Here is a 144,179-nt window from a genome sequence, read left to right as displayed (position 1 = left end):
AATAACTTCATATTTAAAAGTTGAACTTTAAAAAAAATAAGTTAATTTTTTTTTCAAAACTTCTATTAAAAAAAAATCTTCGAAAATGAAATTTTTTAATTTTTTCATAAGCTGTAGTACATATTGACATTTCCTTTTATAATTTCAAATTGATTGAAATGTGGCTGACTTGTTAAAATTTTTCAATAATTTTTTTTTTCAAAAATCTGAGTTTAATTACCATTTTTTCAAAAAATTTTCATTCAATTAACTTAATTTTAATTTTTGCAAATATGAATAAGCTGCTAGCTTTTTAAAAATGTTATATTTAAATATTGTAGGTTTAAAAAAAAAAAATTTTTAGAGAACAATTTTTTTTTTCATAAAAATCTTCAATTAAATTTAAAAAATCAAAACGGCAACAGTGGAAATTTTTAATCTATAGAAGTTAAAGTGTTTTTAACTACCGACCTTTGAAAAAAAAATCAAAATCAGAGCTGTGCTGTGTCACTTATGTGGCGAGTTTTCACTGACTTGTCAGTTGTCACTTACTTTAAATTCTCCTGGACATTTTTCTTGATTCAAAGAGCTATGTTGAAGTAATAACATTTTTAATTGATTTATTTTATGTTTCAAAACTTTCGTTAGCATTTTCGCTGTCGACTTCGGAGACTCAGCTTTAGCTGCGTACTAGACTAAACACATTAAAATTTCCTGACCTTCTTGGTCTCTCCACAAGACACTAATTATTCTGGAATGAATATTGGTTTTATTCTTATGTTACACTTTATATTGGAGGAACTAAGCAGAAATGTATCTCTACTTTTGCAAACTCCCAAAATTAAAAGTTGTGAGTGTATTAGTTTTTTTCCGTTCTTCCGATTCAAATGTTTTTTAATACCGCTCGCACACTCCGAATCTCTTTCCTAAAATCGATGTTTGTATTGAATGTGCTTGCTGCTATCCCAAAAAGACCTAGTCCCGTAGAGGCCCATAGTCGATACCATTCTAAATTTTAGAAAATTTAATTCATCATGAAAAAAAGGGTTGAACTTTCTTTTGCATTTTTGACAATAATGTGTTCGATATCGACTCTTCGAAAAATCGAATCGAAAATTGGTTCATTTGCGCCCTTCGCAAAGAAGTCTGGAAATTATTTTCTAACAAAAATTATTGGGATGTGATGCAATCCAAACAATCCGATATGAATTTGAAGTTATTTAGAATCTTAGTTGTCTAAAATGATTGATTTTACTTCGTCTAACGCTTGGTCTTCGGCTGGAGTTTTGATGATCTTCCTTATTCTTTTGTGCGAACTGTCTTTATTCTATTGATCATATTACTTTACTTTTTTACAATTCTTATTTCATGAAATCATCTTTTAGTTCATAGACCTCTTTACTTGAGAACAATGCAACAATAAAGAATAGTTTGACTTACCCAAAAATCCACTTACAACCCCTAGTATACATCACCCCTGCGACTGGATTAAAATAAAACATAAGACACACCGCCAATTTACACCCTGGAAAAAGAACTTAAATAACACAAAGTGTACTTACTGATGCAGACTTTGCCAAGTAGAAGACTACATAAATTCCAATGTGACCTCGGCTTTATGAAAGATTAATGCAACAAGAGATTCCAAAAGTCATAAAGCAAAAACCCTCCATTGCCATGGACAAACCATCAGATACAGACAGAGAAAAAAAAAACATCAAGAATGTAAGAGATATACCCTCTCTAGAAAGTGAATCCAAGTTTATTGCACGAAACGACATCGGGCGAAATAATTCAGGACGCATTAGAAGAATGGCACATAAATTGCGGGCAGAATCACTCCAAGGAGATCTCTTTGCCCAAGACTAAAATGCTTTATTACAATTCGGTCCTGAATAATGTACTAGGTTGAGACAGCTTAACCTACTCATATCTGTATACTTACCTTTCATTGTCCTCTTTTTTTCGGGAACAACGACGACGACGGTGAAGACGACTCCACCAACACGAATACCTTTGGGGTTGGAGTTAAAAGACTTTCTTTATGGGCCGAATCACTCTCGGAAATTAGAATCAACATTCGAATGAAACTCGTGCATTGCCTTCGCCAATCAAGCGATAATTTCGCGATGTTTGTCAAAGAGCTTATGCAAATTTTTGGGTTTGATGCAAAAATTTTGGCATTCACTCAAATTGGTCCTGGAGCAAAAATGAAAATACTCCCCCATCATTTTTTCATTTTTTTTTCTTTCAAGATGCGGTTATATTCAACCCCTGTAACCGTATTTTTCAGATTTATGGCAATCTGCCAATAATAAATTCACATATTACGCGAATTACCCTTTTTTTCTTGAAAAAATAAAAAATATTGATTCAATTGTAAACTAAGTAGAGGGACATTTTTTATTCATAAGGAATTTTCTTTGAATTTTTCTTGTTTTTTTTTTTATTTTTATTTTTGGGAAATAAAAAAAGAAACAAAATTTAAGGGAGGCGTGAGGATTTACAAATGCGGTTAGTGGTTATGGTTTTGCAATACAATTTGTTGCGGCTGATGGATAGGGTTTGGGTGTTAATGGCAAAAGGAACGCATAAATCGCATTACGGAGACGAACAGAGGTACTTTGTATTAAATATTAAGTAGCTTTCGGGGGTACTCTGAGTTTGAGAGAATTTATGCTGCGATAGCAAAATATACACAATCAATCTGTTGACGATGAAAATAACTTTTTGGAAGCTCTGTGCTGACCAAATGGACGGACTTGAAATACTGATTAAAATTGTGAATCAGATCGATATTTACTTTCTCCTGACTTTTAGTTGAGAGATAAGGAATTCGTTCGGATTTTAAGTAATTCTCTTTAAGAAAAGGCGTTCGAAATGCTGTATTATACAGGGTGTCCCAAAAGTAATGGATCAAACGAAATATGCTGATTGGCCAACTTAAGGGCTCTCAGAATTTGGTAACTTGTTCATCCCAAATCCTTACGGTTTTCGATTTAATGCAGTTCTTGTGAAATTTCGAAAAATCCATACTTGGCAACAGTATTTTGCTTCCTACGCCCATAATTGAATTTTGTTTTTAACAATTCTTTCACTAAAACATTGCTTAATAATAAGAAATAATTAATTAATCAAAATATTTTTTATTTCATACGCCATTTTGCTTCAAATTAATTAACAGTTCCATGTTTTATAAAAACTCAATTTCTTTCTTTTATTTCAGAGCAACACCGCGAAAAAAGTTTGTATGGTGTGGCAGTGGTTTATTATTTTAAAAACTTGCCCTGTTATTGTTGTTTTCAAAAAAGTATAAAAGTGTCCAAAAATGCAGTTAGATCGAAAAATATTACAATTTGAATACAACAAAACAGGGTTTTTCAGAACGAAAAGCAAGCAAAAATAAACACATTTTCTCCAACTGTTGTTTGTTTATTTCTCTTTGAACAAAAGCCTCTATTTGTGTTTGTATTTTTGCTATGAAAAATCCTGTTTTGTTGAATTCAAATTGTAATATTTTTCGATCTAACTGCATTTTTGGACACTTTTATACCTTTTTGAAAACTACAATAAAAGAGCAAGTTTTTAAAATAATAAACCACTGCAACACCATACAAACTTTTTTCGCGGTGTTGCTCTGAAATAAAAGTTAGAAATTGAGTTTTTATAAAACATGGAACTGTTAATTAATTTGCAGCAAAATGGCGAATGAAATAAAAAATATTTTGATTAATTAATTATTTCTTATTATTAAGCAATGTTTTAGTGAAAGAATTGTTAAAAACAAAAATCAATTATAGGCGTAGGAAGCAAAATACTGTTGCCAAGTATGGATTTTTCGAAATTTCACAAGAACTGCATTAAATCGAAAACCGTAAGGATTTGGGATGAACAAGTTACCAAATTCTGAGAGCCCTTAAGTTGGCCAATCAGTATATTTCGTTTGATCCATTACTTTTGGGACACCCTGTATAAAAACTTCTATTTTTATTATTTTGATTCAGATTTTTTTAGATTCAGGAATTCTAACTTTTCATTTCTCTCGAAAACATATTTTCACCTTGCACACTCGTATAAACTCATTTTGTTCTAGGATAGCATACTACAAAAGGAATTGGATTTTTTCACAAAGTATAATTTTCATATGCTTATGCAATTCCTCGTTCAACTAAAAATAAACTTAGATGAGTAATTGCTATAGAATTATCAATCGCTATTTTGTATTGTAAAATTGTACCACCTACAGTATGTGGTTTAGCAAAAACTAAGAGTGCAATGTGTTCTTCACCAGTGGCGTAGCTAGCCTTGTGTGGGCCCTGTATCCAAGTTATTTTGAGAGCTCCTCCCTTAAAATTTTGATTTCCGATTTATCGGAATTTGGCTTTTGAACATGGCGATTTAAGGCTCCTTTAAAATTAAACAAAAATCTACCAAAGATGTAAACAGAGACAACCAATTTGCATACATTTTTCATTTTTTTACCTATTAAAAATTTAGTTTAACCCCCGTAAATGAGTGTTAAAACCAGAATTATGAACAAAATTAAAAACAAATAATTATACTTGAAGTCTGATAAGCAAAAGTTATCTTAAAATTAAAAAAAAAAATCAAAAATCTCACACCAAAAAAAATTGTTTTCGTGTTTTCGACCATTTTTGAAAGCGGCTATTTTTGGCTCCAAGATTTTAAAAAATCGGCTCCTTGCCTCTTAAATATTCTGGCAACACTTGGTATTGCTGATTTTGTCAAACAAATTATGAAAATTCGAATGAAAAAAGGGATTGAATGTTGAAGTTGTGTAGGGAATAAAAGAGTGTGTGTACACATGTACAAGCGACTGAAGTTATACTTCTCACTCAGTATATTAAATGAATTTCATTTGATATTCTTATTTTTTTAACAATCTCAGCTTGTGGTGATCTTAGGAAATTTGTTGATGCTATCTCCGTACCTTAACCCAAGACAATTTGACTTCAATGAATATAGTTATGCATGAAAAAATCTTTATAATTCATACCAATTTCCAGGGCTAGATTTTTGAGAAAAAAAAATTAAATTGTATCTACGATGGCCTATATATCAATACAGGTTTAGTCTATGTTGTTTTCTTTTCCTGTTATATATGAGTATTTACATTTTTGTTTTTTTTTTTTATGGCAACTTGCCACATGCAACTTGTCACACGCAATTTGCCACATGCAACTTGCCACATGCAACTTGCCACATGCAACTTGTCACACGCAATTTGCCACATGCAACTTGCCACATGCAACTGGCTTCATGCAACTTGCCACATACAACTTGCCACATTTTGCATACTGAAAAAGCTTTTATTATTATTATGGTAAACATTTTTAAAATGATTTATTTTTATTTCTTATAATTTAAAGGAAAAATGACCAAAAAATTGTAAAATGAACACAAGTAAAGTCTTTACAAAGTTGCTCAAAAAATCGATTTTTGTAAAAATAAATAAATGGGTTAAGAACTTAGAACTTTAAAAGTTAATGCTATAATTTACTTGTTCTATAACATTTCCTATCAAAAATGCACCAACACTTTATTTTTATTTAAACAAATAGAGAATAAATAACAGTTAGTTCAAGGCAATTGCTTGCTTAGAAAAAAGAATGTAGAACGTAGAACAAATTTCTGTGCTTGAAAATTTCAACCAATAAATTTTAGCGATAGCTCGAAGTAAAGATAATATAACTTTATAAGATAAATTCCATCATTTTAGTCCAGTTAAAAAAGGTTTTTTTTTATGGAAAAATATTAACTTTTTCAACATAAAAACATTATAGACCCAAAATCTCCACGAAACATATCATTTTTCCACTTGAATTCATCCCAAAACTTCAAGTCAATTTCAGTTGGGACAATACATCACAATTGGCATACGCACTTTCCACCCGCTGCTATGCAGGCACGCACTTGAATCCTCATTCAATACATTTTCACACACAAAACTCTTCAAAAAAAAAAAAAAAGAATGAAAGAATAGAAAGTTTTTCTTTCTGCAACAGAAAGGAGGTGGAATAATTGATCAAATTACTAAATTATTCAACTATAAAGTTCAATTACACAATGTGCACTCGAACATGAATTTCCAATGGAAACACTTTCTCTCCCAATCTTCTCATCAGATGCATTTTTTTTCTTCGTTTTCTGGTGGTGATTAGGATCTGTTTTGAGAAAAAAGAAGAAATTATACCTCTAACCCCACAAGTCTAAGGGCGGACCGGAAATTCGTTATCTCCATTCAGTCAATCAGTTTCTTATTAACTTGTCACCAAGAGTATGTGTGTGTGGGTATGAAAGCGAAGAGAAAGTTAGATACAGAAGGACTGCGACGACAGAGCACGATGCCGAATGGCCCGCGTGTCATGAATAATGCATCAGTCGATATGAAAGATATATTCTGGAGTCCTTAAATATACACGCACCAATTTAACATTTGTATCATGCACCACACACACACTTGATTTGACGCCGAAAACGTCCGTCTATATAGTTTGAGGATATTTGGACAAACACACACAATCCTTTGTGTGGACAGGAAGCAGCCACCAAACAATATTTGGTATTTAATTCGCCTGATTTGGTGTTCGGAGGATGGGAGGTCTGTCGGTCGGTCGGTCCATGCATAAGGACATGGACATCCCAAGGCAAAAAGGGGGAAACATAATTACCAATCCCCTGTTGGATATTTGACCAATTTTGTAGCATTGACTGGATCCGTACAATTCACCCAAACCCCAGGCCACAATGGGAGATGCTTAAACGGTAGACCAATTGACCCTTGCTAAAGGCAAAAGTAAACAAGTGATCCTGGTCAGCCCTCGTCTTAATGGTTAATGAAGGAATTTATATGAAAATCATGGATTAGAAACCGAATTGAAATCCGCTGAAAGGCGTCGTCGTCCATGTCTGTCCAACGTCCAACATGTGCGGACGTCAGTCATATCGGATTTTAAATGAATAAAGATTTTTTTTGTTGAAATTGTATATTGTTCTGTGAACAGTGGATTATATTGAGATAATGGAAGGACTCGTTTTGTTTAATTGAATTAATTGACTTGTTACAGTAGTGTGAGTAAATGAGCTTTTGCTTTATTCGAATAAGACACATATCAAAATATAGATTACAAGATAACAAAAGAATGTTATATTTTTTCTCGGAAATGTTGGAATTCGTTTAGTTAAGCATTTTACATATAGATTTGTGATATGATAGAGACCGAGAGCTGTGAACAGATTTTTTTCGTGAAAAATAACCAATTAATATCAATATTGCCAGCAGATCCATTCTGCAAAAGCGGACAGCATTGAAAAAATTTACATAGTTTAATTTTGGCAAATAGAGAACATTTAAGGAAAAACACATTAAAATGTTGGAAAATTTGAATACAAAAATTATATCTGTTTCTTAGAAATATTATTCATACTGCTAAAACTTTGGTGTAGTAACTATAAAGCTCAAAAAATTGCATTGTTACGGATACCTGTGAAACAGCTCTTATTTTAATGATCTTTGTTTAAATCGTGGCACAGTGAGTAATTTTGAATTCAAACGTGGCCATATATGAATTTTCTCAATTTTTCGCCCAGGAGTAAGCTTTTGTCCCATAAAGGCAGATAAGCATAGCATAGATAGTCATAGCGACATGGCGACAATTTTTTTCTAGATCTCATCTTTAAAACTTAAAATCTGAAAAACTATTTAGGATGAAACAACTTGAGTCAAAAACAAAAAAAACATTGATTTTTAATAATTTTTTCTCTCGGCTAATCGGGAGGTAAGTGGGTAAGCACTTATGTGGGTTTTACTGTGTTCCTTCCCAATACCTTGTATGTCATTTGCCTATTTGATGTGAAAAATACGCCCAAATATTTTTGGTCAGGTTTAAGACCAAAATACCGCACTTTGCGTCGGCAATTAAAAATACTTTAACCCTTATGGAAGGGTTGTAAAAATATCAATTGAAAAAAAAAAATGCATTTGGAATTAAAAAAAAAAATATTTATTGCAAATAAAATAAATTTGCATTAAAAGAAATTTTAATTGCTAGACAATGAAAAAAAAAAAAAATTGCATCAAGGCTTTGGCTGTCATGCCGTACATTTTCGTGCGACAATCAATATAAAAAGCACTCAAAAGCTTGGCAGTCAAAGGGTTAAAAAAACGTTTATTGCTACTGAAAAAAAATTTTCATGAAAAATTTTTTTTTTTATTGTAATTGAAAAATATTTGCACAAAAACATTTATTGCAAATAAAAAAATTTCGCATTAAAAAAATTGGAATTGAAAAATATTTGTAAATTTTATTGAGCTGAAAAATATTTGCATTCAAAAAATATTTTATTGCAAATAAAAATTTTATAGGTACATGGAAAAAAAATTGAATGCAAAATGTGTGCATTGAATAATCACCCCTATTATAGAATTCGACGAATTTGAAAAAGTAACAGTTTCCATCATTTTTGAATATTTTGCTATAAGTGAATTCGACGATAGAAAGTCAAACGAATGTCGGTAACAGACCCTGCACGAGCGACATTCTGTTTAACTTATTTGCTTTTACTGAATTCGCCGATCATTCGCACTCCATACAATTTGTTTCACTTCCCATTCGCGGCATTTTTGCTACGAATGGGCAGTTTTTTTTTTAAATAAAAATAAAACAAAGAAAAATAAAAAAAAAATAAAAAATTACAATGGCCCCAATCATGACTTGAACTTGGTACTCTCTTGGTCAACGCCGTCCAAGTACTATTCCTTCAGACCACCGAGCATTTGGATTTTCGAAATCAGAAGTAAAATTATAAGTACATAAACGATTGGAATTGTTGTTTCACAATTTTTCGATGCTAGAAGCTCTCGAATATGTTACAGAACGTAGACACAGGAGTCGATTATACAGCTCATTCGTCGAATTCACTAATAACAAAATATCGCGAATGCGAATCTACCGCGAATCCAGTCAACACCCCGGGGGCGAATTCACTAATAGGCATGAATATATTTTTTTTTAAATATTAGTCGAATTTCTTACAATTCTGGAGATTTGACCAGACATACCTACTACACATAAGCTATGTATGCAACTATAATATTGAACCTTTTCTATGGTCAAATAGCCAAAATTGTAAAAAACGAATCTTAAAAAAAAAACTTACAAATTTTATATTCAATGCAAATGTTTTTCAGTTGCAATAACATTTTTGTTTTCCAATGCAAATTTTTTTATTTACAATAAATATTTTTTTTAATGCAAATATTTTTCAGCTTCAATAAATTTTTTTCAGTTACAAAAAAAATTTATAATAAATATATTTTTTAAATTTTGTAACTATAACTGCTGGCCTGGCAAGGCTTTTAACCCACCAAAAGCTTTATATTGTAAATCATAATCAATCATTAGCTTCTCGTTCACACAAAGGTTTATAATCGAATATAGTCTTATTATTTTTATTTGAGCATTCTCTATTTTTTTGTCGTAAAAACTTTCCTCAAAAAATACAAAAATTGTTGGAAACAGTACTAATGATCAATTGAATTCCATTCACCAACATATTATATTTATTGAATTTAATGCTTGGTACTTGGTATCAGCTCATTATGATCTTTTTCACTGCCATGAGCAATAACAAGCAATTAAAATAAACCTAGTTAAGCTAAATGAGTGGCAAAGTTGATGTAAAAACTATTTGAATATTAAAACTAGTCAACAAAAGTTTATCAAAATGGCCCGTAGACAAATAATTTACATTTTGATCTTATTTTCAATATTTTATGAATGTTTTTCAAAGGTAATAAAAACATAATATCAATTATTCCATTCTTAAATCAATTCTATTTAATTGTTTCTATTTAAAGCGTGACTTCATGATCAAAATAGCCAAATTTGAATGTAATTCGAAATCTGAAATTTTAAACATTACTTGCACCGAAACAAAATCAAATCGAGTTGCTGGACTGAATATTTTTACATGGATGACTGAAGACGTTTACGAGATGCGTTATAATTTGGAAGTAAGATACAAAAAGAAAAATGGTCAATGGGAGAATTTTTTTAAATTCAAAAACATTGATGTTTGTGAATTTGTTGCTGCAAAATTTACTGTACCGATTCTACTTATTGCACGAAATTTAATGCGAAAATTCAGTAATTATCCAGAAGAGTGTCCATTTAAAAAAGACACTCTTTACTATGTTCAGCGAATGAAAATGGATCCAGAACAATTTCCACCATATTTTCCAGAAGGTGAATTTGAAGCTTCAGGACTTTTATACAATAGCAAAGTAACGTTTTGTGATTTTACAATGGGTTTTTTAATTGTATCGAAAAAGAATCGAGGAGAGAGTTAATAGTTAAATGGGTTTAATTTTAAAGAGCATGACTTTCTGAAAATTAAAACGAAAGAAAAATAAATTGTATTTCGTTTAGTAAAAATTTGAATTATGTTGGTCATCCAAATAAAACCAATAATTTTTATTTAAAATTAACCATTGGAATGCTAGGAATAATAACTGTTGTAGTTCGATTCTGTAGCAGAGTGGAGACACTTCGATTTCAAAAATATCCCAAGAACCTGACTCAATTTCTTAAAACGGGTACCACCACTGAATTCAGAACACTCGAATTTACTATAATCGATGTGTCTCGAGAATGCAACAAAATGTTGCATTAACATCAAACTTGGTATGTAGCGTTTTTTGGCGACTCTCTAGAGGAGTTTTGGAAATTAATTTTTTTGGACTAAAAAGAACGGTAGAAACCTGGATAACAATTTTAAAAAAATTTAATTTTCTCAAAGAAGGCTCAAACTATTTTGTTCAAAAACTGGGTCTATCTTTTGGTTAACTTTTTTTCCGAAATCATTAATAATGGTGTATTATATACTATACAGGGTGATTCGGGAGTAATCTGAAAAAAGAAAAAATCGTATGGGAGGTGGGGGGGGTCTTTTCCCCTTCGTGTAGCGGGGAGGGGCAATTTAAAAAAAATTGACTTAATTTGGAAAACAAATTATTAAAAATCAACGGTAACACCTACAATAATGTGCTATATCTTTTTATAAAGCCAAAGCCCTAGTCTTTTACAAACATTTTAAACAAAGCGATTTAATGGAACAGTTTTTAAAAAATTAATTTTTAAAATCAAAATTTTGAAAAAAAAATGGAAAAAAAAATTTCAAACTAATTTTTTTCAAAATTGTATGTAATTAAGTCCCATTCGCTCATACGGATCATAAATTTGAATCATAGCTAGGTTGAACATAGTTCTTATGTCTTACTTAGTTTATTCCAAGTAGTTGCTAAAAATTATTTATGTTCAACCTAGCAATGATTAACTTTCAATGATAGAAATCGCTGAGAACTTCAAATTTAAAAGTTCATTTGATAGAAACGTCGCGTCAATTCGCTTGAATTGTTTTTGGGCAAATTAAGCAGTTAAAAATCAAGAAATTTGTTAAATTTTAAAGTTTGTGACTATTATTGCTCAAGAAAAGTGTAAAAAAGTGTATTTGAGCCAAAAATATGTGTTTAATTTGTAAAACAAAATTATTCGTGTAGTAAGAAAAATTCTCAGGTAAGTTTTCAAATGTTATCAATGAAAAAAGTTGATCAATTCAGGGTTAATCCAATACTGTATCACTTTATTGTATCCTTATTTAAGTCTGAAAAATAATTGACGAATTGTTAATGTTTCATAAATTAATTTATCAACAAGTCCAGCCACGTAAAAACAGAAAATAAAGTTTTTTAGAAAAAAGTAGTTTTAGTTTTTTTGTTAATTTCTCGAAAATGACAAGGTACTTTTGAATCCGGTTTCCTGTTTTTGTTTGAAAATAAACTAAAGCATCGAATTATTAAAACTTAATTCGTACTTAATTATATAAAATTTTGAAAAAAATGGGTTTGAAATTTTGTTTTCCATTTTTTTTTCAAAATTTTGATTTTAAAAAATATTTTTTCAAAAACTGTGGTATAAAATCGCTTTGTTTAAAATGTTTGTAAAAGACTAGGGCTTTGGCTTTATAAAAAGATATAGCACATTATTGTAGGTGTAACCGTTGATTTTTAATAATTTTTTTTCAAAATTAAGTCAATTTTTTTTTTAAATTACCCCTCCCCGCTAAACGAAGGGGAATAGACCCCCCCTCCCATACGATTTTTTTCTTGTCTCGACACAACCTACACGCTCTAGCTTTTTGGCACATTACTCCTGAATCACCCTGTATATTGGCCTCGGAATGGAGGAAATAAAATGTGTGGTTGGAAATATCTCAGGAACCAGACTTCCAAGAGAATTTTGGTTTGCAGTTATGAAAACAGCTTATATATTTTTGAAATATTATTTTTTTTGACAAGGGGTTAGATTTTTTTTCGAAAATCTTAAAAAAATAGTTTTGTAAAATTTTCACATAGATGCATGTTGACTGTGAACTCATATCTGTAAGCCAAAACTTGTTTCGAGACTTTTTTCAAAATATAAGTAGGTACAATTGATCTTTTTTTAAATCTAATTTTCTCCCAAATTACAACATACCTATTTTATTTTATATTATTTTAACATATGTAAGTTAAAAATAAAATTTTGAAAAAAAAATTTGGATTTAAAAAAAAAACTCAAATTTTCGAAAACAATGTTTTGATTTTTTTTGAAATTTTGGTTTTAGATGTTGTTTAGTTTCTACAAAATGGCATATCAATTGTATTTATTTATTTTATTTAATTTTTTTTCTCAAAAAATTATTTATAGAAAATTATTTTTTTCAAAAACGGTTCTAACGATTTTGAAAATATTTTCTCCAAAAATATATTTTTATTTAAGATGTTATTTTCTTCCTTTGCAAATCGAATTTTATGTTTTTTTTTTCATATACATTTACCAAATTTGTATTTAAGAGCAAAAAAATCTTTATTTTCGTCATTTTTGAGGAAGTGTTTTTTATATGAGTAGATCTGTGTTTTCGTTCAATGATTGTTCTCCACTTACGAGTAAATTGATATGGTTTATCTAACAATATTGATCGACATTTTTTAAAAAAGTAAACAAAAAATATTGTATCTACTACTCCTTAAAAAATCATCCATGAACAAACTGTTAAGCGTTACAAATTTTAATGTGATATCACGCTGCAACCATAAAAAATTGTTCACATTGAAAACAACTGTCACCGAGGGAGTTTCAATAGCGCAAGTAAAGCTGGATGCCTGACATTACTGAAATTTACACAACAATAACACATCACCATATAGGGACGACTAATTTCACGGATACTTATCGTTGTTAACATCATTGTGACACAAAAGCAAGGAATCTTTGTGTTTTTTGGTATGTTTGAAATTTTAAATTGGCAATAATTTAAATAAAAAGGCGATTTCTTGCATATGCGACAGGAAACGAAAAGTAAGAACATGTTCAGGAACTGAGAAAATTTGTTTTGATATTGTGTAGCGTGTAAATATGTTGGTTATTTATTGTTTTAAGGGTGGAAATTTGAAAAAATTTAAACTTTGAACAAATTGGTTTGCGAATTTAAAAAACGAAAACGTGCAATTTTGCGATCCAGATTATCAATTTCTTTGACTTGACCTACTTACTATTTTTTTCTATTCACATTTGCAAATTATTGCTTTTACAACATTTTTGTCTTGTCTGTATAACCAAAACGATAGTGAGTATACTTTTGTGTTTAGAAAAATATTATTAAATATTCCGTTGGCTATTGTAAACAGCTTGTAGAACATTTTTAAATTAAATAAAAGGGTGATGGTTTTTTAATTTTAAAAAATCCCCCCCGAACCGGAGAATCATTCACAATAATAACAAAACAGATTTTTTTTTTTTAGTAGAGTAACTAAAGCAAATTATTAGGGAACCCGGCCGAACAGCTCTGATTTTGACGATTTTTTTTTTCAAACGTAGGTAATTAAAAATACTTTAAAGTCTATAGATTAAAAATTGCCGATGTTGCCGTATTGTTTTTTAAAATTAAAATTAAATTTTTTTTGAACAAAACCATTTTTTTTGCTTAAATTTCATAAACCAAATGATAGCAAAACATTCTCTAGGTAATTTAAGGAAAAAAAGTATAAAGGAGTAAGGCACAATCTTCCATCTTTTAAGCGATAAATGCAATTTTCTCACAATCTGACTTCAAACACAAAAAAAAATATTTTGAAAACAACGGCAACACCTACAATATTTTAAAATACATTTTTAAAAAGCCAGAAGCTCATTCTTATCTCTTAAATTTAAATCCACTAAATTTAATGAAGAGTTTTTGAAAAAATGGTCCTCAAACTCAGGATTTAAAAAAAAATGTTAAAAAAAAAATAAATAATTGATTTTCTCAAAGACTTTGGTAAATATTTTATTTGCTATTTAGCTTTCAACAGTAAGGGTTATTAAATTAATAAAAAATAATTTTATATTTAAAAGTTGAACTTTAAAAAAAAAATAAGTTAAATTTTTTTCCAAAACTTCTATTCAAAAAAGTTCTTCGAAAATGAAAAACTTTTTAATTTTTTTCATAAACCGTAATACATATTGACATTTCCTTTTATAATTTCAAATCATAATAAATGTGGCCAAAAAAAAATTGAAAAAAAAATGCATTATATTACGAAAAAGTTAAGATTTTTTCAATAATTTTTTTTTTCAAGAATCTGAGTTGAATTACCATTCTTTCAAAAGTCCTTAATTCAATTAACTTAATTTTAATTTTACAAATATGACTAAGCTTCTGGCTTTTTAAAAATGTACATTTAAATATTGTGTTGCCGTTGTGTTCAAATATTTTTTTTTGTGTTTGAAGTCAATTAATAAGAAAATTGCATCTATCGCTTGAACGATGAAAGATTGTCCCTCACTCCCATATATTTTTTTTCCTTGAATTTCCTAGACAATCTTTTGGCATCAATTAATTTATGAAATTTAAGAAAAATTTTTGAAAAAAAATTTTTTTGTTCACAAAAATCTTCAATAAAATTTAAAAAATCAAAACGGCAACACCGGCAATTTTTAAACTATAGACTTTAAAGTATTTTTAATTACCGACGTTTGAAAAAAAAGATCATCAAAATCTAAGCTGTTCGGCCGGGTTCCCTAATATTGCCAATTTTTGAGCTTTAGTTACTCCACTATTTACTGCTTTGACAAAATAAGGATACACTTGATTTTAGCAACCAAAAATATAACGGAAAAGTATGAACATTCATTTTTTCTAAAAAAAATCCTCAGCCAATGTTCATCAGGTGTGAAAGAAAGGATGGATACATTGCAGTAAAGGTCTTTAAGAATCAAATAATACATTAAATCACAATAACATTACCATAGTTCAATAAAATAAAATCTCCTTATTGCTTCTAAGGTCATTCAATAGATTACCCTCCGACCCTAGAAAACAACTTGCTACTTTGATGATTATTTTATACCAAAAAAGAAATTCCAATTTCAAATTGAAAAAGAAAAAAATACAACACAAGAAACTGTAATGTGCCCACTAAGTATCCTTAAACGGTAAAATCGACCATCATGATAATCTAAACAATCGATAGAGCACAACACGACTGACTGTTATATTGGTTCCGTTTGTGTATCGCATTAGATATAGACAATTTGAAGAAAATTCTATCAGGATTTGAGAGTATCTACCTACATATAAAGATGGAGTGTTATAACAAACGCAGCATGAAAATACTGCAGCATATATACGAAAAAGGACACACGTATATAGCAAGTACATTTCTCTACTCCTTATAGCACATCAGGCTATGAAATGCCATCACATTAGCAATCAAATCACCTCCTTATATGTTTTGCAGGACTAGCGAATGAATGTTTAGCGCATATAAAAATAAAGAAAACGTCCACTCATGAACTGGTGGTAATGAAGCCATCCTTAGAGGACAATAAAAGAATGAAGCTAATGCTCGTTTCATGTTTAATGGAGAAACTTCTTTTATAAGATATTCATTCTACTGCGTCCTTTTCCACCCCATTGTCGAGATGAAGTAAAAATCATATTAAAACTTACGGCAAACAGCAGGACCACGACGAAGACGGTAATAAAGGCGAAATAATTATAGGTAACGAGCACATTTATGGGATTGCTTATACGCTTTGGCACTCGTAGTCGCATTAATGATTTTGAATTCTACTGAAAAACTTTTATTTAAGACTCAGAAATTGAGACCAAGAGGATTTTCTTTATCTTTAGTTAACTATTTGACACAGGTGATTGTACAATTTTTGTTTGACAGAAATTTAATATGTGTTTGATGTAAACTAAAAAGTTAGTGAACAGGTCGAAAAGTTGGTATGTAATGAAATCCCGATATGTATGTAGGTACCTATATAATTTATGAAATTCTTTTAGATAGGCTGTTCACATGTTAATTTGAATGATTTCGAATTCGGTAATTGCATACATAAAACTTAAGCTAAAATGTTTGAATCTTACACTAATTTTTCATTTAGGTTAAATATTTTTTCCTGGTCAGAACTATATTGCCCCGAACTTAAAATTGGACCAATAAATAACGAGAATTGGTTAATTGAAAAAGTTAACATGAATGACAATTTATGGTTTTCAAGTTTGAATTCCGCTAGAAAATGAACTTAGATAATAAATACAATCGACATAAACGAAAGAGCTGAGCAGCGAACTTGATTTAAAATGATTTATTATATTAAGAACACCGAATCAAATATAAAAATCATATCATATTTAAATCTTCTTGATACGTCACGACAAACGAAACTTAAATATTTAATTAATTTTATTAATTTGCACCTCAAATTTTTTAAGCATTTCACTATTTTGTTTTTAGTTACTAATTATGCTCATCTATACATTTTTTTTTACTAAATTAACACCTATTTTTTTCACCCTAACAATTTTTATATTGCTATATATGAATCCACAAATTTTAACAAATTGTTATATTCTAACAGCTAAATTGCTCAAACAAATTTAAAGTACATAATAAATTGACGTTGTATTGATTTGACTTTTGAACTTGAAATTTTTAGCGATTTCTATCATGAGAGTAAATCATTGCTTAGGTCAACATCAACATCACTATGTATATTTATGAAACGTAGAATAAACGTAGTAGAACATAAGAATTATATTGAAATTTATGTTGCGTATAAGCAAATGAGACTTAAGAAATATTTGACAATTTATATGATATCTCTAATGTTTATATAAATGGAAATTACTGCGAAAAAGGAATTAAAACTATTTGTTTTATTTACAAATGTAAAATGCTTGGAAACATATTTCATTGCTGTTTTTTATTTATTTTATATATGTACAATTTTATAAACTTACTTTGAGTGTTTTCCATTTCCATTTTTTATTAGGCTACTTCACACATCTTATGATACTTGTTTATCAATTTTGTGCAAGAAGCTCAATACGCAGGTACTAAAATTATATCATTTTGCTTAAAACTGTTGAAAAAGCTTTCTAAAACAATGTGAGATATTGTTTTTTTTTTAATTTTTCAAATTAACTGCTAATAATCAAATCAAGTAATCAGACTTCTGAAATGTAAATTAAATGTTAAATGCAGTTAGTTATAATAGCAATCCATTTTAATGCGAATGACTGCAATTACACAACATGCAATTATTAAAACACTATACTAGATGCAATCTCATGAATATACTCAACATCATCTTCTCCAATCACTGATGATTTCGATGACACAATCCACGCATATTTTGTCATAGCATAAATCCCACCGCTGCTGGCTGTTTCAAGTCGAGTATTTAAATTTGCATAATCGACAACAGTTCCGCCTAAGTGCGGAACTGTATAGAGTTTCAGCCCCTGCTGCATATGCAGCCTACGGCTGTTGTTGGCTTACTTAACCTCTTCAGATGAGCAACAACAAAATTATGTAAATTCGATTTTAAGAACTCCTGGTGGAAAATCGAATTTGTCGCCACTACCACCACCGTCTCTACAACGTCAGCGACAAAAGACTTCAATACTCAAATTAAACGAATTTTCTTTTTCTTTGTTCCTAGCGTTGTTCATTTGTTGAACGGTGGTCCTGCCAAGGGTGGAAGTGGCTGAAAGGTCGCGGAAGGAAAAAAAAAAATATGAAATTATTTATAACCCCAGTTAAGGATTTTTGTATATTTTTGTTTCTTTCATTTTTAATGAGCTTGCTTGATGTGAACAAAAGATATTTGAGATAAGGCAATATGGAAAATAAGGCGTTAAATATTTGAGTTGTATGATTTTGTTGTTGAATATTTTTTATGATGTTATATTTTTCAATATTATCTACTTTTAGGTAAAACAATTATTCTAAGAGCCGATTTTTCAATCTTCTAATAAACAGTCAGTTAATTGTTCGACGAATAAAGTTATTAGGCTCATAAACAATCAGATAACAAAATTGAATTTTTCAATTAAAAAAACTCTATTCTACAGAATAACAAAAAAAATGTCAAATTCAAAAATATTCAAAATTAAACGTCATTTTTGTTCATAATTAATTTTGTTTTCTTGTGTTCCCTTATATTTTTTAAAAGTGGTCTTTAATTTAGTGGTCTTTAAATTTGTGAAAAAAAGCATCTTAATAATTTATAATCTCAAAAAAATCCATTTCATCAATATTTTCTTTAAAACAGCTTTGACAATTGACACACTATTTTTGTTGAGATTATTCCTTAGAATAATTTTTATTCGTCTCTGAAAGAAGCAGATAGATTTATTCCTCTAATAAATGTTTTATTAAAGGAATAAGCTATATCCGGCTGTTGAAAAATTGATTTTTTCTCTATTTGAGGAATAAGTGCTAACTGACTGTTTAACTGACTATTGAAAAATTGGCCCTAAGTGAAACAAGTTAAAGCTGATTTTTTTAACCGAGTCTTTTTTTCGTGCCTATGGTTTACCAATGTGTCCAGGTTTCATCCGGTTATGATGGTTATAAATAAGCATTTCAATAAAATGGTTATGCTTGGAAATATATTTTTTTACAGGAAATATAAGATTCATTAAATACAGGGTGTTTCAGAACTCACAGCTAAAGTAAGAGGTTTTAGTTATGCTGATTAACTAACAAAAGTTTTCTTAAGACAAACTTAAGCCAAATAATCGTAAGCGCCAAATTAGATTTTGAAGGGTTGGGGTCGAAATTCTGTATGTTGCAAAATTCTGTATTCAAAATACTGTATGCCAAAATACTGTATGTCAAAATTCTGTATGTGCAAAATGCTGTAGGAACAAAATTCTGAAAGTCAAAATTCTGTATAGCAAAATTCTGGTTGGTCAAAATACTGTATTTCAAAATTCTGTACATCAAAATTCTGTAAATCAAAATTCTGTAAAAATGCTGTAAAAAAATATCGTTTTGATAATGTAAAAAAGTGCGCGCGCACTTTTTTACATTATCAAAACGATATTTTTTTACAGCATTTTTACAGAATTTTGATATACAGTATTTTGCCGTACAGAATTTTACAAAACAGAATTTTGCATGTCAGTATTTTGTTCATACAGTATTTTGACGTACAGAATTTTGTATTTACAGTATAATGGCGTACAGAATTATGGTATTACAGTATTTTGACCCCACAGAATTTTGTCGTACAGAATTTTGACAAGCAGAATTATGACCCGCTCCCGATTTTGAATTATGAACAACATTTAATTGTGTTTTTCGAAAACTAAGAACGAATAAGATATAACTTTTTTTGTGTTAATGTAATGTGTTAAGGTAGCAGCAATTGTTCCAAAATACATTCAATTAAAAATTGTCTCCAATAAATCTAAAAACAAAAGAATATAAATTTTTTTCTGTAAACAAAAACATCGTAAGCGTTATGTCACTTACGATAATTTTGCGGGAAGGGCTCGATGTGATAAATAAATCGTTTGGACCTCTACAAACGTGCCCAAGAAATATTTTCTTTTGAATTCACCAATTTTTTAACAATTATTGTTTTAATTAAAAAAAATCGAAAAATTTCTCATCCTTTGTACGTTTGACATATTTTTTCGAAAATAATTTAGAGTCGATTTTTCAATCTTCTAATAAACAGTCAGTTAACTATTCGACGAATAAAGTTATTAGGCTCATAAACAATCAGATAACAACATTGAATTTTTCAATCAAGAATTATTTATTCTACAGAATAACAAAAAAAAAAATTGTCAGATTCAAAAATATTCAAAATTAAACGTCATTTTTATTCATAATTGTTTTTATTTTCTTGTGTTCCTCTGTATTTTTTACCGACTTCCAAAAAAGAGGAGGTATTCAATTCGTCTGTATTTTTTTTTTTTTTTTTTTTTTTTATGTTTGTTACCGCATAACTTTGGACTGAGTGAACCAATTTTGATAATTCTTTTTGTATTAGAAAGCTGGTGGCAGTGTGGTCCCATTTCAATTTCGTTCACTTTTAGCCATAGGAACTATTTTAAAAACCATAAAACCCAGTTTTGATCCATGATCGGTTTTGTTTTTTGCTAAAAATGATTATTGTCAAAATTCTTTCAAAGCAGCTTTGACAATTGACACAATATTTTTGTTAAAATTATCACAACAAAAACATTACTGTTAAAAAAAGAGCCAAGTTCTCCTATGTTGAAATTATGCTGGCACAAAAAGTACTGAGATGTAAAAGTGTACCAAGTTCTAAAGTTTGGGTTCAAATTCGTATCAATAAAATTTTGATTGTTCTCTTGACAATTTTTCTTAATTATCGATTTTTAAAGTTATTTCAAAAATTGCCAAGTAAACAATCAAAATTTTATTGATACGAATTTGAACCCAAACTTTAGAACTTGGTACACTTTTACATCTCAGTACTTTTTGTGCCAGCATAATTTCAACATAGGAGAACTTGGCTCTTTTTTTAACAGTAATGTTTTTGTTGTGATTTCACTACTTTTTGCAAGGTATGGCTGTACAATATAAAATCTCTATATTTGATGAAAATTTAGTGAAAATGGGTGGTTGCCACGCCCCCTGCCTGAAATTCTCAAACTTTAAATTTTTTCCTTTGTGTAAACTTCCAGCTCCACCATTCTACCAAATTTCAAGATTCTACGACAATCAGAAGTGCTCTATAATAATTTATGAAAACTCAGCGGAAATGGGCGGTTGCCACGCCCCCTGGCTGAAATTCTCAAATTTAAAATTTTTTCCTTTGTATTAACTACCAGCTCTACCATTCTACCAAATTTCAAGATTCTACGACAATCAGAAGTGCTCTATAATAATTTATGAAAACTCAGCGGAAATGGGCGGTTGCCACGCCCCCTGGCTGAAATTCTCAAATTTAAAATTTTTTCCTTTGTATTAACTACCAGCTCTACCATTCTACCAAATTTCAAGATTCTACGACAATCAGAAGTGCTCTATAATAATTTATGAAAACTCAGCGGAAATGGGCGGTTGCCACGCCCCCTGGCTGAAATCCTCAAGTTTTAAATTTTTTCCATTGTATAAACTACCAGTTCTACCATTCTACCAAATTTCAAGATTCTACGACAGTCAGAAGTGCTCTATAATAATTTATGAAAATTCAGCGGAAATGGGCGGTTGCCACGCCCCCTGGCTGAAATTCTCAAGTTTTAAATTTTTTCCTTTGTATTAACTACCAGCTCTACTATTCTACAAAATTTCAAGATTCTACGATAATCAGAAGTGCTCTATAATATATGATGAAAATTCAGCGGAAATGGGCGGATGCCACGCCCCCTGAATTGAAAATCTCAAATTTTCGATTTTTTCCTTTGTATACACCACAAGTCCTATCACCGTGTAAAATTTAAAGTTTCTACGATATCGGGAAGTTCTCCATAATTTTGATGATCTGTCAGTGAGTCAGTGAGTCAGTGAGTCAGTGAGTCAGTTACGGTTTTTGCGATTTTTGAAGCCCTATATCTCAGAAACTACTCATCGTAGGAGGCTGAAATTTTGTGAGGAGTTTGGTTTTTACGAGCTCAACAAATGTAGTGAGTTTGAAATTTCTAGCATCTTTGGTGTGGAAGTTAGAGGGGGGTCGAAAATGGCCTGAGTTGTTTCCTGTAAATAAGGGTGTAGTGCCAAAGTTGCTAGAGAACTTGGCTGGGCACTACCGTGCCCCTTGATTCCTTACAATAATTTTTATTCGTCTCTGAAAGAAGCAGATAGTTTTATTCCTAGTAATAAGCTATATCTTCCTGTTGAAAAAAGGACTTTTTCTCCATCAGTGGAATAAGTACTATAGGTCGTTTCAAATCAAAAGTCCCATGGAAAATTGAGAAAAAATAAAAAAAACTAATTCGCTTACTGGAAGGAAGCATTTATGAGGCAGCTGAACTTTTTCTAAAATTACGATAAAATAATGAAAAACAGTTCTTGATATCCTTATTTTAATTAATTGATCCGTCTGCGCGGGCTATACAAAAAAAAATACAATTATTTAACTATTTATCATTTTAAGGCAGTTGGGATAACTTTGCCGAGGATATTATTATAGGACTAGGTGAAGATGGACCAGAAATGTCCAGTTTATATGATAGCAATTCATAACTTAAAATTCTATTCACATTTTTTCATTTGTATAATTGGGCAGTAAATATCTTATTTTTATTTTTCAATTATTTTGGAGTCGTCACCATAGAAATCATTACTAAACAAATTCAGATTTTTTGTTTGTTTATTTTTATTAGGGACTAGATATTTAGGCAACGTCATTTTCTGAACGGAAATTTGTGTAAATTGACTAAATTAGTTTGGATGTGATGCTATTGTCAAATTTCGAAATTTATTTAAGAATTTTACCGGTCGCATGGGTAAGACACCAAATTTCACTTAACTGTAATGAATAAATAAAATCAATTATAACCGATAATGCACTTTTTAGTTGTTTTTCACACAAATAAATTAAATTTTGCTAAATTAATTCTTTAATTAAAAACAATCTGCTGTCATGTTGACAAAAAAAAACTTTCCTAAATTTTTAGGGAAAATTTTCTTGCCTAACTTTCCAGTCAGCTTTCCAATAAAATTACCTAAATTGGAAGGATTTTTTTTTGACAGCTGACCAATCAGAGACCCTGAAAGTGGGCAGGTTCAGAAACGTTAGGCACTAAATATTTAGGTAATTTCTCGGTCTCTGATTGGTCAGCTGTCAAAAAAAAATCTTTCCAATTTAGGTAATTTTATTTGAAAGCTAACTAGAAAGTTAGGCAAGAAAATTTTTGCTAAAAATTTAGGAAAGTTTTTTTTTGTCAACATGACAGAAGATTGTTTTGAATTAAAGAATTAATTTAGCAAAATTAAATTTATTTGTGTGAAAAACGAGTAAAAAGTGCATTATCGGTTATAATTACGGTGACCATATTTCTACGGGCAAAACATGGGACAGATAAAAAATTCGTTAGATTGTTTTGAAAACATTGGTTTTTCAAAAAAAAAAAAAAATAATAATAATAATAAAATGAGTTTTCATAATTTTTGCTAATTTTGACATCAAGATTGCTTAAACTATTTTATGGGAACATTTTCGTTTAAATCATTTTAGTCGTTTACGAGGAATTCAAGTCGTTTACGGGGAATTCAGAAATCAAGAAAACGTGTTTATAATAGGTACTGCTAATAACTTCTTAAAAAATATTTTTTAATCAAAATATTGAGAGTTGCTTTTTAACATTTTAATTTTATTTCAAATAATTTTGAAATTTTGTAATATCCAATTCAACATGCAATATGTTCTTAAAACTCTTGAAGTTAGGCGGATTCGTTTGTCTTTTTATATGTTGTTCATTATTCGAAAAAACTTTTTCTGATGTAGCTTTTCAACCTGACAAACTCAAGCTAAAACTAAATAATTGACGAAAAAGTTTAAAAAACTAATGGTTTTATACGAAAAATTAAAAAACTTTTATTTACCAACCACTGTTTTCTTGTTTTTCGTACAAAGTATTTGAAATTTTGAATACAAAAATCAGAGAATGTAGAAATATGGGACAATCACGGGACAAATTACAAAATACAGGACACTTATACGTCCCGGGTTTCTTAAATAAAAACCCGGGACAAGCTATAGAAATACGGGACAGTCCCGGGTAAACCGGGTAGGATGGTCACCGTAGTTATAATACATAATTATTTATTCATTAAAGTTAAGTGAAATTTTGTGTCTTCCCCATGCGATCGGTAAAATACTCAAGTAAATTTTGAAATTTGACAATAGCATCATATCCAAACTAATTTAGTCAATTTACTCAAATTTCCGTTCAGAAAATGACGTTGCCTAAATATCTAGTCCCTAATATTTCCTGAACGTGCCCATTACCTAAATATTTAGTCCCTAACGTTTCTGAACCATTTTTGAGTTGATTTGTCGCAATGAGCCAATAAAATTGAGGTTTTTGTTTATTTGTTCTCAATTTTATTGGAAAGGAGAAAGTAAACTCAGAGTCAGGACTTTTGATTTGAAACGACCTATAACTGACTATTTAACTGACTATTGAAAAATTGGCCCTTACTGAAACAACTTAATTTTTCAATCGTGAGTTAGAGGTTAGACTATCAGAAGCTCATTTCATAAATTACAACCAAAAAACTTAGCCAAACTTCTGGATATCGATATCAATAAATAAAAAAAGGAGCGATATTTGGCTTTCAAATCATGTACAGCTCATATTTTTTAGTGTTTCCATTGTTTTTAAATCCTATTTTCTTTTTATCCTACCTGAACGGGAGGAGATAGGCCACAATTTTCTAAGTAAAAAATGCTTGAATTGGATCTCTCTAAAAACTTTATTTCTATTTATTTATCTGTCAAACAATATTGTGTTTGAACGTCTACCATTTGTATTTGAATATATCGGATAGCTTTGCTCAGTATTTTATAATTAAAAAAATAAAAGCAGGTAATTAAAATTTAAAAAAAAAATATTTTCGCACTTTTCCTTCTTCCTCATTTTTTAAAAATTTGTTAAACTGTTTATTTTAATGATTTCCCATAAAAAGTGGGTTGGGTTAAACTCTCAAACAAGTTTAATTTTTCTTACTTTACCGACAATACAAAACAGTGTTACCATTCTCAAATAATGCATGAAGGAATTTAGTCGAACAAAAAACATTAGTAAAAAATCAGTGAACTCAAAAGTTCATATCTAAAGGTTAATATCAGTGTCTTACTTGAAATCTGAAAGAATAGTAGAAAAAAAAAAAACAAATACAAAATTTTCTTAAGTGTATACGAATTTGGGCAGCCTTAAAAGTGGAACATGAAAAGTTCTTCAACCAAAAAATTGAACTTGCTGATCCAGGAAATCAATTTTGCAATCTAATAACTGGCCACTGAATGACCATTTAAAAGTTACTGCCAAGGACCACATAAACCATTCGTGTATAAAAGTTACTCCTAAATGTTAACCACTTGACCTGTTCGTATTCAATCTGTTTTGTGGCTTCCTAGGCCATGGGAATTTTTTTGCAAAAATCTCGCCCATAACTTCCAGCCAAACAATCATCATGACCGCGTTTTTCGTGCATCATGCGGCACAAAAAAACTTCCAACAAAACATCCATTCATCCTCACCACAGCCAGAATCAGCATCAGCGTCATAGACTTAGTAAATTGAGAGATCAATACATCACGAAACACACACGCTCTCTCGCACATCACCAATATATACCAACACACGACAAACCCACCTGAATCAAGCAGCTTTCCAACCAACTTGGATCAGTACCAGCAGCAGCGCAGCTCTGGGAATCTGTGACTTTTGTCGAAAAGTAGTTCCAACATCTCGATTGCCCATCGTATGCCTAATAAAGTCATAAACTACTGCAAATGTTGCTGCCGCCTTGGGATTTGAATGTTGCTTGCTGTGCCAGCAATCTGAGCCTTTGCCAGCTTTTTTTTTTACTTCAGCTCTTCTTCGGGTCGACGGGTTTTTTGGGAGCACGATTTAATATGTGCAAATATCATTGATAGAAGTAACAAACAACAGTCACCAGGGGACCGACCACCGAACAACGATGCGACGGAAGGCGAGGACGACGAAGAGTCATGTGCTGAGAGATAGCCTTAGCCAGGCCTGGTCGAAGTCACGTTGGCCATAGTATTTGTCATCTCTGGTTGTTATAATGTGACCTACCACGGCAGCATCGTTCGTTGACGACCGGCAGCGGCAGGCAGTGGCGGGCGCAGTGAAACAGTATTTGCCCGATTCCAGCTCCAAGCTCAAAGGACTTTTGTACTTTGTCATGTAATCACGAATTTATTATATTGAGCTGGCGACAGGTCTCAAACATTTTTATTATTGCGCTCGTTTTGTGGCTTTTGTTTATCTTTGCGTTTTGTTTATCTGTTTTTTTCTTCATTTCTTGGCCAGGACCATTCTCACATGATGACTATATGGCTTCCTACCAACAGCATGATTTTTGGTTAGTTCATGACACAGAGGTGAGTGCTCCCGGAGAGACGGCAATCATGTTTCGGGGGCAGAATATCAGAAGAGTCCTTCAGCTTCAGATGATTCGAGAAGGCAGGAGGGGGTAGTTTTGGCAAACGTTCATATCTCCACATTTATGCCAGGTGAATCTAAAGCAGTGATGAGAAAAGTTCTTGTGAAACTTTTCAGGATGAACATGATGCAAACAAAAACAAAAAAAAATTGAAAATATAACAGACAGACAGACAGGGTAGTTTTTCGCAAACATCAGAGAAAGTTCTATTCTCTCTGCATGCCCTCCTTTAGGATGTGTTGATTAGGTTTTCGGTATTGATTCTGAGCTGATAGATAACGTGACTGGAATACATGTGAGGAGGAAAAAAACTTCATTATACCCCGTGTGTTTTGGATGGAAAAGGACTCACTCATCAGACATTTTGCTGTTATGGCATTCAGCAATGGAATAAGAGGATAGGTGTGTTCGAATCAAATACAACAACAACAGTATAGAAAAAAATCGAAAAATTTCATTATCTAAAAGTGTCGGAAGGCGGATGCTTGTACATAATTGAAGACACCATCACGTCATTTATTAAAATAAGCAGGTTTATATTGTATCTGTCTCAGCTGAAGGTTTAGCTTTGATTAAATATTAACATTTATGACTAAAAAAAAAAAAACAATCAAAGAAAACATGTTATGGTGTTATATTATTGTGTCTATGTACTTCTCGGAAATAACTTTGATATCTTAAGGCCTAGTTCAGATAAGAGGCGCTAAGATAATTGGCTCTTGACACATTTATCTATATAAGGTATTCCATTCTCGACCAAATTATATCCCACACTTGGCATTAATACAACTTTTTTTTCGAGTCCTCCAAATCTAAGCACCATAAAGAATGAATGCCAGTAAAAGTACTTTCTTGAATGAGTACTTCGTTTTTCGAGTACGAAGAAGCCGTATTCCAGGATATTTGTTCTTTTAATTTTGTTCGATGTCATTCTCTTCAAAAGGTGAGTTCTTTAATTTAAAGAACATTATCGGTACCCTCATGAAGTGCCAATCATGTAGTGAATAACCAAAAAGTTACTGATGGCGAACATTGCATCCATTGACTCCAGAATTTGACGAATCTGACGGTAGATGCCTGATTCACAATATTGCGAGACGAAGAGAAGAGAGCGTTGCCAGAGTCTCGTTGACGATTTTAAAAATTTCCAAATAATTAAATTGTATAAACCATACACAATTTTGAGTTTCTGGTTGCGTTGAAATTTTGAAAACGACGCACGAGATCACGATTTTTTGAAATTGAAATACTTTTTTTATAATATCCTAGGCAGATTTTATGGATAAAAGTTTTCTCTTTTAAAATAGCCCTGTTATAAAATATTAAAAAGCAATATCCCATAACAACAATGACATTGTGAGTACCTACGAGGTTCAGAGATGCTTTTCAGGGCTAAAGTTGGAATCTTTGCCGAAGACTGATAAAGCTGAAAAAAGAGTATAATCCTTAAGTGTACACAGACAGTGGCGTATCCAGAAAAAAATTTGGAGGGGGCTTGAAAATTTTTTATATGGTGAAATTATGAAATTTTTTTCTTTTTTACCGACTTCCAAAAAGGAGGAGGTATTCAATTCGTCTGTTTTGTTTTTTGTTTTTTTTTTTTTTTTCATGTTTGCTACCTCATAACTTTGGACTGAGTGAAACAATTTTGATAATTCTTTTTGTATTGGAAAGCTGGTGGCTACAATGTGGTCCCATTTTAATTTCGTTCTGGCCATAGAAACTATTAGAAAAACCATAAAACACAGTTTTGATCCATGAAAGTCGGTTTTGTTTTTTGATAAAAATGATTGTTTTTATTCATTTTTGATCGAGACAAAAGCGACTTCGTAGTACTGTGTCCTCCTTCATATTCAAAATAGTGTTTTTATCAAAGTTCTTGTATTCCAAACATTTTACACAAACAGCGAGGTGTTGAGTAATCTTTAATCTTTATTCCTATCACGTCTAATTTTTTGAGCTGCACTCATCATTTTATTCGATATAAACAACCATGTTCCGAAATTCGACCGAAAGTGAATTGAAATCACTTTTCAATTTCACGTGAAATTGATCTTCGATCGATTTCGAAACTTTCGAAAATGCTTCGAACTGTCAAAACAGAAAGATTATCCATTTTTATTTTGTTTCTAAAGTAAAATTACTGCTGCTTTGAACATGGATGCAATTTTATTGGTAACTTTAATGGAAAAAAGCAAAATTTAAATGAAAAAATAGAGGTCACATTTTGCGAGACATATCAAATATGTAAGTGAAATGCAGAACATGGACGATATTATTGCAGGTTTTCAAATTAAAATTAATTAGGTAAAGTGTAAAGCGAATGAGGTTGCAACACAGAGGCAGTGATGAATTATATTTAATGCCTTTTAAATTAACAACAAATAAACATTACAAAACAATAAAAATATAAGTTTGATAATATAATGCATTTACTTTAGCATATCAAACTACTTTAAGCAAGCAAATAAATTAAAACTTAATGCAAAACTAATAATTATATGCGAAAATATAAATCAATAAAATCATTAAAAAAAACAGAGACACGTCTTGTCTCAGCGAGAACTTTATTACAAGTGATTTGGTAAAATAATAATATTTCTCATAACTTTAAACTAACAGTTAATATTTTGAAACGATTAAGAGAAAGTACATAAGATTTAGTAGGTAACGTTAAAATAAGTTATTCGATTGTACAGTAAGTAAAGAGAGAAATATGATAATGACAAAATATAAAATTAATGCGTACGTAGGTACATAGACATACATAGGCTTGATCAGTTATTCTTTAAATTATAGGAAAGTAAATCAAGAGAACAGGGTGGTCAATATTGTTTAGAAAAATTAGTCTTTTGGTCCTAGCACATTTTAAATATAATATTTCTTACAATAATTAAATATTTTGTCAAAAAATTGCAGATTCATTGAAAAAGTCACACAAATTCACGACAAAAAAAAAATGAATTGAATTCGATCAAAGAAGATTTAAATGAGTGAAAAAATAAAGAACATCTAATTTCACTCAAATGCTCAAAAAGTGAAATGCAGAACGTGAAAGTCTCAAAAACTAATTTTCAATTAAATACTTTTTGATGTTTAATCCGAATTATATATTTTTTCATAATATGTTCCTTTTTTAATCCAAATCAAAAGGAGATATAAAAATTTCGATTTCCAATATGTTTCAGAAAAATATTATTTTTGAAAAAAAAAAACAAATATCGTCGCTATGCTGCCAAAACGCACTAAGTCAAAAAACATAGTTTTGAGTAAATCGATTTTTAAGATTATTTCTCTTGTGAAAATTCAATGTTAACTGTTATTTGTCAGATAATCACTTTTAACACAAACTCAACATTTTGACATTAGTTTCCAAAAACTTTTTTGGTTTTTGAATAACAAAAATGATAATTATGTGAACAAAAGTAGAAAAAGCCATGACTTAGTGCCTTTTACCTGTAATGATTTGCAATTATTTGTTCGTAATGAATACTTTTCTGGCATATGAAGTTAAAGGAAACAACATTATAGCACAAAAGTAAAGACAAAATCTCAATTATACCTAGTTAAATCAGAAATTTTACAACGTAGAAGAATTAAAAACAAGTAACTATTAAAAGAAGGCTTTAAAAATGGAAGCAATTTAAAATAATCTCTTCCATCTAATACATCTAGTTCTGGAAGGAAATCTTTTGTCTAACATTTTGATGGTAATGATGAAAACCAAGAATGAAAAATTTCAGGAATAACACCTTTCTTACAAATGAGGCGTTCAGAATAATAAAGGGTGAAGTCCACTTCTCTATACATAAGTCGGATTTTTAAAGGTCTTTAAAATTAAGGGTTTTGTTCTATATAAAATAATATACAAGAAAGAAATCTGTGAAACCTTTATTTCAAAAGTTCCTTTAGTTCTTGAGAAAAGGCTTTTCAAAGTTCAAAATAATGCACAAATTTCCAATGGACTTAACCCATTATTACTCTGAACACCTCATATATCAATCAGGTCTTTCTCCTAGTTGTGCTAATTTAAGAGGTTCGGTGCACCCTGTACAGTCTTGGCCATTTTTTTACCGGCAGATAATTAGGAACAGTATTTCTCCCTCTTCGAAAATTCTTAAAAACGTTCAAGTTTCGAAAATTGTGGTCAAATTCATATTAAGTTTGAAGTATTCCCGGTTTATTTTTTTCGTATCGAAAACATTTAATTTGAAGCCAGTTAAGAACGAGAATTCTAATTCATTTTTAAAAGGTTATTAAGATTCATATAGAAAATTCAAGTCGTCTTTACTCGCTGATAAACTTATAATTTGTATTAATCTATTTACATTTGACCGCTTTTTTCTTACATTTACCTCACAAGATACTTTGTAAGTCATTTTTCAAATTTAAAAATGTTGTTTTGAAGACAGGAAAAATGCACTAAGTCTCATTAATGCTTTCTCTATCTATAAACTGGTACTAATTTAATTTTTTTTGCGTTACAGGTAAAAAGCACTAAGTCAACTTAGTGCGTTGTGCCTGTATTAAAGTTATTTTTTCTGACTTCGTGCAAAAATATACCTCAAATAATTCATAAAGTACGCCAAATATTTCTTAGTGTGGTATTTTACTAGATCGATATCATCATTCTGAACCGTTTTGCATTTAAATCTAAAAATCCTTAAAATATGACTTAGTGCGTTTTGGCAGCATAGCGACGATATACTCAAGACAATAAAATACGGCGTGATTGCATGAGAAGTTTTGCAAAATTGAACGGTGATGTAATTCGACGTCAAAATAACAAAAAAAAAAAAATATTTGAAGAATTCTGAATTGGACTCAAATCCTAAACAAAATTATCCCAACCCTCAACGTCAACTAAGGCACTAACTCAAACAAACACAAACCACCATTTCAGAATTTGGAGGGGGCTCGATCATTTGAGCTGCCTCTAAATCTCTAAGATTTACGAACAAGTTTCAGTTAATCATGTAGATTATGATGAAACCAGCTAAATAATAACATGATTTTGGAGGCTTGGGGGGGGGCTTGAGCCCCCTGAGCCCCCCCCCCCCCTCAATACGCCACTGTACACAGAAACAATAGTTAGCAGTATCAAAGAGTCTACCCGAACGGTAATCTCGACCTCCTTCATCTGTCAAAAATTAAATGAAGGCATATAATTGAGATTAACATTTTGCTGACGCAGTTCAGTATTATTCTTAGGGATGGGTGTATTGTTGGCTGACTAAATTTCTAGATCAAGCGTCCTCCACATCACCTAGCAGCTTTTGAAGTTATACTTCTTATGCGGCGGTGAGCCATTAAAATTTACTTTTTGACAAGAATGTCAAAGGGGTTTTGACGCAATCACTATCTCCGAGACTGACAATTGGGCAACAGGGCTGTCGTTTCACCTTTAGAGTTGGCAGTACTTTGGTATTTAAAAATGCAGTACGGCAAAAAAAGACACAACACGTGGCAAGTTTCATGTTCCATGTCACTAGTTGCATGTGGCAAGTTGCATTTGGCAAGTTGCATGGGGCAAGTTGCATGGCGTAATTTCCATTTGTCAAGTTGCATGTTGCTACTACTAGTGCTCTAGCACGCACAATTCTCATAAGAATAACCATAGTGCACATACAGTCACTCACATATGTAAATATCGTTCCAAATGCAAATGAGGCGATGAGAAACAAAACTCAATATATATCTATTTTTTTCAAAAATCAGATTTTGATGCACATTCATAGAGTATGTATGTATCATTGAACAGTTTTGAAAACTATTTTTGTAGAAAAATTATTCAAATCCCTTTCAAAATTCAAGTTAAATATCGGGATTTACTACTAGACCCATATAAAACTAGAAATGTTTTTTCCGTTTTTCTCAAAATTAATGATTATGGATATAGCGAGCTTTGTTTCTCATCGCCTCAAATAAAAAACCCAATATTAACAATAATGATAGTAAATAGATGTAACCTATAAAACTATTTTTTTCCATGAATTTAGTTTTCTGGTTATATTGTGTATAAGAAATTTACCGTTATTTTTACAAATACACTGAATATTGAACAATAAGGCAAATCGGATAAAATCAATTATTTGGCTCGCAAAACCTAGTTTGAACAATATAGTCTAAGAGCCGGGAGCAGATTTCTTGCGTGAGAGGTAACCGATTCATATGAATGTCAGAGGTAGTCTGGGTCATGGTGATGACGAATACCTTAGTCTGCCTGCATTTATTTGGGGCGTTGTCGAGAAAAAGCGCATCAAAAGTACCATTTTTCTGAAAATCGATTTAGTGAGGGTAACCACTTAAAATTTATAGATAACCAACTGATAACAAATATACCAATGGCAGACATATTAAGTGTCCCGAAAATGCGTTTTTTTTTTGGCGTTTTTAGACTTTGGGGTAACCACCTAAAATTAATCGCATCCTGTAGCGGTGGACTCCCTGATAACAAAAATACCCATGGCAGACATTTTAAGTGGGGCCAAAACCTCGGCAGACGGTTTCGAAAATGCAGATTTTCTGAAAATGATTCAATTTTAAAGTTCAAGTGACCTCAACTCCAAATTTATAAAGCGTTTCGCCTTATAAATTTGGAGTTGAGGTCACTAAAATAGAAATAATTTAAATAATTTTTATTATTTTTGTTATTTTTTTCTTCGTTATGAAAATGATTCTTTTAGGGAAACCACTTGAAATTAGTCACATCCTGTAGCGGTGGACTCCCTGATAACAAAAATACCCATGGCAGACATTTTAAGTGGCTCCAAACCCCCGGCAGACGCTCCCGAAAATGTAACCGGGTAGTACCCGGGTACCCGGGTAGTTTCGGGTAACCGGGTAGTACACGGGTACCCGGGCATTACCCGATTTACTCGAGTACCCGGGTACTACCCGGGTAACCGGTTACCCGGGTATCATCAGCTATATTCTGAACCCCACGAAATGAGTAAATTTCACAGAATAAACTGAATGAGGAGTATAACTTCAGTTGCGTGTACATTAGAGTGACCGCAAGAAATCGATTTTCGAAATTTAATCGGGGGAACCCCATAAAATGTTCCGCCTTTGCAGATTTTTAGATAGCCAAAATTTCAGCTCGATTGGATAACTCTAAATGGTGCCGACACTCGCTCAAAGTATCAAAAATCTCTGTTTTTTCACTGTTTTTCCAAGAAAATTAGCTCTAGCTCCCAAACAAATCGGGTTATTTTCACTTTTTATATATTAAATTAAAGGTAGTGTTGCTACACGTAATTCAGATGCTAAATTTGCTTAGTTTTACTAAAAAAGAAAAATTTTGTCATCAATTTAAATTTTCAGTACTTGCCTCAAAAAGAGCTGAAGTGCAAACTCGATTTAAAATGAAACTTTTTTTTTAAACTGTTTTATTTAAAAAAACGAAACATTTAACAGAATTCTAAGGCTGTGTGTGAATTGCGTTAAATAGTACACCGTGTAAAATTTTTGACACTATTGAGGTGAACAAAAAAATTTCAGCTGTATGGCTTATTGTTTAATATTTTTCTCTGCCTCTTTTCTGCTATGAAAATCCTTTTTAATAAAAAAAAAAAACAAAACAAAACCATCTGCAAAAAAAATTTAACTCAAATTTAGCCAAGTCCCAGAGCCCAATAAAATTTTAACAGCTGAAAATTTTTTTATTCACCTCAATAGTGTCAAAAATTTTACACTATGTTAACTATTTTACGCAATTCACACACGTCCTAAAAAACAAAAAAAAATAACATCGTGTTACATTTTTTATACATAATTAATGAAGTAAATACTAAAAAAATTTAATCAAGAGATTTACAAAGTAGTTTTGGAAGCATCAGGATACAAATTTTCGGTACTCACTGACTACTTGAAGTACATATTGTTTTTGTTCCTCATCTTTAGTTAAAAGGTTATTAAAATCGGTTATTAATTTGACTCCTCTTTCTGTTATGTCATTTACGACTTTAAGTGATTGCACTTTTTTAAAGCCATTTTTAAAATGCGGGTTTTCGGGCCAAAGATTTGGAGGTTCTTTGAGAAAACTTGTGTCTATTTTCAATCGGCTTAAAAAGTTCAATGTTTCTTTGTTCACAATATTTGTTAACCCTGCTGTGACAAATTGTTCATCTTCATGTGTCTGTAGCTTTGGATTTACTATTCTGTTGGTTTCCGTTTCACTGGTTTTCAAAATTATGTTGGCCGTTTCTAATTTTTCGCCATCTCGTAAAGTTAGGTCAAAGAACGCCAGACCTGCCAGCTCTGAACTCAAATACCATAAATGGTTTGAGAATTTAGCAAGAGCCTTCTCTGAAATATCTTTGTCTATCTTGCGGTATTCAATGTTATTACGCAAAAGATCAAGATCTTGTTTAGGAGCCAGATAAGCTCTTGGGGCATTAAACCAAGCAAAAGTTTTTCTTGTCGAATGTAAGTTTGATTTTGAAACTACAACGTCAATTGGATTTTGGCCTAGTGCTTCTATTGTAGCTATAATTATGTGAAAAGCATTTCTATCAGATGCCTTACATCGATCCAATAACATAGAAAGTTTCATTGTTAATAGCTCTTTCACCCCACGACTATACCTCATACTTTTGCTACCCGAGGGCCCAGAGATAGAGAAACATCCATTTTATCCCAATCCGCAGAATAAAACAGTTAAAAAAAAGTTTAATTTTAAATCGAGTTTGCACTTCAGCTCTTTTTGAGGTAAGTACTGAAAATTTAAATTGATGACAATATTTTTTATTTTTAGTAAAACTAGAGCTAGAGCTAATTTTCTTGGAAAAACAGTGAAAAATCAGAGATTTTTGATACTTTGAGCGAGTGTCGGCACCATTTAGAGTTATCCAATCGAGCTGAAATTTTGGCTATCTAAAAATCTGCAAAGGCGGAACATTTTATGGGGTTCCCCCGAAAAAAATTCGACAAAAAATTTTTTCTATGGGAGTTGCGGTCACTCTAGTGTACATGTGTACACTAGGGCGTTCGTTATTTAGGTTTTTTTCGGGAATCAAGTTCCTAAGTGGAAAAACTGTTTCTAAATAATAAAAAAAAATCCCCTAATTTTTTCAGATTTTTATTTTGACGCTAGATGGCGCCCCAAGAGGGTTAAAGTTTTTTCTCATTTAAAATAGGTATATGTTAACTTATGAGGGCATTTTTTTAGTTATAGCCTTAGAGTAAAAATTATTGATGAGGTTCTTTTCTATATTAAACACCCTTTTCAAAAAGGTATAAACCATTTTTCTAGGACTAGGAGTTAAGTCAGGACATGCATGTCTTTTTTGGGTTTTATTTTATTTTTCATGCTACTCATATGCTTGTTTTAATAAAACATACTTGGTTTAATAAACCTTAAAAAGACATGCATGTCCTGACTTAACCTCTAGAAGTGATTGAATTAATAAATGAAGAATAATCCTTTTAACTTGCGATATACATAGGTACTATATATCAATTTATGAATTTGTACAAAAAAAAAAGTTTTCCATGACATTACGATGATAGAGAATAATAAAAAAGTTGGTCCCGGAAGTCCGTCTGTCTATCTGTCTGTCAGTCTTTCAGTCTGTCTATCATAGTCTGTCTGTCTTTTTGTATAAGGAGCTACAGCCTATGAAGAAGCATTTATATAATTTTAATATATGTAAGCCAAAAATAAAATTTCGAAAAAAATAATTTTTGGATTTTAAAAAAAAAATTTTTTAATTTTTTTTTGAAAAATCAAATTTTCGAAAAGGCGACATTGAATTTTTCTGAAATTTTGTTTTTAGATGTTGATTAGTAATTTCTACAAAATGGCATAGGTACCAATTTTTTTCCAAGAAATTATTTATAAAAAATTAATTTTTTAAAACGACTCTAACGATTTTGAAAATTTTTTTTCCAAAAATGCATCTTAATACATATATCAATCAAAACTGCATACTTGTTTTGGAGGGAAATTTGATTTCAGATTTTGTTTTTTTTTTTTTTGGTTGTATCTACATATGTATATATGTACGTACATTAGGGTGGGTCAAAAAAATCGAAATTCTTTTTTTTGATTTGGTACTCCGAAAAATCGATTGCTAGACACCTCTAGAATATACACACCAAATATGAGCTCTTTATATTAATGGAAAGTTCCTCCGCTTTGCAATTTTCCATTTTTACATCAAGCTTCTACTAAAAAAAAATAATTTTTTTATTAATAGACTTTTTACCAAATTTCTTTTCATATTCTTGTAGGAAATTGAACGCTCTACAAAAAAGGCCTTATACACTTTTTCGTTTATCTAACCGTTGAATAGATATTTAAGGTCCAAAAATCGAGAAAATCTTTAAAAATTCGTTTTGTGTTCTTAATCTTGTAACAAATTGAAAAATTATAATAATCAAACGCGCAAGACATATTCTTGTTGGAAATTGCTCCACAAAAATGGTCTTATTAACTTTTTTCATTAATCTAACCATTCTAAAGATATTCGAGGTCAAAGTTAAAAAAAATTATAAAAACATTTTATATTTTTAAAAATTTTCCAGTTCAATGAAAATTCATTATTTTCAATTTAGCAAGATATATTCTTGTAGGGGCTTAAACGTTCTACAAAAAATTCCTTGGCATCAAATTGATTGCTTTAACCGTTTAGAAGATATTCGTATCCAAATCGCAATGCATACGGGTCATAAGAAAACTATTGAAATCAGTGAGCATTGGTTTGGATACGAATATCTTCTAAACGGTTAAAGCAATCAGTTTGATTCCAAGGAATTTTTTGTAGAACGTTTAAGCTCCTACAAGAATATATCTTGCTAATTTAAAAATAATGAAGTTTCAGTGAATTAGAAATTTTTTAAAAATATAAAATATTTTTGTATTTTTTTTTTAACTTTGACCTCGAATATCTTTAGAATGGTTAGATTAATGAAAAAATTTATGAGACCTTTTTTGTGGAGCAATCAATTTCCAACAAGAATATGTCTTGCGCGTTTGATTATTATAATTTTTCAATTTGTTACAAAATTAAAAACAAAAAACGAATTTTTAAAGATTTTCTCGGTTTTTGGACCTCTATTATCTATTCAACGGTTAGATAAACAAAAAAAGTGTATAAGGCCTTTTTTGTAGAGCGTTCAATTTCCTACAAAAATATGAAAAGAAATTTGGTAAAAAGTCTATTAATAAAAAAATTATTTTTTTTTAGTAGAAGCTTGATGTAAAAATGGAAAATTGCAAAGCGGAGGAACTTTCCATTAATATAAAGAGCTCATATTTGGTGTGTATATTCTAGAGGTGTCTAGCAATCGATTTTTCGGAGTACCAAATCAAAAAAAAGAATTTCGATTTTTTTGACCCACCCTAACGTACATAGTACCTACCTACATTTCCCAAATTTTTATATTAAAAGTCTTAAAAATTTAAGCAATTTATTTTATTTTGGGCTGTAAATTTTGAAGTTCATCATTACAAGAACCTTTAACAATTTTGACCAAGTTGTATGCTCGTACTCGTAGGACAAAAAAGACTTCTAAAACGTCAAGCATTGAATGATGAAGAAGTAAAATTATCATTGAGTGCAAACAATTATTGTTTCAAGACACGAGTGTCATCACTATCAACTTGCGATAGCTAACAACAATTTAATTGCAAAAAGACCCGCTCTTTATCGCCCAACCATAGCCTTCGGCACCTATTCCAAACCTACCGCTTTCCATCTCTTTCTTCTTCTTCTTTACCAAACATAACCCCATCCATGTAGATATCATATGACATTCAGACTTAATGGAACAACCAATTCCTCTTTGGCCGAACCAAACAATTCCAGCGATGAACATGATTCCACAGATTCGTACAGATATTCCACTAAGTAGGTGTCGGTCCCTCCGCATTACCCCTCACAATCTGTGCCTACAGTTCTTTTTGTAACTCACCACACCGCGTCAAAGTGTTACAATTCACCTAATTGGCGGTTAATGTTATCCTCCATTTCTTATGCAAATTACCATCATTGCACGTGGATTCCGTATATCTGTTTCGCGGACCCCAGCCCAGACACTCAGTGGCCGACTCGACTCGTCTATAGATACTCTCTCTGGCTCACAAGGGGAATCTTCTTGTGCAAACGGGAGTCGTCTAATTAGCATTTTTAATGTCAAAAACTTGTAAGCTTGTAAACAATATTGCGGCAAACACCAACACCGCCTGCAGGAGAGCACCAAAGTCAATGTGGATCATGTCTGGGGAGTATAAGTATCAGTTACACACACCGACTTATTAGGCTCAAGGCAAAAGAATCAGCAAGCCAGCAAGCACCCCATTTTCAATCCCACTTGCACTTAATTTGATTCCGTTTTTAGTTTTAATTGGATTTTAAATTGTAACTCGCATTAAGAATCCGCGTTTCGTTATTTTTCCTGGATGTTGGTTGATGTTGTACTTGCACACCTTCTTCATCTTTGTTCTTCTTCGCGATGCGATGGTGTAAGTTCGTTGGTTTTGTGTGGATCCTGTGGAATTATCCGCTTCCCTGACCAACCTCACACATATTTGTTATGTAAATTTCTCAAACGTGGAGGATTTCATTAAGGCCAAATGTTTTTTGGAGCTTATACGAGTAGAAGGAAAAAACAATGTTTGGATTAATTTCTCAAACAAGATAAAAATAAAATACAGTTATAAGGATGATGATGAGAATTGCTATGGGTATGTATATATTTTCATATACATTCATACATGTAATCAAAATTTTGTACTTTTAATAAATTATTTTTGGCTTTAAAAAAATGTTTTTTATGTAGTCTTTATTTGTCATATTTGATAAAAAATGCTATGCTGATATAAGTGCTCTACATGAGCATGAGTGAATTATTGTACAAAATTATAAAAAAAGAAGTTGATAAAATTAATTCATTCGTGGTTGTAGTGAACGAAAACTTAAAATGATGATATTTGAAACACACTGAACGAAAAATGAGCTGGTCGCGGTAGAATATTTTTCTTTTTGGTTTTAGAACAGTCATAAGTTTAGCAATCAGCCACTTCAGGCTTACCAATTTTTTACGGGACACCCTGCATAATGCATATACACTCTGTCAAAAATGTAAGTATACACCCCTAACTTAGTTTTATCAAGACCGTTAGAAGAAAATCTAAAACATTTTCGAAAAAAATTTAAATGTGGTTTTATTTCATTAATCATTGCCTACATATTTACAAACCATACATTAGTTTTAATATTAAAGTTGAAATAGCTAATGTATGTTGAAGTAGGTAACCAAAATTGTAAGAAATTCGACGAATTTAAAAAAAAAATATTTAATGCACACATTTTGCATTGATTTTTTTTTTCAATGCAGAAAATTTTGTAAGTACCTCGAGCTACTAAACTACTGGAGCGATTTTTTTCAAACTTGGCAGTTAACAGTTTTGGGTGATTCCCTAGAGGAAAAATTTACATATTTTTTAGGACCAAAATTAACGGTAGGTACCTTTCATATAACGGAAACAGAAAAGTTAATTTATTTCTAAAACGGCTCTAACGATTTTGATTAAAATTTTTGTGTGTGGTGTAACATATAAAAGCTTTCTTGGATATAAAGAAAATATTTTTTGTATCGTTATTAAAGATAGGTAGGGTAGAGTTGCCTATTTTCGGCCGTCTGCAGTTTCCGGCCACCTTTCGAAAAATCGTTATAACTAGTGATTTCGAAGAGGTTTATTACAAATTTTTGCTCGTATGTGTTCTAACAAAAAAGAGAACAGCATAAGAGCAGAATTTTGGAATAAACCCTATGGAATTCTTAATTATAACGATTTTCCGAAAGGTGGCCGGAAACTGGAGACGGCCGAAAATAGGCAACTCTACCCTACCTGCCATTATTTTTTGTAAGAACTTCTCGAAAACGACTAAACTAAATTCGACCAAATTTTTTAGAAAGAAATGTTAAAACAATAATTATATAAAATTTTTTTAAATTTTTCAAAAAACACATTTTTGGATTTTTAAAAAATACATGTTTAAATTTTTTTTATTTTGAAAAATCAATTTTTTGAAAATGGGTTGATGAATTTTACTGAAGTTTCGTTCTGTTTTTTATGTAAAAGATCATTTAAAACGGTGTTCAATTAATTATAAAAACCGATTTTATCTTTTTTACACTTATGAGATTCTTTAAAAATTTCAAATTTTAAGTTTTCCCTAATTTTAATCAGTAAAAAGCTTTAACATCCAATATTAAGGCGTTTTCCTATTTTTAAATATTATTTATGTATGTATAACGAAAGAATAACTATAAAACTTGTGATGAAAAATTGTAAATATCTTAATGTGATATTACAGTGTATTTTGTACAATTTTCCTGCTATCAAATATAACGGAGGAACAAAATATTATATTGAAATTTTCAAAACTCAAACATTTTTTACCAACTCAATAAAATTTTTGATAAAGATAAAATAACCGAAAAATTAGTTTTTGGCACTCTGTCATATATTTCAAGGTTATTCAGTCTTGTTTTTTGTGTGTTGGTTGACAAGTTGAGGACGTTATTTGCCAGAAAATAAAAATAACAGAGGTCGACAAAAATAAAAATATTTTTTGTGTGTTATGTAAACCAACAGAATAGATAACCCAACTAACAATTTTACTTCCACAAGGATCTAACGAAGCTGTTTCTATTTTAGAAATATTGCTTGTATACGACCATAGAGAAGCCCATCTGGCCCACCCGAGAAGCTTGATAGGCCTTAGAAGAGTCATATGCAAGTTGATTGGAGAGACTCATAACATGTCTTTAATGCCTTATAGAAACAACCAACATTTTAAATTTGAAAATGTGTATTATTGTTGCAGGCTTTTATTTTTATTTAGAAGCTCTGAGCAGACTTGTGGAATGATTGTGAAAGTCTTAACGAGGTATATCCCAAATAGAATAAAGAAAAAAAAATATTTTTTTTTCATTTTTTTTTGTGTACCTATTACATTTTATTTTTTCATTTACACCAACACCGCCTGCAGGAGAGCACCAAAGTCAATGTGGATCATGTCTGGGGAGTATAAGTATCAGTTACACACACCGACTTATTAGGCTCAAGGCAAAAGAATCAGCAAGCCAGCAAGCACCCCATTTTCAATCCCACTTGCACTTAATTTGATTCCGTTTTTAGTTTTAATTGGATTTTAAATTGTAACTCGCATTAAGAATCCGCGTTTCGTTATTTTTCCTGGATGTTGGTTGATGTTGTACTTGCACACCTTCTTCATCTTTGTTCTTCTTCGCGATGCGATGGTGTAAGTTCGTTGGTTTTGTGTGGATCCTGTGGAATTATCCGCTTCCCTGACCAACCTCACACATATTTGTTATGTAAATTTCTCAAACGTGGAGGATTTCATTAAGGCCAAATGTTTTTTGGAGCTTATACGAGTAGAAGGAAAAAACAATGTTTGGATTAATTTCTCAAACAAGATAAAAATAAAATACAGTTATAAGGATGATGATGAGAATTGCTATGGGTATGTATATATTTTCATATACATTCATACATGTAATCAAAATTTTGTACTTTTAATAAATTATTTTTGGCTTTAAAAAAATGTTTTTTATGTAGTCTTTATTTGTCATATTTGATAAAAAATGCTATGCTGATATAAGTGCTCTACATGAGCATGAGTGAATTATTGTACAAAATTATAAAAAAAGAAGTTGATAAAATTAATTCATTCGTGGTTGTAGTGAACGAAAACTTAAAATGATGATATTTGAAACACACTGAACGAAAAATGAGCTGGTCGCGGTAGAATATTTTTCTTTTTGGTTTTAGAACAGTCATAAGTTTAGCAATCAGCCACTTCAGGCTTACCAATTTTTTACGGGACACCCTGCATAATGCATATACACTCTGTCAAAAATGTAAGTATACACCCCTAACTTAGTTTTATCAAGACCGTTAGAAGAAAATCTAAAACATTTTCGAAAAAAATTTAAATGTGGTTTTATTTCATTAATCATTGCCTACATATTTACAAACCATACATTAGTTTTAATATTAAAGTTGAAATAGCTAATGTATGTTGAAGTAGGTAACCAAAATTGTAAGAAATTCGACGAATTTAAAAAAAAAATATTTAATGCACACATTTTGCATTGATTTTTTTTTTCAATGCAGAAAATTTTGTAAGTACCTCGAGCTACTAAACTACTGGAGCGATTTTTTTCAAACTTGGCAGTTAACAGTTTTGGGTGATTCCCTAGAGGAAAAATTTACATATTTTTTAGGACCAAAATTAACGGTAGGTACCTTTCATATAACGGAAACAGAAAAGTTAATTTATTTCTAAAACGGCTCTAACGATTTTGATTAAAATTTTTGTGTGTGGTGTAACATATAAAAGCTTTCTTGGATATAAAGAAAATATTTTTTGTATCGTTATTAAAGATAGGTAGGGTAGAGTTGCCTATTTTCGGCCGTCTGCAGTTTCCGGCCACCTTTCGAAAAATCGTTATAACTAGTGATTTCGAAGAGGTTTATTACAAATTTTTGCTCGTATGTGTTCTAACAAAAAAGAGAACAGCATAAGAGCAGAATTTTGGAATAAACCCTATGGAATTCTTAATTATAACGATTTTCCGAAAGGTGGCCGGAAACTGGAGACGGCCGAAAATAGGCAACTCTACCCTACCTGCCATTATTTTTTGTAAGAACTTCTCGAAAACGACTAAACTAAATTCGACCAAATTTTTTAGAAAGAAATGTTAAAACAATAATTATATAAAATTTTTTTAAATTTTTCAAAAAACACATTTTTGGATTTTTAAAAAATACATGTTTAAATTTTTTTTATTTTGAAAAATCAATTTTTTGAAAATGGGTTGATGAATTTTACTGAAGTTTCGTTCTGTTTTTTATGTAAAAGATCATTTAAAACGGTGTTCAATTAATTATAAAAACCGATTTTATCTTTTTTACACTTATGAGATTCTTTAAAAATTTCAAATTTTAAGTTTTCCCTAATTTTAATCAGTAAAAAGCTTTAACATCCAATATTAAGGCGTTTTCCTATTTTTAAATATTATTTATGTATGTATAACGAAAGAATAACTATAAAACTTGTGATGAAAAATTGTAAATATCTTAATGTGATATTACAGTGTATTTTGTACAATTTTCCTGCTATCAAATATAACGGAGGAACAAAATATTATATTGAAATTTTCAAAACTCAAACATTTTTTACCAACTCAATAAAATTTTTGATAAAGATAAAATAACCGAAAAATTAGTTTTTGGCACTCTGTCATATATTTCAAGGTTATTCAGTCTTGTTTTTTGTGTGTTGGTTGACAAGTTGAGGACGTTATTTGCCAGAAAATAAAAATAACAGAGGTCGACAAAAATAAAAATATTTTTTGTGTGTTATGTAAACCAACAGAATAGATAACCCAACTAACAATTTTACTTCCACAAGGATCTAACGAAGCTGTTTCTATTTTAGAAATATTGCTTGTATACGACCATAGAGAAGCCCATCTGGCCCACCCGAGAAGCTTGATAGGCCTTAGAAGAGTCATATGCAAGTTGATTGGAGAGACTCATAACATGTCTTTAATGCCTTATAGAAACAACCAACATTTTAAATTTGAAAATGTGTATTATTGTTGCAGGCTTTTATTTTTATTTAGAAGCTCTGAGCAGACTTGTGGAATGATTGTGAAAGTCTTAACGAGGTATATCCCAAATAGAATAAAGAAAAAAAAATATTTTTTTTTCATTTTTTTTTGTGTACCTATTACATTTTATTTTTTCATTTTCTTCTTTGTTTTCCATCCAGACAAGTTTTGCCTTCTGAAATTAAATTTCCAAACACAATTTTATTAAGAAAAAAACTTCTACTTACTTGACGAATTTTGCTGGATTTGAACCTCGTACATCCTGATTGAAAGTCCGGTACCTTACCCATCGAGCTACTCAGGTATATAATAAAATAGTTTCAAATTTGGACTAGTTGAAACCAGAACTTTTTAAGGGCTTCGACTTAATTCCTGATGAGTTGCACTATCTTAAAGAATATGGTGACCATTTGTGTTTTTTTTTTCAAAGTTATTATTTTTGGTTAGGTATTTTCTGATTTTTTTTATCTTGTAAAAAATTATTTAATAAAGACTTAATAATATTATATTCTGATTGTCAAATCTTATCATTATTGAGAAGATGAAAGAGAATAACTTTTTACTCAAGAACAATTTTTCTGGAGCAGAAAAAAATATATGAAAAATTCGGTTTTTTTAGACTTTAGAGGTTTCACCCGGATGCCGTCAACTTGCATTTTTCCGAAGCAGAAAAAAAATTTTTAATTTTTTTGGGCTTTTGGCTTTTTCTTAAAAATAAGAGAATTAACTTTGTTTTGAACTTAGGTAAAAATCTAAAATGTCTATCAATATTTTATAATTAAATAAGTGGAGAAGATTAAAATCTTGTTTTCCTTTCTTCTCTACTTACTCCAAATTGGTCAGTAAACCATTTTTAATATCACTATTTTAAACCAATTACCGATATGAAAAGATTCACTTTTTTATTTATTTCTTTATAACAATGAATAAAAAAACCAAAAATGGTCACCATAATGGCACTTATCCAAATATTTCTTATTCTCATGAGTTTGCCTGACAGTTTAAAAAATTTAGCTTGTACTCACTTTCACAGGGCTTCTAGAAATAAAATTAGTTCGCTTAGGCAAACTTATAAAATTAAATTCTTTTTACAATGTTTTGCTTGTACTTAAAGGATCTCTACAAATATAAATAAATGTCCCCTAACTTCGCTAAGGCAAACATATAAAACTAAAAGCTTTTCGCGCATGCGCCTGAAATTGAACTTCTTTTTTTCTCATATCTACCGAGATACAAAATAAACATTTATGTAAGTCGTTATATTTGAAAGTAATATAAAACATACTTTGTAATATTTTCAATCAAAAACAATGATTCAACAATTTTTTAATTCAAATATTAAAATGCAGTAACTATAACAAATCTATTTTGTGGAATATTTGTTTAAAAAGGCAAAACCGTTTAATGCGGTTTATTTGAAATTCAACGTAATGTTTTTTTTTATTTAATGAATATCATGACTCATATAAGTTATGGATTTGTTTATTATATGAACTAAAAAAAACAGTTTTTGTACTTTTTGCTCAGTGAAGTGAGCTCTTTTATTGATCGAAGTAAACTCAATTATACATATTTTGTTGGCCCGAAAGAAACCTAATTTTATTGTTAAGTTGTTAGTGTTGCTGACTGTAGTACTGCTGACTTCATATTCCTGGAATTCCCACCTGTGGGAACCCTCGCTGCAGTCTGGTCACTGGCTCGTGTTGACTGGGGTCGACAACATGTTGTGTCAGCTAAGTTGTGTCGCGCGTGTTGTTAGCGACGACAACTTATACTGTGATAACTCCTCCCTTCTTAAATTCGACTGTCCTCAGTCGACAAATAGAGCACTGGTATTTTGTTTTGGTCCATATGATCTTTCTTTGGTTCTTCTTTGATTTGTATGACTTTCTTGGTTGGAATGATTATTTTGACGATTATTGCTAGTATGGAAAGTATTAGGATGGTCGAAAGGCTATAGTTGGCGATTTTATGGATGTTTGCATCGCTTTGGATTTTCTTTAGATGCACCGTGTTGTTGATGTGCAGTTCTTTGAGCATTTCCATTGTGAGAATCTCCTTGTAGGTTTTTGTTGAAAAGTTCTCATGCAAGATTGCAGGTAATGGCTTTCCTGCTGGAGTCTCCTTTGATAGGTATTCCTGCCCATCTATAACTATTGATATGTTGCTGTATTGCACAATGAAGGAGCCAGTTAGATTTACTTTCTTATTTTCCACCAGAATAGAGCCGTTGAATTGGTTGAGTAGTATTGTTCCTGGGTGTATTTCCTCTACAGTCGGGATATGCTGGTTGTTGATTTCGTCGCAGTTTAGTTGTTTACTTTGGATTAGGTTTCTTGTACAATTGTCGTTTTCTAAATTTATAATTTCGTTTCTTTTACAGATAGTTAGATTGTTGCAAGTATTGCATTTACTTTTTACACCATATATTTTATTGTTACAATTTAATATGTTCTCATAATTTATTTTAATTACATTTTTATTTTGTTTAATAGGTTTGATTAGAATTTTTGTACAAATCTCTGTTCCCGTTGTGGGAATAGTTATTATATAAAGTAAATTTGTATTATTGGAGGCTATTTTTACATTCGAAAATTCTAGTGCCTCTTCTAAGTTAATGAATGGTACATTTTGCTTATTAAATTTTTCTTTGACAATTTCGATTTCGGAATTAGATAAAATAAATGAATTTATTATGTTATTTTTTGCCCAAAGTAGAGCGTATTCTATATTGATTATTTCTTCTTTTATGATTTGTACTTTGAACTTAATATCTAACAGAAATTCGTTTTTTTGGATTGCATTAAGTTTAGTAATTTCTACTAAATTGTTTGTTATATTGCTTATTTTATTTATTTTTTTTGTTAATACATTATTAATAATGATTTGTTTCTCATTATTTTGTAATAATTTTTGTGTGTGTGCTTTTATAATTCGGAAATCCTCGTGGTCCGGAGTACCGGCCAACCATTTCCATGCACTTCCTAAGAAGTTCATTGATCTCGGATTTCTATTGGGTTTTAAATTATTTAGGGATTTGAGGACTTCGGATATTTGGTGGGACAGGTAGGGAAGACTGGGATCGGATTTATTGACTTGATGGTCTATGTCGGCTTGGATATTCGTTAAGATCTCCTCGTATTGGCCTAGGTCGATGACGTGGATAATTCTTAACGCGCCGATTTGTAATTTTGCTGGGCCCATGTTCGTGGCTACAATTTTTGAATTGGAATAATCCAAAATTTGTATTTCGCTTAGCACACCGCAAAGGAAAAATCTGAAAAAGTTAATTCCTAATGTTATTTTTGTGGACTATTTTGCCTGAATTTGTTAGAACTGTGGTTGATTTGTCTTCTTTAACAATCTCTTTTCTAAATCTGGGGGTTAATTTTGTTCCTAGCCTTTTATTAATTTTGATATAAATGGTTTCACCAGGTGAATATGTTTTTAATTCTTGTCTTGATTTATTATGGGTTTGCAAATCTTTACTCTGCTTCAATCGGAGGTTTTCAATATTTTCCTGTCTTGCTGATTCGAATTGCTTCGGATCTGTTGTAACAGTCCTACCGAAGAATACTTCGATTGGTCTTTTATTTGTAACAGAATGAATAGAGTAATTATATTCGTATACAGAGCAATCAAGAAGTTGATCAAATGGCATTCGAGGTCGTTCAGCTTTTAAACAACGCATTATCTCAGAGAGTGTCGAATGGAATCTTTCTATTTGACCGTTTACCGAACTGCTGTAAGGAGGGGTGGTATAAATTTGGATTCCTAACTGATCTTGAAGCATGAAGGATATTGTTGCTGAATTGAATGATTTTTCGTTGTCGAAAATTATTTTTTTCGGTACGCCGAAGGAAAATATGAGCTGCCTTAAAGGTTCAATTATATCGAATATAGCTTTTGATTTAATAATTTTTACTTGCGCATATTTTGAAAATTTGTCTATTGCAGTGAGTATCTGTTTTGAATCTGTTGAGTAAATGTCAATATGAACTATATCGCCTGGAAATTGTGGAATTGGGGTTTCTTGAATTTTTGGTTTATTAGGATGTCGTTCATATTTTTGTTCTTTGCATATTCTACACTGTTTAATAATTTCGGAAATTCGAGCGTTCATCTTTGGGAAATAATATTTGAAAAGGAGTTGAATTTTGTTTTCTTTAGCGTTCCTATGGGCTCTATTGTGTTCTTTTAAGATTTCTTCATTCTGATCAATTACATTTGTGAGGTCGGTAACCTGTGTTTGAGTGAAACGAATTCTAAAAGTTTGATAGTGAAGCGGATACATTTCTTGAACTCTTCCCATAATTGATTCGTTGGTATAAAGACCATTGATAACACTTGGGTTTAAGACTCTTTTAAATATTGAAATTAACTGGTCTATGGTATAATCTGGTTGTGTGAATATATGTCTATGGTAGGTTGGGAAAGGGATTTTAAATTCGTATTTTGTTTCTTTGCCAATGAGAAGAAAGATTTGATTTTTAAAAACGTTAACTGGGCTTTCAACACTAGGGATTAAATTATGCGACGAGCTTTGGTCACTATGTTGAGATGCGGTAAGTGAGAATACTTCGGAGTTTTGTGGAGCACGCGATAGTGCATCTGCGACTACGTTGCTTTTCCCTGGTTTGTATATAATTTTGTGGTCGTATTCTTCAAGGATTTCTTTCCAGCGTTTCATTTTCGAATTGTTATTCTTGTTACTCATAGCGTATGTAAGCGGCTGGTGGTCTGTATAAATTTTAACATGAGCTGTTCCGTATAAATAATTTCTGAAGCTGTCCAATGCCCAAATGATGGCAAGCATTTCTTTTTCGTTGACAGCATAATGTTCTTCTGTCTTGTCTAATGACCTTGAAATGAACATTATTGGTCTGTCATCTTGCGAGAGAACTGCACCGATTGCGTACTCTGATGCATCGGTTGTGAGTTCGAAACTTTTTTTAAAGTCAGGGTAGGCGAGGATTACATCTTTAGAAGTAAGGGATTTTCTAAGTTTGTTAAAAGCTTCTATTGCTTCGGTGGATAGTGAAATTAAAACTTTGCTCGATTTAAATTTTGAAATGTGGCCCTCTTTGCCGCGTAACATCCTCGTTAATGGTTTTGCTAATTTAGCATAATCGTGAATGAACCGTCTGTAATATCCGGCCAATCCTAAGAATGATCGTAATTCTTTTAGGTTTTTTGGAATTGGGAAATTTGCTATTGCTTGAACTTTGGAAGGGTTTGTCGTTAGACCTTTTGACGATACAATGAAGCCCAAAAATTCTACTTCTTCTTTGAAGAAGTGGCATTTGTCTAGTTGTACCTTCATGTTTGCCTCGCATAGTGTGTGTAGTACTTTTTCTATGTGACATGCATGGTCTTTTTCGTTTTGACTAAATATAATTATGTCATCGATGTAGACATAACATATTTTACCGATGTAAGCGCGCAGAATGTCGTCAACTGCACGTTGGAAAATGGATGGCGCATTCTTAAGTCCGAAGGGAAGTCGGGTGAATTCGTATTTGCCTCCGTTAATGGAAAAAGCTGTTTTCTCCGTATCGGAACGTTTTAGGGGAATTTGGTGGAAACCACTTTTTAAATCGAGAACTGAAAAAAATTTACTTTGACCTAAATGGGATAATATTTCGTTAATTTCTGGGATGGGGTAACGATCAGAGATAGTGACCTCGTTTAATTTTCTGTAATCAATTACAAGTCTGAAGTTCTTTTTTCCTGATGAGTCGGGTTTTTTTGGTACAATCCACACAGGTGAATTGTATGGGGATCGAGAAGGTTTAATTATATTGTTTTCCAAAAGCTCATTTATCTGTTTTTCCACTTCATCTTTTAATGAGGCGGGGTAAGGGTAATATTTCGAGTATACTGGGGAATCTGTGTTGGTGCGTATTTCTCCTATGACTCTTGTTGTGTATGTAAGTTTTTCATTTGGATTAGCGAATAGAGGTTTGAATTTTTGAGAGATAGTGGCTATAGTTTTTTTCTGCGATTCTGACATATGGTCAATTTTTATACCTATGGGGTTTACGTATTGTGACTTAAGTTGTTTAATTCGAATTTTAGTTTTGCCTAAAATTGACATAAAATTATCTTTTGTATGAATAACTGCATGTAAATTTTTAAGACTATCATTTCCCAAGATCCCATGAAAAGATTTAAGGGTTGGGAGAAGGTAGAATTTCAGTTTGACGTCATTTAAATTAAATAGGTTAACGAACGTGTGTTTCGTTATTTCAATGTTACCTGCAATTGATTTTGCCAAAAATGTTTGTTCGTTTGGAAGAGGTTTCTCTACCAAACATGGTTGGATGTAATTTTTACTCGAGCCTGTATCAATTAGAAAATTTAGTAGTTGTCCACTCTTCGTTCTGCATTGAAAGTATGGCAGCGAAGAGTCATTTAACCTAAAAAATGAATGTCACATTCATCGGCTTCGGGTTCCTGATCTTCAATCTGTTCTTGCATATAATTATAAAGATCGGGATCGTTTTCTGCTTCTTGTACGTTTGGTTGTTGGTAGAAGGCATAAGCATCGTTAGGAGAGATATATCCAGTTGGCTGCAGGGTGAAATCTGGAGGTATATTTGAAGATGATGGAACTGGATTTTCAGAATTTATATGAAAATTCCTTTGGATTTTCTGAGGTACCATATTTTGAACTGAAGGGTTGAACCCTTGTGTCCTTTTACCGGCGTATTTAAACGGTTGGGGACGGTTCTGGTAGTTTACGGCACCAGAGTGGATAGTTGATGTCTCCATTGGTTCCGGTTTGGGTTGGGGTTTGGGTGGGCGTGGAGGAGCAAAATTGGGAAAATTATAGTTAGGTTGTGTTTGTGTATAGTTAGGGTAATTAGGATTGGGGTAGTTATAATTAGGGTGCGTGTAGTTGGGGTAGTTGGGATAATTTCTTTGCTTATTTTGGTAAGCAAGATTAGGGATACTGTTGTTAGGTTGTGGCAAGTAGGCAATTTCTGGATAGAAAGCATTTTGTTGTGGTGTTCTCCTATTCTGTGCATATCCGGTGGACAATGTTGGTTGTTGTCGTCTATTTTGGAATTTTTGATAGTTTCCTAAATGTTGCTGATTTTGATGGTTGCTCGCATATTGGGAGCGAAATTTTTGATTTTCCAGTTTTTGGCATAAGTTTAAGGCTTCTGGGAGGTCCGACGGCTCTTTCATGCCTAGGAGTCTTGGAAGGTCTCCGTTTAGGCCTCTAATGAAAGTATCCAATGCCTTGTCCCTGTAGTTGCTAGTCAACAGAGAGATGGCCTCTTGACCAACGTCCATGCAGGAAATCTTATTTAGGAGGAGTGACAAGTGTTTATATACCGATTGGTAGAACTCTTGCACTGAAGAATATCCTTGAACAAGAGATGTCATTTGGTACTCTAAAGTACCCAAATCTCTTTTATCCGCATAGTGTAAGGTTAGACATTTGGAAATTGCTCTCCAGTCTAGTGGAGTATTATACGACTCCAATACGGCGTCTGCATCACCAATAATTTTATTACGAATTATACTCAAGATACCGTAGAACTTTGGTGTACCTTGGAGAGGTTCATAAATTTTTAAGATACGTTCTACACTTTTACGCCAGGAGCTGAATTCTCCTGACTTACCCGAAAAATCCCGCAAGGATCTTACGACATCGGGTATCTTATCAAGTTCTTCCAAATTGTTCAATAATTCGGGGCGAATGGCTTGGTCCCGTGTAGGGACAGCATCAAAGTCTGGCCTAACTATTGAATTAACTACTTCAGCGATAATATTTATTAATTCCGGAGAAGCGATAAAGGCAGGTTGAATAGGTGGTGGTGGTCGATTCCCTTGTGGTTGTGGATTTGGAGGGGGTATATTCAAATTAGGGGGGTTAATAGGTGGGGGAACTAAATTATTGTTTTGGTTTGCCATGTTGCACTTTTTATGTTTATATATTTTTCTTAAAACTATTTATTCTTGATTTAAAATTTTCTACACTTTTGTGAAGATAATATTTTTGAAATATAAAAAATATTTATTCTTGGATTTTTTGTAATATAAAAATTTGTTTCTTTTTTCGCTTGTTGCGTAATTATTTCTTATTTAATTTGTGTCACTTTTTTTTTTTTTTGTAATAAATTCTTATATAAATTTATTTATATATTTTGTCGTATTATTTTAATATATTTTGAATTACTGCGTAATTATTTCTTATTTAATTTTTGTAACTTTTTTTTGTAAATTCTTATATAAATTTATTTATATATTTTGTCGTATTATTTTAATATATTTTGAATTAATTAAATTAAAAATAATTTTCTTTTGAGAAAAAAAAATTTTTTTAAAAAAATAATAAACTTCCTTACGCTATTATGATTGTAATTATCATCTTCCTTATGTCCTGGGCGGCTGGTAAATAATTTCACCTCCTTTTTGCTGGTTGCTACTGGGGGGCCTCTTTTCCTCAGGGGAGTTACGCACTGTCTTAGTTCACTTTTTGTGTGTTTTAATCCACTTTTTATCCACTTTTTTTTATTTGCTTTTAGTGTCTTAGTTCACTTTTTGCATTTAGTGTTTTAATTCACTTTTTTTTTATTTTTATTTGCTTTTAGTGTCTTAGTTCACTTTTTGCATTTAGTGTTTTAATTCACTTTTATTTTTTTTTAACTTTAACCGGGTTTCACTTATTTTATTTAAGTTTGCACGGGTTTTCAGTAAACGGTTATTTATTCCGCGATAATCTGCTCGGGCGCCAGTTATGGATTTGTTTATTATATGAACTAAAAAAAACAGTTTTTGTACTTTTTGCTCAGTGAAGTGAGCTCTTTTATTGATCGAAGTAAACTCAATTATACATATTTTGTTGGCCCGAAAGAAACCTAATTTTATTGTTAAGTTGTTAGTGTTGCTGACTGTAGTACTGCTGACTTCATATTCCTGGAATTCCCACCTGTGGGAACCCTCGCTGCAGTCTGGTCACTGGCTCGTGTTGACTGGGGTCGACAACATGTTGTGTCAGCTAAGTTGTGTCGCGCGTGTTGTTAGCGACGACAACTTATACTGTGATAACTTATACTATTGACATAATTTCGGTAATATAGAATTATAATAATAAATGCATTTAAGGCAATTGTATAAGTTGTAGGTACTTCTACCATACTTAAATACATAGGTACCTAAGTTATTTTTGAGTCTAATAATTTTCGAATTGGATAAAAAAAATAGAAAGCATTCATAAAGATTTTGTAAGCAGTTCTAATACAATTTCTTTTGCAAAGCCATTTAAAAGAAGTCAGTTATTGGCTTTTATTTCTTGTGCTTCTACAATGGAATTTCATGTGGCTGTATTGAAATTTAAACGAAATGTTTACATTAATGCTTGTAGAAATTTTTAGATTCCACTTGCACTAGGTTTCTAGGAAGCGGTTAACGAAAGTTAAGCCTCGAAAGTTTGAATTTTCGATTCACAAACTAAATACAAGCCCTGTAGAGATAATAGCTGCAAGAAATTAAAAATCTTAACCTCGTGGAAGTAAAATTGTTAGTTGGGAATCACCCTTTCCCCTAATAGGATTTGCTTTTGTAGTGTTGGGAGCAAAAATACAATTTTCATACCCTAAGAGCCTAACTCGACTCTTATGATCTATAGTGCAAGAACCGTGAACTGTACAAAAAAAACTGGTAAGGTATAAAATGTAGATAGTTTAAAGTTCTACATTTTTGTCAAAACACTTTTTTCGACTTAAATTATAACAAAAAAGTTATGATGAATACAAGGGTTTTTTGCTCCGAAAAACCCTGTTTTGTTGAGTTCAAACTGTAATATTTTTTTTATCTAACTTCAACTTTGGAAACTTTAATACTTTTTTGAAAACTGCAATACCGGGACAAGTTTTAAAAATAATAAACCAGAGTCACACAATACAAATTTTTTTGGTCTTGTGGCTCTGAAATAAAAGTAAGAAATTGAGTTTTTATGAAACTCGGAACTGTTAATTAATTTGCAAAAAAATGGCGTATGAAATAAAAAATATTTTTATTAGTTAATTGTTTCTTATTGTTAGGCAATGTTTTAGTGAAAGAATTGTAAAAAACAAAAATCAATTATGGGCAGAGGAAGCAAAATACTGTTGCTAAGTAGGGATTTTTCGAAATTTCACTGCCGTAAGGATTTGGGATGAACAAGTTACCAAATTCTGAGAGATCTTAAGTTAGCCTATCAGCCCATTTCGTTTAGTCCATTACTTTTTAGACACCCTGTATATGCAACAAAATAATTAAAAACACTATGGAAACAAATTAATTTAATTTTTCAATAAATAAAGAATTCCAATATGAACTTGCTTGGCTACTGTTTGAATTACTTTTATCATAAATATTGAAAATAGAAGGTATCAAATAATGCCTCAAGCTCCCATTTGACAAAAATTCGAAAAAAAACGAAAATTTCGATTTAATTTTTCTTTTTTCTTCTTAAATTTCCTTTTTTTTTAATTTTCCGAATATGAATATGAAAACAGCATTATAATGAAGAAAACAAAAATCAGCCAAAACAGGTAAGACGTTCTCGAGTTTTTGCCAAAATAACGCACGACAATTTTTGTAAAAGACAGATTTACTTGAAAACTGGAAATTGCTCTGCTGACTTCAAAAACAAATTAAAAAAAAAAAAAAAATATTTTCCAGATGAGTATCAATATATCTATCATAATTTCATAGTCACAACCCAAGCACAAATTTCGTGTTGACCTGTGTAATCAACTTAATAGTAACTTGGGATCGATACAAAGTACCTACATATGTATTTATAAAACTATACAAAATACGAGAACAAAAAATGAAATGCAAACAAAGGTAAAAACATCTTCTAGATAAAATTACAGGTCTTCCGGATTGAAGCTAGGCAGTGTGTCCTAAACCCTATTGACGTTTAGTATCATGAACTTTGTTTGAAACTTAGCTTGGTTCTGTTTTACTATTTTATGACCTAGGTATTCAGAATTATATAGGTAACTATAAAACAAAACACTGCCCTGTAAAGTAAATCACTCAGCAGAAAATTGAATTTGGATTTCTTTTCATTAAATTCCTAATTGCAGCCCCTTGATATCCTCCATATTTTAATAACAAACTTTACCAACTACTGCCAACAACATTCAAAAATTATAAGCTACTAATTTATAACTGGCAACAAACAACAAAACACAGAATACCACCAACACAACCAGCAACATCCAAATAAACCTTTAAACCCGATTTAAGTTTCATCGATCAATAGATTTATGAGCGAGAGCTGAATATTTATCTCACCCACCTTTTCCTCATCTTCACTCCAATCCACAATGAGTGATTGACTTATCGAAATCGAACTGTCTGATGGATTGATGCCGAAGCTGACCAGCATCCCATTGCAACAATTGGTTGCACTCGCACCCATCACTCTGGTCTGAGCCAAATTGCTTCAATACCCAACAACTACTGCAGACGCCCAACGAACGTCTGTGCGAAAGAATTGGCATGATGGGGCTCCATTCACAACAGCAAAAATGGCAAAATGCGGATCCTTGAGTTGAGCTCAGAGATGGTTGTGGAGCATCCACATCCACAGCATCTATACACTGAGCATCACCTCAGCAGAGATAACGATGCGCTCTTGATGTCGATGGATCGGTGCGGTGGTGGTTGGACGTTGGCGGAGGGAACCTCTTTTCATTCGTTTCGTGGCTCGTATTCCTGATGGCGGCAACCGTGAGTTGAGTGCTACCTGGAGGAACAACTTTTTCCAAGTTGTGTGTTGTGACAGCAGCTAGAGTTCCAGCATCCAAATACATACAAATCACATCTTCTCCAGTTTGCAGTGTGCTTCGTGATTTTTGTGCAACCTTTATGGCAGCTTTTGCTACCCCACTCCCATTCGGGGACCGGTCTCCCTGATAGTTTATCGCAGATGTCCATTCGGTGAAGTACGAAACGGAACTCGGAACGCGTGTGCAGATGAAAAATATCTAATCTGCGCCCAAAAGAGAGCGGGCACAACAACGAGAGATAATTTTGTTTTCTTGTTTTTTTTTTTTTAATTTTTTGTTGTTTGTTTTAATCCTGAAAGGATAATCGTCGGTTTGATATTAATAATTGAAAAAGCTGAGTGGATAGAAAAATTAATAAAAAAGCTTTTTGATAAATGTGCAATTTAATTTGTCTTAAAATCAATATGGCAATAGATGTGAATGAGTTGCTACAGTGATAAGTGTTGACAACCAAATTGAGTGTTTTTTTTTAATATTTTCAAAGTGAAAAAAAAAAAACATATTTGAATTGATGGATCATCATGGGAGTGGATTCGCCGCTTCGCCATGGGCGGCTGTTTTGGGCCACCATGCAATGGCGTCTGGGGCAGAGCATGCCGGTTTTGCCGCCGCTGCAGCAGCGCATGTCCATAGCGCCGCCGCTGCTCACCATTCGCATCATCACCCACATCATCCTCATCATCATCATCCCCATCACACACACCACGGAATGCCAATGGATTTACACGTCCCTCAAGGATTTCCCTATTATAGGTACCTACCTGTCTTATGATTTATATGTATTATATGGATTTTTTTTTTGTTTTTGTTCGCCTGGTGAATTTATTTTATATATATTTAATTGTGCACTTGTGTTTGTCAATATGGTGGAAATATGTACCTAAATCCTCCTGACTTTTAAATGAATTATAAGAACACTAAGAACTTTGGCAGCAAATATTCATGGGCGATTAAGTATTTTCAGCTTTGAAGTGGGTATTAAGATGGATAATAGTTTTTTTTTGCTCCATTTTTCAACTAAAGGACTTGGAGATTTTTTGTTTGATTTTTTTTGGATTTCAGTACAAAATTACACAATATTACTTTCTACGAATATTTACCTCAAAATTAATTCTTTATTTTTTGTTAATGTTACATTCATTCAATTTATGATAAAAATAGGTCCAAGATGAAAGGACTTATAGTACAATAGGCGAATAACAATCTGTTCATCTTAAAGTTATTTCGATAGCTTTTTAAACTTATGAATTGTTCAACATCATAAAATGCTATTTGGATAATTTGGTGTTTTAATGAGAAAGTTCACGATGTAGTTATTTTTAAATAGGTACACCTTACACATCACCATCAGAGGGGAAAAAAGATACATTATGAGAAAAACAAAAGAGCTGAACAGCGAACTTTATTTTTTTTGCTTAAATTCTTCTAACCCTCTTCACTTAAAGACTTTAATTCAATCTGTATCAAAAGTGTAAATAAAAATGTTCAAACTAAAACAAAAAAATAATAGATAAGGAAATAATGTTTATGTAGGTACCTAAATCAAATAAAAATACGGTTCGTTTTAATATTTTTTCTATTTAAGATCCTGTTTTTATGCGAGGTTAGAAGATTTTTTGGACTTTTAAAGTTGTGCTTTTTGGTCTTCGTTACACAATGATTTGATGTAACTCACAGATAGTTGATCAAATTACACTGTGCTTGAAAATGCAACTTTTTTTTACCGACAGATGGCGCTCCTAAATACTAAAGATAATTCGAGTATGCTGAACACGATGGCGTCCTTAGTTTTCCAAAGTTGGCTCAGTTTATAAAGATTTTGGCCTCTGAAATTTTCTGTTTTAAGTCCAAAATCATCAGAAAGCCCCTTATGTATTTGGCATTTATTGGTTTTTTATTGACGTTTATAGACCAAATATTGGTTCTTTTAGTAGAATAACAGTTTGTAAAAGATATTTAATCAGTAAAATGACTATTTTGAAACTTTTAAACATACATGATTGACAAAAACTCTTTTCTCTTTTAAAAAAAAACTTCATATTTTACTCAGTTTTTCTTCAAATTTTATTATTTCACTTTTATATCTTATGGCCAATAAAATGACACTTTTTTTAATGTTATTTTTTTTACAAAAAATCTTTAAAATTTCATTTAATCTACATACATAGCCATATCAATTTTTTTGCTCTAAAAGTGCTGAAAAAAATAGGCATTTTTTTTTTTTTATTAAACGAAATGTGGTAGCAAAAAAGTTCTGGAGTGCATAATGATATATTGTTAGGCAGTTATTGGGTGTAATTTTAAAGAATCATAAGTAAATAACAAATTAGCGTCTTTAAAGTGAATCTGAGTAGTCTTCTTTGTAAAAAAAAAAGTATCTAGCTCAACGGCAAACAGCGCAGCTCAACGGCAAAAAGCGCAGCTCAAGCGGTTTTGAACATTTTCACTTAAAATTTAGTACAAATATTTAAACATTACCTACTTCTCATTGAAAAACATACGGGATTTTTGGAATATTCAAATTTGGGAAGCGTTTGAGTTCACAAGTAGGTTTTTTTTCCTAAAATTGGAACCTTAAATTGCTTCAAAAGTTTGATCTATTTAATGAATCAAAAAATTCGTACCTACATTTTTCTGCGCGGGATATCTAGTGTTTTAAAGATTTGTCATAAATTTAAAGTGAACATATTCAAAAATTATGCTGTGTGTCGTTTTGTACAATTCACGTACAGAGATTCTCTGTAGAGACATTTTTTTGTGATATTTGTGTATACCTACAGTTTTTGTAGTTACACTCAAATACCTGGCCTGAACAGCATTAAGGGAATTTTTTTCAACACCTTGAATGGCCTAACCCCATTAAATAAAATTAAAAAAATAATGCACTGAAATTTATAAAGATTATATGAAATTTTAATGATTTTTTGTAAGAAATAACATTAAAAAAAGTGTGGCCATAAGATATAAAAGTGAAATAATAAAATTTAAAGAAAAACTGAGTAAAATATGAAGTTTTTTTTAGAAAGAGGAAAGAGTTTTTTGTCAAACATGTATGTTTAAAAGTTTCAAAATAGTCATTTTACTGATTAAATATCTGTTATTCTACTAAAAGAACCAATATTTGGTCTATAAACGTCAATAAAAAGCCAATAAATGCCAAATACATAAGGGGCTTTTTGATGATTTTGGACTTAAAACAGAAAATTTCAGAGGCCAAAATCTTTATTAACTGAGCCAACTTTGGAAAACTAAGGACGCCATCGTGTTCAGCATACTCGAATTATCTTTAGTAGATAGGAGCGCCATCTGTCGGTTTTTTGAACTAGCACAGTGTTATTATTTAATTTTTGTTTTTTTTTTTCGGATGAGATCTAATCTTTCCGTTTCTAAAGCTTCCACAGATAGAATACCAATGAGAAAATTAAATGATTGATTTTATCTTTCCAGTGCATTGAAAGCTTGTGAAATATGAAAGCTTGTGGTTAAAGCAAGCTAAATGAAATGAAGTACAAGTTTTTTTTAATATTAATTAAAAATTGAGTATTAAGTCCATTTCAAAACCTGTTCTTTCGGACAAGTTCCGAATTAGAAATAAATATTTAGGCAGTATTTTCGTCATCTGTCGTTCCACATCCGGATTAAGAAATTTTAACAAGTTGTCTCTTTTTAATTTTTGTGGCATTGCTATAGGAGTATCATTCACAAGTGATGTATTAACTCTTTAGATTGAGCGTTGTATAGGATCATTTTTTTTATAAGAATGTACCGGGAACCGCTGTGGTGACTTCAAAGTATCATGTCGTCGAACACAATTTCTTCAATTCTTTGTTTGTTACAATTTGAATTGTTTGTTAATTTGTTAACATCTTACACTTTTAGGTAGGTACATCCAACATCGTTTTGAATTTTGTTTTTTTTTTTATCCTTATTTTTATAATATGTGAATCAAACGAAAGTTTCTTGTAACTTATAAATTATAATACTATTTGAATGATTGCAATTAAACGCTTATAATTCTACAATAGCCTTTAACTTTCTTAAGTGGACCTGCCATATAAAAAGACAAACAAATTCTTTAGCACCATTGCAGAAAGACAAAGGAAAGTATAGAAGACTCTATAGAGTAACACAAAGAAAAACATCCTTTCATTAAAAAAAACAATTTGGTTATTATTATTACTGTTCTTCACAAGATTAATCAGACTAACTAGCATGTCATAACATTTCTTATATCTATGTATTTAATCTAATAAACAACAAAAATGTATTCTAGATGTGACCGTGTGACATACATATAGCAAAAAATTTCACTGGTCAGCAAAATGTTTGTTTCTGATATAGACTATATAGTTTTCCAAAGATTTTTGGTGTGCTGAACTCATATAAGAAATATATAGTGAGTTCACTACCGTAGTCACCGGAACGTTTTTCTTCAAGTTTCAATGAGCGTGGTTATTGAGAAAATGCCCAACGAGATGTTATGAGCGATTTTGTTCTAGCATGTCTCTAGCGGCTTAAACTTTATTTAGAATTTGAAGATAATTCAATTGTTTTGTAAATATACGAGAATGAAATATGCCAATTGGGTAGAAATCGTTTAATTTAGGGAAAAATGTGGACATGGAACTGGTGTGGACATCGACATTTCCAGTGCACTGATTAAACATTTTGATATGGCACAAGCAATTCCTCCCCAAAGAATTGATTCGGATATCTCTATTTAACATACTCATTTTCAGTCAACATTTTTTCTACTTTAGTGATGTTCTATTCAACTCAAGTCGATAAGAGTGAGACAAATCTTCTAACATATCTCGACAGCTTTTGAATATATTTTCACTTACCTCAACGTCTTTTAAGATTTCTGGAACAGTTTCATGAACTCGACAATTTGAAAAATTTCCAAAATATTGGCACATCATTGTCCCGTTTGTTACTATAGAATACCCTTTTAGTTTATCAGACAAAATTTGGCAGTTGTGTTTTTTTTTCTTCTAGTCATCAATTGCTTAAGACCGATTTTTAGAGAGTAGTGATATCAGTGAGAAGCGTATAAAATGAGCATTTCAAAATAGCAAATTCAAATTATTCATTAAGGCCCATTTGCTCATACGGATCATAAATTTGAATCTTAGCTAGGTGGAACATAGCACTTATGTTTTACTTAGTTTATTCTAAGTTGCTAAAAAATATTTAGGTTCAACCTAGAAATTATTCACTTTCATGCGAGAAATCGCTGAGAGTTTCAAATTAAAATGTCAAATCGACTCAAACGTCAGTTAATTTAATTAATTTTTGAACAATTTATCGGAAATAATCAAACAAATTTGCTATTTATATCGCATAAAAAGTGAAAAATATTGAAAGCGGCAGTAAAACAGTGTTTAATTTAATAAAAACAAATTATTCATTTGAAGGATTATTTTTGTGCTTGTATTTGTGTGTCATTGTGTGTGTGTGTATTGTGTGTGTGTGTATTGTGTGTGGGACTTTTAACAATAAAATTGTCAAAACTTTCATACGAATTTGTGCGGCAAATTGTACGATCGGCTAATGGTTAAAACGTGTGAAAGTAAGTTTACCATTCTTAAACAGATAATTATTGTTTATTACACACCCAAAATCATTTTTTAAGGGTTGTTATTTCTTTTTTTCTCAATTAAAATTGCTTAAGTAAAACATAAATCCCTTATGATCTACTATTTCCTCCTCCCAAATTATTTTAAACTTAGTCAGATTTAGGGGCTACTTTTAAGTTCGTGCAAACCGATATGTGGAACATAGTCCTTTATGTTTTACTTAAATATTTAAGTTCCGTTTCAGCAAATGGGCCTAAGTTTTTTTCCAGATTTAAAATATAATTGAAAATATGAAATATAAAATATTTAAAGGGAAAGTGACCATTTTTTAATTTTTCTAATAAGAAATAACTCTTTGAATACCTGACACAATTGTATTTCAAATTGAACTTCTCTGTTTCGTTCCAATGCATCTCTGCTTTTTTCATAGTTAATAAACCTTCCGATAACAACGCATATATTATGGGTGCAAGCATTAAATTATAAAAAATACTTTTAGGTATAATACAAATTATTTAGTCAACCATAAAACTTCAAAGTCTTTAAAAAATAAAGAAAATTGATAATTCATAAAAAAAATAATATCTAATTGTCGAAAAAAAGAAAGAAATAAAAATCAAGGCTGGGGTGGTATAGCACCCCTGTTGACATCGGGAGGTTAAATCATTAAATATGAAGAACTCAGCTGAAAAAAGCTGTGAAACTTTTAAATAGCCAAGAACATTTTCAATGCATAACAGTGAAGTTGCAAGGAAAAGAAAGCAGTTTTGCTTAAAAAAGCAGTGAAATCCTTAAGAGTATAGAACATTATTACTGTTTTTACTGTTCACTTGATCGCTTCATATTCATCATTGTATATAAAAAAACAACACATAAAATTCGATTGGGTTGGAATTTTTAAGGCTGAGGACTGAGCAGTGAGCAGCTATATTGAAGAGCAATCACTACTGTTCTATGCTCAGCGGAAGAGCAAAGTTATTGAAAGCACCTATAGCAATAGCAGCCTCAGCACTATCATCAATAACTTCAAAAGGTAACAAAAATTACATAAAATTATGCCAAATAAATCAGTTGTCAAAGATGTACTTCAAATCAACTTTGTCGAGTTCAGGAATTTTTTTCTTAAACATCCAAATTAATTTAAAATATGAGTTATAAATAAATAAATATAAATACTCCTTTCGCCTTTGCCCGCATTGTGTCGGAGGCGTAGTAATAAATTCAAATGTTCCTATTTCAATTTGTATTTCACTGTTCCATTCCATACCAACTACGTGGGTACATAAATTGCAACTCAAATCAAGTATAAATTTATTTGTCGAAATTACACCTTAGCTTCGCATCAATCTAAAGTTGCATTGTATTACCCGTTGAGCTTGGGTAGACGATCGGTCCCAACTTTTCATTCCACTACCAAAAGTAGGGAAGCAAAAATGAAAAACAATAATAATTTGCAACAGAAAACTGAAGAATAATTCATCTAGCACATTAAGAAGAAAATTCCCGTAATCTTTGGGATGCTGAAGTTGCTTGATGCGGTGCGGTCCTCAGACAGACGGTCAAACCAAAAGGGCATCTTCGTCAGCCGTTGCAATATTTCCCATGCGGCACTTCAATGATAAACCCCTTACGTCTACGCCGATTGGGACCCCACAAGATAGCATAGTAGTACCCAGCATAATTTTAACAATTTATTTTCGAACGTGATCGGCGTGGCGGCGGGAAGACGCAATGTGCAGCCATTTTTTTCCTTATTTCACCCTTTTCATCATATCCATATAGCGGTGGAATGGAACGACATGGATCGTCCAAGGAGAGGGGGGAAGGAGGGTGTTTTATGTTTAATGGCTTGACGGGCTACAAAATGGCAAGTGTTTCAACACTGAACCGCGCCGAATGAAAGAAATCATCAAGGATTGTTGTTTTGTTTCTTTTCTTGTATTTTCAGGTAATAATTCAGGTGATTATAGTAATTATGCGATGGGTAACGCTATCGATGTAATTGAAATTCTGATAGACACTGATTGCACTTGGCCAGTAAGGGCTTCCCCCTGTATCATCGCATGGAGATTGAGAGTCAATCTTGAAGACAGAATATGAAGGCATTCAGTTATGGTGGACATGGGCCAATCAAAGATAAAGAATCACCGCCAATGCCGGCATTTCTTTGAAGAGCTTATGCGTGTAGATCTTCTATTTTATTGCAGAAATATGTGTGCAGGCAGATATAGACAATCAGGTGCAGTGGGGATCGTATAAATTATTATTAGCAATGATGTTTTGCATTTAGTTTGTCTGCATATTGTGCTTATAAAATTATAGCTATATGAAACGTTATTTATTAATAACTGTTTTCTGTTGATACGAGTTTCTTTCGTTTTCCTTTCACAATACAAATAATGTAATGATAAGGCTCTCAACATACGAGTATCTATAGAAGAAATTTATTCCATTCCATTTTAATATTCGAATATAAGTTTTAAACGTTGTAGTTTAGACATTATATACAAATCCCAAGTAATGTGGACACACAAAAATGGACAAAGTTGTTTGTATCTATAATACTGGTCAACAAAATTGACCTTTTTTTTGTCATAAGAACAAAGATATACTTTTCTATAGGTTTTTTTTGCATTTTATAACGGTAATATTTCAAGAACGAAGGCTAATAGAATTTTTCTGATTGCGGATTCGAGTTTAGCAACCCAAAAACCTCTAGAAAAGTATATTTTGGTTCTTGTGGCAAAAACTTGTTGACCAGTGTAATTGATCATGGACTGTAGGTGAAAAAAACTTATTAAAAGTCAAATGTCGATACTATATGACATTCAAGCTAACTTTTTAAAGGTCCCTTTTCCCTTATTGGTGTCTCTATTACTTTATTAGTTTTAAACCTATCGAATTAAGAAAAACAAAACAAAATCATGTTCCACAAAATTAAAGCTCATTGAAGGGAGCAATTTTTTCTTTAACATTTTTAGAAATTTGTAAATACAATTTTATTCAAAACATTTCCAACGATTTTCAAAAAACAAAAATTCGTTTTGCACAAAAATTTTTTCTAGTTATAGTAAAATACTTGAAAACGACTCGAATGATTTTGATTAAACTTTGCAGACGTCATATTCAAAGCAATTGCAATGAATACATTTTCAAAAAAAATCATAAATAACAAAAAAAATTGTTTTCATTTAACAAAATTTTGCCCTAAATGTGGGCATCATCATCAAACCATTTTCAGAAAATGGCCAGCTAAAAATTTAAATATGTATTTAAAAAAAAATCCAAAAAATGTGTACGTTTGAAAATTTTGTAAAATGTTTATAATAGGTTTATCTTAACGCTAGCATGAATGTGTTTGTGTGTATACTAAAATTTTCATTGAAATAGAATTTTTCATGTAAGAGATATCCAAAAACCAAAAAATCCAGTCTATGGCAGGTTTCGTTTATAACGGTTCAAATTTTATTTGTATCAAAAAAAATCTCTTTCTACCACTATATTCACAAGAAATTGGAACCAAAATCGTGGAAGTCACTTTTGACCAAAAAAAATCTATTTTTCCTCTAGTGAGGCGGCTTAGCATTAAAAAAGAGTTCAATCGTGCACTTTGTGATAAAAGCATGAAATTAACATCGTTGGTAGTACTCAATTTAAGAGTTATTTTGAGATATTGGGCCACCTTGTATTCCATTCGGAAGGGTAGATACAAGACTTTTTCTGTGTTGCACTCGATTTGTTGCATATCGTAGTATAGGCAATGAAATATTGTATTAATATGATACATGATTTCGAGGTATTTTCTAACGCCCGATCGAATAAAATCAATACCAAAATGTCTCGACCATCATGTAAAAAGTTATTGGACTCTTTATGAATTGTCTTTTACTCAAAGAGCAAGAGTCAAAATATTATCAAGTACTCCTTGAAAAAAAGTGGTAGGTTGATAAAATTTCGTGTGGACGTTTCATATACCATAGAAAAAAATAATAAAATATGTTCATCAAAAAATTTCAGGTCAAAGGGTGTTTTTTTTAGCGAGAAAGAACACTTTTGAAATGGTACCATTGCAGCACATGGAAAATTTTTGCATTTTTTTGAACCGCATATATATTTTATACATCGTATAAGAATCAAAAATAATCAAAAAATGAATTATATTTACCATGGAACATTGAATTTTCATGCAAAACTTAAATTGCTTGCTTTTATTTTTTATTGAATTTTCATACAAATAAATGTTTTGAAGGAGTGAGGTGCAAAAGTAAAAGTATGAAAAATAATTGTGCAGTTTGTGATAAAAGGATCAAATTAATAGGATTGTTAGTACAATATGTAACCCTCATTTTAAGATATTGGGCCTTTTAATATTTCACCTATGAGGATGTACATGAGCCATCTAATAATCACAAATTTCACAAAACTTCATTTAAATTGCTTTCTGTGCATCGTTATAAACATCTTTAACCCTTAACTATAGTGGTGAAAATTTGTGGTGTTTTGAAATGATAAAATAAAATACAAAATTGAATTTTTTTATAAATTTTGTTTTTAAGCATCAAAAGATAACAATTTAAAAAAAAATAAAAAAATAAAAAAAAAAAAAGAGAAAATTCATTTTCAACGGTTTTTATTAACTTTTTAAAAGTAGATGTGGGTCCCCTGGACCCACCACTATAGTTAAGGGTTAAAGGTAAAATATTAAGTGGCCCAATATCTTTAAATGAGGGTTATATATTGTACTAACAATCCTGTTAGGTAATTTGATCCCTTTGTCACAAACTGCACAATTATTTTTCATACTTTTACTTTTGCACCTCACTCCTTCAAAACATTAATTTGTATGAAAATTCAAAAAAAAATAAAAGCAAGCAATTTAAGTTTTGCATGAAAATTCAATGTTCCATGGTAAATATAATTCATTTTTTGATTATTTTTGATTCTCATACGATGTATAAAATATATATGCGGTTCAAAAAAATTCATAAATTTTCCATGTGTTGCAATGGTACCATTTCAAAAGTGTTCTTTCTCGCTAAAAAAAAACACCCTTTGACCTGAAATTTTTTGATGGACATATTTTATTATTTTTTTCTATGGTATATGAAAAGTCCACACTAAATTTTATCAACCTACCACTTTTTTTCAAGGAGTACTTGGTAATATTCTGAATCTTGCTGTTTGAGTAAAAGACAATTTATAAAAAGTGCAATAACTTTTTACATGACGGTCCAGGCATATTGCTATTGGTTTTATTCGATCGGGCGTTAAAAATTACCTCGAAATCATGTATTATATTAATAAAAAGGTTTCATCAGCTATACTATGATATGCAACAATGCGGGTGCAACACAGAAAATCTCTTGTATCTACGCTCCTGGATGGAATACAAAGTGGCCCAATATCTCAAAATAACTCTAATATTGAGTAATACCCATGATATAAATTTCATGCTTTTATCACAAAGTGCACGATTTAGATGCTAAGCCGCCTCACTACTCGAACTACCAAATTTGAAGAAAATCCCTTTAGCGTACAGTATATGGTCCGTCAAAAATCATTTGCATGGCCTTTCCTTAATGAAATGCCATGAAATTTAGTGCACTGAAGTATATAATTCGGAAAAACTCAAAATGGAGGGCGGCTTCAAAATAGCGGACAGAATAAGAGTTTACATTTTCTTTATAAAAAACAGTATAAAAGCTTGAGATTTTTCTTAATTAATGTGAAAAAGGTGCTCGATCTTGATATTAATAACTGTTCTTATTTAATAAAAAAAAAACTACAAAATTTTAAAAAGTCTTTCAGACAGACTATGGCAAGAATTTCGGACGCACTATTTCTGAGAATTGAATTTGATTTTCTTAAATTCAATTTCTTGAAAACTAGTTAGTGAGTTTTTTTTTTTGAAATTTTGAATTTTTTTGAAAATATAATTTTTTTTACAGGTTGTGAAATGGCTCTTAATCAATGAAAGGAGTCATTTTTTCGTGTAGAGGAGATAACAAATTTTTCGTTTTTCTTTTGATTTATTTTTTTAATAAAAAAATGAGAAATTATCTGTGCGAGACCATCAGCAGATTAGAAAACGAAGAGTGCAGAGTACAAAATATGTGGGACTCTCTGCAAAGAACTTGCTTGGTGAAGGCGAGGTCACTGCTAGGAACATCTAAAGGAAACTACCAACGGGAAAAAGAAACATGGTGGTGGAGCGATGAAGTCAAAGCAGTGATATCAAGGAAAAAGACCGCTTTCCAAGCTTGGTCCAAATGCCCCTCTCATAATAGAGATGAAAAAGCACGACTCGAAGTGGACTACAAGCGCTACAAGAAGGAAGCAAAGAAGAAATGCGCCCAGCATAAGGCAGAGAGTACGGAAAGCATGTATCGCGAGCTTGGGGAAATATCTGATCCAGCTGCTGATGCAAACCAGGCTCTCCAGGAACTGCGACATGCCAAGATGAACAAGGGTGCAGCTATCTTCAAAATTGCCGCTCAAAGGAGAAGGAATGCTCAGGAAATACGTTCACCAAAGTTCATTAACGATGCTCAAGGCCTACTACTTGTGAATGACGACAAAATTCTCCACAGGTGGCGACAGTATTGTGATGAACTCCTAAATGAGCAATTTCCCAGGATTTACTTTCCAACAGCCGAACCTAATTTAGAAGAAGTACCCGACCTTACAGTCGAAGAAGTTAGCGTGGCGGTGAAAAACTCCAAGAAAGGAAAGGCGATTGGTCCAGACGAAATACCCTCTGCGTTCTGGAAGAAGATGGGAGACATTGGGTGTAAATGGCTCACGATTCTCATCTCCAAACTCATTAGCGGTGACCAAATGCCAAATCAGTGGAGAGAAAGTTTCCTTCTCCCAATCTACAAAGGAAAGGGGGACACACGAAACTGTGATAACTACCGATCGATTAAGCTGATGTCACACACCATGAAGATCGTTGAGCGGATTTTGGACGGCCGACTACGAAAAATAATACGGCTGTCTGATGACCAGTGCGGGTTTGTCTCGGGTAAATCAACCACAGATGCCATACAGAGTTTAAGAATCCGAATGGAAAAACACCGTGATTCCTCGAGGGATTTGCATATTGTGCTGGTTGATTTCGAAAAGGCATTCGATAGACAACCACGAGATCTGATATGGGTGTCCCTGAGACAGCGAGGGGTTCCGGAAATCTACGTGCGGATGATCAAGGACATGTACGAGGAAGTAAAAACGAAGGTAAAATGCCCCGCAGGAGTCACCGAAGAGTTCCCAATTAAAGTCGGTGTGCACCAGGGAAGCGTCCTGAGTCCTTTGCTCTTTATTACCGTCCTTGACTTTCTGCTTGAAGAAAAAGTGACGGATCCGAAAGTGAGTCAGTTATTCTTTGCTGATGATGGCGCCATCATAAGTGAAGATCCAACATCCCTGCAGCGAGCACTTGATGTATGGGTGGATGTTCTGGAGGGAAGTGGGTACCGGATAAGTGCGAAAAAGACAGAATATCTCTGCTGTCCATTTTCTGACCCAGACGGCCCTATTCCGGACATTTACCTGAATGGCACAATACTTCCCAAGTGCGAAAAGTTCAAATACCTTGGATCTATGATCAACAACCAAGCTTCTTGCGATGACGACATCAACCACCGCATAAGTGTAGGGTGGATGAAGTGGCGCGAAAACTCTGCCATCTTCTGTGACCGGAAAATGCCCCCTAAACTAAAAGGAAAGCTCTATACTGCAGTTGTTCGCCCAGCACTTACATACGGTTCACAATGTTGGACAATGTACAAAACGTATGAGAGTAAACTGACAGCAGCAGAGATGAAGATGCTTCGTATGACAGCAGGAGTAACAAAGCTTGATCGAATAAGAAGCAAGAAAATCCGAGGAAGTCTTCACGTCAAAAATACCGTCTTGGATAAAATACAGCATGACCGTTTAAGCTGGTACTGTCATGTACAAAGAAGAAACCCTGAGAACCCAGTTCAAAAGGCGATCGCATACGACGTTCCAACGCAATCGCGAAGAAGAGGCAGGCCTAAGAACTCATGGAGAAGACAAATGCAACGACAACTGCATTCAGTTGGCCTTAGACATGGAACAATTCAAAATCGAGAAGCCTGCCGACGTTTCCTGAGGTCAACCCGGCGAACCCCACATGCGGAGCCGTAGTGTGAAGCAGTAGAGTGGGAGAGTTGTGACCCCATCCGAGATCATGACTATCGTCGATAATGGAGAAGAAGAAGAAGAAGAAGAAGAATAAAAAATATCGAAAATCGTTCGGGAGAAAGGGACATATTGCTTAAATATAAGGGTAATTTATACAAAAAGTGGCTTAAAAGAGAAAAAATGTCAAAATTCAAAGGAAATATTTACATTTAATATAAAAATTATTTATTTAATTTTTTTTTTCTCAGTAAGGCCAACTATTCGCGACACATAATAACTGCGCAAATTGATATCACAAACCCGAGCATACATATATCAAAATTATTTTGATTTTTACACAGTTAACTGCACAATCCAGCCTATTCAAAACACACAAAAATTGTTCAAACTCCAATTTGCGCCGTTATTTTGTGTCGTGAATGGCTGGCCTAAGTTAGTCGGAACCGAAGCCACTAAAAAATTTGCTCTTAAGAAACTCTTTTTTCTTATACATAACTATATAAAGTTAAGTACAGTTAGTCTTAAGTTACATTACGCCACGTGCCCGACAGAGTTTAAAGAAGAAGTCTTTTGTAAAAATATTAAATAATGGAATGTTCTGACATAACTGAAATTCAGAGTGTTAGTTTGACATTTTGCCAAGGCAACGGAATCATTACTTTGTCATCTAAAATATAAGAAACATACATATAATGTTTCTACTCGTGTTCCTACTCGTGTTTTTTTTTATGGGGGCAGCAAATTTTGAGTGAATTTAAAAATTTAGTTTTACTCGGTCACTGTGGTGTATGTGTAACATTTTTTTAAAGGTTTTGTGGGTTGAGAAATCTTTTTCTTTTCCTTAGAAAATAATCGAACTTGTACTATGTACTTTCGAGATTGAAAATCCCTCGGAAAATAACTTTTTGTACAAATATGTACAGTTGTACATATGTACGTATAAAATTAACTTTTTTTATAAAAAAAAAAATAAAAATCACGCTATGAAAATATACCTCTAAGCAACCCGTTTTTTTGTTTAGACATTTATCTCACAAGAAAAAGAATTTTTTAACTCAGAACCTTAGTCAAACTTACCTCAAAAACCTGATCAAAGTTTTTAAACTAACCAAATAAATTGAGCCTAATGCTAAATTAAAATTTAAAACTACTGTCTGTCACCGTCAATTATTATAATAAACTTCTTTATTTTTAATCAAATTAATTTTTTTTAAAGTAATATACTCATACTCATAAATCTTGTTATTCTCATGTTCCACTGCTTTGTTCCTACCATTAAATCAGCAACAAATTTTAAGATAAATTAATGAAATGCAACGAAAAACTGATTGAAAACTTTTTAAGAGGAGTCACACAGTCATGCAATCTACTTCATTCAACATCCCTTCAATTCCAAACACAAAGCTCAAACTTTAATCGTTGCCGCCGCCAACCATCATCCACCCACATAAGTGATGGCAATTTCCATGTTCACACACCCTGGAGCCAGAATCTCATTTTGCGGGCTGCGCTGACGAGCGCACTTCAATATTCCGCAAAGCAGATGGTTTCTTCCGCAGCCCGCAGGACAACGTCGTCTGGGTCTGCCAATTTGGACAAAGTGCGGTGTGGATAGCGGAACAGTGCAAATTTAATTGAAACAAGGAGCAATCACGGTTCAACTGCATTAGCAAAAGTGACGGCGGCTGTGGGCTAATTTCAGTCGCACATACTAAAAGTGCAGAAGTACACATCGCTGCGTTGAATGCATAATCAAAAGTTCTACGGCGTGGCGGCAATTGTGTGCTCATCCTGGAACTTCTTCGCATCTTCAGCCTCAACTTTAATTCGGAATCAAAATTCTATCCTCATAGCCTCATGTCCACGTCCAAGGGTTGCCCGAACCGCATCGAGGAGTAATCTACGCTCGTGGAACATGCATCAAGTTCTTCCGCCTTCGCCGGCCGGCCGGACCGGCTGGTTTGGAACTTTTTCTTTTGATTTGTTCACGTTCACAGCCTAGAGGTAATGGTAGGTAGGACGATGATGATGAAGGATATATTTACTCACAGTCGGAGTGCACTGGCGCACACGCTTGCGATGAATGAGACATGCGTGTAGCAGTGACGTCGTCGTCGTTGTGTTCGTCGTCATTGAGGCAGTGGCTCTGTCGCATAATTGATATGCAGAGTGCATTACATTTGGCCGGACTATGGCTGATGTGAGCTGTGACTTTGTGCCGCCTCGTGTGGATGTGGATGCAAGTAAGTAGCTTTGCCAGAAGCAATGATGGACTTTGGTGGACGCGCCTTTGCGCGATCGGCGACTGTATTATGCAACACCACTTTATATGCCCGGTCAAATTGAAGGCAATCTGTTTCACGAACATAATTATTAGTCATCGGATGGATTTTCAGATTGTTATTCGCCGAGAGTTGCGGTATTTTGCGCTAATCGGCGAATTGAAGCATTTTCCATTAACAATTAATTCTGGTTGCATATTTATATGAGTGAATCTTATGAAGACTTTCAATGTTTTCATAAAAGGCAAAACTATTTTGTTTTTCTTGCCTCAAGTTTGAATGAAAAGGATTTCACCGACAGGATAGCACGCTAAGTTAAAATTTTTTTATCAAAGACTTTCTCTTTCTTATATTACTTTAAGTAAATTAATATAAGATAATTAAGGTTTCAGGTTTCACTTGAACATAAGAACACTGCTATTGTTTTTTTAATATACCCCAAAATCTGGGATTTAAATCTGGCAAAAAAACTTTCGCCTTGCAGCCATTGCATTTCATTCATTTAGAGTGTTCAATTGTCAACCGATCTACAATTTTGACCTATTTTAGAAAGATGACAACTAGACCTATTCGCATTGTATAAATGATATAGTTTTTATAATAAACATTGACTTCGTAAGCTCAGAAATAATGTTTTTTCCTCAGTCAATTTTCAATTAAATTTTTAAAAACGATATTTTTTGACTCTGGATTGGAGTGTGTGAAGTTAGCCTCCAGACAAAATGAGAAGTCTGATAAGCAAAAGTTATCTGAAAACTTAAAAAAATCAAAAGTCGAAAAATACGATTTTTAAAAGCGGCTATTTTTGGCTCCAAGATTTTTCAAATGGGCTCCTTGACTGAAAAATTTTCAGGCAACACTGAAAACAAAGCCAATTCACGCTTTACAATATTCATCTCACTTTTTGTTCAGGGAGAACTTTTTATATGAGTTTTTTCTTGTTCTTTTAAAACCACGATCATGAAGTAGGCACTTGTAGTTGCTTTTCGTTTTAAAATACTCATATTCTATGTTCGCCAGGTATCTACTTTGTTAATATGATAGGAACAACGCAATTTAATTCAACATCATTAAAATTGTATTATTTTTTTATTTTGTTTGTAAGAATCTAAGATAAGTTTCCACTTAATGAAAATTGTTTTTGTTCTTTAATTTATCGTAAACCTGAAAGCATTATTTCTGTGAAGAAAATCAGTTTGCAAAGTTTCTTTAGAATTTGAACTGTTAATGTTTTGAATTTTAGTGCGGTTCGCTTAAATGGAACTTAAGATATTAAGTTTTCTATCAATCCTCTCGTGAAAGAAAATGAAGAGAGCACGAGTAATCTATTCAGTAGTATATGACAATTTTTTAAGATCAGTTCTAAAAACTGGCCTTAAATCTTTTTATTGGTAAATAAATTTGTTTTCGCCCCCTCAAAGTGAACGTACCACGCGGAAATAAAAAAATAAATCATATAACAATCACCAGGTTTTTATCATGAGTGAAGCAATGGTTCAAAATAAAACATTGCACTGAGGCGGAAAAAACGCTAAGTTAAAATTTTTTTATCAAAGACTTTCTCTTTCTTATATTACTTTAAGTAAATTAATATAAGATAATTAAGGTTTCAGGTTTCACTTGAACATAAGAACACTGCTATTGTTTTTTTAATATACCCCAAAATCTGGGATTTAAATCTGGCAAAAAAACTTTCGCCTTGCAGCCATTGCATTTCATTCATTTAGAGTGTTCAATTGTCAACCGATCTACAATTTTGACCTATTTTAGAAAGATGACAACTAGACCTATTCGCATTGTATAAATGATATAGTTTTGATAATAAACATTGACTTCGTAAGCTCAGAAATAATGTTTTTTCCTCAGTCAATTTTCAATTAAATTTTTAAAAACGATATTTTTTGACTCTGGATTGGAGTGTGTGAAGTTAGCCTCCAGACAAAATGAGAAGTCTGATAAGCAAAAGTTATCTGAAAACTTAAAAAAATCAAAAGTCGAAAAATACGATTTTTAAAAGCGGCTATTTTTGGCTCCAAGATTTTTCAAATGGGCTCCTTGACTGAAAAATTTTCAGGCAACACTGAAAACAAAATTTGGAAAATTAAAATTGGATATCGATATCTCAAAAAAAAATACAAATTTTACGACTTCAATTTTTTGGAGCAATTGCTAAAACACTTTTTGAAATTTGAAAAAAAAAAAAAAATTAAAAACTAGAAGAAGCTAGTTTTTTTTTTGTTTTTGGCCCCTAAATTTCGAAATATTCAACTTAAAAGTCCAAAAATTTGGAACATTGTTTGGATCAACTTTTAAAAGCCCTAACAAAATTAAATTTTCTTCAATCTATTAGAAAAGTATATTTTGAAAGAAAAATTAATTTTCAGTTTTGTTGAATGTTAGTTGTAAGCTAACATTGCTATCCGTATAGGGGAGAGTGGGGCTAAATGTAACAGGGGTAAGAATTAACAGCTAAAAAAAGCGATGTTCCTTTCAATATTAAGAAACGCGTAAAGGAGAAAAATGCTCAATTTTTGCATATCTACCGGCACATTTTCTTCAGATGAAGATTAGACGACAGGGTGAGAAGTTACACTAGTGGTGCCCAAAAAATGCATGTTTGTAACTTTTTGTTTTAATTTTATTTTTGGTCTACCTCTTTACCCGAAAAAGATAGAGTGCTAAGTGTTTTTTTGTTATATGCAACTGTGTTTTGGCTCAAATTGCGTGTATATGTTATGTCTATATCAGTTTCGCTTTTTTTTAAAATTGATTTTATGTGCCAAAATTCATGCTGGGGCTAGTTGTAACATTTTTCCGGGGCAAGTTGTACCATGTAAAAACCTACCTATACTGAAAAATTGTTTACTTAATATAATTAACAACCCTGAATATGAATGCTTGTAATTGAATTTGTATTTATTTTGAAATTGGAAACACATTTTTGAACCACCACTTGAATTCATAAAGCTTATAAAACAATTTATGAATTCGAATAACTTTTATTTAAGACTACTGTCAAATTTTCTCTGGAAATCTTGGATTTGCTCCACTTTTTACAAATTTGCACCAAAATTTCATGACTGAGGTTTGTTTTTATTGTTATTAATTAAAAATAAATAAATATAAACAAATAAAGGTATTTTTCTCTTATTTTATAGTACTTAATACAACCTACCCCGGTATGTGTTACACTTTGCCCCGTATGTGGGGTAAGTTGAAACAACACGATTTTTTTTTTGGAAGCTTTATTTTTCAACATTACCGTTATGTTTTGCTAAATTTTTATGATGGATCTTTTAGCTAAAACATGAGTCTTTAATTTAAAAAAGGTCAGGTTGACCCACTTTCAAATTTGTAGGAGAACCATCGATTTTAGAAAAAAGTGTTACATTTGGCCCCACTCTCCCCTACCCAGTTGGAATTTTGGTATATTACAAAAAACAACACGCAGGTTTGTTCGTATAAATTCTAGCACTGCGGCTAGCTTTGCAAAAAAGTGGTTGTCTGTAAAACTGGTTTACGGACGATGATTTTACGTGATGATGTCATGTGTGCTTTTGTTTAAAAAATGTTCTAACAATTATTTATTTGTCAACTTTTTTATAAAAAAAACTATAAGATAATAAATCTTATAGGTAGTTAAGAACTTAAGCTTAAGACCTTACATATTAATATCTGTATGTTTTGAAGAAAAACGGAATAACTTTTTGAATCCTATCATAATAATTTACTAGAAAAAGCTAAGAAATTCGTACAAAAAAAGAAAAATTGAGATAACATTTTTCCATGACATTACGATGGTAGACAATGCCAAAAAAGTGGGTCCCGGAAGTCCGTCTGTCTGTCTGTCTGTTTTTTTGGAATTAATTTTTTTGGACCAAAAATAACGGTACTTGTCATATACCGATTTAAAAAATTCAAATGTTAGTTTTAAGCTAAGGTCTATATTTCAATGAAAATTTTTTTTTTTAAATCATTATTAACGGCACCTGCCATAGAACCGTTTTTTTTTAAATTCGAATATCTCCGAAACTTCTTCTTCGATTTCAACGAAACTTTTAGTGAAGAAGCATTCATATAATTTAAATATAAACCAAAAATAAAATTTCCAAAAATATAATTTTTGGATTTTTAAAAAACTTTTGAAATTTTTTTTTGAAAAATCAAATTTTCGAAAACGGGACATTGAATTTTTTTGAAATTTTGTTGATTAGTTATTTCTACAAAATGGCATTACAATTTAATTTTAAAACTTTTTTTCCAAAAAATTATTTATGAAAAAATTGTTTTTTTTTAAAAACGGCTCTAACGATTTTGAAATTTTTTTTCTAAAAATGCACGTTAATATATCAATCAAAACTGCATACTTGTTTTATAGGGCAATTCAATTTCAGATTTTATTTTATTTTTTTTTTAAACGAATTTTATTTTTTTTTTCCAAATTTCTATATAAAAAGTCTTAAAAATTTAAGCAACTTTAACTCCAAAAGCAAGTTCGTCCGACCCAGTCGTGCATTTTATTTTATTTGAAAACCTTACAAAAAATTACGCCATTAAAAAGTTTAATATTTTATCTGAAGAATAAAGCCGTACTTAAATTTTTACAATGAGTAAAAGGTACCTATAAAAATAATTTATTAAAAACAATAATTTTTCATGAGAAAAGCAAAAAAATCATTTATTTTTATCTTCTCACGCCATTAAATCAATTTTTTTCTATGACAATATAAATTTCATTCATTTTTCTGTTGAAGAAAAAAAGATAAAAATAAAAAACGGTTAAAAACGTTCAAAAAAAAATTGTTTTTTTCCCGTTTTTCGTTCAAAAATCATTTAATAATACCAATTTTTTGCATATGCGCACAGCCATAAACGTTTTAGTTTTTAAAAACCATTTATAACTTGGTTTTTAAATTTTTTAGAATTTTTTTAATAATATTTCCAGTCTAACAATAAATTTATCTATCGTTAAATAAATTTATAACGTCGCATTTAGGAAATAACTGTTAGAATTTTTAAAATTCTATTTTTCAATTGTATTCAATTTTAAGTTATTATCTTTCAAATAAGCTTTAAAAAATCTTTGTATCTCCAATACAATTAAAAAGCTTAAGTGACCTCAACTCCATATGCGTTTCGCCCAGGTATGACAGTGGGCTCATCAGTTAGATGCTGTCATACCCTTACTAAGACGCAAAATTTTGGTCCATGAATACAGACACTTATAAAAATCACAACCTGAATAGACTGTGAATTTTAATATTTTAGGGGAACATGGTTACGTGGGTATGACAGCATCTAACTGATGAGCCTACTGTCATACCTGGGCGAAACGCATATGGAGTTGAGGTCACTTAAACTTTTTAATTGAATTATATTCAATCACTCCGCTTAAACATAAAAATAATTTTCATTATTTTTTCACTTTGTGTATCTCCAATAGTTTATTTTTAATTTTTAATTGAAATTTTTGCCGCACTCCTAAAAATTACAGTTGCAACGGGAGAAAATGGCGTCACTTTATCGTGGATGCTGTCATTTAAAAGATTTATAAGATTTATAAGACGTAATCACGTCAAAAATATCTCTATTGTTGTTTCTAATTGTTTCATACTTTCGATATTTGCCTTGAAACAATATCACCGAAAAATAGTCAATTTTTTCGTGAAATTGATTAGGAACTTAAAAAATCCAATAAATTGCATAATACATAATAGTTCTTTAATTGCGTTTAACCGGTTTTGCACATTCATTCATTAAATATGAATAGTTATACAGAAATCTAAGATCGAACACATTTTTAAATCATTTAAGCTTAATTTCTAGCTTAAATACTGTTTTCAAATTGAATCATATTGAATATGATCTTTTTATCACCGTATAAAATATAATCAAATGAGGCTATAAATGACATAGACTATGTTTCGCCTTGTTGCTCCATTCTGAAGCTATTGATTACAGAAGCATAAAAAGTTTAAATAATTCCAAATGGATTACGAGATTTTAGGAGATGTGAAAATTGTTCAAGACGATTTTCTTAAGGCCATTTAATATACTTTTTTTTGTTGGTTCACTCATAAAAACTTATTTGCTTTGCCATAAACCATTATTTCAAATCATCCAAAAATGAAAAAAAAAGATTGACATAAACACCTTAAGGCACAAAATATTCCTAGAATTTTAACAAGAACTTTAGTTTTTTACTCCAAAACTATAGCTACTTCAGACCAAATTATATTTTCTATACCAGACACAAAGATCAGACAAATTATTCTGTCCCTTTGTCTTCTTAAAATGGATTTAAAAAACCCTTCATCTATCATTAGCAAAATTTCCAACAATACAAATATGAAACATCTTCCAATGATATATCCACAACAAAATAAAACAGAAACATAGTTGGTACTCGTACATTGCCAAATGCTTCACATTTCACCACTAGGTCTGTATACAATTTATAACATCATGTCTCCCAATGGGACACGGATCTTTGAATTTAATCGATTCGTTTGGGGATATTAAGGAGTGCATTTAATGCTCCTTCCTTTTGTCCATCACCGAGTTTTTTTTGTTACACCCAATCGAAACATTATGTGCTGCTCGAGCTAAACCCATGTTTACGGTGTTTTATAACCTGTTAAGAAAAATTTCATCAGATTCGACAAAAAATCACTTCTGTCATCTTAATGGGGCTCTGTGCGTCCACAAATGCGTACTCTACTGCTGGCTGCGTCTCCCGTAAACAACAGCCAACACATCAGAAACGACAATCGGACGAGCCGAATGCGGACCAGAAAAACAAAAAAAAAATCATAACAACACGCCACAGCGAACCTAAACTAAAAAAACAAAAAACAAAAACGAAAAAAAAACTGCAAAACCTTCGAACACATGGAAAATTATGTAGACACATGTTGAAACTGTGCTTACCACCGCACTCGACTATGTTCCACACTGTGCAAAACCCTCTCAGAACTCCTTCCAAAGAGTTCATCTATGATAGCCAACAAGTTGATCTACGAAAGTCATATGGATTCGCAATCGATCTTTAGATTACCTTCTATTCCCTTACTTTACCGGAGGCTTCCTTTAATGCAGGACCGGATTTCATAGCTTCGGCAGCTTAATCGAGGCTATGCTTTGAATTTGTATTCACAGGTCATAAGAGGGAAAACTTATAGTCACTTCTAAAGCGGATATAGGTCATTTTCTAATATTAAGCTACTTATTGATCCAATTTATTCCTGGGAGAACTAAATTTGCAAGAAAGTAAAATATCATAAGTTTCTATAAAAAGGTTTTAACTTAAACTCTTTTGAATATCAAATGCGACCCTGGTCAATCCCCAATTGTAATCATCAACATGAACAGCGTCTCCATCATCACATCTCCGTCATATCAGACCTGTGAGCCCCAACATACCAGAAGCAAGTACACATAGAAACAAGTGTCTGTGCCTGTAGCTACACATAGATTCGAATACCGGTAGACATGCGACAACGCGCGGTGCCGACACAGTCCTGCTGTTCTGCAAAGCCTGCTCACTGGTTATTTATGGATTTGTGCAACTTTTTACGCAGTCGCGCTATGCGACTAATTGGGTATGAACGCTGAAATAACCCAGCATTGTTCTACATAATTACCTTGGAGCTTGGATGCGGCTCATGCAGCGACTATACGACCCAGGATAGGGATAGTGATCGGAATCGGCGGGATTGGGATGTGATCGGGTACATCGGGAACGGCAATGCTGTCCGCGTGATGGGTAGTTAATAATATTTGTTTCGTCCGTCAGTCGTCGTTGTCGTTGTCGTCGTCCTTTGTTTTATGTTGTTCGCTCAACAAATTATTAGGTTGACGTTTTGTCTAGTTGCAACGTCATCACGGACCGATCAAGACGGCTGCTCACTGTGAAGTGTAATGGCCGTGCGTATACTTTTTGTGCACAATTTGATGCCTAAACGGGGATTTGGTTGACTCAATACATTGGGGACTACAAAGCGGACAACGATATTGACTGAGTTTTTTTGTCTGTTTTGTTTGCATTGCTCGCTGCAAACACTGCGCGGTATGCCGATGACCGATCGCCTTCGTGACAGTATGTTACCAGCCAATTGTCAATCATAAGCAAAGTCACAAATGCAAACACTATACTTGTGAGAAGTTTTTTGTGCGATCTTGTGATCGGTACAGCGCAGTGCTGGCGATGACCGACGCGACGGCGCGGCAGCGCAGTGGATTGCGATAGATGACATTTCCATGTCATACAGCTACACAGAATTTCCCCCAGAGGCCACTGAACCAGTGAAATTGATCGGTGGCGACGGAAGTTTGATCACCTGCGTCAAAGGAACTGTCATGGTTGTCGCGCGTATCTATGAGTGGAGAGGATGGATGATTAACTTTGGATCGTCACAAAAGACCTTCTTTGGGCATGAGTGACCAATTGGATTGGAAAATCTGCAAATAATCGGCTGATGGTTTGCTATTGTAGCAATCTGCGTTCATTTCATACGATCAATATCAGTATGAGTATGGAATTGCACTCATCAGAAGGAGCAAGGGAGTGCCATTCTTGCAATAGGTTTTATTTAATTAGGAAAATGATGATATGGAGTTTATTGATTGACTATTATTTATCGCCAAACGTTTACATCTAATTGGATTGTGGTGTCCCTAATTAAAAATCAAATCAAATAAATGTTAATATTGTCTCTTTTCAAAAACAACTACGTAATAAAATAAAACTCCTGAATGGAAGGAAAACAAAACCTTAACAAATATTTTAGACTTTTTTGTAATGAAGAAACTTACTCATTTGTTATAGTATCTTAACACAATAATAGTCTCATCCAACCAGTTATCTTTTACTAACAGTCTTTTATTTCTCCTGTTGCGCATATAATGTTGGTGAAGATTGTTCTCTACTTGAGCGCGCCTCCTAAGATTAGATATTCCTCTTTCACGTTGCCCATCGGGGTTGGATACGACAATTCGATTGGCTTCTTACCTACTAGCAATTTTTGCTTCGATAATGCTTTACAGAAGCAACCGTGGCATTTGTAAGGCTTTATAGAAGCAAAATTGGCCTGGTGCGTGGCGTCGCACATAGGGGTATTCACCTCCAAAACCCGCTTATTTATGTATGTTTTTTTTGCAAAATTTGGTGTTGAGAAGCGATTTTTTTTTTTTGCTACGCTTAAATACCCACGGAATAATGTCCTGTATTTTTGTTTTTGTTTTTATGCATGCACTAAGCCACAGCATCAGTTGAAAGTCATTTATTGTAATCTTTTAATTTGGTTCATTTTTTTTTTGTGAAAAATTACATCGGCAATAATAGATTCTTTTTTCTTATTTTATTATATGAAATTCTTGTTGTGGAAGTATATGGAATATATTGGGAAACCGACGAAGTTACGAATACCAGAGTTACGGGCGACAGAGTTACGAGCGTCAAAGTTACGCGAAACTGAAGTTACGAAAAACTAGAGTTACGAATTCTAAAGTTATATTAAGCTATGACATGTGATTTTTGGGTTGGTAACAATTGCGAGGAACGATATGGAATTATGGAAATACAAACAAGAGATTAACATTTTTCTCATTGGTCAGAACTAAATGAGTAAAGCGAAAATGGGTGTTATTTAATCTTGTAAAATTTTGATTGGATAGGTATAGATATACATATATGGTTTTGTTTTTGTGAGAAGATCGCAAAAACGTTGAAATAAAAAAAAAAACATAAGTATACTTATGTAAGTTTGGGGGACATAATTGATATTAACTTCTTATTTGTCCAATTAATATTGCACCTACGTATCGATATTCTCTTATTTATGTTTCCATAATTCCATATCGTTCCTCGCAATTGTTGCCAACCCAAAAATCACATGTCATAGCTTAACATAACTTTAGAATTCGTAACTCTAGTTTTTCGTAACTTCGGTTTCGCGTAACTTTGACGGCCGTAACTCTGTCGCGCGTAACTCTGTTATTCGTAACTCCGTTACCATTTCGAATATATTCATTGCATTTGAAGCTTTAATTTATTGTAAAATAAATTTATTTTAAATGTAAGTAGAAAGGCATTTTTTTATTTTTTTCTGCTTTTTTAATGGACCTTTTGTGAAATCATTCGGTGTTATTCGGTAAAATTTTTGGTATCTATCATATTGAAGAGGAAGATTTCAAAAAGCAAAAAAAAAAAAATGTCTGTCCGTTAATGCCCGTCTAGCTTTTATCGTCTTTCATGTGCCTGTTTTAATTTAAAAAAAAAAATTTTGACGAATTCATATTTTATTATCAATTAAACAAATAGCATAACCGTGACATTTTAACTATCAACTATTTATTGATATTGAAAAATATCAGAATTCACAATTTTCTTGTTTCAGTGTATGTATACCTACAAATCAAAAATACTTTTTTTATATATCTAAATTCATTAGAAAAAAGCCTTATTACTGTTAATCAGTGGTTTTAGTCAAGTATTATTAAGCGAAAAAAATTCTCATGAGCGGTTTTTGAAAGTAAATACCCCTATGTGCGTCGGTTTATACGCTCCACATGACCCAGCTATGAACGCTATAATGCCCGTACACCTCGTGGTTGCATGTTTTCTACCTGACTCTGCACACTGGACCGAAAATTACCCTAAGAGCCTTTCACTTAAAGCAATCCGCCTCACACGATAAGACTAGAATAATTAAGGGACTGTATATGTACATTAGGGCGTTCGTTATTTAGGTTTTTTTCGAGAATCAAGTTCCTAAGTGGAAAAACTGTTTCTAAATAATAATAAAAAAAAAATCAAAAATCCGTTTTTCAGATTTTTATTTTGACACTAGATGGCGCCCCAAGAGGGTTAAAGTTTTTTATCATTTTAAATAGGTATGTGTTGACTTATGAGGCCATTTTTTTTAGATAAAGACTTCAATCAAAATTTTTTGATGAGGTTCTTGTCTTCATTAAACAACGTTTTCAAAAAGCTATATTCAGGGCATGCATGGTTTTTTAGGTTAATTAAAGCAAGCATGTTCTATTAAAAAAAGCACATAGCATGAAAAATAAAATACAAAAAAAAAAAAACATGCATGTCCTGACCAAACCCCTGGTCCTAGAAATGGTTTGTACCTTTTTGAAAACGTTGTTAAAATCTGAAAAAAATAGAGGATTTTTTTTTTATTTTTTAGAAACAGTTTTTCTACTGAGGAACTTGATTCAAAAATAACGAACGCCTAGTGTACATACAACAGTCGGAAAAAGTATTTTGACAAAATGAATATTTTTCTAACTGATGAGAATAATCTGTAACGGTTAAACATAAAATAAGGAAGTTGACGGTTATTTATTAGGTATGAACATTATGGTGAATCTCATGATGGTCAATGTCAGTCATATAGTTGGTATTATGCTTCGAGGCTGCATTATTTGTATAAAAAGTACTAATTTTTGAGGGAAAAATATTTTGACAAACGTTCTATTTCAACGTTGGTAAGGTAAGGTAATGCATTTTACGTGTTTCAAGAACGTATAAAACTGACAGACTTGTAAAGGCCCCGATTTGTAAAAAAAAATTGGGCAAAACGGAGGAACTTAGCATTGAAATTAGTGCATCTTCTGTTGCAAGTCATAATTTCGGTGTGTCTGTTAAAAAAATCTGTGGAGAACTGAATTTATCACGGGAAACTAAAAATTACCAAATATGAAAACACAAAAATATATATATATACAATTATACTATTCAAAATTTACCTTAAATGGACAAAAAATGAAAAAAAATGCACTAAAAAAAGTAGACGCATTTCGAAGAATTCAGCTTCTGGAACAAACTTGACCAAATTTTTACGGAGCTTCAACAGTTCCTTTACGTTTCCCGGATCATTGAGATGGAAATTTGTGAGAACGTGGTCCATAAAACTTTGTTTTTGAATGAAAGAAGCATACCAATGCTCCTTAGATAATTCAGTTTTTTTCAATTTTTGCTTTATGAGATAAATACTGTATTATCATCCCATAAACATGGTAAAATTATCTTTTTTGAGCTCAATGCAAAGGGTACTTTTGCTAACAAAGATTTTGCTGAAAGAATAGCATTTCCAAATTCTGGCTTTTTGGAGAGTTGAATTCTTCAAAATGCTTCTAATTTTTTTAGTGCATTTTTTGTCCATTTATGGTAAATTTTGAATAGTATAATTGTATAATTATATTTTTTTTTTTTTTTTTTTTTTTTTTATAATTTAACTATATGCCTGTAAAACCTAAGGTCTTTTAAATGCAACTGCACGGCACTAGTTAGAAGGAATAGAAAGATAGGAAAGAGTTTTTGTTATATTTTAGTGTTTTTATATTTGGTAATTTTTAGTTTCCCGTGGTAAATTCAGTTCTCCACAGATTTTTTAACAGACACACCGAAATTATGACTTGCAACAGAAGATGCACTAATTCCAATGTAAAGTTTCGCCGTTTTGCCAACTTTTTTACAAATCGGAGCCTTAACAAGTCTGTCAGTTTTATACGTGCTTGAAACATGTAAAATGCATTACCTTACCTTACCAATATTGAAAAAGAACGTTTGTCAAAATACTTTTTTCCCTAAAAAATTAGCACTTTTTATACAAAAAATGCAGCCTCGAAGCATAATAACAACTATTTGACTGAAATTGACCATCATGAGATTCACCATAAAATACTTATTAAATAATCGTCAACTTCCTTATTTTATGTTTAACCGTTACAGATTGTTCTCATCAGTAAGAAAAATGTTCATTTTGTCAAAATACTTTTTCCGACCATTGTAGCTTATTTGGTTCTTTGAGAGAAGGCCTTATTACCCTGCGATGGGCAGGGTGAATCATAAGCAATGTTCCAAAAAGCTAAGGCGTGTGATGGGCTTAGGCAATTTTTTAAAAACCCGACAAGGCTTGGAACAAAAATTAAAAAACAACGGTTACCCAAACAATAACGTCGTATAACTTTTTCAAAAACCAAAAAACTATAAAACAGATGAATTTGATAGCTACAATTCTGCGGTTCTGCTCTTTAGCGGCGAGTTTTGCAAATAGAGTCACCCCAATTGGTTCGAATGTAGAACTTAATCTTGCAAACTCAAGTATCGACTTAATTCAAAATCGACACTATTTGAGTTGTGACGGTAATGATTTAAAATCATAATCAAAAAAGGTAAATCGAACTGAAAATTAGGTTTTTCAAGAGAAAGGGCATTTCTTGTTCTTCTTCGAAAAGACACAAATGGATTGCATCTTATATGTATATTTTCGTGTTTAGTTATGAACTTAACACAAAATTTTACCTCAATTATAAGTGACCAACATATATACACATTTTTATAACAAGTGAGTTTATTAAAATCAACATCTGGATTTTTTTGTTTTTAATGAACGTTACTAATCTCAAGTATTTTCCAAAAGAAGTTTTTTGTTTTTGCAAAATGCTGTTATATTTTCGGTTCTCTTGCACTAGCTTTGATTTTCACAAAATATTTCTTGATTTTTTTTTTCTTATTTTATTTTGTATGATTAATCTTTGGCCACCGAAAAAGCGTTCCAAATTCCAGGGTACAAGTAAACCGACATTTCTGAATTTACTTAAAGTTCCATTCTCAAACAACAATACACCAAATTGTATATATATGTACGTTTATAAAAAAATAGAATGCAACACGACAAGAAGCTATCAAAGAAGTCAACGGATCGATCACAGAGATTCAGGGAATGAAAAACCTCCAAACCTAGCAGACTACGTCGTCGTCAGTCGTCGTGGTTTGTGGTAATGGTTGGTAACAGACAAAAACAACACCAAAACGTATCGATCCGAGTAGCACCATCAGTTCAAAACACAATTTGCTGACCAGGTAGCGCATGTTGTGTGTACCGCTTTCAAATTCCACAAGGTCGACAACGGCCTACGTCGTCGGTCACTTGGGCTTCCCCATCCCCGCAAGTCATCATCCCAGTCCCCCAAAAGACAAAATCGACTTTTGATTTTGTTTTCACAAATTTCGTTCGATTCATCGATGAAATAATTGAGATAAAAACAAAAACGAAAGAACCGCCACAACCACCTTATAAATATGTATGTGCATTTATCGAAATTGAAGCTCCCAGCTGTTAGCTGGGTTATAGGCCAGGGAAGTCTTCTGATAGCAGGGGAGAACGAATTCATCAAAACGACCACTCAAAGTTGACCATCATCAACCGAGTAGGTATCTACTATATTCGTCAGAACCTCAAGACCATCATCGATATTGAAGAAAGAAAAAAATAAAAACAAAATAAAAAAACACGAGACTAATATGAAGACAATCTTCACAACAAGGAGCAGACCTAAGCCTTTGCGGTTGGCGGTTGAATGGTGTTGGCTCGTCAGATTGCAGATCGATATTTCGTTGATCAAAAATTGAGTATAGAAGAAGAAAAAAGGAGCAAAAAACAAAATAAAATGTGGACAAGACCGAAAGTGACCGCCACAAGAAAACGCACAAAATTCTGAAGATCAATCTCAGAACGAGAAATTCGTCTTTCACCGTCTTTGGAGCGGCCTACCAGTAATTATCTCTCGTCAGAGGACGCAATTAAACCTCCACCGACTAGTTTTTCTCGACAACACATAGGATTGATGTCTATACGAATTGGGCAGATATTGATTCGTTTTAGCACTCTGCAGATTGTGTTCGTTAAAAAAATGTGCTGATTAAAAAATTACACAAAAATCAATCGAAAGGAAGATGATATAGCTTCTATTTTTATGCAATGTATTCTCTAAACAAAAGTGTTGACTTACAGAAGGTAGTTGACTCTTCTTTGAGTAAAGGCACAAGAGTGTAAGGTGTAACTTATGCAGGGCTTGAAAATCTTTACTTTATAGTTATATAGTGAACATATTATGTAGTACACTTCAAGGATATTTCTTAGAGGAAAACCAATTAGGCAATAAAATTAAAAATTTTAAATGTACGATAAATGACTTGAACAAATCCTTAAAAAAATTGGGGTACAAGTTAAATATCAGATTACTTACAAAAAAACAATCCACAAATAAGGCCCATTTTTAATAGTTTTAGTGCATATTTTTTTGGGAGTTCGTCTATTGACTGCAAAAAAGTTTTAGACACGAATTAGACACTTATCCAACTCAAATGCACAATATTATAATGGTATTACTTCTGCGCAACTTTTATTTTAAGTATTTAAGTAAAAACATAGAAAATACCACATTTGTTTTTGTTTTGCGTTTGTAATGAAATTTGAGTAACTACTGAGTTGAAGGATAATCAAGGCCATAATTTGAAAAAAAAAAAAATAAAGTAAATTATTCAGAATAGGAGACAAAAGGAAATATGAAAAGTAAGATTATGTGACTTAAGAAACTGATTTGATCAATCCTTTGTGAGTTTCATTAAATCCTCATATAAATAAAAAATCCTTCATTCATCTATTCCTTTGCTTAAAAAAAAAGAATTAGAATTATTTTTGACAAATATGTAGACAGACTCAAACTTATTGACATGCCTTGTCTTCAGAATAGAAGGTCTTATTTATGTTTTTCGTTCATTGTAAAATTAATTAATGGGAAAATAGACTCTTTGCACCTTTTGTCTCGCATTAATTTTAATATTCCTCAACGCAATTTCAGAAATGTCCCCAATAGTATATTAATCTCAAACTATCGTACCAATTACGAACGTTTTTCTCCTTTAAATTTAATGTTCAGTTTATTTAATGTTTTCAATAATAGATTTCATAATTTATTTGACCAATCACTTAATTTATCTCCTAAATTTCAATCAAATTTTTACTCGATTTTGTAATTTATACCTAATATAATGTTATAATGTTTTGTTAAAATTTGTAAATTAATGTAAATTGAAGCTAGTATTTAGCTGTACTAAATAAATAAATAACCGATAATGCACTTTTTACTCGTTTTTGACACAAATAAATTTAATTTTGGTAAATTAATTCTTTAATTCAAAGCAATCTGCTGTCATGTTGACAAAAAAAACTTTCCTAAACTTTTAGGGAAAAATTTCTTGCCTAACTTTCCAGTTAGCTTTCCAATAAAATTGCCTAAATTGGAAAGATTTTTTTTGACAGCTGACCAATCAGAGACCGAGAAAATACCTAAATATTTAGTGCCTAACGTTTCTGAACCTGACCATTTCCTTGAACACGTAGTTTTTTTTTAATATGACAACTTTTACAGTTCCTTTTTTACAAAATAAATTTTAAAATGAAGAATAAAATGCATGACTCGGTCGCACGTACTTGCTCTTTCAGCTTAAAGCATTTTAATATTAGTTAACTTCTAGATTTTGCTGACTGTCTCCTTATAAATTTTAAAGAAATTTGGTTGAGCTTGTAAGACACAGTTTTGTCCAATAAAAACAATTTTTGGCTATTTGGTTTTTTTGAGAAAAACCAAAAATATAGTTATATTGAAATTATGTTGAATATTACGTGTGCAAAGTTTAAAATCGTTAGAGCCGTTTTCGAGAAAATTACAAAAACTTAAAAGGGAGATACCTATAAAAAAAAACTAAAAAAAAACAACTTTCAGAATTCCATAAAAATCATCTGTGCAAATTTGAAGAAAATCCGTCCACCCGTTTTCGAACTACTCCATTATGGTAATGTTGGTTTTGATTAAAACCAAATTAATTTTTTTTTTACATCAAACCAATACTTGCCCTGTAGAGCAAGTAAAAAATAAAGTTCGGTGCTCAGCTCTTTTGTTCAATCGACGCCATTTATGCCAGACATTAGAAATACCTACGTTTTTTCCCATAACCGCGTGTTACTGCGCGCCGTTATTATCAATTGATGTTCTTATAAATACAAACTAGAAAAAAGAAATTTCTTCTACCTACTTTCTTTGTTACTTTAAGATGGGGCTTTACCGTTCATAGCATTACAAAGAGTGGTTTTTCGTTTGATCTCTGTGGTAATGACATGTACTATAATGTAAAACTACAAGTAACTATAAGAGCATTTTTTTTGACAAGTTCTAAATAATTTTTTCGCAGTTGTATATTTTTTTATAGTTGCAGTTGACTAAGATAAAAGCCACCATGAAACAAGGTAAAATTAATGAAAACCACATTGATTTAAGTAATATTCAGAGTGGTTTTGCTTAGAAGATTAACATTTTAAAATTAAAGTGGAAAAAAGGTTAATTTTTGGTAGTTTCGTATCTTAAAATAACATAAATCAAACTAGTTCATTTCTGAAACAAAGACGTATCAATTTCAATATATTTTTTCCCTCAGTGTATGAATGAAAGACACTAATTCGAGTTTCAATTATTTGAAAATTATTTTTCATCATTATTTAAAAACTCTGATCTAAGGTTTAGTTTTTGTGGAAATACTTTCACCTTTTTAAAGCTATCCCTTTTATAGAAAACTTAATTTTAAGAACTTTTATGTTTTTTTTTATATACAGTACAGCAATTTAAAATACTTTTGATTTTAAACTGTTGGATATTAAAAAAAAATCAAGTAGTAATTATTTTTTAAATAGTGTAAAGTAAAATAAATTGATATATAACAAGTTAAAACATAACAAGTTTGACTTGATTTTGTATTAGAAATAAAAGAATTTTGAATTAATGATAATTTGACCAATTATTTGAACTATTAATGTTTATGTTGAATCGGGCTTTTTTGGTCACTTCCTTTTATATGCAAATAAAAATCTTTATTTCATACTTTCTCCCTACGTTTCGTCGTAATTTCTCGACTTCTTCAGGGGTATTTTATTAAATCTGTTAAAATTTTTGTTTTTCAAATACTCTCAAATAAGCGATTTTTGTTGGCTATCTTTAAAACAGAGTTGACGTTAAATTTTCTAAATATGTGTAGTGTTTAAAAAGAATATTGTGGTCCAGAATATTGTCCTCCGGCCAGTAAACAAAAAATCCCCTCTTGTCCGATCCTTGAGTTGAGATGACGACATCCTTCAAGTAGTTATTATTATTCCTCTCGTGTTAGTGTTTTAATTTATATTTGACTTTTTGCATTAGTATTCTACAAGTAGTCTTAACTAATTGCAAATATAATGAACTTGATTCCATTTTTCATCTTTCTTAATCTCATCCTGATTTTTTTTTTCTTTTTTCAAAAAACAACCAATATGTGAAGTAAATTTGATAAATTGCAATTCCAGATTATAATTCAAACCCAAATATAATTTTGTAAAAGAGAGTGAATCCGTTTGTTTATGGGATGAACCTTGATTTGTCACTGAAGATGCCTCGTTGAAAATTTTTGCAAGAAATATTGGAATTTATTTGTATGTAAAATAAGTATCTATCTAACAATATTTTAATCGAAAGTACTGAAACAGAAATTGCAAGCTTGACTGATTGCTTTTTTCACATTTCCATCAAGCTGCTGCCTTCTCAAATACGTTAAATTGTTGCAGTCTGCACAAAATGTATATTTGAAAATCTCGACAACAGCAATATAAGTGATTTCGCACACATACCTATCCAGCCAAAAATTTCCAATTCCCGAAAATATGAAAATACAATTTTAATAATTATTGTCTGGCATCTGGTGGTCATATAATAACATGTTACCGATCGCAACATCCTTTGGTAGACTCTCGAGCGGACAAAACTGAATGATTGTCTCCCAACCAGACTCAGACTCAGAGGTTCAGGTTGTTCACGCATCAAACTTGTAGCAGTGGAGGAGAGAATTCTCTGCTCGTTCCAAGACACAGGGATTGTAAATTGTTTCCACTTGGCAAAATCGAGTTTCTTAACTGCCGGCCGGTAGGCAGGCCTGTGTGAAATATCCATAACAGGTCGATCGATATTGGGGCATTTTTCGCAAAACTCATTTTTAGATAAAAAATAGGCACTTATCATTTTTTTTTTTTAAGATACATTTGCCAAACGAATTTAACAAAGATTTTTCTCTGATTTCCTTGCAGGTATCGAGAGGATGCACTCTGCTGGGATAGGTAAGTGGAATGACATAAAGGAGAGTGGAAGTGGACGATGACAACAAAGAAGTTGTAACATGACAAAAAGCTTTTCCGCGATCAAATTAATAAAATTCTTGTCGCATTCCAAGAGTGGCAATCGCAAGTTTGTAATTTCCTTTCGAGGCACCGGTTTTGCCGACGATACACATGCACGTTTTGTATCTACAAGATGCATAGCTCCAACATCGTTTTTCTTTTCTGTCTCGCAAGTTAAGGCGAATTCAGGACTCTGTTTATGGCATTTTCGACGTGCGGACAGCGTGTGCCGTTGTCGTGCGTTATCGATGTTAGATGGCGTGCTGACCAATTTGGAAGTTTAACTAAACATGTATCTCTGATCTGACTCTGATGTTAGCTGCTATGCAGTGTCGTGGTGTGGTTCAAATAAATTTATTGCAATTCAAAGATCTACTCGAAATTTGAAATATGTGCTAATGTTAAGGCATATGACACGCGATCGCGAGACTATGTATGATCAAGTGTGCGCTTTTTTAGACTTTAATTGAAATGCAAGAACTTTGTCTTTATTCACACCAAGTAAGTTACTTTATAAGTAATAGAAATTACCTATTATGTCATTTTGGAAGTGGGGATTTTTCAATGACCCTGGGAAGCACGAAATTTGGAAAAACTATTTAAACTTCGATCACATTGGAATTGTCAAAAGCTCAGGAATTAATTCATTAAATTAACAGCTTAACGACGAGACAAGAGTGTTAGTTTCAATTTGTTTGTTTTTTTTCGATATGAATCTAATGTTTCGTGATTGCGTGTTTGGCAAGTTAATTGGGAGTTAAAATTGTATAATGTGTTAGCATTTCTTGGTCACGACGAGCATAGCTGCCACTTTGTTTATTTCTTGGCATCTGACTACAATTAAATTAAATGAAGTTATAATAGCATGAAATAAGACACATTATGATAAGTATGCAAGAAGTTGGTTAGGTACTAATTATTGTGTTCACACTTGAATTAAACGAAATGAAGTATGAATAAAATTAATTAATTACTTCAATTAAAAACGTTCATTACTTTAAATTGTGTAGGTTGCCTTATGAGCCAAAACAAATTTTTAAGTTCAACGAAATATAAAATAGTGAGTTCGTAAAAAAAAAAACAAAAATTTTCGGGAGTAATTATGTATGGATTTTTATAAAATTGTTGAAATAATCAATGTCCTAAAAGCAAACAAAAAGGAAATATTAAAGAAATTAACAAAACGTGTCTTGGAAACTACTTAAAAGTCATCTGTAGCTACCAGTTCTCAAGCAAATCCATCCATCTGTTTAGGCACTAGCTCAGTATACCGATGGCCGCACAAACGAACAAATGTACTGACGTTGTTGGTTTTGATTGATCGAAATTTTTTTGATACGAAACAAAAACTTGATTTATAGAGCAAGTAAAAATGTAATACAAACTTGATTCTTTATTTGAAATGTACCGATTATTTTACAACAATAAATTTAAATAAATAAAGCTACCACGGGTCGTTTGAACGCGACACTACTCGAAGTGTCTTGCACTCCATATGTTTTGATGCAGAAATGTTCCTTGGGGTCTAAATAGTAAGAAAAAAGCTTTTTTAAAATTTTCTATCGAGCTATTCGTTTTTTATGAGCCTAATAAGTTATGAAAAAACGTACTTTTACGTACTTTTTCACACGTTTTTGTTAATAACTCTGTTAATAATAATAGTAGAAACTCAAATAATGGCTCTATTTTTAGAAGAAATATGCCTCTTTTTAACGGCATTTGAATCAAATTAGTGGCATTTTTAGATCTTCAGATATTCGAATCTAAGTCCGTTCATTTTTTCTGCCCAATTCGATTTCACTAATCAAAAAGTTTTTTTTTATAGAAGTCGGGGTGTACTTTTCTAATGGTTTTTCGTATGCTGAAAACGAATCCGAAGTCAAAAAAATTTCATCATATCAAGTTTTTGAGATATTACCGTTAGAAAATCAAAAATACCCTTTTTTAACAGTTTTTGAGGTTATGTCATCTTGCGTGATAATTTTTTATAATTACATTTGTAGTGGTTTCTTAAAGAACTAAGTTTCTTCTTTTAAAATCCGTTTAAATCATTTCGATATCGCTTTTCTTCTCCGAAAAATCTTAAAATCAATTCAACATGTTTGGTGAATATTCTCTATGAAAAAAATCTTATGTTCGTTTGGGTTTCATGGCAAATCGCTTAAAATTTTTGCATCCCTTTAAGTTTTTTGGTTAGTTTATGGGTAAGAAAATTTTTGAGTAACCAAAAAACTTAAAGGAATGCAAACATTTTTAGCGATTTGCCATGAAACCCAAACGAACATAATAATGGCTATATTTTTTCTAAAAATAGAGCCATTATTTGAGTTTCTACTATTATTATTAACAGAGTTATTAACAAAAACGTGTGAAAAAGTACGTAAAAGTACGTTTTTTCATAACTTATTAAGCTCATAAAAAACGAATAGCTCGATAGAAAATTTTAAAAAAGCTTTTTTCTTACTATTTAGACCCCAAGGAACATTTCTGCATCAAAACATATGGAGTGCAAGACACTTCGAGTAGTGTCGCGTTCAAACGACCCGTGCTACGCGTTTCGGATTTTTACTCCATCATCGGGCTTTTAATTTTAATTTCATTAATTAATGTTAATTTCATTAAAAGCCCGATGATGGAGTAACAATCCGAAACGCGTAGATTTATTTTCTTATTTATTTATTTAAATTTATTGTTGTAAAATAATCATTACATTTCAAATAAAGAATCAAGTTTTAATTTTTAAATTTAACTCTTTTAACTTAGGGTGTAACCAGTGCCTTAAGGTGGCGGTGTCGTCGATTAGTGGGACGGCGCATAGCAATAAAAAAAATCGAATATTATTGCGGGACTTTTGAGTGATTTCTAAGTCATCCCAAATATATTTAGGTTCTAACTGCATCAAAATTATTTATTGACCAATTAGTGTAAAAGTTATAGAGCGGCAAACATTGTCAAGTTTAGTTTTTTTTTTCGTGTTGAAAAATCAGGTGGTTTTAATTGGAATTTGTATTACTCCCAAAGTTTTGTGTGAAGTAAAAATTTAATTTAATAATATTTAGTAAGAAGAAAACTTATTTTTGTTGTTTTTTATTTTTATTCCTGATTTCCGAGTGTGATAGAAAAAAAAAATTTTTTTTGACTTTAAGTAAGATTTTCTTTTTTACACCTAAAAGGTGTGAGGTTTTCAGGGTTTTATACTCAGTTAAGTGTCCTCTAAATGAATCAAGAAAAAAATCTTGCTGCAATTTTGCGGCAAATACCTAAAATCACGTTTTTTGGGTTCAACACCCCGTATCAAAAATGGCTAAATTTTAGAAACTTGTCTGGATAGTGCGAAAACAAACTTATTTGATAACGTGAGTTTAGAAAATCAATAACTTCTTGGTTTAGAAGAGTCAACAGAAGAGGTGGAAGCTCAAATAAAAGAAGTTGATAAATTTTATTGCTTCAAGGTTAAGAAGAATTTGGAGCAGTCTTCTAGAAGACTCAATCGGTTCATGAGCACTAATGCATAATGGCTAAACTCTGAATATAACTTAAGCTGTACTCAAAAAAAATCCTCTTTAAACCAATAGTTTTTACAACACTTTACCAGTTTAATCAAAAATGATGGGATTCAAATCTATAAAAATGCAAAAATATTTGGCAGTTGTCCAATTTTCGGTCAAAAAGTTTACATTACATCAAATTATGATCGAGATATATACTAATATTTATCAAAAAACTATACAGCTCTTAGTTGTCAGAAAGAACTTAACTCGGTTGACTTAAGTAACAACTCTGAAATCGACACCGAATAAAATGTTTTGTTTCTTTGATATATTATTTTCTTTTTTGTTTGTGTATTCAAATTATAATGTTTTAATATCAATGCTTTTGTTCTGTTTTTCATAAATTAAAATTAACGAAAAGAAGGGACAAATATAACAATAACAGAAAATCCTAAAAAAAAAAGTTCGCTGCTCAACTCTTTTAATTAATAATTAAATAAAACTGAATTTCTTTGCTAAAACTTTTCCATTTATTTGGTTTTCATGTTTTATTCATACATGAAGGTGTAAATAGACGTCTTAATGCAACTTTGCATAGCTTCAGCCACTTAAATACAAGATATAAAAAATGCCCATTTTCCGTACATTCGCCCCACTTTGCTTCGGCGGTGACGCTACAATAGATTTGGGCCTCAGCGAGCAATCGTTTTGCATTCTTGTCCTAAATCAATTCAACTGCAATATTCGCTTTTTTCAAAATCTTCTCTATTTCTTAAAGATCGTATTGAGTTCTGTTCTTTTAAACAAAAGAGCTGAGAAGCGAACTTAAATAATTTGTTTTTTTTTTTAAATTACTTCCTATATACAAAGGTTCTGCAGTTCAAGTTTAGTATTCTTAAAACAATCAAACTCAAGATGTCAATCAGACATGCATTTCTTTCTGTTGTAATAAAATGTAAAAGTTTTTTTTTTTTCTCGGAAACGAACACTGTGATCTTGATTTCAATTAATGTCGTATATAAAAAATTTTTTTTTTGTGATGCAAAAACTGAGATAGGTTACATTTTTCACATTCGTGTACTAAGGCAGGAAACAAAAATCTTTGTATTTTGCGTTACTTCCGAAATTGGACTCGACGGTGAACTGATGGGTAGGTATTCTGTGAATCGCAAATAGCTTTTGCGCCTGAATTCTCTTAGGCCAATGCAAACAGCTTTTTCTAATGAACATATAGTTACCCAAGTAACAGCTACTATGAGAGGCAAAAATATTTTATGTTTCTTGTTATCATTGTGAAAAAAAACTTCCCATTCATTTAAAACACAAATCATAAATATTGCTTATTTAAGTAAAAGGACTGCATACGCTACAATGATATGTGCCCTTAATTATTAAAGTGGACAAAGTCACTCCTAAAAAAAGCATTAAACCTAGCCTAAAAATAATTATAATTTAAGGGGTAAAGTTAATTTCAAAGCCAAACTGCAGTAAATAAACTTCTTTATTGCTCCTTCAGTGGTTTCAAAAAAGAAAAACAATTGAATCGTTATAATAAAATTATTAAGTAAGCTTTTCTTCGAACAATGCAAAAAGTGACTTAGTCCACTTTCATAATTATGGGCACATATATTGAAGTTTCTCAGGGCAATTATGAACGCATTAAACCTATCTTCATTATTTCATCATTCATAACACCGGCATACAAAATAAAAAAAGTGTCATGTACCAGGAACCAGACCTTTCTTTCTATATGTTTTTGGGCACGCTGAATTCGAATTTCAAGTCCGTTTGGCCCTGTCACCCTCCAGTTTTGAGTTAAATGCAAAAAACCTTTGCCTTTTTTGGGGTCTTTTTTACATTTTTCTCAAAATTTTTCGGCAAAACGGACTTGAAATTCGGATTTAAAGAGTCCAAAAACATATAGAAAGATATGTCTTGTTCCTGGTACATACAACTTTTTTTTTGGTGTGCTGGCACTGTCGCGAAATTTCGCTTTCATCCCCGGTACACAAAAAAAAAAGTTCCATGTACCAGGAACCAGACCTATCTTTCTATATGTTTTTGGACTCGCTAAATTCGAATTTTAAGTCTGTTTTGCCCGAACACCCTTCAGTTTTGAGAAAAATACAAAAAACTCCAAAAAAGTCATAAAAATCCAAACAAAATGCAGTCAAAGCACAAAACTGGAGGGTGACCGGGCCAAACGGACTTGAAATTCGGATTCAGCGTGCCTAAAAACATATAGAAAGATAGGTCTGGTTCCTGGTACATGACACTTTTTTTATTTTGTGTGCCGGTGAATTAAATCTTATTTCACCGCAACAACTAGCGACTAGCAACCGCTTGCGATAGCGGATTCACTAGTATACACTCGTTACGTCTGGTAGACCTTCAGGATCAAAAATCTTATTTATTCAAGAAGTTGAGTTATATCTCCCAATCCTCTTTTTTAAAGAACAAAAGACACAATTTAACACTATAAAAATGTCTTTTTCAAGATAAATGTATACCTACATATAAAATTCAGTTTACTGTTAAAAAAAACCTTCACTTCAAGATTAAAACATTACTATAATTAAATAAGAAACAAAAAAAAAAATATATAAATAAAGAAGACATAGTACATCAGCTTGAAATTGTAATTCAATTTCTACCGTAAATTCGATTCGCACTTTCTAAAAAGAAAATTCCTCGGCTAATTGAATTTGTTATTTTTTGTATTCGTTATTATTTTATTTCGTTTCTTTTTATTATAATTTTTCTGTTTATTTCTTCTGTTTTTTTTTTGTGTTTTGTATTTGTCTTGCTGTTCTTGTTTTTTGTGCTCACCTTTTTCTTTTCGGTTTCTTTATAGAAAATCCATGGACGAGATGGGAGCTGCACAGTCATCGGTGAATGCGCGGTAAGTGCTAATGGTGTACCGACGATTTCTTTACCACATGAATTAGTTACCATAATTTAAGTTTTCTGTGTATTTTCTGTCATCAACGAAATGATCAATAACATTGTGCACCGAAAAAAATGCTTTGATACAATTATGTTTGGTATGAAATAGTAGGATATAATTAACAATTGAAACAAAGTAAAGAAGGATAACATTGAAAGGTGAAAAAAAGAACACATGTATATAAAAATTTTGTAAAGCAGCTTTTTGAAGTATTATAGCTACTCAATAATTAGAGTCACCTCTGAACGTACTAAGTGCAATGTTCATGGTTAAAAATAGTGAAATATTTACTCCGTGGGCTTAAACATGGTGGAACGCGGTGTAGATAAACTTAGAGGGACAAATTACAACAAAAATTTAACTGTTGCATAACCATTATTTTTCATTTTCTACCAGTTTTTGGATTTACATTAAAATTTCAATAAAATTTAGATTTAAGCAAGTGATTTCTCAAACTCTTTTCGTGCGCACAGGAGAAATTTATTTTTAATGCAATTTCTGAAACTCGTGTCTTCTCAGCTTTGTCCTGTTTTTAAGAAGAACACTTTCCAAATCGATGTAGTTCAGATGAGATACATATCTGTAAATACTAACCAAAATTTATACTAATTAATTAAAAAAAAAAAAAAACATATTTTTACAGGTTACTTATTTAACGGTCTTTCTAACTGTCATGTCTTAAAAATAAAAATGAAAGAAAAATACATCTTTTGAAATAAAATCGTTCACTGTTGTGTATGCGTAACATTTTTTTGACGTGATAACGTCTTATAGATCGATGAACCATGGCAGCCACCACAAAAAAGTGACGCCATTTTCTCCCGTTCCACTTGAAATTTTTTCGCAGTGCTGCAAAAATTTCAATTCAAAATTAAAATTAAACTATTAGAGATACAAATGTCTTTTATAGCTTTTTTGAAAGATAGGTAATATCCAAAAGTTGAATACAAATGACAGATTTTTAAAAATTCCGTCATTTAATAGGGTAAAAAGAGGTAACACAAAATTGCAAAGAATTGGCTATTTTCTAAACGCGACAATGTAAGGAGTTAATTTTTTTAAAATCGGTAGATAAATTTATTGCAAGACTGAAAATGGTATTGAAAAAATTTTTTTTTAAACTTCAAAACCAAGTAATAAATAGTTTTCTAAAACTAAAACATGAGGTAGACCTTTGACAAAGTAGTGATTATAATATGTAGGTTAATTTTTTTTTGAAAATTTAAAAAACGTTATTCGGAAAATAATAAAAAAAAAAAACTAGGAGTCTAATACGGATTTATTTTTAATGTCGTTTTCGATTGGTTTCACTCAAGAATTGACTCATTCTAAAATCGAATGGAACAGGTCAAATCGCTTCCACTCAATTCTATTTTTTTTATTTCTGTGAAATTTCAAATGTCAAATATTTTTAATTTTTAAAAACATTTTTTTTTCTTGCAAATGAAAGTCATGGCGTTAGAATTAGAAAATTATAAACTAATATTCGAAGAAAATGGTAATTTATCCATTATTGCATCAGTTTTTGATTTGGAATTAATTTAAATTTCAGAAAACAATAAATTGTTAAATGAAAAACAAAAAACAGTGATTGAGTTTTTTTTTGACATGTGAGTGAATTTCTGATTTGAATTCTGATTTGAAATCGAGAAGAGAATTTCTCTTCTCAGAAGCGTTCTAGCTGTCAAATTCGTGCGAATAAAACACTTTCAGAAGGCTTCTGAATGATTCCGGACGCTTCCGGAGAGCCAATCGAAAACGACATAAGTCTCTGAGTTTCGAAATATGAATTTTTGAAAAACACCTACTTTTTTCGGAGTATTTTTGAGTGAGTTTTAATTTTTTTAATTTTTCGTAGCGTTAAAAAAATCGCAAAACTTATAGAACATGTAGTCTATAACCGTGCGCACGCATGCTTTTGATATTTTAAAATAATTTTTAACTGAATAACGGGAGAAACAAGTTTTTTTGTCCTAAGTTTTTTACCGTTTTTTATTTGTATCGTCTTTTTTTTCAACAGCTAAATGAATGAAATTTATATTATAAATAGATAATAGGAAGGGCTATATTTGTACAAAATTTCAATCACTTTTGTAGTCACAATTTTGAGATAACGGTAAAATAAAGTTCTATTTTTCAACATGTTCTTTCTTTTGATCTAGAGCAGATATAAATTTAATTTAACTTTATTGAGCATGCTGATAATATTACCTTTCATTTGATATAACATTTGATATAATTGACATAACGGTACATTCACTACAAGCTACACAATGTTAAATTATAAAACTTGCGAAATACCTCAAAACACCTGTGGAGATCTGTTGCCCATGACCAGCCACCAGTGTGGGAAGTACCGTATTTTTAGTTTGAAATTTCGACGTGGTTGGCTTTAAAAAATTCTAACTTTTCTTGTAAGCATCGTAGAAATACGATTCAAACGTCATATAAAATTTTGTATAGGTTGTCATTGAAAAAAATTGATTCAATAACGTTAACGTGAGAAGATAAAATTATATGTTTTTTTTTTTGCTTTTTTTTTTATGAAAACTGATTGGGTTCAAAAAATTCTATAGCTCTTTTTGTAGACGTAGCACATACATTGGCGTTATAAATATTTTGAGCTAAAATAATAAGCTTTCTGATGGTATAAAATTTATTACAGGTTTTTATATAAAAAATGAATTTTTGGGTGATGGAAGTGATTTTTTCACTTTTTTTCAGAAATGATTGTTTATAATAAATTATTTTAATACTTAAAATACTTAAAAAAAATATTTGGCTTTTTAATGGTATAATTGTTTTTGTAAGCTTTTTAAATAAAATACCTATAATCGCAAGTAAAAATTAATATGATGAGAAATGAAAAAAAAGGTAATTTTTTTTTTAGCTTTTTCTTGTAAATTATGATTGTTTGAAATAAATAAACGCTTCTATTGACGACGACGGACGTTATCACGTAAAATCATCGTCCGTAAACCGGCTTTACAGACAACCACTTTTTTTCTATAGAAGAACTTAAAAAGTCAATATAAAATTTTTTTTGCCGACACAACAAAATATTTTGTGTGATCATTTTTTGATCTTCATGATGTTCAAGGTTTTCTTAAAAAATTTGAGTTGTAAGTAGATAAAACTGACCTAGAGAAAAAAAAAAAAAACAAAATTTTTTAGTGGTTGTAGTTCATGTAAAATTTCTCCCCGTGTAGTCGTTTCGACTCCGTTTTGTGCTGATCAATGCGAGATCGGATGGACGACTGTAGCCTGATTGTAAAACGCTAAAGAATAACAACACAAATATATAGCTAATTGGATTTGTTAATTATTAGTAAAGAAATATATTAGAAGATATTGTTTTTATTTTTTCTTTTGTAGTTGCTTGTGTTCGGTTGCAAACTTTGATGAGTCTGGTGTACCAACAAAGTCCTCTTTCCTTCTGGGACTAACTTATAAAAAAAAAACATAACGAAAAATAACATCAACCGCACTGCATCATCACTGAATGCACTGAATTAATTAAATCAGAATAAGTATTTCAAGTATCTGAAGTTCAATGGAAAACCCGGTTATTAATTATATTAATCTGTGTCGTATACTGCATCCAATAAAGATTCACATCTCGGTCCGTTCACCGGCTTGCCGGCCGGTGTGTACTCTGCTCGCTTTTCAGTAACATCAACGGACACAATTAATTGAGATCAGAAAGAGACAGAGCGGGGGACACCGAAGACATCGGCGGCGGTGGAGTCCATTTTGAAAGAGGAAATAGCTGGAAGCATCATCTTCTGTTCGAATGCTTGCATTGGTTGCAAAGACAAATTAGATGGCTGCCAATGCTGTCGTGCAGATATTTTTATTTCCCATATTGCAACGAGCTTCATGCCGCTGACAGTAAGGTGCCAGAATATTAATTAATATTTTGCAGTTGTATGATGGCTCCTCTGCAGTGCGGGTACCTTCCAGGATAGTATTTTGTATTGATGGTGCCCCAGTCTGATGTGTACTGTGTTTTTAAGTACTTGGCTGTCAAAATGTAATTAAACTCTCCTCGACATCATTGACCATCATCGCATCGAAAAATGTTCAACTCGACACTGGAATTTGGTTTTCACATTCGTTGGTAATTTAATGGCGGGGATTTAAATGGTTTTCTTGAATACCCGAACGGGTTTGGTCCTTCGTTTTGGTTTTTATTTTATTATTCGGAATGTCCTCGTTCGTTCAAGCTTAAGTCGTTGATATTAAGTTTATTGGAGAAATGCGATCGACTTTGTTGTTTGTATAAATTTCATTGGAAATAAAGTATCGAAGGGTAATTTTCAAACTATTTCGAGTATCTCAATGATAAAACTTTTGAAATCTGTATGAAACATCATCATCATCATACAAAACACACACCTTAGTCTTGTTGAAAACAGAAATCATTTAACGCTGACACGACCGACGATATAATTGCAATAACAATCGATTTGTGGTGGGAAAAAGTAAAGTTAACGTACACTCGATAATGGTTCTTAACCTAAATAGTACATTGAAAGTTATTTCATTCTTTATATGGACATGATAATTTCTAAGCAATCAGTGAATAAACTAAATGTTTCACATTTTTATGCAAAACAAGTGTCATTATTTCCCTATTTTATTTTAACCAATTAAAACCTTTTATAGTAAATTTTGATAATTATCTAAGAAAGGGAATTAAAAGCCTTATCCGTGATAGCAATTTTTTAAACCATTCTTTAACTTAAACGTAGGTAATTTAAATTTTTATTAAAAGTATTCAAACAATTTTGTTGAGGTAGTGACAATATTTCAAATTAAATGATATTTTTTCTTTAACTTCATCCTTATAATGAATTTAACATTGGGTACCTACTATGACGTGAAAATTCTGTGGGAAAAAATACTTTCTTCGCATCTTCAGGAGACATGTCCTGTACGAGAAATCTGCGTTGCCGTTTCTTGCCTGCTTCATTGACCTTTTCTTCATTAACAAATCGCTCGGTTAATCCATCTTAGATAGTGGACCAGTTCATCAGAAGAGAATACAATTAAGAGGTCGAATTTTTTCACAAGTTATAAGAAGTTAGAAATAGAAAAATATTTTGAATGAATCCGTCATTTTGTGTTTCATGAAGTTGTCCAGCATAGTTTCGTTCAAGTTTTTCTGCTCCAACTTTTGAGGCAAAGCATAAATGAGTGAAAAGTATCAAGCACAGCTGTTTTGTTTTGCTTTGCCCAGATTTTTCAATCGCCAGTTAGACTATCAGAGGAATATAAAAATATAAAAAAAACTTTAATTCGTTGGAACGAAAAACTTTCAAGTCTCCAAAGTCGACGACGAAAATGTTAACGAAAAAATATCATCGAAATTCATTTAAAATCAAGAAAACTAACAAAAAATTATTTTTAAAACAAGAAATAAATGAATTACATAAAAGTAAAAAAAAAACCGTCAACACTGCTTTTGAAGTCAAGAAAAATGCACAGGGACAGTAAAAAGTAAGTGACAAATGAGTGAATACTCTCCAATTTTTCGCTAGAATTGCGAACTGAAAAACGAAAAGCAAAACGAAATTTTCCGTTCAAGATTTCGTTATGCTATTTTTGTATGGAAAATTTAGTTTCGCTTCAACTGCGTACTAGACTTAACTAAATGAAAAAAAAAATTTAGTATGATAGTGAGGCGGCTTAGCATCTAAATCGTGCAGTTTGTGATAAAAGCATGAAATTTATATCATGGGTAGTACTCAATATTAGAGTTATTTTGAGATATTGGGCCACTTTGTATTCCATCCAGGAGCGTAGATACAAGAGATTTTCTGTGTTGCACCCGCATTGTTGCATATCATAGTAGGTATAGCTGATGAAACCTTTTTATTAATATAATACATGATTTCGAGGTAATTTTTAACGCCCGATCGAATAAAACCAATAGCAATATGCCTGGACCGTCATGTAAAAAGTTATTGCACTTTTTATAAATTGTCTTTTACTCAAACAGCAAGATTCAGAATATTACCAAGTACTCCTTGAAAAAAAGTGGTAGGTTGATAAAATTTAGTGTGGACTTTTCTAATACCATAGAAAAAAATAATAAAATATGTCCATCAAAAAATTTCAGGTCAAAGGGTGTTTTTTTTAGCGAGAAAGAACACTTTTGAAATGGTACCATTGCAACACATGGAAATTTTATGAATTTTTTTGAACCGCATATATATTTTATACATCGTATGAGAATCAAAAATAATCAAAAAATTAATTATATTTACCATGGAATGTTGAATTTTCATGCAAAACTTAAATTGCTTGCTTTTATTTTTTATTAAATTTTCATACAAATTAATATTTTGAAGGAGTGAGGTGCAAAAGTAAAAGTATGAAAAATAATTGTGCAGTTTGTGACAAAGGGATCAAATTAATAGGATTGTTAGTACAATATATAACCCTCATTTAAAGATATTGGGCCACTTAATATTTTACCTTTAAAGATGTTTATAACGATGCACAGAAAGCAATTTAAATGAAGTTTTGTGAAATTTATGATTATTAGATGGCTCATGTACATCCTCATAGGTGAAATATTAAAAGGCCCAATATCTTAAAATGAGGGTTACATATTGTACTAACAATCCTTTTAATTTGATCCTTTTATCACAAACTGCACAATTATTTTTCATACTTTTACTTTTGCACCTCACTCCTTCAAAATATTAATTTGTATGAAAATTTAATAAAAAATAAAAGCAAGCAATTTAAGTTTTTCATGAAAATTCAACATTCCATGGTAAATATAATTCATTTTTTGATTATTTTTGATTCTCATACGATGTATAAAATATATATGCGGTTCAAAAAAATGCAAAAATTTTCCATGTGCTGCAATGGTACCATTTCAAAAGTGTTCTTTCTCGCTAAAAAAAACACCCTTTGACCTGAAATTTTTTGATGAACATATTTTATTATTTTTTTCTATGGTATATGAAACGTCCACACGAAATTTTATCAACCTACCACTTTTTTTCAAGGAGTACTTGATAATATTTTGACTCTTTCTCTTTGAGTAAAAGACAATTCATAAAGAGTCCAATAACTTTTTACATGATGGTCGAGACATTTTGGTATTGATTTTATTCGATCGGGCGTAAGAAAATACCTCGAAATCATGTATCATATTAATACAATATTTCATTGCCTATACTACGATATGCAACAAATCGAGTGCAACACAGAAAAAGTCTTGTATCTACCCTTCCGAATGGAATACAAGGTGGCCCAATATCTCAAAATAACTCTTAAATTGAGTACTACCAACGATGTTAATTTCATGCTTTTATCACAAAGTGCACGATTGAACTCTTTTTTAATGCTAAGCCGCCTCACTATGAACAAATATGTATGCTAATTAATTTTATTTTATTTGAATGAAAAATCATTACAAACAATTTTTTATTAAAGTTTCAAAATTGATACTCAATCAAACCTATGTATAAAACTTGAAGTTGTTCTTTTCTGATCTCTTTTGTTCTGACAGTTTTCACTTTTTGTGCTGTTCTGATATAGTTCTGTTCTAGATTTTCTTCATTAAACAGACCTATTATAAGTTAAAATTTTCATTTTCTTCTTTGCCTAAGAACAATTGCACAAAAACATTCATTTTTTCAGATTTAAAGAAAACATGAAACGCAAATGTGAAACATGAAAATGACACCAAAATAGCTAGCTGTCACACGAAAAAATCAAAAAAAAGTTTGACTATCATACTGGCCAATCACCTTACGCAGATCAAATTTTTGTAACATGACTGTCAACTATCAAAAATCACCGAAGCCGATTCCTCCCCAGGATAATTTAGAATACTATCTTTTTATTTCAAATTTGATGAGTCTGGAAACCCTGCCCTATGTTTACAATTTTTGATTTTGCTTTATAGACCAGTGCCTATGCCTTCAAAAACATTAAAAAGTACAAAAAAATCATAGTAGAATGAAACCCATTGGAAAAGGAGGTGAATATGATGAAAATTAAAGGAAAAATAAATTACGGGCGAGCCGAGTTCGGGAAGTGGGTGGGTTGAGTTTTTAATGGTAAAAAATGGTATATCTCGATTTCCGGCAAAACTACAAATCCTATAGAAAAAAGTTGTATGGCAAAGTTGTAGGTAATAAAAAGATCTACAACTTTTGTATCAACAATTTTTTCACATAACCTCAAAATTTATGTGAAAATTCAAAAAACCGAGTTTTTGGTTTTTTATTTTTATTTTTATCTTTTTCAAAAACAAAAATTTTTCTAAGAAATTTGGTGAAAACATATCTTATTATGTCCCAAATACACTGTAATTTATTGGATTTAAAATATTAATTTGATTACCTTATTTTGACTTAATACCAAAAAAACACACAAATTTTCAATCGAAAATTCACGTGTCAAAATATCAGCTTTTTTCAAAAAGTCGGTGGGCATTTCGTTCGTTAAAATGTCTATTTTCTGATGGTGTAAAAAAAATTTACATTAGTATACTATAGAACATGTTCTCGTAAAATTAAAAAAATGAAAAAAGCTTGAATTCGAACAAAATTTTTTATCATTGCTTATAATTTTGGCCTATTTATTCAAATTTACACTTTAATTACTCAAAAAACGTAAGATTTCATGTAACATTGATAAATCTTACGTTTTTTGAGTAATTAAAGTGTAAATTTGAATACACAGGCCAAAATTGTAAGCAATGATAAAAAGCTTTTTTCATTTTTTTAATTTTACGAGAACATGTTCTATAGTATACTAATGTAAATTTTTTTTTACACCATCAGAAAATAGACATTTTAACGAACGAAATGCCCACCGACTTTTTGAAAAAAGCTGATATTTTGACACGGAATTTTCGAGTGAAAATTAGTGTGTTTTTTTGGTATTAAGTCAAAATAAGGTAAACAAATTAATATTTTAAATCCAATAAATTACAGTGTATTTGGGAAATAATAAGATATGTTTTCACCAAATTTCGTAGAAAAATTTTTGTTTTTGAAAAAGATAAAAATAAAAATAAAAAACCAAAAACTCGGTTTTTTGAATTTTCACATAAATTTTGAGGTTATGTGAAAAAATTGTTGATACAAAAGTTGTAGATCTTTTTATTACCTACAACTTTGCCATACAACTTTTTTCTATAGGATTTGTAGTTTTGCCGGAAATCGAGATATACCATTTTTTACCATTAAAAACTCAACCCACCCACTTCCCGAACTCGGCTCACCCGTAATTTATTTTTAATTTAATTTTCATCATATTCACCTCCTTTTCCAATGGGTATCATTCTACTATATGATATTTTTTGGTTTTAAAAATTATCGACCCTGGTCTATTAGTTTGTTTTTCTATATATTTTTTTTTAATTTTTAGGGCCCCTGTTTTGAAAGGCCCCCAAAAGATCATCTGCGCGGTCTTCAAGTGGTTTCGAAAATGTAGTAATATTAATTTGTATTTAATTTTTTCGGGGGGTCATAACATTTATTTATTTTATTTTGTGGTAAGCCAACAATGCAATACGCGAAAAGGCGATTAATTTGTATTTCTTATGTTTTTAGTAATACATGTCCTTTACATTAGTATCATACATATGTAGGTAAAAACTAGGAACCTTTTGCTTCGTTATTTTGCATATAATATTAACAAGTTTCTTCCTCACATCTATCTATTACGGCTTACCATTTAGTCTATCTTAAATAGAAGTTATTTGAATTTTAGTAGTAAAAAGGGTCAGTTTTCTTTGTTTTTGGGTTCTAAAAAGCATTTTATGAAAAATGAAATAGACATTATGTAAGAAACCTATTTAGGGTATTATATTTGCAGTTTTCTTTCAAAGCATTTAAACCTATGAATACTGGAACAAGTGGAGTATTTACAGTTTTGTTTTTTCAACATTAATTAAGAACATAATATTCTAAAGTATATATTGTAATCGACTAGAGTGAAAACTATAAGCATCATTGCAGTTAACAACCATAAAATGATTATGGAAGCGATAAAGTAACAGTTTCAGAATAACATAATCATCATCGCAACATTCAGTTTCTAAATGATTTTTTTCAAAATATTTTTTTTCTATTTCATCGAGTGAATCAAATTGTTACATTTTTTTAATCTACCAAAATAACAACTCTCTTATCATAACTACCAATCGGGCCATAAGTCTCCTCATGATGTACGATATGGCCTTTTTCCGCTGCACATAAAGTCAACAGGACGCACTATGGATGCGCATCGGACAGGTCGTAAATATCCAGATTTTTTGGGCATTGGTTAATGGTTACCTTATACTAAACGGGGGAGAACGACCGACCAACGATGATCATCAGCTAGCAGCCAACAGCAGGTAACACCCGCTCGGTTAGTAGCTGAATTCAGTGGAAAAAGAAAAGATATTGTCCACTTGTTTCAATCGCTCACGGAAATGAAGAGACAATGGTCCCGAACGGATGATCACCTCTCCAGGGACAGAGTCAGAATTATAAGTAGAATTATGAGGCAACGTCAGTGGCAGTAATAAAACTGATGCCCGTCGACGAGTAATAAATAATTTTCTGTTGGTTTTTGTTTTTGTGTATATTCGAAAAAGGATGAAGAAATTGTATGTTGAAGAGGAATAGTGACTTTTGAAGAAATTAATGTTTGTCACAATGCTGAGTGAGCTTTTTATATGAATTCAGAAAAAAATGCTTGAGAGCAAAAAAACTTTCTTAAACCATTACAGATTATGTTCTTTTTATTTTCCAGGCTTTAATAAACCTCTTAACGGGAGTTCACTTTAGAAGGTTTTGTGGTTCGTGATTATTCAAAACTTTTTAATTGTATTGGTTTTAGTATTATTTTCGTACTTAAAGATCCACTAGAAATCTGATGATGTGCTTATCTTCATTGTTGACTGATTTTTGCTAATTTTTGTATTAGACAAAATATTCATATATTTGTACTATAGCCTATAGGTAACAACAACAACGGTCCAAAAAAAGAAAAAGTGGACGGTAGGGGAAAGCGGGGCATATCGGGCCCCTGGGGTATAATGGCCCCCCCTCGTATTTCTTGTTTGAATAGAGTGCCAACTCCAATTTTGCATCTGTCCTTTTCAAATTATCTGTGGAAATACGGGGGAATCTCCTTATTGAGTGAAAATGATATCTGTGGTTCGTAGTGAATAAAAATAGGTTTTCAGCTGAGTTGATGTATTTCTGAGTCAAAGTAAAATGCATCTTTTTAGACTATGAATGCATTTTAAGTTTAATTATTCTCATTTAAGCATATAGTAAGTTTATTTATTTCATCTTATCTAGTTATTTTATTTATTAAGTTACTTGACAAAAAAATATAGAAAACTTTTTAATAAAATAAGACATGGGGCATAATGGCCGGGGCATTATGGACATGGGTCCCCTTGAGGCTGAAACTCCAAACTTCAAATCTGCCTCAAAGAAAGAAAAAAGCTCGTCGCAAAAATAAAAAAGAAGAGGTTAGTAGAATTTTCGGAAAGCGAAAGAGATGAAAAATGTCTTTATTGTGGACATTTGTTTTCCGAATCAACAGAAGGATGGGTGCCATGCAAAGCCTACGGAAAGTGGGCCCATTGCTCTTGTGCCGGCGAGGAGGATGTAGATGATGAATCGAGTAACATTTGCAGACGTTTCAGTAACATAATTAACCCAATACCCACTGTTTCTAACCTGTGCCCATTATGCCCCATGCATGGGGCAAAATGGGTTTTTAAACCATTTTTTTTTTTTAATTTAATACAAATTGAAGAATTTTTAAGTTTACTTATTTTATATCTCCTTAATTTATGTAATTAATGTTCATTTAGGTCCAATTTATTCACTCTTCATTATTTTTAAAGGCTCCATTAAAAATTATAAAACTGTCAAATCGCATACAAATTTTAAAATTTCCCTTTTTTAATGGTGACTTTAAATTTAATGGAGTGTGAATAAATTGGACCTTAATGAATTAAATTGTTTTGAACATAATTAACATGTTTTTGGTATTTTTTTTTTTGTTGTTTTTACCTTAAGGGGCCCATTATGCCCCCGCCTTGTTTGACGCAACCTACCAATCTTTATGTATATCGACGCACCGTGCATTAATATTGATAAAATCAATCCATTACTTTTGTTTAAAAACCAAAAAATTCTAATTTTTTAAACTCACTTTCTTTCCTAATTATTTTCCGATTTGACTTTTTTATTTAATTTTTTTATTTTTTAATCAAAGTGTTTATGAAATTTAAAGCCTAGTATACAGCTAAAGCGAAAATTTTTTAAGTCTCCAAGTCAACAACGAACATGTTAACGAAAAAATTTAATGGTGTATTATGTCAAAGTTAAAATAATAAAAATACATCAGAAAATAAGTTTTTAAACAAACAAACAAAAGAAACAAAAACAAGACAAATTATGTAAATTTTGTTTAAGATTTCGTTGTGCTATTTTTGTATAAAAAATGTCTTTCCGCTTCACTGGCTCTCCATCAATTTTCAGCCAAATCGGTTCAGACGTTCTTGAGTTAGAAGTAGTGTAACTAACACCACTTTCTTTTATTGTTTCACAAAAAACACAAAGTCAAATTCCGAATAAAAATAACAGACAAGCATTAAACGCAAATGCATTTCAAACGCTTCTCATCGAAGATAAATTGGATAAACTCGGAGAAGAATATTTATGTAGATAATCACCCTGCCATTCTTATTAAAAAATGTTCTCAAACGCTATCTTTCCCGCATTCATAAATACATATTTAAGTTATCTTTATCTCAAGGAGAAAACTTCTTTTTGTCAAACTTTCTCAATACTCAAAATTTTTGAATACATCTTAAAGGAACTCATATCCTTCCGGTGCAAGTCACTTATACCCCCTAGACAACATGGGTTTCTCAAGGGTAAGTACACTACCACTTATCTGATTGCATCCATGTCCTTTACCATTTCAGCACTTGAGGCTGGGTTGGAAGTCGATGTTTAATAGTTTAATACTCTTCAAACTTTTACTGCACTTGGCAATTTGCACCTCTAAAACCGTTCTTATAGTGTGCCCTTCAGAAATGCTTTCTCTAACCTCTTTTTCGCTACTTCCGGGGTCCCTCAGGGAAGTCATTTAGACCCCCTCCTCTTAATTCTTACCATTAACGACATCAAAATATTCATAAAGCACTCCCAAACTCCCATATCTCAATGTATGCTGACGATACTAAGATCATCGGTAAATGATTTCAAACTTATCCAATCAGACCTTCACAGCTTTTCAGTTTGGTGTCTTAAAAATTACTTCGAATTAATTGTAACTAAATGCCAATCAATGACCTTCTCACCAGATCTGTTGACTGTCTAACTCTCTAAAGTTCCATTTTTTTTTAAACTAACCCCCGCAATCTAAGAAATCCTCGCCTTTTTTATCAATCCTCCCTACGTACATGCTATGGCTCCAACGATCCCCTTACTGATTGTTGCGGAGTATAAACACGAAGCTAGATACCAGCAAGTTTCCGCATTAAACACCGCCTTCTAAATTGTCTCGATAACTCCTTAAGTAAGCTATAAGTTAGTTTTTAAGTTATGTAGATTAAGTTGTTGTTGTTTGAACTAAGCCGAATAAATGGGGGTATTCATTATGAGCACTAACTCGATTGTATTAATCTGTATCATAGATTTTGTCATTCATCAAAAAGCGGGTATGCGAAATAATGGACAAGAGTCAAGAGAATAGCTGTTTTATAATCTCGCTTCCTTCTGCCATGCGGCTGTGTTGCGGCGAAGTAGTTATTTTTGAAATGGTGCGGCTGTGGTGCAGCGGTGGTGCAGCGCAGCGGTGGTATAAAAATTTTTTTCATATAAAATGAAAGGGAGAACTAACAATTTTTAATATTTTTTTTAATTAGATAATTAAATAAGAAATTGAATGGGACACTTGCTCGGACTCAAGTTATGCATTTGTTCTCATTTTGTTCATTCCAATTCAATATGTTATGTTATCAACCCATTTATTAACAAAGGCTAGGCTTAGGCCTTCGCTAGTGGGGGGGGGGGGACTAGATGATACGCGTTGCTGCTGGCTTGTATTCATTAATTATTTAGCTTGCGCAATAGTTTAAATTAAATTTTGAGGACAAACCCAATATGGTTTTGATTTAATATCTAAAAAGATCTGTAGGAAAAAACATTTCATATCTGAAGGTTTCCAAAAGTTTCATTACTGACCTGCAATTCACATTTGTCGTAGGTATTTGCTGAATTCTGAATACAACCTGCACAAAGCGAATAAGACAACATTTCCCTTTCTTTCTAAAATATCTCATCTTTCATCAAAGTATACTAAAACCAACCCCTTGCCCCTATTCAAAAGATGCAAATATTGACTAAAAATTATTAGTTTAAATGCGTACGTTGAACAAACCTAAATAAGGATTCCAGTTACTCACCGCATTATTACGTACCTATTCGTCTGTCTGCCTCAAAATTCATTTAGAGCACGCATATGTACCCACGTATTCCAATATAACACAAAAAATTACATTGAAAACGTTCTCCGATGAAGACAAGATTTGCGTTTTAAATGAGCTCCATAGTATACCTAGATACCATTGATTGTTAAGTTTTGTGAATGTATTTGTGTGCGGGGGAGAAAATTCCAGTGAAATAACTTTTCAATATTATTGAACAAATTGTAGAACCAAACTTTACCCCCAAAGTTAAACGCTCACGTATAGATTCATCTATCCAAAGTCCTAACCCAAAAAAGATGTGATGCCAGCCAAAGGGAAAGGACAATAGCCCTATCCCATGGTTTTAGAGGGTTTAAATGGGCAAAACGTCGCACGTGTTAAGGGGCTAAACAAAAAAAGTCTCCATCAGGAAGAAAAAGTATAATAACAACAAGAACAACAACAATATGACTTTCGTTCTACATGGACCTTGACGTCCATGTCGGACTTACGACGAGTTACGATTACGACTACGGCGACAACAACGAGCGGATGTTAGATATACGCGCGCTGTTCTTCTTGCAAATCACGAATTTTGCAGCAGCAAAAATGCTTTGCGTCAATTTATGAATGGAATCGGTCTGAGAGATCACGTTCGTGCACTGCCAGTTACCATACCAGTCTGTCCATCACGTTCCATCTGGACGCCACCGCTTCTGCCGTTGCCTTTGCCGCCAGTCTATCTATTTATGGAGGGTGATGGCAGGTTAACTGCATGCCCACATATACACTCTTAAAAAACACACCCATCACCAGATCCCCTAAGGGTGGGTGCTCTAATGGGTCTTGAGAACTATTCACACATCTGGGTCAAGTTTTGAGGCAGACACAGCAGTATAGCAGAGAAGCTGCGTCTTCATTATGTTAGGTTCGCCAGGTCTAAGCACCTTGCTACGAGGCTAATGAAACGTTACGTTACGTGATGCGTGCGAATAATCACTAACGATGGGCGACGACGACTCCAACGACGGCGTCGTAATACATGTAGCGCCGGCCGACAACGCCACCGTCAACCCTCTTCGGGCAACACAAATGTGGAGCAGGTGATGATCGACATTTCTATTCAGCTCAGATATACGCGATGGAGCTGAATTCAAGTGGTGCGGTAGTGGTGCGCAGGCAGGTAGTTTGGTGTCGGTGGTCATGAGGGATTTGTATGTCGACAACGATTTGTATTCGGGATTCGTTTGGTCTCGCACTCTCTGCTGCGTGTTCTCATCGTAATTGTATAGGCATATGCTGGTGCTGGCTGGCTGGATGGTGATTTAGACTTTGTGATTTATTTGCATTCCGCATTGGAAACTCTGTGTGTACCTATAAAAGTGTTGTTCCAAATAGGACATTAACGGTTTTTGAAAGTTTAGTTTGGGTTTGAATTTATTGAAAAAGAAATTCTTTAAACGACGCGTCATGTCACGTTCGTAACGTCGATGAGAAATCGAAATTAAGAACAATACAAAAAAATGTAAAGGGCTTGCGTAGGCATACGTAGTTTCTTAAAGCTTTTAAGGTTTGTTTTCAATTTTTGTTGTATAATATTGATATTGTAGCATGATTTATTATAATGGCGAATAGGTTAATGTACACAAAGCAAGGCTGTTGCAAGTTGTGCTTACTTAAATGCAGGAGTTAGATGGGTGCACCTAAAATTCAATTAGAATTTCACTGTAGATAGGTTAACAAAATGGAATTGTTGAAGGTAGTTCTTAAGGTAGGAACCTTGCTATAATAGGCTTCCTATAAGTACCTAGCTCAACACAACAAGGCTTGTTAATGCCTAACAATCCTTATTGTTTTTGGATACCTTGCCAATGTTTGACTTAGTGCCTGCATGATAGAGGAAGATAAAAGATGTACCTGTAATGATACCAAGGTCTAGTGACTTACCGCTCTGAATCATTCTTGTGTGTGTGTAATCAGTTTGCAAGAAAGGTATACCATATTCTACCGAGCTCGTAGGACTAAGATAATATGGACTTCTTCATGACAATGAAACTCTTGGAGATTTTTCTCGCAAGAGGTAGTCAAGAAGATAAAGGCTAGAAGGTCCAGAACCCTTCGTTACAAACAGGCACATTTTTGCACCATTTTATGGCATGAGAACTCTCAGAAGCAAGAAATTTCGAGGCAAACTTTATGTCAAAATTCCATCTTGGCAGCAAAAAAAAATACAGGATTGAATTGCTGATGGTAAAGTCATTTGCCGGAAACCCTGTTAAAAAAGTAATAGCAGACAACGTTCTACCTTATTCGCAAAGAAGAGATATGCCTAAGAACTTCTGGAGCAAACCAATGCTGCCTAACCGGCTAACGCTGAATGTACACATGTAGCCTTATGGCGAAGCAGTAAAGCGGGAGAATACTGGTCCATGACAATCGTCGGCAAAAGGAAAAGAAGACATGGGAACCTTCATAAGACCCTGTTCTATTAAAATCTGACAGCTGAGCAAAAACCTGGTTTTTTGGAAAAGCCTTAAGGGTCTAGTGATTATATTGAAATTCAATTTAAGGTACCTTATTCTTTAGATACTGGCTCTTTATCAAGAGGTAACCATACGGAACACCTGCTACTATTCTCATTTCATTCTTTCTCAGATACCACGGCAACACCGGAATTCAACTGACAAAGTACCTACACAAAACGCAATCCCATACACAACATCTCTCTTCAACCGAAGTAAATAAAAGCATTAACCATCACCCCCGCTCTACGAAAAGAGACAAAAAAAGATATAGATAAACAAAAAAACTACATATATTTATTTTTGCATATTTCAGTCACATAGACCCAGGCACTCACTCACACATAAAACAAACATAAGAAAAAAAAAATCACCACATACAACTTGGTGTAGTTCATACTCCATCTCTATGAAACGTGAAGCTATGTGCTTGACACAACTCTTTCCCAAGCTTAAGGAACAACCTAGCAAGCAAAAACAAAACAAACCTGAAATCTTCCTCCCGCATTCACACCATTTTGCCCTAACCGCAAAGGAGCGAAGGAGACGCCCGATCGCTCCTAATTGTCGCACATGACTTGTTGAATCGAGGCGTGGTTGAGAGTGGCTCTCTCAACAGAATAACAAAATCTGGTCCTGCCAAGTTATAGTATAGTGTCGAACATTGTCGTTGTCGTCGAACAAAACCAAACCAGCTATACAGCAGCTACTCCAAACTCACACACACTCTCACGCGCGCACGCCATTATGTATTCGACGGTGATTCGACAAATCCCCTGGCAGTCACGTCCCGCCCATTTACGAAACCCGAACCTGAGCGGCTTCTGTGCGTGACGCTGCTTAAAATGCCACTGGTGCGCCTTGTACATGACTAGCGCAACGGTCAGGTTCCAGGCCGCTCGTACTCGTTCACACAGTTATATTCGTCTCTGAGTTTGTATGTGTTTATCTTACGCGATGGACGTTGCTCATTCGTTCAGCAAATGGAATAGTGTTTGTGCGCACCGTTGTATACACATCCACCCTTACCGTAACCACCAGGTCTTACCGTCATCCTCATCCACAAACAAAAAAAGATATTCGTGGCTGCACGAAGCCAACCACTGAAATCGTACAGAGCCTTTAGTTTCGTTTGTGACGTGAGTTATTCTGCACGTCCGCAGCAGTAACAGTTTAAGTAATATACACAGACCGCGTTCAGTGGACAAATTTCTTTTCTTCTTCTCATTTTAACTGTCAAACAAAAGAGCTAAAAGCCTGTGTATACAAGTTGAAGCCGACCAGCAGGGCCCTGAAAAATTTGTAGACTTTTTTTTATATATACATTTTGGCCTCCTCGCCTCATTCTGTTGCCGTTACTACACGGCGAAGGTGGTGTGTTGTGATTTTGTTTCGTTGTGTTACGTTACGTTTCGCATTATCGTCGCTACGTGTCGATTGTGGTGATTGGACTTGACTGGTGTGCTTTCGTGTGATGTACTGCCATTGCATGTCGATGGTGTCTTCTTCCTTTTCCGGACGTCAATTGGTGCACACGAGTGAGTGAGCCCTCTGGCTATTACGTGCGGTCGTGTTTTTTGTTTGTTGTTGTTGTTGTTGTGCGTATGCTTGTGTGCATTGTGCTCCTTGCTGTGTCATTTGTATGTAAAACGCGCCGAGGCTACCGAAGAGGATAGTTGTTGTTCACTCCTACGTATACGTGTTTGTGATTTCGTTTATTTTCCATTTTTTTTTTTAAGTCTAGTCGTTGAATGCTTCCATTTATTTTTTCATCCCGATGAAGGGTGTTACCATTCATTGATATAAAACAAAAAATTAAAAAGTGAACTCTTGACCGTCACCGTTAAGGAAACGGATATTAAGAATTAAGTTACTCAGTTAAAAATCAAGTCAACTTAATGAGTGCGTTCAGACAAAAGTGCAACAAATTTTTGAAAATTAATAAGAAGTGAAAATACTTCCGCGGTGTTGAAAAGGACAATATTCATTTTGAAAAACTCATAATGTTACCGTATCAAGCCGTAGCTATGGATTATGCTGGTTATCAAAGACAAAGTTCAAGTGTTCCAACGGGACCGATGGCCATGGGGTCATTGGGAATGGGTGGCTCACCATTTGGACATTCATGGCTGGTACCAACTCAGGATCTTTGTGCAGTTCCTTACAAACAAATGCCAAATCAGCATCAGAATGGAGGCATGCATCCAAATCAGCAATCTCTGGAACCTGGGCACGTTATTTTTTTTTTTATTATTAATTTTTGTTATTTACCTACTATCAATATTTGTTTTAAATTTTTGTGTTGTGTTTTAAAGGTGTTTTTAAAACCAACCCATCAGGAGGTTTTAGACTGACGAATGTTATCGTCTTCAAAATTCAAAGCTAATGAATTCCCTGCTTACTTAATAAAAAAGTTATCCGGCGAACAAAATCAAAATCTCGTTGTTTTGAAAGCGATGCAAAAACATTATTTTGGGGATAAAATCAACGATAGTTTTTAGGAATCAATTCCTTAAAAACAACATATAGGTACCGTAATCTGATTTATTCATCTCTCGGTCTACTAAAAAAAGAGAGCCTGCTAATTTGTAATAATAATACCATTAACTTACCTAAATTTTTTTTCGACAAAACGGCAAAATATAGCTAACACTAGGCACCACTTGGAAGAAAATTAGATTTGACAGCGAAAATCATCAGAAAAAAGTTTCAGAGTTGTAAAATCTCATAGAATTTCCTCCGAAAGAAACTAAAGAAGCCAATCGCATTCTTCCGCTATTATCCATTGCATACCCTCAGCACTCTTAGCCGATGAAAAACTTCGAAAAGATTGAAAAAGGTGTTGTTAGACTACTACTTGGCAAATGTTTTCAATTTTCAGCTTGATGTCAAATCAATTGAGATTATGTTTAATCTACCTATATTCTTAAGGACTTTGGATTTTAGTGCTGGATACATTCATTTCATTACAACGAAAACAATAAAAAAAATGTTACTAAATTGGAAAAAAAAACTATTTTCAACTTTATTGCGATATTACAAAACTTTTGGAAACCTTTTTCATGAAATATAGTAATTAAATGTTCCAAGACATTAAAAAAATCAGTTGACTGAACCAACAATTAAGAATTAATTTTTCTTTCAGTCAAAAATATTGAACTTCCAATCAGGTTTTGAAGAACTGTCAAAATTCATATTCTTATAAATCATTTTACAATATGCCAGTTAAAATCTCCCTCTAATAAATAAGATGGTGCAATTAAGAATGATGATTTAATAAAATCATAATGAACGCGTTCAGCACCAAAAGATTACAAAACTGAATAGAGGTTTATTAATTTATGTGTTGGTAAAACTTCAAAAATAAAATGAAACCGTTAATGTGATATGATTCCTTTTTCCAATTTTGGGACCGAAAAACCGAATTAACTTAAAAAAAAACATCCTGGAAACTACTGGAGAACACGATAAATTATACGAACTGATAATAAAAATGTTCTTATCAAACCTATGGTTGAAAGATATAAGAAATGAGAATGAGTCGAAAACGCTTTATAAGATATTTCACTTAGCGACTTATAAGAATAAATTGAGCAATTAAAGTAAAACAGTGCAACGTCATGTACCTGCAGTTGCATTAAATTACTTGTTTTGTGTGAACCTCCAATACAAAACAATCTAAAACACTCATATAAGACAATCCAAGAAACAGTTAAGGGTCATGACATAAATTTCATAATCTGTCAAAATAGTGTATACAATCTTGTTATAGAAAAGTCTCACAACACATTGATATCTAACTGTTTTTATATTTTCCACAAATTCCATTCTTGGAACAAAACACCTGTGAAAAACATGATTTGCCCCGGGCGATTTATTGCACCTATCTTTTTTTTTTTTTTGTTTGTTTGTTTTGTTCTTATTAGTTTTTTTTTTTGCAGCATAGATACTTATACAATGTGGGTACCTGCGTCAGCATTTGTTACGTTACTATACTAGAAATTGCTGCAAGTGATGGTACAGAAACCACTTCTTCCAATCTTTAGTATTTGGAGTTTTATTTTATAAGTTTTCCAAAATAATTTAATATCCAGATTACGCTGATTAAGGTTTAATCTGAGTTTAGCCAACTCATCTAATTTGATCTGTTTGATGATAATAAAGTAGAATATGCTTTACGCTCAGTGAGACAATACCTTAACTCAGCAAAATTAATGAGTTTTAACTCTGGATTACCTATACAATTTGTATTGATATTTTTTACACTTCAAGCTTTTTTCTTAATGAATCCTTTATAAAAAAAAAACTGCTGAACCTAAATTTATTTGCAAGACTATGTTACTCTAAGTCAGCTTTTTCTGAAAAAATGGTGAATAAATGAATTACAAGCAGTCAAGTTAATTATATTAGTTCGAAAAATACTCTTAAGAAACATGGGATGGGGGCAGAATTAACAGAACATAAAGCAATGTGTGGAATCTTTGCTTTTTGTTTACTTTTAATAGGATATTGGACGTTTTGATAATGATTTCAGAAGAAAAGTTTGCGTTGAACTCAATTATTTGAAACTCTTTGAGGTTTATTTTTCTTTTCAAATAACCCCACAGCCAGAAGTCAAGTTTGATGTTTCAAAAACCTATCTAAGTTTAACAGTACTTCACAAAAAATCTGACTACAAATTTTGGAATCAATGTATTGATTAAAAAAACATATTGCAGGAAATAATTCTGATTTACCCATGATAATGTTGCCCTGAAGTATTTGTATTATAACGACACGTTAGTACTTCATTATGCTAAATAGAGAACTTTGTATTTAGAAAAAAAAATCTCGCGAACACTTATTTTGCCATTATCACGAAACGATTTATTTATCTCATTTTGTCATTAATCTCGCAATGTTATCATTTCGCAAAACTTATTCTCCACTTGCTTTCCTAAAATTAATTTTACTTTGCAATGCTTATTTTTTGTCTATTTTTGAGCATATTGTTATCTAGCTTTAAAACTGTGTTGTTGTCGAAGATTTTCGTAAAAACTAGCTAAACAAAATGCCACAATAGAAAATAATAACAAGTAAAATAACTCATGCGAAATAATTGAAAAAAAAAAATAAAATATGCGAGTTAATGATGTCGCAAAGTTGAACCTAAATTTATGCGAAATAATTTTGCCAACATTTAATTTGCCACAAATATTCCAGCGATTGACCCCTTCTCATTATAATGAGACATTTAATAGACCTAGACTCCATACAATTTCCATCGCACAACCAATACCATAAAGGGAATACAACGTCCGTCAAGTTCGTCGGTGTTCGAGGAAACCGATATTGCTCAACAAAACTATCCATTGAATTATCACATTTTGAATTTGTGCCCGATTTATAAGATATCATTGACATGAATTCAAAAATTCAAGTAAAATTGAAGAATTTAGAAAAACTAAAGACCAGTCACCAGTGCATTTATAATCTGAACCAGCAGAAATTTTATTTGATAATTAATCGAAAACCAGAAAATTGAGTTTTTGTACTTGCACAGAGAAAAATAAACACCTAAAACCAAGCGGATTGAATATTAAATTAAGCGGATTTCTGCATGGTTATTATCCAAAATGACTTTCGTCTTTTTAAGTGGACAAATCTTCTTAATTTCTTGCATGTACAAATTTAAAAGAAATCGGCTTTATTTAAGCGGAAATTCATTTTATTTTTAAGTGGAAACATTTTAATTAAAAAAAAAAGAAAACTGGTAGCCACTCTGCGGATCGAACCTACAACTGTTGGGTTACTAGGCGAGTGCTTTTCCATCAGCCTATCTCAGTATGGTAAACTTCACCTAAAGCTGATGACTGAGAATAATTTAAAAACTTTGGTACAAATTTCTGGGTCACACAATCACAATTCCATAAATGGACTGGCTTATGAAGCAATAATGTATCGTTTGTCGTACAATAAAAACAAAAAAGCGGCGATATATACATTTTTTAATTGATAAAATTTTGTCAATTAGGAATTTTTTTTTAAAGCAAAAATTTTATGTCATTTTTTTCAAATTAAAATATATTAACCGTTTTACCTAAAAGCCCTATTCCTAAATTTCACTTCGCTGGAACAAAATAACCAGATTTGTCATCTTGTTATTTGTTCCCTCAAAGGATTTTTCAATTTCTCATTCGATAGTTTTTATTTTTGATATTTCATTCAATCAAAAAAATTACCTCAAAAATTTACTTTAAACAAATTGCATCCTTCTTAGTTAGGTACCTAAACCTATACATTATTCATTTTCCAAACAATAAAACCCTTACATCCCGAACACGAACATTCTCATGCTCGCCATAACAACAAACTGTCAAATGAAGAATAACATTAAATATGTCATCATGGCATAAGTAATTGCATGTAATTTATTTCCGTCAAAAAAGCCAAAAATAAGTCAGAAAAAAAACACAGAATTCCAAACAAAAACTGATAATACCTGTCCACAAACATTTATGATGATGAAATGATGAAATATACCTGTGCTAAGCACTTTTATATATGAAGATACATTATTAAAGTATGGTCTTCTTTTCTTCTTGCGGTCTTGAATATAACTCTATCTACATAAAAAGTTGTTGAAAAGATACTCCTGGTAACAAATTAGCCGACTTATCTGTCATATTGCTATATGAGAAGCGTCTGCTGGCTACAAACATACAGTTTTAAAAATATCTCAAGAAGTATGATAATTCTTGAACAAAGGTTTTGAAAAAAAAAAAAAAAATGAAAATATAAGACAAAACGTCACTTCATTCATCGTCCGTCGGAGACGTCTCTGTCTTCATTGCGGCATTACTCTTTGAATCAAGCGCAATAAACTGTTCACATTCAACACTCTATCAAGATGGCCATCCACCGTATTCCGCCGCTGCCGAATGGTCCATGGTAGTGTATGGTGAAGCAAATATATGCTGTCTCTCCTCCGCTTGCTGTCACTTCTGACAGTGGCGGTGCGGTATGGTCGACGAGGCGGCTTGGTTTGAATCTGTCAAAAGCAGAAGATTATATCAGCTGTCCCTGGCATATGGAAATGCGCTTGCGTAGACTGTAGTTGTTGTTGTCGTTGTTCTCTTTTAATGTTTTGTTTTTATTACACCGTTTGTGGGGAATTTTTTATAATTATAATAGGTCTTACGTTTGCCACGGGCCAAAGTAGACAGTTTCCGCCGAAAATTTTGAGTTTCAATTTTGGATCATAAGATTTCTTATCGCAGCGAAAATGAACGTGATCCATGGTTGAAGTTATATCTCAATCCCTTGAACACAGCAATGAAAGTTAAATTAATTGCTACATGTACACATTGCCCAGAAAAAATAATGTTGCTGATACTGATACAAATTAGTTCAACTTGAGCATGAAAAACTTGCATAAATTCGGTAGCAATCAATCAGCAATCAATTTGCCCTTCCAACTGGAGCAACAGCATTTAATATTGCAGAAATGTTTTGCGCACTTTGACAAATGATGTCTGCAATTTTTTTCCAATATCAAAGAAGAAAAGTATTGAACAGAAAAAAAAATCCGTTTAATCATTTCTTCTTCATCATGGGTGCGACAATGATGCTAAAGCGTGTGATTGAAAAAAAAAGGAATTTTCGGTCTAAAAGTTACTTTCGTTCTTTTTTATTTTTTTACATTCGGAACATTGCTGCATTTCATGCTTCATTTGTTTCGTTCAATTTATCTTATCGGATTTTTCTCTTCGTTTTTTTGTTTCATTTGACTTTGAACACTTTGAAGTATGAATAGGTAGATAAATAGAAATTTATTGTTAAAAACACCAATTTATACCAACATTTCTGTACTCGTTATTTGACAGGTGACGAATGACAGTTGTTCGTCTGTCGTCCCCTTGTTTCTTTCCATGTACACAAACGACACTCAATCAAAACGATTTGGATTTCCATGTCCTTTTGACATCGAAATCGTGTTGTAGAACACAAGCTAATCGCTGGTAATTACCACCCTTAAATAATTGTGTTAGGCAACCCCATAATTACGTGTTTACAAGCTAATTTGGCAGGGTTTTGCCTTCGCTGTTTTTTTGTTGTTGCTATTTCTTTAAGGGTGAATACTATCTTTCACATATGGCAGAGCAAAAGAGAATTTTTCGTTATTTTCGTAGAGGATGTCATGTTAAGAAAGAATGTTTCTATATCGTGTAAATATTGTGCAAGTTAACACGATCTCCTAGGTCGTCACCGGACGCGACGATCGCACATGTCGTCGGTCGTCGTCATCACGTCGTAAATATCATCGTCGACACATAGCATGATATGCTGACACGACGACTTCTATAAACGAAGTCGTTCACACCGTCGTCAGCTACAAGCAACAGGTAGGCAATGAAATATCTTGCACACGCTGCAAAATATTATCATTGCAATAGCAGGGTAGAATAGCATTAAGTTAGAATGTAAGTCTTCAGTCTTTAAAGAGATTCGAATAAAATATCATATACCAAATACAAACGTATTATTATTACTGGCGCCCAACTTATAAAGAAGCTGAACCCACCAAGAAGCTGAACCAAGATTATTTGGAAATAATTAAATATTTTATTGAAGCTGCATCATATTTTATTAAATAAATTCGGAAATGTAAGAAAAAATTATTATTTTATCAAATTAAGTATTACATCATCAAATTAATTTATTATCTTAACATAACAGTGTAAGCAAGTGTTATTTTGTGCTTATGAAATTTCATGGGAGATTCTAGTAAAAGCTTAGATGAAGCTTTAGAAAGACTAGGATATTTAAGAATTAGTGGTCATATAGTAACTAAAGAACAGAAAGAAGCAATGAACGCGGCAGAATTAAAAATTGTGATTGAGGCTGCCGTTCGTGGTGCTTTAACTACACAAAAGGAGGAGTTCGAAAAAAAACTTAATGAAACTATTGAGTTTTTAAGTGTTAGTAATAATAGTGAAAATAAAATAGAAGTTTTTAAGGATATTGAAATTAGAGAGGGTGTTAAATGTGAGGAAACCCTAGACATAGTCAAATCGTTGCCCGAATTCGAGGGAAAACAGGGCACTTATGTTTCTTGGCGTCAAGCCGTACACGCCGCCTATAAAGTATTTGAGAAATACGATGGTAGTTCCAGGCACTATCAAGCGGTTGGGATAATTAGAAACAAAATAAGAGGTCCGGCCGATGCCGCTCTAGCTTCATTCAATACAGTTTTAAATTTTAAAGCTATTATAGCTAGGCTAGATTTTACGTACGCCGATGTTCGTCCGATTTATTTAATTGAGCAAGAACTCAGTACATTGCGGCAAGGGAACTTTACCGTTCTAGAATATTATGACGAGATTGAAAAAAAGCTTACCCTCCTTACAAACAAAACTAATATGTCATATGACAGTGCATTAGCCACTGCTTTCAACGAAAAATATAGATCTGACGCTCTGCGAGTGTTTATATCAGGTTTGAGGAAACCATTGAGTGACGTTTTATTTTCGGCTCGTCCAACTGACTTGCCCAAAGCACTAGCATTGGCTCAAGAAATAGAGTCGAACAACGAAAGGTACTTATTTGCAACAAATTTTGCACGTAATTTTGAAGAAAAACGCTCACAGAATAAATATCAAAATAAAAATTACTACGGTAATAACTTTGACAATCAGGCTAATAACTCTAAAAAGAATCCTTATTTCAGTCAAGATAGATCGAAGAACAGTCAATTTCTTTCAAATAATAATAATAATAATCATCAATATAAAATTAGTAATGAGCCTGTTGAGGAAATGGATGTTGACCCAACATCTTCGCGATTTAGACAGCCTACAAGCTTTGAACAAAACAAAAGTGGTATCAATTCATACAACAAAAGCCAAGTGTTCAAAAGACCAAATAGTGTTCAGAGACAATCTGGACAAAGACGTCAGAGGTTAAATCACATCTGGCAGGATAATCCTTCTCAGAGGGAAGAGTTTGACTATCAGTCCTTGGCAGAATCACAATCAAATGAATTTGAAAGTGAAATACCAAATTCTGACTACGTCCATTTTTTAGGGGGAGATCCCTCCTTCCATTCATCCAGCGAAAAGTAGGAGGGATATTAATGAAGTTTTTAATTGACACTGGAGCTTCGAAAAACTATATTAAGCCGCTACGCCAAATAAAAAATGTTGTTCCAGTAGATACTCCGTTCCTAGTTAAGTCCATACATGGATTCAATAGTGTTGAATCCAAATGTTTTTTTGAAATTTTCGGGGTAACAAGTACTTTCTTTATACTACCACACCTCGAAAAATTTGATGGGATAATTGGCTTCGATCTGCTAACGCAAATCAATGCCACAATTTCTTTAAAGGAAAGCTTAATCATTTTCGATTCTGGTTCTGAAAAAATTAGTTTTCATAGTTGTCAGAATGTTAACTTTACAAGAGTAGAGGATATAGATGTGCCAAAATCTATAGAAAACGACTTTAAAAAAATGATTAACAATAGAATTAAAACATTTGCAGATCCAAATGAGGCATTGCCTTACAACACAAATATAGTTGCCACAATTCGTACTGAATGTGAAGATCCTATTTACTCCAAATTTTACCCCTATCCTATGGGTGTAACAGATTTTGTTAACAATGAAATAAAAGATCTTCTACGGAATGGCATAATTAGACCATCAAGGTCACCTTACAACAATCCTATTTGGGTTGTTGATAAAAAGGGCACTGACGAAATAGGAAATAAAAAGAAACGTCTAGTAATAGACTTTCGAAAGCTAAATCAGAGAACCATAGATGATAAGTATCCCATCCCAAATGTCACAACAATTCTGTCAAATTTAGGCAAGGCACGATTTTTTACAACCTTGGACTTAAAATCAGGGTTTCATCAAATCGAATTAGCCGAGCGAGATCGGGAAAAGACAGCCTTTTCCGTTAATGGAGGGAAATATGAATTTTGTCGCCTCCCGTTCGGGTTAAAAAATGGCCCCAGCATGTTCCAAAGGGCCATAGATGATGTTCTACGTGAACATATTGGGAAAATTTGCTATGTTTACGTCGATGACGTAATAGTTTTTTCTGAAACTGAAGAAGAACATGTAGAGGATATCAGTATTGTTTTAAAAAAATTGTATGATGCAAATATGAGGGTTTCACGTGAAAAATCAAATTTTTTCAAAACAAACGTTGAATACTTAGGATTTATGGTATCTAAAGATGGTATAAAAACATGTCCCAATAAAGTGGAAGCAATAAAAAATTTCACTCAACCTTCAACACTTTTTGGACTCAGATCTTTTTTGGGACTAGCGAGTTATTATAGATGTTTTATAAAAGACTTTTCCTCAATAGCTAGACCACTGACTGATATATTAGGAGGTGAAAATGGTAAAATAAGTGCTAATCAGTCAAAAAAAGTTAAGATAGAATTGAGTCCCAAACAATTTGATGCATTTAATAAACTAAGAGACATTTTGGCGTCAGAAGACGTAACATTATTATACCCAGACTTCACGAAGCCTTTCGATCTAACGACGGATGCTTCATCGTACGGTCTCGGAGCGGTTTTGTCGCAAAACGGGAAACCGATAACAATGATTTCAAGAACTCTCAAGGGCAAAGAGTTAGAATTTGCAACCAACGAGAGAGAGCTTTTGGCCATAGTATGGTCATTAAAAAACCTACGTAATTATCTTTACGGAGTAAAGAGTCTAAATATCTTTACAGATCATCAGCCTCTTTCATTTTCAGTTTCAGACAAAAACACAAACGCAAAAATTAAGCGCTGGAAAGCTTTTGTAGACGAGCATAATCCTCGAATATTTTACAAACCAGGAAAAGAGAATTATGTCGCGGATGCGCTTTCAAGACAAAACATTCATGCATTGGATAATGAATCATCTTCTAATGCCGCTACAATGCATAGTGAAATATCTCTAACTTATACAATCGAAACAACAGATAAGCCATTAAACTGCTTCAGAAATCAAATTATTATAGAGGAAGCTCCAAGCGCTTCAACTCGTACATTTATAATATTTGGTAAGAAAACTAGACATTTCATAAACTTTTCCGATAGAAATACTTTAATTGACACTTTAAAAAACGTAATTAAAACAGATGTAGTCAACGTTATTCATTGTGAGTTACCAATTCTGGCTTTTATTCAAAACAATTTAGTCGAGTTATTTCCATCAACTAAGTTTTGGCATACTAATAAATTTGTATTAGATATATTTGACCCCAATGAGCAAAAAGAAATTGTAATTACGGAACATAACCGAGCTCATAGAGCAGCTCAAGAGAACGTTAAGCAAATTCTATGTGACTACTTCTTTCCAAAAATGACCAAACAAGCAAATGAGGTTGTGACAAATTGTAAAATATGCTCAAAGTCAAAGTACGATAGACATCCTAAAAAACAGTAATCTCAAATAGATGATTTATTAAAATTTTTTTACATTTTACAATCAAAACTTAAAAAAAACGATTTTATTAAAGAAACCGACATCTTTCAGGATTATCCTATTTTTATTGATGACGACTGCGACAGGAAAATTAATAAATTATTCCAATTCGAACTATATACCAATAGTTGACGGTGATGTAATTCTCTGGCAAGTCTACGGCTATTTAAGCCACTCAGCGAATCTAACAGCCTACAGACAAGTAGTAGATGAGTCAAAGAACATGACTAATCTTTTTCCGCAGTCGCCTATGCGTAAAATCCTGGAAATAGATATAAGCCATTTAGAAACACTTATCGAAAGTATAAACATTCATCATAGAAACGCTAGGAGTCTTAATTTTTTGGGAACTGGTCTCAAAATTGTGGCCGGTACTCCTGATTTTGATGATTTCGAGAAAATTAAATTTAACCAGGATCAATTAGTTAATTCGAATAATAGACAGGTTATTATCAACACAAGGTACCGGGAACAAATTAACAGGCTTTCAGACACAGTCAATAGTATTTTAGCAAACTCAAAAAAACAACAAATTGACACCTTCCATCTTTATGAAACCTTGTTAGCAAGGAACAGAATTATAATTAACGAAATACAAAATCTTATAACCTCAATAACACTTGCAAAGCAAAAAATTGTAAACCCAGTAATTTTGAAAGATGTTGATTTAAATTCAATAAACGAAAAATTTGTAAACATAAGCATTGTAGAACTAATGGAAGCCTCTAGTGTTAAGATTTTGCAAAATGAAAATGTATTGCATTTTATAATTAAGTATCCTAAACCTAAGATAGTTTGTAAGAAGGTTATTATCTTCCCTGTTGCGCATAAAGGTAAAATTATATACTTCAACGGCAATAATGTGGTTGCAGAATGCGGAAAACATGTATTGGCAGTAGAAAATTGTGTAGAAACAACAGCATCTACATTCTGTAAGGAAGTTTCTATCAAGACATGTGCTCAACAACTGCACTTTGGTGGAACAGCGCATTGCAATACAGAACCAGATCATAGGGATGCAGTGTTTGTAATCGATGAGGGTATTATTGTTATAAATAACAACCATGTTATTATAAAGGAGGCCAACAATACTGAAATAGCTATCAACGGGACATACTTGCTCACTTTTGATGATGAAGTTTCAATAAATGGAACAAAATTTGTTAATTACAACAGCATTCAGAAGAAACATCCGATTGGTGCAACATCATCGATTGTTAATATTACCGGTCATATGGAAATACTGAGCTTACCGTTTTTGCATAAATTAAATGAAGAAAACTTACGGTACATTGGTGAAATGAAAACCAAGTTGACGACTCACCCATTTATAGCCTCCTGCGTTACTCTCTCAATCATTGGAGTAATTTACATTTGTGCTAAACTGAAACAATGTCAAAACGAACGACGTCGAAAAGTCGACCTACAAAACATGATCAAGGCTTTGAAGAAGACCGAGGACGGCCTTCATTTAAGTGAGGGAGGAGTTAACACGATCTCCTAGGTCGTCACCGGACGCGACGATCGCACATGTCGTCGGTCGTCGTCATCACGTCGTAAATATCATCGTCGACACATAGCATGATATGCTGACACGACGACTTCTATAAACGAAGTCGTTCACACCGTCGTCAGCTACAAGCAACAGGTAGGCAATGAAATATCTTGCACACGCTGCAAAATATTATCATTGCAATAGCAGGGTAGAATAGCATTAAGTTAGAATGTAAGTCTTCAGTCTTTAAAGAGATTCGAATAAAATATCATATACCAAATACAAACGTATTATTATTACTTGCATAATCCAGCTATTACCTTAAAGGAAATGCATTGCTTTTGGCAATCGCATCAACATCATCATCATCACCACATTTAATCCGCAGAATCCGCAAAGATTAAGACGTCTAGCACAATGGCTTGCGGTAGTGAACACATAAATGTATCAGTAGAAGAAATCTTTTGATCTAGGCGCTTAAATCTTTATCGATTGTTGATATTAAAACCAAGTAATATTAAAGATTTCACAAAGAAAAAGTCATCGAACTGCAAGAACTAATCCTTTTTTGTTTTGTTATATATTTTGATGTGTTTCATACACTATGGGAATTGTTTCTTCCAATTTTCTTTTCCTTCCTTAAACCGTTTATTTTATGCAAACATTTTCTAATATATCGCGAAAAAATTGCAATTCAACAAATTTGTAACCCACCTTTTCTTTTTTTGTTTGTAAGTAAATGCACCTAGTATATAACAAACAGTAAAAATACTAGCATTTAAGTAGATTAAGATGAGATTTATTTTATATCTTCATGACCTGTGTGGATTTACCCCATTAATTTGTGATCTAGAAATCTAGGTTTACATGCCGCAGAGTGTGGTATTTTAGTCTTAAACCTGACCAAAAATATTTTTCACATCGAATATGTTTCACATCAAATAGGTACCAAATGACTAATAAGTAATTTGGAAGGTAAATTTTTTAATAAAATTATTTAAAATCAATTACCTGGTTGTTTTTAGTCAAATACTTAAGACCTCATTTTAATAAATATAGTTGCTTAAAAATAAAAAAAAAAAACTAAAAGATACTTGCCGGTGGAAAAGGTAACGTATTATTTAATAAAATCAAAAACAAATGTCGGCTTGGACAAATTACATTGGACAAATTACATTATGCAAAGTCTCTGGAAATCTGTTGAGCACAGCGTAGTTTACAGTACAGCGAACAAAAAAAATAAAATGCAAAACAGTTTTCTGATTCATTGTTTTTTATTATATCCAGCGAAGATTTTTTTTTGCCCACTGAGAGGTAATTAGCTGTAGCAACCTAAATTTATCATTTTTTTGAAGTTTTTTCGTAAAAAAGGATATATAAACGGGTTGTTAATCTGTATTCCAAAACTATCTACGGTTGAAATTTTTTTTTAGATTAAAATTCTGTACATTATTAAAAAAGTTCGGATGAAAATGACTCTCTCTTAAATATCTGCAATTCGGAATTGTACATTTCAAAACTCTGTAAATTCTGATTTTCAAAATTCTTTAAATGCGTTTTCAAGGTTTGTCGTTGATTGCGAAATCAGGCAAATAAGCCTAAATAATGTAAGAATTAGAAACTTTAGTTAATACACTTACAAAAAGTATACGCCTACTTGTAATAAGAGAATTTCATAAAATTTTGATTAAAAATGGATTTATAGAATTTCGGCACTTACAAAATTATGATCCCAATAGAAAAGAACATCAATTCGACTGAATAAAATACTAAGTTTTTTGCAGTTGAAGAAATTTTTGTGATTTTGACTAACAATTAATAAATAGTTAATATTCAAAATTTTGTTAAATATTGGCGATTTGAATAATGATTTTTCAAAGATTGACAAAATTTGATTTGTTTCAGTCCAGTTATCGCCTCAATTGGCAACTTTTTGCTTTTCAATGGATTTTTGGAAAAAAAAATTGTTTTTAAAAAATGGTAAAAATATTTGGTCCCAAAAACATAACAAAGTCGTTTTAGCTATTTTTAGGAATGTGATGTATATAAACAAAGTAGTTTGGCTATAAATTTGGTTATATATCTAAGCTTCACCAGGGCAACTAACTAAAAAAAATTTTTTTTACAAAAAGGAGTGAAACCCTTAAATTTAGACATATTCACATAGGTAAATGTAGGTATTGACTAAATTTCTTTTTCTTCTTTTTTAAGGAAAAGGTTATTCTTTTTTATAATTTCATAAGATGCTTATAAAATTACTTCGTCAACCAATTCAATATCGAATTCAAAAAATCAAAACCAATTTTAAAAACTCTTCGGTGGCCTACTTTTTTTTGCTAAAAAAAAAGATCAATATCAATAGAATTTTTTTTTACCCAGAAGTGTTGAAATTCTTATCATTTTTGAAGAGCTGACAAACTAAATCTTTTTATAGATCTTCTCATCTTGGTTGTAATACCATTTTGAACCTACATAATACTCTAGATCTAGATTTACCTCTTTTACTGAGGATTACGTAGCATTTGAATATTTTATGTCAAAGGTTTCAGCTCTTTATAGTTAATATAATTGAGGAGATTGAGGTTGGCCAAAGTTAATTTTAGCATTTAATATTGACTTACATCTTTAAATCTTAAACTTTACTTTTGTTTACTCACACTCTTTTTCTATCATCTCTTTGTATTTGAATAAATTCGATTTGAAAAATTGATGCTGAGAAATGGAGGAAAGCCCTAACTACAAAATTCCAGAAAATTACAAATATTTTTTGAATTCTTTTAATTTCTATAACTAAGAATTATGAAAAATGTAGTTAGGGCCTTTTACGAGCTTGTGGGCAGAGTATGTTATGTAGGTACTATTAGAAAAAACTCTAATATAGAAAGTATGAAAAGATCTTGTTCGAAGTTAGAGTTTCCATTTTCTTAACAATTTTTAAAATGTTCTTAACCCTTTCAAACCCAAGCTATGAAAACCAATATTAAAAAATGTTTTTTCGGTATTAACGGGTCAAAAACATCTAAACTAAGAAATATGAATAGCAAAAAATTATTTTCCAAAATAATAAATAGCAAAACTAATGTGTTTTTCTCATGTTACATGTAAGTAACATGCACTGCCTATGACCACCAAAAAAAGTCGGAGAACTGAGAAAATAACTTTTTATGAAACTATAATGTATGCTACTTCTTCTAAGCAAAAAAACAAAACACTTTCTGCATTAACATTTTTTATATCTTTTTTTTCAAAATTATGACCATAAATAAAAATTTTTTTTTTGCAAAAAAAAAAAATGTGAATTTCAGTCCCTTTCTTGATAAAAAAAAAAATTAAAGGTATGATATTTGACTAACTTTTTGTAATAATCCAGTAACTAGGCATCATTATCTTTCAATTAAGCCATCGTAACCTAAAAAATTGTTTAATTTAATATTTTTTACGAATTTTTAAAAAAATGTTACATGAGAGTAACGCTGGGTCCGAAAGGGTTAACAATTTTAGTATAGTCACATATAGCAGTTTTATAGTCAAGATTTTCGGTATAGTAAAGCACTACTTTAACCTTCATCCAAAGATTTTCTTTAGGGGTGGTAAAAAATACAAAAATAAGATGGAGCCAATGAATTTGATAGATTTACCAACAACTAAGTCATTTTTGCAACATTCATACAAACTGTAGAAAAACGAAAAATATATGCGTCCTTATATCCTTTAAACCTTTAGCTACATACTATACTTTACTTATATGTCCTTTCAACACAAACCTAAAAGCACTAAAGTTATCCATTTCCAAATACTCGTATCTATACTAAAGAAAATATCACATTTTATCCCTGTTGACCATAATGGACCATTTTGTGTCCACTCAGCATCGAAGATGACATTCCATTTCTAGAATACCATAAAATAATCTCCAGGGATTCAATATATCGTCATCTCTGCAAATATTTTCATCACATTCAGCAGCATCACTTTTCAAAAAATGGGGATGTTGACTGATATAAATAGAATCAGTCATTTTGCAATCAACCCAAACTAACATCAAGTGAACGTTATGGGTTAGATAACTAAAGTATTCTTGAACACTTGGGAAAAAAGAAGAGTAGTTTTCCTACTTATATATTTTATTTATATCAACATAAAAAAAAATATTTTTCTTGACAAAAATTTAATCTAATCGTTTTTTATTTTTTCTTACAGAATTTTAGAATTACGAAAAGAAAAGTCACGAGATGCGGCCAGATCCAGACGTGGCAAAGAAAACTATGAATTTTATGAATTAGCCAAAATGCTTCCATTACCTGCCGCCATTACTAGCCAGTTGGACAAGGCATCAATAATAAGACTGACAATAAGTTATCTAAAGTTAAGAGATTTTTCAAGTCACGGTGATCCACCATGGACGCGGGATAGTTCAACAAATAGTAAAGTTTTAAAAAGTGAGTACCATAAACATAATATTCGTTTTCGAAAAAAAAAAGAAACTGTTCCACATACCAAATTTTGTCAATTAAAAAGTTTACCTTGTATAAATTTATTGAATATCGACAGTCTTGATATATTTAGGGTTAAATTATGCTAATGCAAAATCCCTGATTGATCAAAACAATTGCTAGTTCTGAAATTAATCACTTCAAAAACATGTCAGCCATAAAGCCTTCACATAAATTCAATGTCTCATGACCAATCAATTGCCTTGACTGTGTCTTAAAATTATATTAATGTTGCTCATTTAAATCGATTGAAAGTCCTTCAAAAAACCTACATTAAACTTCGCCGTTAGTTAACTATTGTCCAAAATAAAATATAATAGAAAATTAAATAAAATTTCATTTATATTTAAATAAAAATGATATATTTGTGTCTGTAAAAATAGAAATCAAAATGGCCGATAGAATGTAATACAAAGTAGTGTATAAGCTAAACTTTTTAGCTCATTTATTATTCTATGAGTGTCCAATGGAATGTTTCACCAACCTACAAAACAAAATAGGAGGGAAAACGAAGCACAAAACAAACAAAAAATAATAAAAAAAAGAAGAAAAAAATATAAATAAATGGAATAGTGTTGGTATATTAAATTTATGTAAAAATGTCGCGTATTTGGACGCAGCAGTGCCCCACCAAAGCAGAAGAATAATGCACTGTAGGGTACAATGAAGATATTTCTATTTTAAATTTCCAACGCAGAGTCGGGACTCGAGGAAAAGAAAGAAGTTCAAATAAATTATTGTCTATGAGTGCAACGTTTGAACTCGCCACTTATAACTACCATCACGCCGACCGACCCACATTGTCCCTTATGCTATGTGAAGCAGGAAAGAACCTTTCTTCATGGCTTTTGAACACAGTCCGGCAGAAGCGGCAGGTGAGAAACGCTATAGCGTAGTGAACCTGTTCCAAAATGGCTTCTATCACTTTGTTTTTAGATATGTATACTGTATGGTATTATATACCTTTCCTGTTAATGGACGACGACACATTATGCTGTGTCAACAATAAAGGAAATGCCAATGGTGATATGGCCATTTGCATATCAATCGTATACTTTGGTATTGTCACATAAAAAAATACTTAAACAAAAAAGACCAACAAAATTCTGATGTCATTTGACAGCGCACAGAGAAACCAAAGTATTTTTGATTTCGAATAACGAAATTCGGAGAAATCAAAAATCGTCATCATCGACTGGTGCGGTTATCGCGCAGTTATCGATATCAATATGAAACCAGGAGCCAAAAAGAATTTAATGGCGGCGCACAGAATTAATTATTATGGGTGGCTACCTAAATGCAAATTTTAAAATGATAATAAAAATTTTTATATTTTTAATGCCGCCATCCATATATTTTGTATATTGGTGGTCAAGTGACAGTATTGGTTGTTTTTAGTTTTTTTTTTTTTATTTGAAAAATGGCTGACCACAGAGTCACAAGCTCAATAAAATGACTTCAATAAAATTTAGTTGAGAGCTTTCGAAATTTTAATAAAACGTGATTCGCTTGCAAATTGATTTGTTTTATTTTTTTTTTATATGCAAAACCCACTTTCGTGGTGACAATGTGACATTGGATGATATAAATAAAATACAAAAAAATATACATATAACCTATTTACAGAACAAAGTGTATCGTCAGTGTCAATAACTTTTCTGACAGTGTTGTTAATTGTCTTCTAGTAAGATCGGATATATATGTACTTAAGTCGTTAATGTAAAATAACTAGCACAGATGCTTTAATCTTATATTTAAAAAAAAAACCAAGTGCAAGGGTGCAGCTTCGTTAAAATAATTGAACAGGATTCATACTAATTTTGAAAATAAATATGTAAGTTTTAGTTCAATTTTAAAAATTTGTATTTTCATAGAATTTAAATTTATCTTTTCGATTTTGCATTTTTTACTGTCCTCCAAAAATTAGTGACGTAAAATGAAGTCAATCGATATGAAACTAGATTTCAAATTTAACCTTATTTTGCTCTATTTCCAATACATATTTCTTTTTACGAAAATATTAATATAGACGACGAAAATTTGACAAAATTTTCAGTAGGTATTTTGAGGGTGCCAGGATACGTTATCTCTGAAATATCTCAAAAACCACCACCAAAATTTTTCAAACAATTACCACCATTTATTCAGAGCAGGGTTGTAAAAATCATTTTTTGTAATGCATTGGTTTTCTATTACAAATTAAAAAAGAATATTTATTGCAAATAAAAATAAAAATCTGCATTGAAAAAAAATATTTATTGAAATTGAAAAAAAAAAATATTTATTGCAACTGAAAAAAGTGGGAGCGGGTCATAATTCTGCTTGTCAAAATTCTGTACGACAAAATTCTGTAGGGTCAAAATACTGTAAGACCATAAATCTGTACGTCATTATACTGTAAATACAAAATTCTGTACGTCAAAATACTGTATGAACAAAATACTGACTTGCAAAATTCTGTTTTGTAAAATTCTGTACGGCAAAATACTGTATTTTCAATACAGTATTTTTAAAGAAATTTCCTTTGATAAAAAAAACACTAAATAGTAGCTTTAAATATAATTATTGACAGTAAAGTAGTAATTTTATACAAAAATAATTATTAAAGTAAAAAAGTAAATCAATTCTAGGAACACAAATCAAACTTTTCTTAAACATACAAAATACATTTTAGAAAAAAAAAATGTCAAAATCAATATAAATTTAATTTTTTTCAATCCGTTTTAGGTATGCAACGTGGTTTAATTCAGATTATTTTTTTTAAATAAGTGTAGTTTTGATTTATCTCTCTTTTTTCCGTAGCTCCTAATAAAGTACCTAGATTAATCAGCATTAGAAGCTTGCCTCTTTATTAAGTTGATCTCTTAGAAATTCATAGTAAACCTTCTTTTAAATATAACGATAACGATATTTTTTACAGCATTTTTACAGAATTTTGATATACAGAATTTTGATGTACAGAATTTTGAAATACAGTATTTTGACCAACCAGAATTTTGCTATACAGAATTTTGACTTTCAGAATTTTGTTCGTACAGCATTTTGCACATACAGAATTTTGACATACAGTATTTTGGCATACAGTATTTTGAATACAGAATTTTGCAACATACAGAATTTCGACCCTAACCCGAAAAAAAGTTTGCATTAAAAAAAAAATTTATTGCAACTGAAAAATATTTGCATTGAAAATAAATTTTTATTGCAAATAAAAATATTTTGTATTAAGAATTTTATTGCAAATAAAACATTTTCTGCATTGAAAAAAAAAATCAATGCAAAATGTGTGCATAAGATATATATATTATTCTTATGTGGGGCCAAAAAGTCAAAATTGTAAGAAATTCGCCGAATATTGAAAAAAAAAATATTTAATGCTCACATTTTGCATTGATTTTTTTTTTTCAATACAGAAAATTTTTTTCAATTTTTATTCAATAAAAATTTTATTTTCAACGCAAATATTTTTCTCATAATTTTTCTGTTTCAGCAGTTATTTTATTTGTAGAATAATTGCACAAAATCTTTTTTTTTAACTAACTTCCCAAGATGTACAAAATTGATACTGAATTATTTCCTTTCACGAATAGATGTATAATGCTTTTTGGTGAATGTATTGTTTAAAAGCATAAATAAATAATAAAATTATTTTATTTTTTTTTTGTAATAACATTGAGAAACATTAAACTTTTGTTTAATATTTACCAACCTGATGCCAAAAAACGCCTGTGGCTTGTTTATTTATTTAGGTTACATTTTATTTATCAATAATTCCATAAAACACACTTGAAATCCCGCTAATATTCAATGAATTCTATACCAACAAACACCATCCCTTGGAATCCACTTTGAGTTATGTTTTTAATGTTAATTCAATCGCCCTAAGGATATTTTCACACTGCCCACCATCAAAATACTTTTGGTCTATACTAAAATATGGACATTCGAATTTGGTCTCATAAAGAATTCCCTTATACCTCCCTTCAGGGAACAAAAAAAAAAATAAATAAAAATATATAGAATTCTAGAATAATAACAATATTTTTTCAGCTGAGGCGTTGTGGAGTGGTTCTGATGGTCATCCCTTAATTCAATTACCCACTTTTACGATTATTATGACTAACTTCAATCATATGAGTGCGCCTTCCTCTGAGGTTATAACACGTCCCGGGTGTTGGCCATTGTGGATTGGACTTATGTCTCAAATGGTTATTGAACCCACACAATAAACCAACAAACCCATATGGTTGAAAGTATACATTTTTTTTAAGAGTTTGGGTGGAAATAAGCCTCCTTCATTTTTTATAATGATTTATTTGTGCGAGCGTATACTTATAGTCCTTTATGAATGGAAAAAATAAAATAGCTTTTGATTTTTAAAGTGAATTAGGTCCTTTTTTACACGAATAAACTTATGTTTTCAAACAACCAAAAATCCATTAAAAAAAAGCAATTCAAACAGAACAAAGATTGAAAAAGTAGCAAGAATTCAAACATTTCAAAACATAATTAAATGCAAGATAGGTTGAGTAAAGCCTTTTAAATGTTGCAACAGATGAATTTATTTTTGTCTAAGCACGAGTTTTAAGTACTCACACAAAAGTCTACACACAAATTTCTTTTTCAGGATTCAAGCTATGTTTTTATCCGCAAAGTAGCTTGAGGAGCAAAGTCATATAAATTAAAATAACTTTGGACTTAAAATACATAATTTCGATATGAGTAACTCTGGTTCAGAAGTTTCTTTCAAGGTTAATCAAAAGACTCTTACTTCTTGCTTCGACAAAAACAAAAAACGCAATATTTTTATATTTAACTTTAATGTAGAAAAAACCAACTATTGTTCTTTGTGTTTTATGATTCTTAAATTCAAAAGTGTTTTCTTGCCGCTTTTCAGGCGCAGCCATTCGAAGAAGTCCTGCCGTTGAACTTTTTGAACAGCATCAAGGCACTCATATTCTTCAGGTTTGTTATTTTTTTCTTCTTAAAACCAGAAAAATTGTTGTTCATAAAAATGTTTTCTTTTTATATCAAATATAGTCATTAGATGGTTTTGCACTAGCTGTCGCGGCTGATGGAAGATTCTTGTACATATCAGAAACAGTGTCCATATATTTAGGCCTGTCACAAGTTGAAATGACAGGCAGCAGTATATTTGACTATATCCATCAAGCTGATCATGCTGAAATAGCTGAACAGCTTGGACTAAGTCTTACCAGTGGAGGCAGCGGTAGTAATGGAGCTGGTCTGGCGTCTCCTTCATCGGGTGCATCTGATGAAGGTGGTGGCAATCATGGCACAAATAATCCTGATGGTAAGTTTCTAATATTAAAAAAAAATAATTTTATAGTAAATTTTATTATGTTTAAATTTATTTTATTTTGCTTTGCATAGTTTCCGCCCAAATGTGTATTAATTCAACGACGATGTATAAAGGATTTGAAAGATCTTTTTGTGTTCGAATGAAGTCGACGCTTACAAAGCGTGGCTGCCATTTCAAATCTTCTGGTTACAGGGTGAGTAAAATTTTTTATTTATTTAAAAAAAAATTGTGGAATGAGTAGAGATAATAATATTAAGATTAATTTAAGAACACTGAATATAATGTATTGCATGCAGGAAAAACGGTAACGGACTTTAAGTATTCTTTTTTTAAATAAATTTGAAAAAACTTTGCATCAAATTAAATGTCTATTTATTACTTTTGTTCAATTACTTTTAATATTACTTTTGAATTGAATACTTAAAGTCCGTTTGTAAAGTGATTTTATTTTAAACGTGTGTGTTTTTTTTTATTTATTAATTTTTTTTTGAGAAAAAATAATTTAATAAATTTTGAACGAAAAAATAAAAGCCAAAAAACTAATTAAGTGTCGTATGTATTATGTTGTACCCTATATATCTACAGGGAGGTGATGTTTCCGATAAGAGTTGCGCCAACGGTGGTAAATTTGGTAAAACATCGGCTTCCAATTATTCGGTACGTATCAATAAAATCAGTGTCAACAATAAGCCATGAAAAAAAATTAGACTTAAAGTTAAAATTAAATAATAAATTGCTTTAAAAAAAATAAATAATTACAATTTATTTATAGAAACAATAAAGTTCAAATTTGGTTTTATAATTGAAAATAATTTGTGTTTTTATTGTTTGAAGTTTCTCCGTGTATGTTTTATTTTTTCTTCGAGAATTTTATTTTTTTTTATTTTTCATAATATTTAACCAAAACAAAGTTAAATAAATTGATAAAATAATATAAACTGATTTATTGATCAGTATCGAATATTTTCCTGGCCTCAATAATATAAGATATGTATTTACTATTATAAATAAATAGGTCATGCTAAAATGTATTTTATTTTATATAAAATATAATTGTTTTGTATAATTATATAATTTTTGTTTTATTTTATTTACTTTCAGGTTGTTTTATTGTTATGTAAACTACGACCGCAGTACACATTTTCGCACACAAGAAAATCACAACCACCTCTGCTTGGTATGGTAGCACTGGCGATAGCATTACCACCACCATCCGTGCATGAAATTCGATTAGAATGTGATATGTTTGTGACGAGGATTAATTTTGACTTCCGAATAGCACATTGTGAACCAAGGTTAGTATACAAATTTTGTCAGCTTTTTATCTTTATGCTTATTTAAGTTTTCTTTAGAGATGAAGAAAAAAGAGGTTGGTTAAAAAAATTAACTGTGTATTTTGGGCAAATTTAATGCCAATGGTTTTTGCATTTGCAAAATGAAATCCAGTTGATAGTTTTTGCATATATTCCCGAATTTTTAAGAATTTAATTCTATGACATTTATCGATTTTTCCGTGTTTAAAGTTACCTTTTTACTAATTCTTTTTTGGTCCGTCAAATATATTAAAATGCATGACCAGTTAAATCATTTGAAAGATTGAGTCGTCTGATTAATTTCTCAAGAATAGAGCAATCTGCAGTTGACATTAAGATATTTCAATAAAAAAAATTACGCATACGCCACAGTGACCCGAAAAGTTGAATTTGTAAAAGTAATACACTTTATTTGAAAAGTGCTTGCATCGCAAGAGAAAATATGTCATTTTGTACTTAGAAACGCATGTGGAAACTGGTTATACTCCAATGTTTTTTCTGTTTTTTTTTTTTTTTTTTTTTGATAATTTTCTTTAAAAATGAGTCTAATATTAAATTTTACAATTTTTAGACCGATCTTTTTCTAAGACTTGTTTCTTAATTCATCGAAACCTTGCTTATTTCTTACAGAGTATCAGATCTTTTGGATTATAGTCCGGAGGAATTAGTTGGAAAGAATTTATACAATTTAATTCATGGTGAAGATGCTAACAAAATGAGAAAAAGTCATATGGATTGTAAGTATTCAAATATTGTTTGTTTATTTTTATTTCCGGATTGAAATTTACTTTATTTTTTTTTTTTTTTATTTTGCAGTAATAGAAAAGGGACAAGTTCTATCACCCTACTACAGAATGATGAACAAAACTGGAGGTTATACTTGGCTGCAAACATGTGCAACAGTAGTTTGCAGTACAAAAAATGCCGACGAACAAAACATTATTTGCGTTAATTACGTAATAAGGTAAGTTTTATCATTGATACATACCTAATTTTTTACAACTTTTGCTCGGAAATGAGAGGAAATTAAAGTACAAAACGTTTAAACTAACCGTTTTGTATTCTTATCAATTTTAGCTGTCGTGAAAATGAACATCTTATCTTGGATACCTGTCAACTAGAACCAAGTGCAGATTCTGTCAAAAACGAAGAATCAGGAACAGACAAAGGTGCTGGTTCACCTGGTGGTGATCCCTCTACTGAAGGTCATCCAGGATCTGCATCCGATTCGAAAACATCTTCTTCACCAAAAACTGACAACGACAGTCATCATCGGACTAGGGCACGAAGTAGCACAACAAATGTTAACAATACATCCATATCAATGGCAAAAGATGCATCGACTGTTGTTGCTGGTACATCGTTAGGAGAAGAATCGATTCCAACAGCGTTAACCCCCAACACTGTAACGGCTCCTACAAAAAGAGGTCAAAAGAGAAAAATCAAAGTTGAAGAGGAAATTGTATCAAACAACGAAACTGCAATATCATCACCTGATCAAAGAGAAACCCCTCGAAGTCGCCATCCTTCTGTCATTGAGGAGCATGCTGAAACCTCAGTCAAGGATCTCGAGAATGCCATGTCAAAACATTTACCCTCGCCAGGTGGAAGCTCTGCAACAACTGACTTTAGTGCTGATGCCCTTTTAAAGCAACAACAACAGCAGCAACAACAACAGGAAAAGAGCAGTACGATTCAGTGGATTGGTACGCCGCACTATCAACAACCGCCACCAATGCCTGCCTCGACACTTCTTCGACAATTGTATGCCAATCGGGAAAGCGTTATACGTGCAACAGCTCGACAAACACCAACGGGTGTCTTCTATAGTGACAACCAAGGTGGTCCACTTCCAACGCCACCTGGAAGTGAATCCTCGTACGATAACCAATATCTGCTGCATGGACACACACCTCAAAAATCAACAGATGCGTTTACAAACCTCGTGTCAACGTATGGTGGTTACCACAGTTCGATAGATTATCATAATGCCATGACCCCACCAAGCTCTGTGTCCCCCAGGGATTCCAATAACCTAGGTGGTAAGAACTCTTCACATGGCTCGAATGGTGGTTATGAGTACGCTGATCCGCTGCGTGGCGGTCAATACAATACTCCAACCAGTACTGATTCGAGCTCAGCTCCACCTTTGCCTTTAAAACCTCAACCATACTCAGCTGCTGCTGCTGCCATGCATCATCATGCGGCCAATACAATAGACCCCGCTTCGGCATACGGCAACCTCGAACAACCCCAATATTTTTCCCCACACTCCGGCTTCCACTTGTACCATAAAGGTGGCCCATCTACAAGTTGGTATACAGCACCATCGTAGACAGTGAAGTTCCAATTGAAAGACAGCTAGATGATGAGCTTGACTTCGTATTTTTGTTCGTGAAATGTAACATAACAGTTCTGTAACTAAAAACTAATGAGGGTGATTATTCGGGGATGAAGAAACATGAAATCCTAAATGTGTCATGTAACAATCCATCTCTGGATGGCCTCGCGTTATGAGTTCCAATGAAGTGCGAAACTCAATTTCATATGAGTTTCTTATGTCAAAGTTAATTCAATAAATGTCATATGGAACGAAAAGGCAACTGTCAAAAGATAATGTTAATCAATAATCCCAAGTGATTATGTTTCTTAATAGATTGACAGAGAGCGTAAGTCATCTAGCAACCTAACTGTAAAAAGCTTATATAATGTACATAGCAACAAAAAAGTTTATCAAACAAAATTAAATTAGTTTTTACAAAATTTCACTAATTAAATTTAAAACTAAAATCAAAACTTAAAATTTGTTAAAAAATAAAATTAAAATTAAATTAAAAAAAAAAAACATTCAATGTTGTTAAATTATTTTTAAGTAGTTATTTACCTCCGTATTCTTGTAAAAAGCAAACTACTCCTATTGACTAACTAATACTCAACTTATATTCAAATACTCAAATATATGAAATAAAGAAGAAAAAAAACTTAAACATGATTATTTAGTTATAATTATTGCAAAACTATGAATGAACAAGATTTTAAAGACTTAGATAGTGTGCCAATAAAAAAGACAATTCCAGTCTCTTTCTCTTTCCTTTTTTTGTATTTATTGTGTTTAATTTAATTTATTTACGATTTAATTGTTTTAAAGTTAATTTAAAATTAAAAAAACAAGTAATAATAATTAAAATTAAAATTAAAAATAAAATCCCATAAATAATATGAAAGATAACATATCACTGATATTAACAGCTGAATAGTTTAAGTTGTTTTTTTTTTTTTTATTCATGATTTTGTGTATCAGCAAATAAAATAAAAATAATTCTAAGTTTTTTTTTTGGAAAATCTATAAGAGCAACTGGGATATTTTGTTTCTGTTAAATCTTTTGATTAATTTTGTTAAATTTAGAATAATTATTTTTATTGAGCTTAAAAAAAATATATTTCTTTGTCAAAATTTTCTTAATCCGTGATGCTTTAATATTGTTTTTATTTTTTTATTATTATTATTCTGTTAAGAAAATAAAACTTATGTACTAGGTAATTATTATGTAGAATTTATTGAGTAAGTTTTTACTATAAAAAGAAAGTTCGCTATAGGTAGCAAAACTATAAACATTAATAATTAAAAATTTAAAAAATATAACATGAGCAAGTTTTTTTTATTTTAGAAAATTGATAAGTTTGAAGCGATTGATATATGGGTTATTTAAAGGTAAGTATTAATTTAAAGCTCAGTTTTCTTGTGCAGGGTTTACTCAGAGTTCGTTGATCCTGCAAATGAGTTGGATTAATTCAAGAATTAGTTATCCTTATGAGCAAGGTAAAAAAAAACTGCAAACCTGAAATCTTGAAGCAAATTATAAGTAAAAACCAAACTTTTATTATAGTTTTTTTGTCTCTCATCTACAAACAAATACATGTAGTCGTGTGTTCGAAAGATTTGCAAGAAAAAGTTATTTTTATATGTATATAGTTAAAAATTGATTAATTTTTGTATCTTTAACAATCATCTCCTTTTGTTGCCAGCTGAAAAAAAAATTGAATTTTCAGCCATTAGTTTCGAAAGGTCACTGTGGCGTATGTGCAACACTTTTTTCAAAATGATTTCTTTTGTTAAACAAATATTCTAACCAGATGATATTTTACTGCCCACTTTCTAGGTATTGTGAATTTCCAGAAAAAAAAAAAGATTTTTATGTTAATTTGATATTGCGGTAATGTATTTTGTTTTTTTTTTATTTATTCAGAATGTAGCTAGAGTATAGACGTACAATGATTCTTAGACATCAAAACACCAAATTGTATGAACTCTTTCTGGTTGACATTGCCCGTCTGTAGAAACGTGACATTTCATTGTTATTTTTCGAAAAAAAGCAAGGAGCTCAATTTTTTGTATTCGTCGAAGATGAATGACATTTTCGACAAATACATTGGATAACAAAGAATTCAAGTGATACAGTCAGAACATAAAAAAAAAAAATTTATGTACGGCCGACAGAATTTTCAGTAGATGACAAAGGTACATTTCATTTTATTTTGAACTGATACCGATATCTATCAAATAAAAAATGGTTAACCATGCCGAGGGCTTTGTTCCAGATGTCATCTTTTCCATAAA

General features: G+C 31.8%; 1 protein-coding gene across 3 annotated transcripts; it reads left to right on the top strand.

The window, feature by feature from the left end:
- The first annotated feature begins 61,278 nt into the window (after nt 1-61,278).
- On the top strand, nt 61,279-142,628 carry LOC129912341 (protein trachealess). Of its 3 annotated transcripts, XM_055990555.1 has the most exons (11): nt 61,279-61,528; nt 90,949-90,978; nt 97,384-97,431; nt 132,633-132,871; nt 137,802-137,890; nt 137,966-138,239; nt 138,320-138,441; nt 139,350-139,543; nt 140,192-140,298; nt 140,378-140,525; nt 140,639-142,627. In XM_055990555.1, exons 3-11 carry the CDS (start codon nt 97,391-97,393, stop codon nt 141,894-141,896), a joined length of 2,472 nt encoding a protein of 823 aa, XP_055846530.1. In that variant the 5' UTR covers nt 61,279-61,528; nt 90,949-90,978; nt 97,384-97,390; the 3' UTR covers nt 141,897-142,627. The 3 variants fall into 3 exon arrangements, with proteins under 3 accessions (XP_055846530.1, XP_055846528.1, XP_055846529.1); XM_055990553.1 differs by lacking the exons at nt 61,279-61,528; nt 90,949-90,978; nt 97,384-97,431 and adding an exon at nt 116,351-116,695 and having other exon boundaries at nt 140,639-142,628; XM_055990554.1 differs by lacking the exons at nt 61,279-61,528; nt 90,949-90,978; nt 97,384-97,431 and adding an exon at nt 116,351-116,695 and having other exon boundaries at nt 137,823-137,890.
- The last annotated feature ends 1,551 nt before the right edge of the window (nt 142,629-144,179 follow it).

The sequence above is a fragment of the Episyrphus balteatus genome, chromosome 2 (genome assembly GCF_945859705.1).
Source record: "Episyrphus balteatus chromosome 2, idEpiBalt1.1, whole genome shotgun sequence".
Lineage (NCBI taxonomy): Eukaryota > Metazoa > Arthropoda > Insecta > Diptera > Syrphidae > Episyrphus > Episyrphus balteatus.
Note: the sequence above shows the minus strand (reverse complement) of the source record. Positions and strands in the feature narration are given on the sequence as shown.

Excerpts from the sequence above, each read along its gene's own strand:
- LOC129912341 (XM_055990553.1), top strand. The coding sequence starts at position 116,469 with ATGTTACCGTATCAAGCCGTAGCTATGGATTATGCTGGTTATCAAAGA. Across the intron at positions 116,696-132,632 it reads CAGCAATCTCTGGAACCTGG|AATTTTAGAATTACGAAAAG; the intron begins GCACGTTATTTT and ends TTTTTCTTACAG. Across the intron at positions 132,872-137,801 it reads AAATAGTAAAGTTTTAAAAA|TGTTTTCTTGCCGCTTTTCA; the intron begins GTGAGTACCATA and ends TAAATTCAAAAG.